At 43.7% G+C, this 144,179-nt stretch overlaps 3 protein-coding genes across 4 annotated transcripts; 2 read left to right on the forward strand and 1 right to left on the reverse strand.

The window, feature by feature from the left end:
* Positions 1-38,012: 38,012 nt before the first annotated feature.
* TACC3 (transforming acidic coiled-coil containing protein 3) lies at positions 38,013-65,503 on the reverse strand. Its single transcript, XM_072126223.1, has 16 exons — positions 65,400-65,503; positions 54,269-54,428; positions 53,953-54,089; positions 51,220-52,299; positions 49,284-49,356; positions 47,066-47,240; positions 46,925-46,983; positions 46,655-46,779; positions 46,468-46,576; positions 45,140-45,286; positions 44,004-44,080; positions 43,828-43,871; positions 42,914-43,074; positions 42,300-42,406; positions 40,849-40,969; positions 38,013-38,169 (listed from the first exon to the last, which is right to left on the reverse strand). The coding sequence occupies exons 2-16, from the start codon at positions 54,425-54,427 to the stop codon at positions 38,104-38,106; spliced, it is 2,640 nt and encodes an 879-aa protein (XP_071982324.1). The 5' UTR covers position 54,428; positions 65,400-65,503; the 3' UTR covers positions 38,013-38,103.
* A 3,499-nt stretch (positions 65,504-69,002) lies between these two features.
* TMEM129 (transmembrane protein 129, E3 ubiquitin ligase) lies at positions 69,003-73,320 on the forward strand. Its single transcript, XM_072126224.1, has 4 exons — positions 69,003-69,310; positions 70,485-70,959; positions 71,065-71,224; positions 72,556-73,320. The coding sequence occupies exons 1-4, from the start codon at positions 69,106-69,108 to the stop codon at positions 72,802-72,804; spliced, it is 1,089 nt and encodes a 362-aa protein (XP_071982325.1). The 5' UTR covers positions 69,003-69,105; the 3' UTR covers positions 72,805-73,320.
* Positions 73,321-78,828: 5,508 nt separating this feature from the next.
* Positions 78,829-88,178, forward strand: SLBP (stem-loop histone mRNA binding protein). Of its 2 annotated transcripts, none has more exons than XM_072126225.1 (8): positions 78,829-78,971; positions 80,544-80,678; positions 80,782-80,919; positions 81,299-81,361; positions 82,486-82,617; positions 82,906-83,055; positions 83,647-83,698; positions 83,830-88,178. In XM_072126225.1, exons 1-8 carry the CDS (start codon positions 78,934-78,936, stop codon positions 83,947-83,949), a joined length of 828 nt encoding a protein of 275 aa, XP_071982326.1. In that variant the 5' UTR covers positions 78,829-78,933; the 3' UTR covers positions 83,950-88,178. The 2 variants fall into 2 exon arrangements, with proteins under 2 accessions (XP_071982326.1, XP_071982327.1); XM_072126226.1 differs by having other exon boundaries at positions 80,812-80,919.
* Positions 88,179-144,179: the final 56,001 nt, after the last annotated feature.

Raw genomic sequence — 144,179 nt, forward strand, 5'->3', positions numbered from 1 at the left:
ACAGAAAAGAAGAGAAAAAAAATATTTTCATCTAAGGTTGTGGCCCCCATCGTGAGGCCAACCATACTGGGGATGGGGGTTGGCAGCACTGGTGAGGTATTACAGAATATATTTGTCATAAACATTTTGTATAACCCTTACTATGTATTTGAGGTACTTGGCAGGCACTCGCCCTTCCATTCCCTGGATTATGTGGGATTTTCTGTGGCATTCAACTAGGAGAGAGGCAAAATAAGTAAATACGCGAAAATGAAGTTGGAAAGTGCAAGCAAACATTTACTGCAAATGAGAAAATATCACTTTACATATAATCTATATCACAGTTGGATTTCTTTTCTCTGTAGACTGAGAGTCTCACATTGTCTTGGCATGAGTTTACGGAGCCTGTTCTACGAAGCGGGCACTTACCAAGCAACAGAACAGATCTGTTTCCTGGCATCGGGTCTACACGATCCCGCTTTTAACTTGATTCACTTTTTTACGCCATTTCGAGGTCACTGAGGACAAGAATAAGTGCAGTTACCTTGCAAATCCAGCCTTTGTGACATCATCTATTTAAATGAGGAGCATTAAGCCCCGTGCTAAAATGTTCAGATTTATCATATGTATATAATATATACTGGAGGAATAACACTATTTTTAGCAATGATATGAATTGTATTATGCGTTTTGTAATGGTTGTATCAGGTCTGGGTGGTGGTGGGGTCTTTGGCTCCCTGGGTGGGGGGTAGCAACTAACACTTCTACAGACCTGTTGGCACCAAGGCTTTTCTTAGAATTTCCCCTTTTTACACAAAAAAAGGTAATATCACAATTATTTTAGGCCGTCCAAGGCCAAATAGATAGCTGGGATCAGGGCAGCGAGGTGAACACGTACCTAGGTCTCCGTTTTTTGTGGCGTCTTGGAAAAGGAGATGTAAAGAACTCTCAATGGGGGCATAGTAAGTAGGTCATGCTTGGTCTCCACAGACACAAAAGATCTGGATGAATCATATGGGAAGAAAAGCATAATTCTATGACCTCCCATTAAGAAGTTAGAACTCATCCAAGGTCAAGGATCCAAGGTCGGATGTTCTATAGAGCCACCTAAGGGTGTTAATGGGCTGTGTCTACACTTAATATAAGCAAGTCACCCCTTCTGTTCATTGGTCTTTGCATTGGGGAATTATTTATCATCGCATCAAAAGCAGGAAGGATCTTCAAGTGTGAACTAAACTCTATTATGTGTATTGTTTTGTCTAGTGTGCCTTTAAGACAATTAAATATATAAATTTAACCTGCATTGTTCTTTTATCTCAATCAACAAACCCCCAATTCCGTGCCACATTACCGGGTGGACTTGCGACCCGATATAATCTCGTTACGGACCAACCTTATATCAAATGAGAAGTTGGTGGCAATCTACTGTACTAATAAGACTCTGTTTCACTGAGACTTGTAAAAGGGGACTTTTGGGGTTTTTGAGCAAGTGTTGTGCCATACCGGAGGTTGTGTGGACAACATTAACTCACTTCCTGTGCCTCTCGGAACACGTACATGCAGGAAGTATCTATAAAAACAATAATTTATTGACCTTGCATACTCTGCAGGGGTCCAGACTGTCACAAGGAGGTAATATACTTTGGAGTAAGGCACATTAGGCTGAGGAATAAGCAGTGGAGGGAGAATATGTTTGTCTTTTTAGAGACAAATCTGTGTACAAAGATAGGTTGGAGCAGCTTTATGGAGAGTGAGGGTACAGTGTTGAAAGCTCAGGGTAAGGGTAGAGAAGTCCGATAAGAGGATAAACGGGCACAATAAGTAACCACAGTATACACTGATATTGGAAGAGCTTTTCCATTAACACTATTTCCTTAACCCTTGAGCATCCTCCGGGATCATAAAAAGGATCTTGCCCCGTCTACACTAGATCCAACTCTTTGCTGATTCCGGCACCGTAGGATTTTTTTCTCTATCCTCCACCATTCCCAAGCAATCACTTGTATTAGTGTTTTGCACCCAACATCCTAATTAGGCTAATGTCAGGTACTGTCACCTAGCAAACAGCAGCAAGGCAATGATAGTCCGAAAACAGTGATGAATGAAGAGAAATTCCAACTGTTCCAGAATCAGTGGAGCAAAGAGTTGGAGATGGAGAAAGGTCCTCTGTTACTGGAATTCACTTCTGATGATTCTTTAAAAGTAGAATTAGGCCCCTTTCCCGGTGACTTCACAACAGCTGCTTCCCTGATATTTACTCTCATGGATTCTGGATGCATGACCTACATCTGATGGATATCATCTATGGTGGCACAGATGTCTTCAGAAGAGTGAACTCCTCATAACATGAGTATATCTGTTGCTTCTTCACAAGTTTTTGTTATCACTTGTTTCCACAAACAGATGATGGTGGAGGCCTCTGAAACTGAAGAACCCTTATCACTAAGATACCACATTCTTGATGGTTCTTGACATATTCTTCGTCTCACTCCAGTAACTTGACAGAAGGATGTACAATAAAATTATTTAACTGCAAATGAGCAGCTTGTATGTATTCCATTGGGGGTTCACCTGTATCTTCACAACATGCACATTGTTCCTGGCTAAACGTTTTTCGGGAAGTTGTCTCTCCATACTATGCAGATGTACAAAAATATATATGTATACGAAAAAACAAACATATCATTATTGCATAACATTCTTCACGTGAAGGTCTTCAAATTTGTCCTTCAAAACATTAGTGGGTACAATATGTAACACTAAAACCAAAGGCAGTGGGCACCACTTTATAGATCACCTTATATAAGACCCTAGGCATGTTAGGATAGCCAATTTTGTAGTTAATAGGGCCCTGGACAAAAAATATGGGAAATTTTCTACAGCAATAAATTTGGAAAGGAAGCATAAAAATCAAATTTGCATCGATTTTTGCAGATTTGGAGATAGTTTGACTCTGCTGAAGATCAGTGGGTTATTGGTAGCAAAACCGGCAGTAGTAAGATTGTTAATTTTATTAAATGATGGAAGTAGATAGAGCAAATGGGATCAGTAGGAGACCCAAATATTGAAATGATCGGTATAGATCATATACAGCATTGTGCTCATATACAACATTGTGTTCTGCTTTCAACATGCACTGTATAGTTTAAAGGCTAGAAGAGCTAATCCGGGGGAGGACAAAGATGCTTGGGCCAACCATCTAAAACAGATGGTTGACCAGACAAATCCTTTAAAATTTATCCATTTGCTTTATATAATAACTTGCCAGAATTTCTGCTATGGCAGTGATATAACTATACAGGTTTCAAAGGTCACACTTTGGACCATAAGCCACTGTATAACACTTTGATCCCCTCTGACATCTTACAATTTAAGTAATTTTGTTAGCAGGTCTTTGTTTTTGTATCATAAAACTTATTTGTTTGACGTAACAGTAGATCTGTACATAGTCAAGTAACTGAGGCTATAGAGAAATATGCAGCAACAGGGGTTACAGTGTTCTCCTTTTACTCCATTCTCACTCATTCAGAGGAGACGTCACCAGATGTAACTAGAGCATTATCACTTCTAAGTGTGTACAGCTCCAATATATTATAGAGATATCTACAGCTGTATCTAAGCTGTTTTTATACAGGCATCCACCAAACATGGAACTGAACCTGGCTGCTAGACGTTCATGTCTTTGTATCATAAAACACATTTGTTCGAAGTAACAATAGATCTGTATATAGTCAAGTAACTGAGGCTATAGAGAAATATGCAGCTGCAAGGGTTACAGTGTTCTCCATTTACACTCCATTCTCACTCATTCAGAGGAGACGTCACCAGATGCAACTGGAGCATTATCACTTCTAAGTGTGTACAGCTCCAATATATTATAGAGATATCTACAGCTGTATCTAAGCTGTTTTTATATAGGCATCCACCAAACATGGAACTGAACCTGACTGCTAGTTCTTCATCACCTGGTCACATGAGCTACTGATAGGTACTGATAGCCATGAGAAAATTTTGTTTGAGAGTCCAAAGCAAGGATTTTACCCCACATATTTTAGTTATACCCCTGCCCTTAGGATTAGACATCTAACTAGATTTCAGAACAAACCAAATACTACATATAAAATAATAAACCTCCACAAAGTTTCCTCATGATTGTGTCCTCAAAAATATTCAGTTCCTTACATTCAATGTCAATATTATTCATTTTAAATAAAATTTTACTTCCCTAATCAAACAGGATCTTACCTGTTCGTGAACCCTACTGTGTGTAGCATGGACAAGAGCTCCATGATGTTATCTATAAAAATATAACACGTACCATACCAGCACAACTAACCATATAAAAACATCACTACATAATTCGGGATGAATTGCTTCGGTTGGAGGTTTATGTTGTCTTTTTTTTTACTTTTTGTGTAATATTTTCCACCGGTAGACACTCAGCGGAGTGTGGAGAAGACTCTCTCGCAGACACTTCATCTGTCTTCTCGTCCTCCACGTTGTCTTTCTCATGCCCACATGTTTTCACTTTGCCTACACAATGTTTGACATAATTCCGGATATGTTTCTCGGTAAGACATTCCCGATTTTACAGTGGCACGTTGCGCTGAATAATGTAAGATATCTTCTAGGACGAGGGTTAGGAAAAGGGCAAGACGGGGATTACTGGAGTGCTCAGACATGCTCATATCTCATCAGGAGGACACTTCATATTTTTATCTTAGTTGTAGGGCTGCACTTTATCCCGTAGAAATTATCATGTTTGCTGAAGTCTAAGAGATTAAAAGAACATCTCTAAGTAGACCTTACACGTGTTTTAGGCAGTAGTACTAACCCCCTTTAAGGACTCCTCATAGGGGGTTATTTATTATACACAATAAGACAGCCCCCTTATCATCATGCATGACTTTCAGGAAGCCTAATGATATGATGTGGGATTAACACCTTAAGGACCTTCAGGACACAGCACTTTATTTCATTTTTCCATGCTCAAATTCTAAAAGACATAAATCATTTATTTTTTATCCGACATTGGCAGTTAAGGGCTTGTTTTTTGCGGCAAGATTTGTATTTTCCAACGGGTTAATTTTCATGGTAAAAATAGCATAATGATTCAAATTTACTAACTCTTTCCTGCAACAACTCTTTCCTACACAGTTCACCGTGGATTATAATAATAAACATAATACAACTATTCTGTAGGTTTGTATACCTAAACATGTACAGGTTTTCTTATGCTTTACTACTTTAAAAAATAAAACACTTTTTTAAGGAAAACACTTACAAAACATTTGCCTATGTGTCACCATATTCTGAGAGCTGCAACGTTTTTATTCCTCAATCAAAAGAGAATTATTAGAGCTTGTTAATTGCTGGAAAAAGTAACGGTTAGATTCGTACTCCGAATGAGACCTACTGATGATGTGTTGTCGCAATAGTAAGGCCCCTTCCACACTAGGCTTTTGACGCGCAGAACTTGCATTGCACTCTGTCCCATTGTTTCCAATGGGTCTTTCCTCATTTGGGTTGTTTTTCACGCGCGTGCTTGCGTTTGCGTTTTTCCCGCCCCACACAATATATATGTGTGTAAAGAACACATTGCAGATGTTTCCATAAATCTGCAATGTCTTCTTCACACATATATATTGTTCTTCACATGCTATTTTGTTCGCACCGTTCTGGCGTATCTCCCGACAAGTAAGCAGATGTGCCGAACATCTGTAATCTATTCTTCACTGTGTTCTTCACTTAAATGATCCTGTGGTCACTGTGTTCACTGTTTTTATTCTATTCTTCACTGTTCTTCACATCTACTAACTTGTCGGGAGATAATATACACGCGGAACAGTGAAGAATAGATTGCAGGTGTTTGCATACATCTGCTAACTTATCAGAAGACATTCTTTTTCAATTAAATAACACATTTTATTCCCGAACCATGGTCCCTTTGAAAAAGTCCCATTGACTTAAAAAACGTGCGTGAAAAACGCACCGAAAACGCAAAAAAACGCGAACAACACGCACGTGAAAAACGCAAAACCGCTAATGACTCCAAGGAAAAATGGAACAAAAACGCAGCCAAAAACGTCAGTTTTTCACGTATTGCACCCTGACGTGAAATGCAACGCTAGTGTGGAAGAGGCCTAATCCTGCTCAGTATGAGAGGAAGCGCATGTTCAACTGTCTGCTAATTAGGACAATCTATATCATCCTATGACACCAACCAGTTAAAGCCAAACCAGTAGATCTATTCCAGAAAGAACAGATTCCCAACTGTAGACAGCGCTTTTTTTTTACATGGTTGTGTCTCCTCATAACTGGTTTAGCTGATTTTGACTAGGTTTTGGCTAGTATGGTTTGGGAAGTAGGAAATGTTGCCAATTAAGGTCGCCTTGTAGGTGCGTGGAGACTTATAGACTAGAGATCCGGTTCTATGAAGCTTTGCCAAATTTATTGTAAGATTTGAAAAATATTAAAATTGCCTTGGAAATTGGTATAGAACCAACATAGTTTTTTTTCCTAAAACTGGTCATATATCAGTTTGTTAATTTATTTTTTTAATTTTAAGATTTTGGTTTTCAATAAAAGAATAATAATGGAAGCCTACAAGACGTGGTACAAATGGACAAAAACCAAAACCATCAAAAAAAGGCCATTGAGCTGAATATTTTATCTTTAGACTAACGCTATTGTCGTATATAAATAATGCATTTTAAGTGAAAATATTCAATCCGGTGCCTGAAAATTGCCTCCATCTGCGAATTGATAAATAGATTCTCTCATACCTAATACATGCCATTAAAAAATGACAAAATAAAAGATATATAGATATAACACAAGCAAAATGTGAGGATCTGGTTTTTTCAGAACTACCTCATATACTTGAGTATAAGCCTAGTTTTTCAGCACAAAAAAATGTGCTGAGAACCCAAACTCGGCTTATACTCGAGTAAAAAATATATAGGTTTTACCAGGTTTTTGTGGTAAAATTAGGGGCCTCGGCTTATACTTGGGTCGGCTTATACTCGAGTATATACGGTACTTATCAGTTTAACCATAAAATTGACTGTAGTGATTTTGCTTTTGAGGAGGTATATTAATAAAACAACAATGTTATCTATTTGTTGGGAGATTTTTTTACCTATTCTCCAAGTCGCACACATACAAGAGATTCGCTGCTCCGAAGCTTTGCTAAATTTTTCATAAGATTCTAAAATGTTTCGGAAATTGGTATAAACTCCCTCTCATATTCTAAACTACAGGTTTTTTACTAACAGGTCGTATCTCAGTAAACCTTGTAGAGATATAACAGAAAAAAAAAATAAAAGTTTTCTTATTCATCATTTAAAAAAAAAAAATATTTTACAATATTAACAACAGCCCTGGCAAGTACACTTCCATATTTCTTTGTAATTTTTTTCTGGACCCCCCCTGGCCAATCATAGCCATTGGTAATTGCTGGGGATGCAATATGACCCGGAACAGAATATCTTGTGGGACATTGATCATAGTTTTTTAGACTGTTTGTGCCGTTTTTTTGGCACAGTTATTATATTTCTCTCTAGTTTGCAACTTTTTTGGGTGCAAGCAAAAGTCTGGCACTTAGTGGTTGGAGTCCCTGCGCCTTATCTGACATAGTGGGGCTCATTAAACAAGGATCCTAATGCGTCACTTTTGCCTGGTTTCCGAAATATTTCCGTATTGCGCCGAATTGCCCTGGGTTTTTGGCGCACGCGATAGGATTGTGGCGCATCGGCGTCAGCTTGCATGCGACAGAAATCGGGGGGCGTGGCCGTCGGACAACCCGATGGATTCGGAAAAACAGCGGAATTTAAAAAAACAAATTGTGTTGCACGATCAAGCACTCACATGCACCGGGAAGAAGAAGGTGAACTCCGGCAAATCTCAGGCAGCAGCGACACAAGCAGGATCTCGGGCGCACGATCTTTGTGAGTCATAGCAGACCGGAATCCTCCTCGGACAACGCACCGCGGGATCGCGACAGGACCGGGTAAGTAAATGTGCCCCAGTGAGTGGCTGTGGCTGCACATGTTTGCATGGCATCTTTTACAATTTTGGGCCTAAAAAGTAAAAAAAAAGTCACAAAAATGCACCTACTCTGAGCAGGTGCACGTGAAAAAAAACTCCCTTTACATTACTGGAAACAGGGTCTTTGCTTCTCAAATTAAAAATTAAAAAATTCCCTCTATGCAACGTAACAAAATACCTTTAGTTTTAAAATGTAAAATTTCTCCAGTAACGACTTCATCATTGTCTATGGGATCATCTCTGGGAGTGATTATTGTCTTATTGTACAGATCTGAGAATATTATCAGTCTCCATTTCCTGTAAATTATAATTTAAAAAAAGGCAAAGACTCATTTTAGCAAGATTTTTTTTAATGTATTTATTTATTTTTTACATATCTGTAACTTTTAGTCCCTGCAGTTACACACAATGTGGTCCGGATATTGTACAAGCTGATAATTAAGCCCTGAACGTTCTGTCATCTTTTTTCAATCTCGTTTCATTATTGGTCACGGATGAGATCTACTTTGTAGGGGAATAATTTGAGACAAATTTGGCGCAAATAAATCGGACATGCGACAATTCAAAGACCCATTTACTAAGGCAGAACTAGATCCATCATATATCACAAGCCAGAAAAAAGAAAAAAACAGGCGCAAAAATGGGCGAACCTGAGACCCACTATGATTAATGTCCTCCAATGTGTCCCCGAACTGAAACTTTGGGGCAGATTTACTTACCCAGTCCATTCGCGATCCAGCGGCGGGTTCTCCGACGCTGAATCGGGTCTTCCGGTGATTCACTAAGGTAGTGCGCCCGATGTCCACCAGGTGTTGCTGCTGTGCTGAAGTGCTGGAGTTCACCAAGCTATTCCTGGGTGCAGGTAAGTGCGTGTTGAGCGACACATTCTTTTTAAAAAAAATACAGCGGTTTTTCGAAATTCGTCGGGTTTTCCGACCGCCACGCCCCCCGATTTCGGTCGCATGCATGCCGGCGCCAGATGCGCCACAATCCGATCGCGTGCGCCAAAACCCCGGGGCAATTCGGCGCAAAACGGTAATATTCGGGAAACCCAACGGGCCCTTAGTAAATGACCCGCTTTGTGTCTGCTCATCTCTACTCTGAAACTTAGAACCTGCTCTATTCAATGAAGAAGTCCTAACGGTATTTCCATGTATGAGAACATTACATAAAGTAATATTAATATTCTATGCATTTGCTGTGAATTTTATGTTATTATTTTGTTATCCAATAAAGTAAAATAAGAGCATAAAACCTGCAACATTTACATTGTATATTGTTCACTTTTTAATATTTCACGATAAGAGTTAACCCCTTCTATGTAGTCCTCTTCCATCCGGTTCAGTCCAGCATCGGGCATGTATCACGCACCAATCTATTCTGAAAAGCCGCAATATAATTCTCAAGGCCCTCGTTACATTATAAGAGACAATAGCCATTGTATTTAGGCTTAATCAACCTCAGCTCCTGATAAGGAAACGAGGGACTATCTCTCATCATTACCTGACCCTTCTATTCATAGCCCCCAGACCTGTGTGATTTCTATTATTTAATATCCGATCCCAGACAACTCAATAACCAGGGGCTCATAATATCTTCTGAAGAAACACGAAGGAGAGGAATTAGTGATGTATATGTAGATGTAGAGGTGCGAGGGAGAATGGACCCTGCGTTCCTTGGCTTCATGTCTCCACTTGTCAGATATCATGGAGCAGGTTTTAGAAAAAAGTTCTTGGGCAAAGTTGGAGAAGGAGTCAACATTGGGGGGCGGGGCAAGTTATTTTGGTAAACTTTGGTGGACCCCCATTAAGCTATGTAGTTTACAATACGCTCAAGGACATATACAGACATATGTAGCGCTTCATTCATTTATCATAGAGCACCCACTCTAAAAACTCTCTGCATTGTCCTCCGCGCACCTTCAGCTGAATGACATCTCTTCCAAGTCCCTATTACACATGTGTGATCCATGGGGGGGACATCTACTTTAAGGTTTTATCATACTTTGCATGTGTCCTGGATAAAAAGTGGTTGAAATCATCTTTTGTTATTATTCAATGCATTTAGAATGTTGTATTAACTTTCCTGATGAACAGATACAGTATTTATTATTTGTATATACAGATGAAAGCATCACCGCTGTTACAGACTACAAACTAGCCCTCTGTGTAGTCTGATCCTCCTTCCTTCAATTTTATCGCCTATTAAAGGAGCAAATAATTCATATTGTTTTTATAATTGATTTCAAGTATGCTTTCTATATCAATTCCTCTCTGCTTGCTGTCATTCTAAAGGGAACTTTATTGTTTACTTTCTAGGGATATAAACTGGTCCCTGGTCAGGTGATGTCACACAGGTGCACAGCTTGTTAAATCTCTGGTCAGGTGAAGTCACTCAGGTGCACGGCTCGGTACATCCCTAGTCATGTGATGTCATAGAGGTGCACGGCTCGTTATATCCCTGGTCATGTGATGTCACACAGGTGCACTTCTCGTTATATCCCTGGTCATGTGATGTCACACAGGTGCACAGCTCGTTATATCCCTGGTCATGTGAAGTCACACAGGTGCACGTCTCGTTATATCCCTTGTCATGTGATGTCACACAGGTGCACAGCTCGTTATATCCCTGGTCATGTGATGTCACACAGGTGCACGGCTCATTATACCCCTTGTCATGTGGTGTCACTCAGGTGCACGGATCATTATATCCATGGTCATATGATGTCACACAGGTGCATGGCTCGTTATTTTCCTGGTCATGTGATGTCACACAGGTGCACAGCTCTTTATATTACTGGTTATGTGATGTCACACAGGTGCACAGCTCTTTACATTACTGGTCATGTGATGTCACACAGGTGCATGGCTCGTTATATCCCTGGTCATGTGATGTCACACAGATGCACGGCTTGTTATATCCCTGGTCATGTGATGTCACATAGGTGCATGGCTTGTTATATCCCTGATCATGTGATGTCACATAGGTGCATGGCTCGTTATATCCCTGGTCATGTGATGTTACATAGCTGCATGGCTCGTTATATCCCTGGTCATGTGATCTCACACCGATCCATGGCTTGTTATATCCCTAATCATGTGATGTCACACAGGTGCACGTCTCGCAATAGCACACCTCTCTATTGACTCTCTGTAATACAATGAGTAATGCACCTGTGTGACATCACATGACTAGGGACTGGTTTATACCCGCAGAAAGTAAAGAATAAAGCTTCCTGTTGAATGACCACAAGCAGTAATCTAGAAATCATTAAAGAATTGATACAGAAAGTTTATTGGAAAATTGTATAACTCTTCATTACATAAACAAAATTATTACATTACATAAACAATTATTTGGTGAAAGTGGACGAACCCTTTAACTGCTGACTGTAGACACCATAAGGACCACAGTGCAAATATACTGCAGGGTAAGCTAAGCGGCTACCAAAGTAAATGCTACATCTGTTATCTACAAGGTTTAGCAGTAGGTCCTATAGAAGGGGTAAAATTAGCTGAGCCCAAAGGCAGCTCTTCCACATAAGAGATGTCTAGTAGTAGTAATGACCCATATGACAATTCCCAAGCTGCTGATAGCAGATATACCTCCGTGATCAGGAGCCGAGATCCCTTCCTTATGTACAAAACATGACTAAAAGGAACGAAAACGAGATACGACCAAGTAAGACAAGAAGTCATTCAAACAAGTTGTAGAAAACGTGCACAAGGTGTGAAGATAAGAGCAACATAATATAATACATCACATACCGTGTCATGTTCAGTATGAAACGCCTGTCATAGTAAGCCGCAGCCATTCATCAACCTGTATACAGAAGGAGACTGTGCAAACAGCTGGAGGGAGCGACATACCTACATAGATATGATATAGAAAGATAGACAAGAAAACGGTACCCGATGGAATTATCCGGATTGTTATGTTAGCATTTGAAACAACCATCTGATTTCATGCATTGTGAACCAAGCATACCTTGAGAATGCTGTAGCTATACTGATGCAGAAACATATCTTGTTTAATCCCTGAACTGAGTGGTTTTGTTTAAAAACAATTATAACATTATGATAATGAGGCTCTGTTGCACTTGTGGCTTCTTCAGCGCTTCTCCTCTTATCCTAATTATGCACTGCTCCAGCCTTGTCCTGCCCAGCATAAGCCAAGAACACGTCATCACTGTGTTGTCCCTGACAGGCAGAAGTAATCAATCGCAGCACTATCCCCCCCCCCCCACTGCTGTGTATGAGTCATCCAACTCAGGTTGATTAGTCCTGTCTGGAAGCTCCGTGCAATGTGTTTATGAACGGCAGCCTGCATGCAACCCAACTTTCCCAAGGTCCTGAGTTTTATCATTGTTTTTTAAGCAAAGCTACTGAATTAAATAAGGGATTAAACAAGATATGTTTCTGCATCAGTGTCACTACAGCATTCTCAAGGTATGTTTGGTTCACAAGACATAAAAACAAAATGGTAGATTTCCTTTAAGTTACTTTTATGTAGAAACACAATTTTAATAAGTGAATAATACACAGTTGTGCTGCCAATGTCTTTTGATTGAGCACATTAAAAAATATGTACAAGACAGAGAACAAAGTAAATGAACCAGTAGGTTAATTAGCAAAATTACAATTATGAAAATAGTTTGTACTTCACATTCCCTTTAAATAAAGGCACACATTGCCATTACATCTGTTACTGACAAATTTGCTCATCTAAAGCAAGATCGGTCAGAATCAACCAAACTGCAAAGAAAACAGCAAAATTCTAGAATGGGCATGAGGCTGATACATCATGGGTGGAGCTCTTTGATTCCTTGATCACACCCACTATGATCAACCGCTATTGACTCATCTTCTGCATAGTTCATTACTAGTGAAAGGGCCTGGACTGCTGGACTACACCAGGGCCAACCTCGTCAGGAGTGGCCTATTTTACAATAATGATCTCTTAGACACTGGTACAATTGGTAGGATTATGTACCACTGTAAGAACCTTGACTATGGGCTACTGTGTGGACACTGTGACTATTGGCTACAGTGGGGGAACTGTAACTATTGGCTACTGGTCGCACTGTTACTACCAGCTCCTGCTGGGCACTGTGAGCATATTGCCCACTAAAGGGATACTGTGTCCATTGGTGACTGTGGGCACCTTGACTATGGGCTACTGTGTGGGCACTGTGACTATTGGCTACTGTGGGGAACTGTAACTATTGGCTACTGGTTGCACTGTGACTACCGGCTTATGCTGGGCACTGTGAGTATATTGCCCACTAAAGGGATACTGTGTCCATTGGTGACTGGGGTGAACACAGTGATTTGGGGCTACTGTGGGAGAACTGTGACTATTGGCTACTGTTGGGCACTGAGAATATATTGGCTATAACGATCTCTAGGACAGCAGAAAAAGTAGTAATAAAGAAAAGAAGTTGATGATGGAATGAGGACCTAATTTTTTTCTTCTACTTAATGGCTGCCAGGTCAAAGACATAATCTGTGAGTCACCAGATTGGCAGTGCTGGTATTACCCACAATTCTGCCTTATCTCCCTTGTGCTGTTATCCCCTCCTATAAGCGGGAGTTACATAGGGCAGTCCTACCCTGCGCCAGGTTTATCTTCAGATACTTTCTATCTCACTCTGCTTGGTTCTGGTCCTTGGTCATTATGAATTAAATCTTTGCAGTAATCTTGGTTCTGGTGCTGTTTCTAAGTAGTAACCTTGATTGTGGGGACATATATTTCTATTAATGTTGATTTTGTTAGTGTATCTATGAAGTATTCTTTGTTCTGGTCCTGTATCTGAAAAGTAAACTTGGTTCTGGTGCTGTATCCTGGTTTTGGTTCCTTATACAGGCGGTCCCCTACTTAAGAACACCTGACTTACATACGACCCCTAGTTACAAACAGACCTCTGAATGTTGGTAATTTACTGTACTTTATCCTTAGGCTACAATGATCAGCTCTAACAGTTAATAAAGGCATCTGTAATGAATCTTTATTGTTAATCCTGGCTCTTATGATAACCCAACATTTTTCAAATCCAATTGTCAGAGAGACCAAAAGAAATTTGGCGGGGGTTACAATGATAAAGTATACAGTTCCGACTTACATACAAATTCAACTTAAGAACAAACCTACAGAACCTATCTTGTACGTAACCCGGGGACTGCCTGTATATGTAGTTAGCTTGGTTCCAATACTGTATATACGTAGTAAAATTAATTTTTTGGTACTGTCCCCATGAAATGTGTTTAGCTATAAAACTATTAAAACTCTACACCATTGGGGAGGCCACAATTGTTTTGTCTCCAATGATGATCTTTAACATATATATGCAATGTGCTGGGCCATTGTACATTTTCTCATACATATATGGGAGGAGTGGAGTGAGCGACTGTCTAACACCTGTGGTGATGAATTATATCTTGTAAGCAGAAAAGATTGGGCATGTTGAAATCTAACATGCCCAATCCTAATCTTTTCTGACTACTACCATCTTTGCGATAGACTTTGCTAACATTTATGTAACATGTGTGCCCAAGGGGTTCACTATAGGGGGATCAAGGGTAATATTTGCACCTAAGACCTTGACCTACAAAGTGCCCTCTACTGTATAACCATCCTGGATCCCAGGAGCTTGAATTTAGATCTCTGGGTGCACCGCTGTAGATCACGTCTCGCAACGTAGATGGGGCTTGGCTATTATCCCTGGTACAATCGGTCATAAAGAGACACTTACCTTATCATTTGTACCACAATGAATCAATGGTCGAAGAATGTTCTCGAGACGGGACAAGACAATTCAGTGATTTACCATAGATTGAAGACTCCAGTCGCATCATTCCCAAAAACTTGAGATTTCACGTATTTTTATGTTGGGTTTTTTATTGGCATAAGTGCCTGAATTGTGCGATTCTCATGCAGAGCTTGGATGCATGTGGAAATAGTAAGAAGTAAGTGAAGAGAGCGGCGGAGGGAAGTGTCCACCAGATTCTGATCACCGGGAGATGTCTTCGCACACAGCTCTGGTAATATATAACCTCTGTGTTATATCAGATTGTTTCATTTCACGACACGTTCCAAGGAGACTATTCCAGGATCCATGGTTGCCGACTATAGAACCGGGTCAAGACTTGACTCCTAAGTAAGACTGATACAATTATAATTCATCCACATAATTGTTCCATGGATATATAAATTACATCTCCTGGGGAGTTAGTACAGTACAATGGATATTACCCTGAATATTACTGATATTACTAAGGGCCTTGAAGACCCCAGTGCAGCAGGTAATTGAGTCATCCGTTGTTGTAGGGGAGGCACATGTGGACTTCTCTGAAACCAACTGATTTGACTTGGAGCTACTTTCAAGGGAGTTGTCTCCTGGTGTTCACCCTTCAACTCCAACATAGAGATCTGGACTTTGTGGCAGGTTACAGCCAGGTCACTACCCCAGGAGAAGTCTTAAAGTGTTGTAGTCAGAAACTAGTATGAGTTGTCAGATTTCCATACATAGGTAAGTGAGATAAATGAGACCGCCCCCAGTGCACTTGCAGACTAATTCGCATATCCAGTTAAAATTAACTATTCCTGTATTGCCTTATTGGTCTGGTCCACATTTTGCAGTTTCTCTTATCGTCATATCCTAACTGTCAAGGCTGCCCCTGCGACCCATAATGGGGCTTATTTACTAAGGGTCCACGGGCGCAATTTGGTTGGTTTTTCTGATATTTTCGGGATTTGCACCACTGGGACGGGTATATAACTGTGGATTGTGTGGCACACGATCAGATTGTGGCGCAGCGGCACTGGCTTTCATGCGACAGAAATCGAGGGCGGCCCGTTGGACAATCCGACTGAATCGGAATGAGCGCAGGATTTAACTTTCAAATTGTGTCGCAAGATCAAGCACTTACATGCACCAGGAAGAAGAAGGTGAACTCCGGTGGACCTGAGCGGGGAAGCGACACATGAAGGATACACGATCTTAGTGAATCATGGCACAGTTCATTCCGGTCGGACAATGCACTTGCGAGGAACTACGTGTACTGGTTAAGTAAATGCTATATAAATTTGGCATCTCCGTGATCGTACCAACCCAAAGAAAAAAGGGGAGGTGTCAATTTCACCGTATTTGGAATTTTTTTTACAACTTCTCAGTACATGACATGAAATATTCAATACTGTTACTTGGAAGTACTTGGAAGGCTGTATCCTTTTGGGATAAGGAAACCCAATGATTGAGAAATGTGAGAGCGATTAGTGTGAACCCTCTCTGGCCTCCACCATCATCATCTCATCCACCACCCCAGGGACCTTATAGAGCCATAATTATGGAGGTAAATTTTGGAAAAGTCTTATTGTATTATTTTATTATAAGACTGAAGTAAATACACAAAATATATAACACTTAGTATACAAATATGAAAGATGTATTTTTTTTTAATCCTACGATAGTAGATTCTTTACCATGCACATGAGTCCATCCACCAGGGAGAGGCGCCAATTACCTACCATCCAGTAAATAGTCCTTGTGAAAAAAGCTGCTAATTTAATAAATTCCAGCACTTACACAGTAACAAAGACGGATCCCCCCCGGGGCGGCGTAGATTATTAACTGCACTCGGAAGGTCTTTGTCCTCTCCCGGTGTCGGGGGTCAGTAGTTACTGTATCAGTAAGCAGCCGAAGCAGGGGGTGATAACGCTCATTATATAAGCCCCAGAGCAAGAAATCTTATCTTGGCAAAAACTTTCTTTGTGTTGATACAAAAAGAAACATCTAACATCTAGCAAAATAGCATGCGGAGCTGCTTGGGAGCCCAAAATAAGAGAGGGAACTGCTATGGGAGGGGCAAAATAACAGGGGTAGCTGGTCAAATGGACAAAATAAGAGGGGGGAGCTTCTGGGGGGCAAAATAAATTGTGTAGCTCCTGGGGGGTTGCAAAATAAGAGGGGAAGGTGCTTAGGGGGAGCTGCTGGGGGAACAATAAGAAGGGGCTTTAATATGAGGTAGAGAGGAATATCAGGGGAGGTACAATGTGAGAGGAAGAAGAGGGCCACAATATGACAGGGAGCTGGGGGACACAATGTGAGGGGGAGATGGAGGGCACTAATGAGGAAATTATCCAGTGTGAAGGTGGAGTAAAGGGCGGAGCAAAAGGCGTGGCTTAGGGCAAATAAAATTTCCATTTTTTGTCTCAAAATGGTTTCATTTTGCCAAGTTGTTTGCTTCTTCAAGTGCACCGGGGGCATGTCCTCACATTGCTTTGCTCTTTGCTTCCTGCATTGAACTGCTCCACAGCCCCTCTCCCAGGCTCTGTGTGAATACTGTATTATCATGTCACGGGTGCTCCTGCGATCTCTTTCCTGGGTCGCAGGGGCACCTGTGTGCCTCCCTGTGTCCCCTCATGCCTGCTGCAGCCCTGTTTACTTGTCCACGTTCCACCGGCAGCCTCCTCGCTCTGACGTGCAGGTCCCTGCCTCCTAGCGCGCCGATAATTGGGCTGACCGGCCGCCTTCCCTGTAAAATTTCCGTCCCCTTCTGTGTCCCCTACCGGATCTTTGAGCCTTGTGCCTCAGAAAAAGCTATGTTCCCTATCTCCTCTGCGTTTATAGTGACTTCCCGTTGTGACCTCGATTCCGTTCCTGACTTCACTCCTGTGCCGCCTGTCCTGACCTTCTGCTACATCCCCAACTCTGATCCGTGCTGCCTGTCCTGACCTCCTGCCTGTCCCCGACTCCGTCTCTGCCTCACAACTCTGTACCTCGCCTTGGCCTCCACCACGGACAAAGTCGTGCCTGTGGAGCGTCCGGGTCGTACCCCGCCGCGGCAAGTCCCACCCACTATGCGGCAGGCTCTGGTGAAAACTAAGTGCCACTTAGACTCCGTTCCCAGGTATTGGCTTATGTCATCGTCCAGGGTGGTACAACGGGTCCACTACTCCTGAATCCTGACAATAAGTTTAATTCACATTATCTGGCCCCCTGCCAGTGGCATGTGGTGAGTCCCAGGGAAAGGGCAGCTGCAGTATGTGTGTGTCTGTGTCCTAGTCTCCTCTCCTCCACACTGATGCAGCTCCCTCCCCACTTCCTATCATGTGCATTGAGCAGGGAGGAGGAGAATGTATGAGGTGACACAGGCTGCATCTGCTTCTCCCCCAGGACTCACCACACTCTTCTGGCAGGGAGCTAGGTAATGTGAAGTAAACTATTATAAAGTACTGAAATGATTCAGAATGCTGACAAAGTCATTTATACAATCAGCATAGCTCAGGCTATTGTAACCTGTCACCAGCTAAAAATTACATTACTGGCGACAGGTTCCCTTTAAATAATATAGCAATTTCATTACAGAATTTTTTGTGTATTCTCATTCTCAAGTATTGACTCCTCCCCATCCATGCTCTGTCTCAGGGTGTGTACTAAAACTAAAGTAATGCTGCTGCCCTCGGGCAACGTTACATCTATAAAGCTTGTTATAAACATATACAATCTGCTAGTGAAAGGGAAGAGAAAATCTCTGCTATTATCTGCTCCTGAAGAGTGCGAGGACAGGAAAACCAGCATCGGTTCTGAAGAGGAGCAGCAAATCCTCCAACAGCTCAGCTCCAGTACAAGGAGGATTATGGCCTTGAAGCAAATCTACCATCAGATCTACCTGATAAACCAGGGACATTACCCATCGATCCAGGCACTGTGACTGTGGTAATCTTCTTATATTTGATATCAATGGCCTCCTTCCTTCTAAAATCAACTTTTATAATTATGCTAATGAGCTGTAGCTTCACAGATTGCTACACTTCCGCTTTCCACTGTGTTAGATAAGCAGAGGGAAGGTAGAAGTGCTGAGGAAGCAGTGGGGAAGGGGAGATGTGTAACAGCCTGTGAAGCTGCAGCAAGGAGAGTTAAACCTGTCTAGTACAGTCCAAGAAGTTACATCTGAGATTGGGACTTCCATGAAACATTTAAGTTCTTAAGGACTGGGGATATCTTGCTTATGGCAACTATACAGTAATATTTTCCAGAAAGACTTGAGAACTGGAATCAGAACACATAACGGAGCTGGAAGAACAGCGCCATTTTCTGTGTAGTGGCCGGTCTGTGTTACTGCAGCTTAGCTATAGCAATCCTCCACCAGATGTATCAATCCAGGCCTATGACTGGAGGTATTTGTGACCTCCCTGACGTCGGCCTCCATTGCAGAGCCTCCACATCTGAACCTTTCATTTTCCCTGCGCTGTTTGAAGTTAGATTTTCACAGGGAGGCAAAGAATAACAAGCAGTGTATCCCATCCGAGGAACTTGGCCGGACATCACAACACCACACAAATACCTGCACCCGAGCACCACAGATGGAAATATTTCCCTGATTTTTTTTATCTTGTGTCAGTTTGTTATTCTAATTGTAGCCGTCCTCCATGAAAGACTCGATGAGAAAATGTAATATCATCCGAGAATGTAAAGTAAGAATTCTATTCATTTCTATTCTATCTATCGTTCTATAGCCAGAAAAAGATTCATTTCTGGTAATACGGAAACTTTTTTGACTATAGATCTTACTAGATTTCCTGCATAGGAAAGACTAAAGCATAAGAAATCTCGCTGTTTGTAGGTGCCACTAGGGGGAGCTCATTGCATACACTAGTGTTTATCCAATGTAAAGTGGTTTTCCCAACATAAAATGTTATCCCTAATCCACAGATTAGGGACAGGCAATAGGCCCCCCCACCCATCATGGAACTATAGAACACTCGGAATCTTGGAGCTGCAACATTATAACCAGTGATCATGTTGGTTCCGTCCTCATGAATGTTTAGGGATCCCAGCTGTCGGACCCTCAATGATTAGGAAAGTAATAACTGATAACTTCCTTACGTGGGACAACCCCTTTAAAGGGGAGTTTACAAACCTCTGGTGATCTTGTTCTTGGGCACAGTGTAAAGTATGGTGGAGGGAAAGCTTATCCATGTGTCTGTCTTATGTGGCTTATACACTGGTGGTGACCTATAGGAGACAGGCCTACGTTTTAACCCTTAAAATGCCCTGCGGTAGAGACTTCCATAGACTCGTTACTCTTATAGTAAAGACTTTCTGGTGACATCAATGCGCTCCCAGCATCTCAGGAGAATAAGATTTCTTCCTCTCTACGTCTTGGTACCCGTCCCGCTTCTGTGATTATACATTTTGGCCAATCTGAAGGATTATTTTTGACAAAAGCTTGAAGCCAAATTGGATAACCCGTCGCAGTCCACAGATCCATCTTCCTGCATGTAACAAATAAAATGACTGGATAAGACAAGACGTGTGACGGATTAGAGGATGGACCTGGTACATGGGATGTCTCCTGCTGCAGCCGCGCTCTACACTCCACATGACTGAATGGACTGGGAACTAAGCATTTATCCAGTACAAGAGCGCCACCTACTGGACAACTGTGATACTAACAGGAGAAAGTGTTCACTCTCACTAAGGGGGGGGGGGGGGGGCACCAGTCTTTATACCTCCTGCCTCTTGGTGGGTTAAGACCAGATTTAGGCTTCATCATAAATAGGTGAATGGCATCGGCCCCTAACAAGGGAGGTGGGAGACGGTTGTAGTGGAATAAAGTAACATGTACACTGGTAAATCCACTGGTGCTATGTGCGTAACCGTATGGTGTAGATAGATAGATATGAGATAGATAGATAGATAGATAGATAGATAGATAGATAGATAGATAGATAGATAGATAGGAGATAGATAGATAGGAGATAGATAGATAGGAGATAGATAGATAGATAGATAGATAGATAGATAGGAGATAGATAGATAGATAGATAGATAGATAGATAGATAGATAGATAGATAGATAGATAGATATTAGATAGATAGATAGATAGATAGATAGATAGATAGATAGATAGATAGGAGATAGATAGATAGATAGATAGATAGAAATGAGATAGATAGATAGATAGATAGATAGATAGATAGATAGATAGATAGACAGACAGACAGACAGATAGATAAAGTAGCGGAAAAAGGCAGCACACCGAAAGATCCGGTATCAAGTGTAAAAAGTGGGCTCCGTTTTATTCCATGTTTCAAAATACAGAAAAGTATAGTCTTTTGGTGTGCTGCCTTTTTCCGTACTCTATTTGCAAAGGACCCGAGGCCCGGTCCCACTGTGCCTGCACCCACCATCACCTACTGCATTGTGTGCTGCTTACATTTTCTTCAAGTAGATAGATAGATAGATAGATATGAGATAGATAGATAGATAGATATGAGATAGATAGATAGATAGATATATTAGATAGATAGATAGGAGATAGATAGATAGATAGATAGATAGATAGATAGATAGATATGAGATAGATAGATAGATAGATAGATAGATAGATAGATAGATAGATAGATAGATAGATAGATAGATATGAGATAGATAGATAGATAGATAGATAGATAATGAGATAGATAGTTAGCTAGATAGATAGATATGTGAAAGAAAGAAAGAAAGAAAGAAAAAAAGAAAGAAAGAAAGAAAAAGAGAAAGAAAGAAAGATGATAGATGGATATGAGATAGATAGATAGATAGATAGATAGATAGATAGATAGATAGGAGATAGATAGATAGATAGATAGATAGATAGATAGATAGATAGATAGATAGAAATGAGATAGATAGATAGATAGATAGATAGACAGACAGACAGACAGATAGATAGATAAAGTAGCGGAAAAAGGCAGCACACCGAAAGATCCGGTATCAAGTGTAAAAAGTGGGCTCCGTTTTATTCCATGTTTCAAAATACAGAAAAGTATAGTCTTTTGGTGTGCTGCCTTTTTCCGTACTCTATTTGCAAAGGACCCGAGGCCCGGTCCCACTGTGCCTGCACCCACCATCACCTACTGCATTGTGTGCTGCTTACATTTTCTTCAAGTAGATAGATAGATAGATAGATATGAGATAGATAGATAGATAGATAGATAGATAGATATGAGATAGATAGATAGATAGATATATTAGATAGATAGATAGGAGATAGATAGATAGATAGATAGATAGATAGATAGATAGATATGAGATAGATAGATAGATAGATAGATAGATAGATAGATATGAGATAGATAGATAGATAGATAGATAGATAGATAGATAGATAGATAATGAGATAGAAGATAGATAGATAGATAATGAGATAGATAGTTAGCTAGATAGATAGATATGTGAAAGAAAGAAAGAAAGAAAGAAAAAAAGAAAGAAAGAAAGAAAAAGAGAAAGAAAGAAAGATGATAGATGGATATGAGATAGATAGATAGATAGATAGATATGAGATAGATACATAGATGTATAGATACATGTTGCTCACTTCCCATTCAATGGCCATGCAGCCCAACAGGTGAAATGTTGATCTTACAAATGATACAAAGTAACAAAACTTCTGCTCTGTAATAATCAGTGTGAGATCATTTCTAGCCTGGAGGTTGTTCGGTGACTTGCGGCGCTCTGATTTCCATATGTAATCTTCCATTATACAGACGCTGTGAATACATCTGAACTTTCTATGGGGAGAGGGATGATATACACGGCGCCTCCTCGTGTGATTATGATAATTTGCTCTCCAATAACTGCCGTGATATCTGTCTGCACAGTCAGCAGCGGCGACACCATGGAAATATATGCAGATTACCGCCAACCATTTCCCCCCTGAGACAAATTGACAGAAAATTCTTTCAGATAACACGTTCTGAATTCACCATAAATAACACAAAAACATCAGAAGACCAGAAGAGAAATGACACAAAGATTCATTTTTCACTATAAACTTCAACTTTTTTCTGCTTACAGAGCCCCCTAGTGGTTATTTTGCCTAATGTCCTCAGCCAGTAGGTTGGCTGATGCCACAAATGTCATCCTGTGCTGCACAAGACAGGAGCTTATAGCAGCCTCTGCAAATTTGAAGATACTGGGGGTCATTTACTAAGGGCCCGATTCGCGTTTTCCCGACGTGTTACCCGAATATTTCCGATTTGCGCCGATTGTACCTGAATTGCCCCGGGATTTTGGCGCACGCGATCGGATTGTGGCGCATCGGCGCTGGCATGCACGCAACGGAAATCGGGGGGCGTGGCCGAACGAAAACCCCACGTATTCGGAAAAACCGCCACATTTAAAAACCGAAAATGGTCCAGCTCGGTGTATTCCGGCGCGTTCAGATGATTTTCAGCGCAGCAGCGCCACCTGGTGGACGGCGGAGGAACTACCTTCATAAATCCCGTCCGGACCCGAATCCTGTTCAGAGAACGCGCCGCTGGATCGCGAATGGACCGGGTAAGTAAATCTGCCCCATTGTCTGTGCTCTTTTCTGGGCTGAAAACTCATCTTACTCTATTGTTTCATCAAATTGGAAGCCCAACTTCTTCAACCCCCTCTATCTGTGTCTAAGTGTTTTATGCTATTTTGTGACTAGTGAATCTTTGTGGTTAAAAATGGTTAAAAAAAGATAGACAGGATAGTCATCTTCATACTAGAAGATCAAGTGGAGGGTGGTGAGGTGGACCATTGGGTCAGACCGTATAGTGGTACCAGAAACAGCAGATGAAGTCCAATGTCCAGGAACAGGTTGGATCAGGAATAATCAACATGGACACTAGAAAATGGGGCATAGTCAGAGTTTAGGAGAAGACTGGCTGGAGCCGGAGAAACAAACAACTGGGAAATTTATGGAGGTACCAGTTGATGGTCCCACAGGACTAGGAGGTGTACTGAACCTGAACATGGGTTCACTGTGCTCACACTCAGGACACCGGTGAGTGACCCGCTTTATATAGCATCCAAGGCCAGTGATGTCCCTTTCCCATCACTTCTAGAGGACAGGAGCTCACAGCAGCCTCTGCAGACTGTTACATAAGGACTTTCTTATTATTTATGGTTATGCTCCCTCTTCATAGTATTAGGCTATTATTTAGGTCATGATGAAAAGTTCAGCTTCAATATAAGTTATACTCCTTCTCAGGGATGGATCAGTCGTGAGGCGAGTTGAGCCTCTTGCTTCAGGCAGCACCATCTACAGCAAGAAGGGAGGCAGGATCAAAGGAGCAGTTAACTTTAAAAATATTGTCTCTTCACATCCGATGTCAGAATTGATGTGAGACATTGCACTGAGAACCCACTTACCTCACATATTACTACTAGATGTGGTGCCATTGTATAGCCTGCCTCAGGCGGCAGGAAGTTTAGGTTCACTCCTGCTCCTTCCTATAGGAAGACATTTTGCCCAGGTATGTAGCAATCTTCTAGTCATGGAGCCGTATTCTTCCTAGCTATGGTGGAAGTGATATTCCATCATTGGTTTTCTAGTAATACCTGGAGATCTGCCTTAATTTACGGCGCAGAAGTCATAAACCTCAGATAAGACATAAAGTGAGCGGCAGTAACACTACACCCGGCGTCTGCTGTGATTATCTCGCTTGCAAAATCTTTCTAAGTGCTCCATAAATTGCTGCAAATGTTTTACTGTGCTATAAAGTGGGGAATATCAGAATTCCCATCTCTGCTTCCCCTTATCTCATTCCAGACTAAACTTTCTATCTCATTTATGGGATTGGCTTGTATATAGTCATTCCACAGCGACGTAGTCTCATCTTTAATCGTTAAAGAGAAACCCCCCTTTAAAGAATGACATGGTTTAGATCTGCTTATAGGAAAGTTGGGTGGCAATTGAAGTGATCACAATTTTTAACATGACTGTACCATCCATTAGGCAAAATGAGCTGTTTGCCTCGGGCGGCACTCCTACTTGACTGTAGGGGGCGGCAATCTGTAGTTGTGTTGGCAGAGCTCGATTGACTTATGACTGCCAATTTATTGGCTAGTATTTAGGATATGTAGGGATAAACATATACATGTGTCACATTCAGGCATCTGTAAAATACATAATACAGTCTCAGGGTTCTAGACAAGTTTCCCAAATTATATTCTCATGTATGATTGCTGCTGTCCATAAGACTCTGCAGTACCTTCATTGCCCAGCAGATGGCACAGTCCTGTTCTCTCCCATCTATAACCCATGCTCTGACTTGCCAGTATGTACTAGTATTACATATCACTATAAGGTTTGGTTCTCTGTTTCTTTATGACACTACCCCAACACCCCTCCAGAATTTAATATGTTGGATGACAAAAGTTTGGGAACCTGTTAGTAGAATAATTTTGAAAACGCATTTATATATTGCAGGACTTGATTGCATTTGAGGTGCATCCTAACACTGCTGTTCTCTATCCTCTCAGCGTTGTACTGCCCCACAGACCCTTCCCTGGCTTAATGACCACTGTAGTAGTCTGCTACAGCTTTTACTCAATGGATAAAAGAGAATGTGGACTAGAACAACAGAGACAGCTAAGAGCACTGCAGTGTGAGAGCTAAGTCCAGCTGCAACCCTGGAATGTAAATCCAATTTTCACAGTCCTGCTGCTACTAACACCACACACAAATGTCGATTAAACAGGGATAATCCCTAACACTGTCTTCAGTGCTGATGGTCAGGATTCCCTTTGAGCTCCCCCTTGTGGTGGGAGTTGTAGCCAGAATTTTTTTATATCAATATGTTTCTTTGCAGGGAAATTGCAGTTCTGTATTAGTTCTGTTTTAAATAAAAGGTAAGTGACAGCTATAGGTGTCTAATCACACTACACTACCCTGTATGAGCAGTGAGGGACACAGTAACCCCAAACACAGATGTAAATGTACCCAGTATGTATCAGTCATCGGCTTCCTACAAGTTACATTGTAAATCACATCTAAGTCCGACCTTAAGTAAATAAATTGGGGGCAGCTGTCCTGAGTCGGCCGCACCTGCTCCTAATTTCACAGCATTCACAGACCTCCCCCCATCCTCCATTACTGGTTTGTAAACCAAAGCCCCCCACGCCTCGTGTGTTGTGATTTCTAAGACGGATAATTACCCGGTAGTGGGCTCCTCCGAGGTCTGCGCCCGAGACTCCAAGGAGACATAGAGATGATTATGGTCGGACTTGGATGCGCAGTTTATCTGATTATTTAGGGAAATATAATGACCTTGAAAGAAATATCAGTGAACCTGATGACAAGTAGAAGCCTCAACTGCAGGATAAGACCTTGTGTTCTGCTTGAGACCTCTCTATGACACAAAACAGAGATGATGTCCATCTACTACAAGCATCTGTAATGTCAGGTGTAATGCTACATATCTCCTGCAGAGGGCGCTGTAGAGAAAGTGCCTGGTTGTCCACCAATCAGGTGATTGCCCTAGTGGCCACTTCATATTAAGGCTGGAATTGTATACAGAATACTATAGTGTAACTATGGGAACATACAGCAAGTTTCCCACACCACCCAGAATCCCGGAAAAGTGTGGAAATATCCCGATGAGATATGAGCACTATATATGGCGGATTTATTTTGGATGTGCAACGTTCACCCACCAGGCCCTGACCGCAGTTTCGGGGCAGCTGGATTCCCTAGGACCGGAGTGGCTGGTTTGTAGTGCGGCCTAGCGCCGGGAATATGTCATGGTGCTTTGGTCCAAGAGAACAGGCCCCGTCCACGTCCATCAGGGCCAGCGGGGAGATGCCCTGTGTACACGTAGTGATTGATCACCGGCCATATAGTGAAGGGGAGGCCCATGGTGTTAGCAGCAGCCAGGGATCACTCTTGAAGACAGAAAAGTTGAACATAAACTCACAGGGGGAGACTTATCATTAGTCTCTGATAGCAGGACTGTTCTAGTTGCCCATGACAACCAATCAGAGCTCAGCTTTCATTTTCCTTCAGCTGTTTATAAAATCAAAGCTGAGCTCTGATTGGTTTCCATGAGCAACTAGAACAGTTTTACCTCAGAAACTTGATGATAAATCTCCCCCACAGTCTCTTTAATGGCACACAGTCCAACTAAGCAGCAGGTAACAGGCGGTAAATGTTCCTCTCTGCCGGCAGCCGGCACACACAAGGAGGAGGATTGATTGGCTGTGGATACACAATTTAGAGCGGACCTCTATTTTAGGCCAGAATTTTAGGCTAGGTTCACATTGTTTTGTGTATACGCTGAGTGTCAGGGGCATAACTTGAGGGGGTGCAGAGAGTGCGGTCGCACCCGGGCCCAAGTGGTTTAGGGAGCCCTTATGGTGTCACTTTCCCACTTGAGAAGACTATTATTATAAACCATACATTATAGTCGGGGGCCTGGCACAGACTTTGCACTGGGGCCCATCAGCTCCTAGTTACGCCACTGCTGAGTGTGTATGGCAGGAAAGCTCCCAACCTATAATGTCAGCGTATTCAAAGACTTTCCATCCTGCTGAGCATAACTAACATAAGCGGCCTCCTTCCCCAAGGTTTAGACATGATATTTTGGTGATAGTCCATACATTGGAACCCCCAATGAGGATCCGACACACGTGCACAGTGGATATTGAAACACAGAATACAGGACCCCCACTCTCACGATGGATGTTCAGACTCCCCTCGATCTACTAGTTATGACTGATCCAGTAGATGGTGATCATTTCTGCAATGCCCCTTTAACTTTAGGAAGTAAACTACAAGGCCTCATCCGGAGACTGTGCAAACAACTGGTACAATGTAAATGTTGATGACTCTAAAGTACAAGGTAAGTGGGATAATAATGGTCTCCAAATGATCTTATAATGGGAAGTCTTTCCAGTGTAGAATATCCAGAAAACGTACAACCCATTGATTCTGAGGCGCGATGCTGTCACCTCCCATTAGAATTTAATTATGGCGCTGAAGCTCGTTCTGTTCAGGTTCCTGGTGATGAGAATACAGGATTTTCTATTTCACAGCAGATGTATATTTTCCTTGTTGGTTTGACATATTGGATGAAATGTTGAGGTCATAATCCGGATGTGAGCGCTCGGCTGATGGCCAGATAAGTGGTCACATATGTTGTAGAGCTTTACAGAACTTGTTGCTACACCAGGGGCCATATAATCCATATAGAATTGGTCTATAAATATCTTACTTTCATATTATTTTTATGCAAAAAGTAATATTTTGGCAGGAAGGGAATTAAGCTTTAGTATCTCTTCCCTATCCACGATAGAATGCTGGGGAATATGCAAATACATTTCCCAGGATGGGATAAGGAAAACCTTGCCTCTTAGCTACAGTGTGAGGCAGCCCTCTTTAACATCAAGCATGACTTTGAGGAAGCCTAATGACATGATGTGAAATTAGAGCCAAACCAGTATATCTATTCCAGAAGGAACAAATTCCCAACTGTAGACAGCATCTAAGGAGAGATCGTACATCCCCAACCTAGGTTGAATGATGTGAAAGGGGAAGAGGGGGATGCAGCTGAAGTATCTCATCCATTTTGGAATTCTGAAAGAGAATACTGTGAGAGGAGGGGGTGCTGATGTAGTATCTCTTCCATGATGCAATTGTGCAAAAAAATACTGTGAGAAGGAAGGAGGGGATGTGGCTGTAGCATCTCTTACCTGTTATAATGATCTGAGAGGGGAGGAGGGAGAATCAGCTGTAGTATCTCTTGATGTAATTCTGAGAGATAATGCTGTGAGAGGAGAGGAGGGGTATGCAGTTGAAGTATCTCTTCCCTGTTGTAGTACTGAGAGAGAAAGCTGTGAGAGGGGCAGAGGGGGAAACAGCAGTACTATATTTTCCCTGTTGTAATACTCAGAGAGAATGCTGTGAGAGGGGCGGAGGGGGAAGCTTCTGAGCTATCTCATCCCTGTTGTAATGCTGAGAGAGAACGCTGTGAGAGGGGAGGAGAAGGATGCAACTGTACTATGTTGTCTTTGTTGTACTTCTGTGAGGAAATGCTGTGAGAGGATAAGGGAGGAATGCAGATGTAGTGTCTCTTTTCTGTTGTAATTCTGAGAGATAATGCTGTAAGAGGGGAGGAGAGGGTTGCAGCTTTAGTATATATTTCCCCCGCTGTAATTCTGAGAGATAATGCTGTAAGAGGGGAGGAGAGGGTTGCAGCTTTAGTATATATTTCCCCCGCTGTAATTCTGAGAGATAATGCTGTAAGAGGGGTGGAGGGGGTTGCAGCTTTAGTATATATCTCCCCCGCTGTAATTCTGAGAGAGAATGCTGTGAGAGGGGAGGAGGGAGATGCAGCTGTGGTATGTCTGCAAACATCAATTCAAAGTGCAGTGCTGTGTAAACTTACAGACAGAGACTACAGAGTGGAATGCTGTAAGTAAGGATTAGCGGATTAGATGGGATAAGATTCCTAGAGGGACCCCTATCTGGTATTGGTTCTGATAAATATGGGTATAATATGTACACTGCAATGTGAATGGAGCAAAAACCTAGTACAACTCTATAGTAACAAAAGTGTCCCCAGGTAGAGTGCTCCTAGCCTTGATCCTATCCCTTAACCCCTTCCCGACGCGCGGGCCTCTCCGGGCCGAGCCCTCTCCATAGCCGGTAAGTCTTGGCTGCATATTGCAGCAAAGGCTTACCGGTAACACCCTGCCGGAGGCTTCAAAAAGATGGCGCCGCATGGGCGCCGCCATCTTGGCGCGGATCTTCGCTCCCCGATGACGTCACGGGGAGCGGTGATCCGTTGCCATGACAGCATCGGGCCTCACGAAGGCCCGAAGCTGTCTCGTTTTAACCCATTCATTACAATGTGCTAACGGAAAATAGCGTCCAAAGCCAAAAATGACATTTTTTTGCCATTTTGGAAAATATAAAAAAATTTATAAAAAGTGATCAAAAGGTCGCACAGTCCTAACAATGATAGCAATGAAAACGACATCAAATGTCGCAAAAAATGACACCACCCACAGCTCCGTACACCAAAGTATGAAAAAGTTATTAGCGAAAGAAGATGGCAAAATCAAAAAAAAAATTTTTGTACAGAAGGTTTGAATTTTTTTAAATGTATGAAAACATTATAAAACCTGTACAAATGTGGTATCCCTGTGATCACACCAACCCAAATAATAAAGTAGACCTGTCATTTGGGGCGTACAGTGAAAGCTGTAAAATCCAAGCCCACAAGAAAACGTTGCAAATGTGTTTTTTCACCATTTTCACTGCATTTGGAATTTTTTTCCCGCTTCCCAGTACGCGCCATGGAATATTAAATACCGTCACTACGAAGTGCAATTTGTTACGCAGAAAATAATGTGGAAAAATAAAAAAGTTATAGATTTTTGAAGGTGGGGTGTGAAAAATGGAAGTGAAAAAACTAAAAAAGGCCAAGTCGTTAAGGGGTTAAACTATGATCCCCTCTCATTCATTTGGGTTTGTTTTTCCGTAAAGGACACCGTCTCGCATAATCCATGGCACAACAAGGGCGTATACAGCAGCGAGCAATGAAATTTTCCAGGGTTTCAGAAGACTAAACATTTTGACAGATAAACAGGAGGCGGCGTGTTTGTGTTTGTTTGTGACCCCCCCCCCCCCCCTTTGGGTAAATGAGGGGCTCCCGCGTCACCAGATGTCGTGCAGCAAACAGCCTCAGTCCTCAAACACGGATGTAGCGATATCACAAGTGGCGCTATTCACGTTGTGTGCGAAGACTGGAAATGTTGTTTGTGTAAAAATAACTTCCGTTTAGACGAAAAGACATGTTGTTCCAGAAAAATCCCAATCCCCGTAATTGCTTCATAAGTGTTTAACCCCTTCCCACAGTTTCACGTTTTTGCTTTCTCATCGAGATGCTGACCCACATAATCCTGGTAGGTCTTAAAGGGTTTGTTCACTAATAACAAACTTTACCAGGATAAGTTCAAGAGCCAGAGTATCCCAGATTGTACTAACCCTGGTAAATGGGTCATGTGCAGGCTTCAGGTAGTCATTAATGTGATCGCGCCCCCATTGTCATAACCACTCCCATATCAGCTACAGCTACTTTAAAGAGGACCTGTCACCACCTCACACGTGTGTAGGGATTTCTACATAGATTCAGGGGCACTTTGGATTTTCTTTCTGGCCCCCATTGTTGCGGAGACATCAGTCCCAGTCTCTGACCATTGTTATCTGTGTTCTGTCAGAGGAGGAGCTGGGGCCTGAGCTGGAGTTGTGTTTTGCTAATCTTTTCTCATACTGCCCAATCAGTGGAAGACAGTGTGTGATCTATACTCATCTAGATGCTGTGTTCATACATTGTGTGAACATTCTGCTAATATTCAGTTAACATTGCGTTTACACCATGTTTACAAAACACAATGTTATAAATTGTGATGCGAATGGGATGCAAATGCAATGGAAACGTGAACATAGTGTAAACACAAACGCACTGTGTTGAATTTTCTTTCTAGCCACCATGGTTGGGCATCAGTCCCAGTATCTGATCATTGTAATCTGTGTTCTGTCAGACAGGAGGAGTTGGGGTTTGTAGCGGGAGGTGTGTGTTATGTTACTCTTTTCTCAAACTACCCAATCAGCTTTTAACATTTTAACATATCGTGCTGTGCTTTAGCTTCACAGGCTGTTACACAGTGTAATTCTCCCTTCTGCTCCTTCAGCACTTCGCTCCTCTCTCTGCCTGATGCATTCTCACTACAGCAGGAAGTTTCAGCACACAATGGGAGGGGGAAGTGCTCCTGCACAGTATAACAGCCTGTGAATCTGCAGTAGGGGCTCTGGTAACACCTCCAAAGCCCTTCTGACTCATTAGCATAATTTTAAAAGTTGATTTATTTATTTTTTTCCGTCTCTGATCTATCATGACGGATCTTGATGGTAGATTTCCTTTAATGGGGTATGTACAATATGGGAAACCTATTTAGGTATTGTACTTCCACTGATAAAGTTTGATATTAGTGACCTTCCCCTTTAAACTATAAATGAGGCCAATACATTTTAACACTACGACAGAGCAGAGAGCAAAGGTCTCACTTCTGTAGTGTTCGGTGGAATAGCTGCGCATTATGGGGTCTTCCCCAGACAATACTTTTCTTTAGAAATGCCAAATCTGCCCCCAACAGCTTCTTCTTCTTCTGTCTGTGGCTCTATTATACAGATTCTGGGTATTGACCAGTTTCTGTGGGTGGCAGGTTGTAACTGATTTATGAACTGGTGTATGATGTATGGCCCCCAGCCACCACTCAACATCTATAAATCGGGTATTGGGGGACATGGGTAGCTCAAAAGTAGAGATGAGTAGGGCTGAAGATTCTGTATGGGTTCGGGAGTCTCCCACCTGACCCGGACGTATTGCCGGATCAGCATTGAATCTGGTAAATTGTTGCCGCTGACCAACCAGCCATGGCTGTGACGGCTTGACCAGGGGTCGGGAAGTAAGAGTTGCCAATTAAGACCGCCTTGTAGGCGTGTGGCGGTATGTAGCCATGGACACTCCACTAGGGGATTCTGCGATGTGAATTTGCCGAATCAGCGTTTTGTCCGCCAGTCCGGAAATATATGTCCAGGTCAGACGGGGCGCACCTGAACCTATACGGGAGCTTTGGGTCCACTCATCTCTAAACCCATCTAAGCGCTTGGATGCCACAGCTGGCACCAGCTATTAAAGAAGAACCGGTCTTGGAAGGAAGATAGTGGCCCTAGGGGCCATTTTGGGGCCCCCATAAGGTGTCACTTTTCCATATGAGGAGACCAGGACAGTACATTGTAGTTGGGAGATATAGATTATGCATTGACTGAATCTTCTGGAAACATTCCTATTGTTACAGCAGATGATTCAGGCTGCGGCGCAGACATAATGGGATTCATAGTTCTGTGTCGTGCTGGGAGATAAGCGTCCTGCTGTGAGCCTGCTGACAGTCTGATCCCCGGCATCAATATGTAGAGCGGAGACACAAGAGGACAATGTGCAGCTCCTGCCGCGGTGGTGGCACCAGCCTTATGTAATTGGGGTCATGCTCGGAGCGCACCCAAATGCATCCCATCCTGCAGATTACACATATTATAGACACAGGGCAAGGCCATAACATGCTAAATATAATTCCCATCACACCCTGGGGCAGAACAAGTATCAAGTGGGGTCAAGCTTAAATATGGGACTCGTGTCATTTGAGGGCTAATAGGGGATTGTGGTTCAGCCGCTCTACTACTGTATTTCTGTATCTGCAACGTGACTGATGCTTTGCATATGGTTAAGTTACTAAAATATTCTAAATGATATGTAAGATGTATTATACAGACGTGAAGTTTTATCTCAATATATCGAACTTTTCATTCAGTGCAGAGTCATATTATGTATTTCTGATAGCTCCAGGCACCACTAGGGGGAGCTCAAAGCCGTAGGATGTATACAGCTCCCGTTGAAGACATAGGACACCCCATACATTACCAGCACGGACCATGTTAGAAGGATGTTACAAAATTAGACTCATATACAAGTTCTATACATATACACAGGAGATCAAAATTAGAGAACACACCCAATTTTCGTAAATATCAAGGTCATTGTGTCGTCCTAGCAGGACTTTAAGCTTATTCGTAAATTGATTAATTCTAAAGCACAGAATAAAAATATAAAATAACATAATTGTAAAAGAGACCGATCGAAATTAGAGAACTTTTTGATACCTGCAAGATATTGGTGTTGATCTGGCACCTGGTTCTAATTTTTTTAAATTCTTTGACTAACCCTGTGTAACTGGCAGCATTAGGGTTCTTTCACGTTAGGGCATTTTTTATCACATTGCGTTCTTATAACATCATTGATTTTTCACTGAACCCATTTTGGCTCATGGACATGTACAGATGGGTTTTCTCTTCCACATTACTGACCAATTTTTTTTCTGTGGGATTTGACTGGGGAAAGACTAAGCCCAAAATGTGTAAAGTAGTCAGTGAAATGTTGTGGAGGAAGTGTCATGGTTTGGGGAATGTTTTCTGTTGGACCTCTCATACAGTGAGTGAATGTAAGTTTGTATCAGAACCTTCTTCAGTAACATGCGGTTCCTTTCTTGCGGGTTTCTTTTTTTTTTTTTTTTTTTAATCACATCACTGATTTTTCACTGAACCCATTTTGGCTTATGGACAAGTACAGATGGGTTTTCTCTACCTGGTTTCAGCGATTTGTCACCAATACATTACTGATCCATTCTTTTCTGGGCTTTAAGTTTCTTCCACTGATCCAATCCTGTCAGTGAACACAAAAAGTTTTAATTTTTGTTTTCCACCGCCCAAACGGTGACCCCCATCAGCAATTAGTGCAGCCTGATCTATGTGCAGTCACTAATGTGCAGGGTGAATTCTGGTGTATGGTCTAATCTGGCGCCCCCATGCATTGTTCGAGAAGTGTGGACCAACTTTTTTTTCAGTGCACCTTTAACGGAGTGTGCAACACAACTCTTTTGAGTCATAGTTTAAAAAAAAAAAAAAAAAAAAAAAAAAAAAAAAAGATCAGTCCATCAGGTCCAACCTGTACATTATATTGCGTTGACCCAGAAGAAAACCAAACCCCACAGCATGGTCAATGCCAATCGTCCCAAAGCAGGGGAAAAAAAAAAAAAAAAAGTGTCCTTCCCGATTCCTAATACATTGGGGTCAGAATAACTCACTGGATCTACAAAAACTACTAACAAAAGGTTTTATTCTAGTCGTGGAAATTAAAGTGGCGCACGCGTCAACTCTGCACTGGAAAGACCATTTATATGCAGAATTTGGTGGTGCTGTGGACAATGCAGCCACGACACAATACTGGCACAGACACAAATACATGTGCGAGCAGTTTGCACATTGTTTTTAGTGCAAAGTCAGACAAAAAAAAACTGGCAAACACTAATAAATGTTGGCCATTATGTTCGTTGACAAACTGGGGAAAGACTAAACCCAAAGTGTGTAAAGTAGTCAGTGAAATGTGGTGGAGGAAGTGTCTTGGTTTGGGGAATGTTTTCTGTTGGACCCCTCATACAGCTACAGGGCATAATGAATGCAAATGTGTATCAGAACCAACACTTGGTTCCTTCCTTGGGTTCTTTACAGAATCAGTTAGCACTTTTCATGCCCGTCATACAGCGAAACAGGTAAAGCAGTTCCTTAAAAACAGGAAAACAAATGGAATGGCCATAGCCCAAAATTCTAAGCTAAAAACAATAGAAAACCGCTGAAAAATCGTTGGTGACAAAGTTGTGGCCAAGAAACCCAAAAACAGTCACAGAACTGAGGAAGACACTGGAAGAGAAGAGCATAATCCCAGCAAAGCCACGTGAGGGACTTGTGATGTCCTGTGGCCATAAGTGTAAGTTATTCAAAGCAAAGACATGTCCACTCCCTACTAATTATAATAGTCATGTGTTTTACACACACACACACACACACACACACACTCACACACTAAACTAACTGTTCTAGTGGTACATTTACAAGTGATCATACATGGTTCTCTAATATTTAATCTCCATTTCAGGAAACCCCCGTATACAACACTTTATTGACCGTCTGTTCACGCTGCAGCACAACACCCCTGACAAATGCGACTTCTAGAACTAGGATGTGCATTTTACCCAATTTCCATCAGTTCCCCCATGAGGAGTTGTGCCGCAGGTATATTCTAGGTACTTTAGTGACATCTAGTGGTGGAAATCAGAACAGCAGCAAACCACCGAGGGCAAAAACTCCACAATCATTGGCTGATGAGGATGAGTTCATAGTACAGTGAACACATTCATTACTTCATAAAGTTAGGGATATTGGTCTTTGCAGCACAAATTTCCCCTCCAGTGATATTATATCATGAAAGTCAGGCATTTATTTGGAAGCTGCATGATACAAGACTTCAGTCACCCACTCAGAGGGAGCAGTCACAGAATAGGCCTAGCACCCAGTACAGGAGCAGGAATCATAGAACATACTGCCAATAAAGGGGGGTACTAGAGAAATCCAAACAACACTGCACTGGGTTAATAATTGGGTGTATTTTTTTTTTTTTTTAAACAAACATACTTCTAGTATGTCCAAAGCTAGTCCACCATCCCTGCCAATAAAGAATTCCTTTATACAGCGCACACAGATTATGCAGCGCTGCACATAGCTTCCCAAATCAGCTCAAAATATAAAATCACTTACCAGTATGTTTTGGAGGGTGGAAAAAAACGGACCCAGAGGAAACCCACACAAACATGGAGAGAACATACAAACTGTTTGCAGATGTTGACCCTGGGACATGAACCCAGGACCCCAGCACTGCAAGGCTGTAATGCTAACCACTGAGCCACAGTGCTGCCCATAATACTGTACTGTAAATGCCAACAACAGAATCCCATCAGATAGGAAACATTGTAGCAGATACAAGTCACATACCAGGGGGTACACCCATTGTAATAGAGAAGCACAATGACTAGATGTTGTACATGGAGTACAGACTCAGAGTGTAAGGGAGTTCTGTAAGGACTCATTAGCTCGTCTGGTGACAATAGAGGCCAATACATGAACTCTGCCCCCTGCGAACTAACAGCACCGAGGCCTCGGTTCCAATGGTGCCTCTGGTCAAGGACTTTGCAGACCACCTGGTTGTAAACTGCTCCGTTGGAGGAGTATAAAGATCCACATGTACCTGGAGTGGTCCGGCAATCATCTGTTTCCGCAGGGCATTGTTCAGGATCAGTGAGGAACGTGGCAGTTCCCTTCAATCTCCTAAGGGGACTAGTAACCAGCGCCCTGGAAGCATCACCCAAAATACTCCATTTAGAGGACAAGAAAGCCCCCAGCCCAGGACATAATGGAAACTCCCCTCAGAGCAGTTTAAAATTTCACCCCCCTCCTGCGCACAGTTCTACACTCCTATGACCCCACATACTGCTCTGGGGTCAGGCCCCTGCACCAGAACAAAGTGCAGAGCAGAGCGGGGGGACTCTCCTACTCCGTGCACCACTCTGCACCTTGTCCTGACAAGTACCAGGTCTAGAATAGATCAGACAGTCCACAGCAACGCTGCCATCTTCTATCCACAGGTCTCAGCTGTTATTACAGCTCAGCACTGGGACATCATTGTGAGGTAGTAGGGATGTCAGGTACCAGTGGGAGGATGTACCCCCCAGGATAAGACTATTGGTGACCTATAACCCATGTAGATGAATGCATGGCATGATGGCCAGCAGCTGTCTACAGATACCAGGATCAGCACTTGCTCAATAAAGACCACACTTCGGCTACATTCACAGTTGTATGGGGTCCGTATATACGGCCGTAGACGCCAATGGGCGCGTTTGGGGCTGCACCTTCTATGGCCGGGAGAAAGATAGGACAAGTCCCATCTTTCTCCCGGCAATACGGCACCATGCATCACTATGGAGAGGGGGAGGCAGGCAGCGCTCACCCCCTCCTCCTCTCCCGGGCGCCGACATGTGCCCACCATGCTACAGTTCAGCAGGCACATAGTCGTGTGAAAGTAGCTTGATCAGAACTGTGTAACCAGGAAAAGAAAGGCAGACACCAGTGTAGGTGTCACCTCACTTGGTCCGGTCAATTAGGCTTATTTAGAAGTACAAAAACCAAAATAAAAATGTGCTTCAGGCAGAACACTCCTTCCCGATTCATTCCCAAATGCTGGGAAGGATTGATGATTTTTGCATGTTAACAGGCAACACACAACCATGATCTGCTGTGGATGAGACTGTGATATAAGGAGTCCCTGAAGGACAGAGCTGTATAATGCCCAGAGTCCAGCCCATAGCCCTACGGTCTGGTGGCGAAATCCAGGCAGCACATGGTCTGAGACTCACATGATGCCCAAGTTCATAGCATGCAGTTAAAGGGGTTGTCCAATTTCATTTGGTTTGTGTAAGGAAAAAAAAAAAAAGTTCTACAAATTTTTCAACATACTTTATCAATTCTTGACAGTTTTCTAGATCTCCGCTTGCTGTCCTGCTATAGAAAGCATCCGTATAACTTATCCTTACACAAGCCATATCAAACTTGTGCTGAACGTGGACAACCCCTTTGACATCAGAAGCTGCACTCTCCAGGGGGTCACAACCGTCAAACCCTAAAATATTTAAAACCCGACGGTAAGGAGATGGTCCCTGATAAATGATAATAAGTTAAATTAATCTATTTATTAGTCCATTAGAAACATATAAAGAGACGCAACAGTGATACAAATAAAAATATACAAAGTACAGGAGCAGCGGATCAGATCTTCTCCATCTTTAGGATCAGGTCGTCGCATATTATGGTAAGCTCCTCGTTTTCTTTTGTCTGGAAAAAAAAAAAAAAAAATTATATTTATTTAAGATGACATGGGCTAAAAAGCACAACTTCCAGACCTAGAGACACCAGGGGATGTTACACAGCAACAGAGAGTCTGGCAATGGTCGCCACATCCACTGCATAGGAGTCTTCAATTGGCATCTGCTTTGTAATCCCAACCCACAATAGAGAGTCTTAAAGAGAACCCATCATGCAAAATAACCCCCTTAACTAAATATAGTTTCATAAACTGCCATTAGAGAGCATTGCCTCTATCCCTTCATTCATAGTTTATACAGTTGGAAAAAAAAAAAAAAAAAAAAGACACTTGTCCTTCAAGTTCAACCAAGGCATTGTCCCTCTACATGCCTGTAAAACTAAGCAATGAGGTCCTAAAGCTGTATGCAAATGACCTGTGAAATGTCCAATGAAGCATCAGCATATTCAAGCTGTCCACTCTATTCATGAGTGGGAGGCACAGCCACACCCCCAGTGCATGACTGACAGCCTGTATAATGATGTGAGGCTGTATAATGATGTGCTTCCTGGTGCTGGGGCCACACCCCCTGCAGCCTGTGTGTGCATGTGTGTGTGTATAGGAGAGATACAGCAGCTCCAGGCAGCCATGTTACAGCAGAACATGTCAGATTCATGTGTAGCTGATGTCTGTGTCTCTCACCTGTATATTAGGAGGATGCAGCATGTCAGCAGATGCAGCACACACACCAGCAATGCTTTACTATACATTACACACAGACATGAGCAGGGGGAGGAGAGGGCATGGGGAACAGGGGTGACATCACTGCCTCTGACCATGTGACCAGCCTCATTTACATAATAAAGAATAGATGATTTTACAATGAATAATGTATGAAATAACTAGATAAAGGCTGGGATGGGATCCTTGTGAGCTGCTCCAACAGGTAGAGGTGACAGGACACAGACCTGATGACAGGTGTCCTTTAAGAATATCATCATGTGTGAGTATTATTGTTATTACATGCGTGCTTTTGACGTCAACTGCAAGTTGCGTATCGACCTTTTAACATTTTGGAGTGTTAACAGAATCAATTATTTCAGAATGATTAATGTATGAAATAACTAGATAAAGGCTGGGATGGGATCCTTGTGAGCTGCTCCAACAGGTAGAGGTGACAGGACTAGTGACACAGACCTGATGACAGGTGTCCTTTAAGCCTTATGCACATCACAAACAATGGGCTGACAAGGGCAAGGTCAATTTAAAGAGGACCTGTCACCCTGAAAAAAACTGCACTAGGAGCTGCTTACTAAAGTAAGCAGCTCCTAGTGCTAACACAAATGCAGCAGTGTTACACTGATAGCGTTAACAGAGGTTTCCGATAACGCTAACAAACACTGCCGCGCTGTACATTAGAAACGCCGGACCGCTCGGAAAGCTGTACTGCACTGCCTCTTCCCCGGACCACCCCGCTCACTCCATAGGCCAGCAGTGACTACTGCGCGTCACTTCCCCTAATCCCGGCCCCCCTCATGAATACACCGGACCACTTTTCAGAGCGATCCAGCATTTGTATTGTACAGCGCAGCAGTGTTTGTAAGCGTTAGAGGTTTCCGGTAATGCTATCACTAACACTGCTGCTTCTGTTTTACCACTAGGGGCCGCTTACTTTAGCAAGCAGCTCCTGGTGCCTTTTTTTTTTTTCACGGTGACAGGTCCTCTTTAAAGAGAACCCGTCATCCAAAATAACCCCTCTAATCTAGATTTTCATAAACTACCATTAGAAAGCATTGTCTGTATCCCTTCATTGTCCCTTTACATGCCTGTAAACCTAAGCAATGAGGTCCTAAAGCTGTATGCAAATGACCTGTGAAATGTCCAATGAGGCATTAGCATATTCAAGCTGTCCAGCTTATTCATGAGTGGGAGGCACAGCCATACCCCCAGCGCTTGACTGACAGCCTGTGTAATGCTGTGATGGCTGCTACATGTGCTTCCTGGTGCTGGCATGCGTGCAGGAGAGATACAACGGCTGCAGGCAGCCATGTGTATAGCAGAACATGTCAGATACTTGTGATACTCAGACATCAGCTACACATGTCAGCAGATACACTAACTATGCTTTACTATACATTACACACAGACAGCAGGGGGAGGAGATGGGAGGGGAAACAGGGGTGATATCACTGCCTGTGACCTGCCTCATTTACATAATAAAGAATAGGTGATTTTACAATGATTAATGTATGAAATGACTAGATAAAGGCTGGGATGGGATCCTTGTGAGCTGCTCCAACAGGTAGTGGTGAGAGGACTAAAGGACACCTGTCATCAGGTCTGTATTACTAAAGAGACTGGCAATGAGGCAAGCTCAACACCAAGAAAATGCCTAATAGATGTGTGAAACGGTCTACCGCAACTTAGCCTCGCTGCAAATCTGGACAGGCCAAGTGTGAATTCATTTTGGAAGCCATATACCAGGGTAACCTAGACTCATGAATAGGGGGATTAGTATAAGAAATTTCCTATGTTATTACCCTCTGACACACTGGAGCCATAGTTCATGCTGCAATAGCTGCTGCCCACTGTGTCTGAGCATCTACAGCCACGCACTACCCAAACCCCACACTGGCTATAAGGGGGACAAACTAGTTGCGTGTTCTGAGATCTAGTCAGAGTCACTCGTATAGAGACCAGCACCGTCCCACCTTTTGTTCTATACTCCGTTCTAGTGACTGAATCTTCATCTGCTCTTTACGCAACGTGGCCTGGAGAGCCGTGGCTTCCGCTTTGGCTTTGCTTCGCACTTGGGCAATTTCTTCATTAGCCCTATAGAAGATAGACAAGAATGAAAACAAATCCCACACTGCACGGGGAAAGGTCAAAGACCAATGTGTACAATACATCCTATAAAAAGAAAAAGGTTGAAATGCAATCTACAGATCGTGAGAGGTAGTGGTAATGACACTGGGCCCTACAACACCACGTTTAGGACTGTAGCGGCCCAGTCTCAACATCAGATTCAGTTATACTTGAGGATATCCATTTTCAGCAAATAATTGTATAACATTTCATTACACCAATTTTCCAATCTTCTTATTGTATCAGTTCCTCGCCATTTTTTAGATCTCTGCTTGTTGTCATTCTAGAGGAAGCTTCATTGTTTACCTACTAGTCATGTGACATCACACAAGTCCAATTACTCGGCTATAATGAGCTGAGCACTTGTGTGACACCACATGACCAGGGACAGATTTCTATCCACAGGAAGCGTACAGTGAAACTTCATATTGAGTGACAGCAAGCAGGAAAAAAAAAAAAAAAAAAAAAATTATGCAGAGTTGGCCCATATTGGAAATTTGGATAACTTTGAATTACACAAACAAACGCATATGCTGAAAAGAGGTCACTTTGTGACACGTGAGACTTTTTTCACATCTGTAGTCAATTAACAACTTTAAAAAAATGTAAACTTTGTTATATTTCCAGAAAAAAAAAAAAAAAAAACACCCACAACTTTTACCAAACTATGTTCCAATTATGTACAGCTTTATTCCATCCCCCTTTCCCTGTTTAGCTACAGATGCAGAGGGTGCATGTACTTCTACAATTCTGAAAAGCGAGTCTTTCCTGCAGCTTCTTCTAAATCCAGTCTTCAGCTGACCGGCTGGAGGGGGACACACTTCAAATGCCTATATCTCCTAAACCTTTTTACCTTGTGTCATATTGAACAGGAGCGATACGGTGTCTTATGTTTCCCCGTATGCTGTGCATGTCTATGGAGAGGTGAGAAGACAACCCACCACCTCTCCGTCGCGGCAGATGTATGCCCGGCCGTAGCCATGCAGGCATAAGTTTGTCTAAAAGCAGCCAAAAAGTTACAGTTGGCAATAGAATGCTGCATGTACATAAAAAATGCAATATACATTATATACTCGAGTATAAGCCTAGTTTTTCAGCACAAAAAAAAAAAGTGTTGAAAACCCAAACTTGGCTTATACTCGAGTAAAAAATATATAGGTTTAACCAGGTTTTTGTGGCAAAATTAGGGGCCTCGGCTTATACACGAGTATATACATGGAGCACATGTGGAGACTTTAGTTTACAATGAAACCCTAGCCCAAGTAGTGTACACGTCAGTGTGGCCGCCCTGACGTACCGGTTGAGCTTCTCCTCGGCATGTGCCTTGAGTGCCTGATAGCGCTGCTCTTCTTTCTTTATCCTGGCCAGATAATCTTCTACGCATTTCTTCAGGGCCTCCTCATTCTGCAACACAGAAGCATTGAGAAAGGAGGAGATCTCAGGTCAGTCAGTGATATCTGCACTCCCCCGGCTGTACAGCCACATTACACGTAACATCCATTGTTAGAGAGACAATTCAGTCCTCAGGTTGTTACTGCCCTGGAGGCACAGACCATTGTGCACCCAAGCTTATGCCATTCCAGTGTAAGAAACTGCAGGGAATGGCATAAGTCAGCAGAATCCTACTAAATCTGGGTTGACTGGAATGGGTCATTCTTATTCCAGTTAACCCAAACTTAGCTGAATATCAATGAAGATCTACCTAATGTACAACTAATTCAAGATATCTGTCCATTGATCATTCTGCAACCAAGTAAGTTAGGTTACTGTAATTTTAGGTATATTTTTAAAAAACAAGAATCCTACTAAATCCTGGTACACCATTATATTTTGGCTAAAGTCTTATGGCATGACATTTATGATGCAATGTTATGACCTGACCCTAGACCATCACCAGGACATCCTCCTTACCTTGCGATATCCTTCCAGTACATCCTTCTGCTTCTCAAACCTCTTGAACATCTCGGAGAAGGATTTTTCCATGGAGTTGAGGTCCACCTGCACCTGCTGCTTCTCCTGGATTACCTTCTGGAGCTCTAGTTTGGCCAGTTCCTTCTGTCTTTGTGAATCCTCTTTAGAAGGGATTAGAGGTTACAAAAATAATGCAAACCCTACAGAAAGTAAAGCTGCAGGATCAACTATTCATGATGCCAAGATAGAAATATGGATTGTGCCACAATGTAAGGCACCTGATGTGAAGACCCCCCATACACCTCAATGACTGGACACAGTGGTTCCTAGAGCTCATATAAAGCCCCAAAATTGAAAGCGTTGCCCAGGACGTTCGGATTCTCATAGTAAAACCCAACAATAAGATTTGACAATGGGGCAGATTTATCAAGCGGTCTGAAGTCAGAATATTTCTAGTTGCCCGTGGCAACCAATCACAGCTCAGCTTTCATTTTACCAGTGCTCATGAATATTTTAAAGGGGAGCTGTGATTGGTTGCCATGGGCAACTAGAAATATTCCGACATTCAGACAGCTTGATAAATCTGCCCCAATGTCTTGAACCTGGTCACCACATGAGGTTGAGCTGCAGTACCAGGAGTCTTCCTTGGCTGTTAGCACCTCAGGGACCAACCTTCACAGAGCACCTATCCCACCAAAACATAATGGAATGTACAATACAGTCTATGGGTAACCAACTGGAGGTTCATAGAAGACCTCCCTCACCTCGTCTTAAATACCATCTCATAAAACAGCTTGTAATAGAAACCACCGACACGTGTGAACAGGGCTTTACAGAAGAGGCTTCCCACCTCCATAGCAGTACAGCACAGATATGATCCATCCACAGGATAAATGAAGACAATACACACTTACCCAGCATCTGTGTGATCGTGCTTTCAAACTCTGCAATAATTTTCCTAAAATTTAGGGGGGGGGGGGGGGGGGAGAAAAAATATTATTATTATACTCCAAATTAACAGGTTTGTGCCTCATTTTCAACTTCTTGACACCCACAAGAGGTCAGAGCTCTGCCCAGCTCCTACACTTACCCCATCTCAATATATTCCAAATAAAGTTTATCGTGCTTATTTTTCCAATCCAAAACTTCCAACTCTTTTTCTTGAACCTGTGTAAGTGGGGGAGAGGAAGAGAGAAACACACACGACAAATTGAGTCTCAAAAAAAAAAAAAAAAAAAAAATTATTAAAAAAGAAAAAAAAAAAACAAAAACATTTTTTCCAGAAGTGATCTTTTGGGTAAGCAAATTGATTAAATTGTGTCTAGAACTACAGTATATAGAAAGGCGACATACTGTATACATGGTAAAAGGGGGTCTCTGGTTGCTGCCAAACATTAAGGTCATTACCATCAAAAATCAGGGTCACTTAATAAATACAAGATGAATACAACAGTCACTACATTGATCCATGGTCTCCTTCCTTCTTAAATCATTGTGCTTATGAGCCTGAAGGTCTCTAGAGAAGGGGGGTATGTTACCAGAGCTCTTGCATGCTGTAGCTTCATAGGCTGTTACACTGTATTTTACAAAGTGGGGCTTCTGCAAAGCATAACAGCCTGTGAATCCACAGCATGGATCCCCACCACGCTCTAGAGGCCTTCTGACTCCATTGCATAAATTAAAATTAATGCTTTGGAAGCAGAAGCAATTGCTTGAAATCTTGCCTTTTCAGGAACGTGATGAAAAGACTTGAGGTATTCAATGGAAATACACAAAATTTCCGCTCCTGGAATTGACAAAATGGTCTCTTGCAGAAGGGAGAGACAGCACGCTTTTTGATATGTTGCGCCTTAGGTTGTAAATTGACGGAGCGGCCGTAACACAGTTGTAAAGTGGACGGCAGAATTATCTATTCACACCAAAGTGTCAAAATAGAAAAGCTGACCTAACTTCAAGTCCAGCTACCTCCCAAAAGTTCAATACACCTTCCCATTTTTGCACAAAAAAAAAAAAAAAAAAAAGTTGCATAACTACAGGAAAAGGTTGAATCTTGGAGTGAACACATACAACAGGTGGTATACACACACTAGAAATTTGGCTAATGGCAAATTCCAATTTGGGGAGAATTGTCAAAAATAAAATAATGAACCCATAATGAAGTATTTGAGACTTTACAATTCTGAGTTGATAATGCAGGTTGGTTATAGATCGCACGCAGCCACTTACCTCCAGCCTGACTTGCGCTATGGCAGCGTCCATATCTTTCTGACTGTACTTGAGAACCTCGACGATTGCCCCCACATCAGACGGCAGCAGGAAGGGGTCGTGAGCCGGCACAATGTTGGTGGGGTCAGGGATTAAAGGAACGCTGTCCTGTGGAAGAAGCAGCACAGCAGTGGAGTGAGCCGGCTGTGCCTGTAACTGGATAGCATGGAGGAGAGGCTGCACCCAAACAGCTATACACCACTATGGTAACCAGGGAAGAGTCATCACAGCCCGGAGGAAGAGTCACAGCCTTACCTGCATCTCTCCCAGTACAGTTTAGCCCAATCCTTTCCATACAAGATGTGAGAATCTGACTATTGAGGATCCCACAATAACAAAAATACAGCCCCTTATACTCCTGTATGACCGAAACTGTGGTAACTGAGGTCTTCTAACATTGCGCCATTCATCTCTATGGGTATTGCAGCCAGTGTCCATGTAGCACCAGTGCATTTGTGTGACCACTGCTCTATTCAGATGCAGATACAAGTTGCATGGATGGACCACAAATACAATAGAAAGACTGGTCACATGGAAATCAAAGGCTAGGGCACCCTTCCATGGCCCAAAATCCTTTATACCAATTAAAGGATGAACCAGTTACATTACAATTTAGCCAATAAAACATTATGAAAAGCTTAAAAGGAAACCTACCACGTTAAAATGCCACTACTAACACACAAATACCTTGCACCATACATACCCATTTGCAGAAATCGCTGTATTGTATTTTTTATATTTCAACCCCCCTTTGGTGAACCGAATGAGGGGGGGGGGGGAAATATAAAGAATCAAACTGTTTTAATGGACTACAGCGGTTTCTGCAAATAGTGAAGTTATGCCCCGGCATCAGATCACCCTGAGCTGGTGCAAGGTATTTGTGGGTTATAAGTAACATTTTAAAGTGCAATCAATTTGCTGCACAGAAACTCCAGTAAATCTACAGCACAAATTATAATGAGGTGATCAGCGAGGGTGGGACAGCTGGGACCACCACCGATCACAAGACTCTACAATATAGAGAAGAGAAATCCTGCTGTCCATAATGGGTGTAGAAGTTGGTGGAGCGGGTGCAGGATTCCGCTACTCCTATAGACTTGGGATAAAGTTATCCTCTTTCTGGCACGGGTGCCAGCAGTTACACCACCACTGATCGCTTGGTTATCCCTAATCCTACATAAATGGGATCATTTTTAAATTCTGGACAAACCCTTTAACAGGATAAAAACCACAATTTTTTCCCATTACCACATGTCACTGTCTTATCAGATACGCATCGTGTTACTTACAGATACAGTAAATGTCCCCAGGAGGTCAAGTCCTTTGGGTTTTTCCTCATTTTCCAGACAGGGGATAACTGGAAAAGTTGGTTCAGGTAAAGATCCAAAGAGCTCAGCACTGAAAGAGCAAAGTACTGTGATAAGAGAACGTCATACCATACTACAGACTCTACCCACCACCTGGAGCGCCCCCTACCTGCTGCGCAGTGGCAGGTCGCACAATGGGCCCTCACTTGCAGGGGCGTTCTTCTTGGGAGACTCTCTTAGCAAAGGATCAAATTTCAGGTAGAGTGATTGCTTGCGCAGAGCAGATTCCTTGAACTAAACAAAAAAAAAGGACAAAAGAAAGGGAGGGGCGGAGGTTGACTAGTAAATTCCCATATGTCAGGGCTGCCAGACATCAGATGGGACAGGACATCAATTATTCACAACTGCAGCGCGATTGTATGTGGTGGAAAATACTTACTGACGAGGAGCCAAAGTTCTCCAGGTAGTCGATCTCTATGGGTTGTCCGAATCCTTCAACTAAGAGAAAACAATAAACCAGTTATTACAAGACGTCATACGCCAGACAGGTACAAGTCACCAGACAACAGAGTCTCCTCACAGTCTGCAGCCGGCTTGAAGTCAAACTCATCGGCCGGTCTGAAGTCCATCTGCAGGTCAGCGGTGAACTCCACATCCGGTACTCCCAGGTCCATAGGCAAGGCACTGGATTCTGGGATGTCAGGATTCTGCGAGGTCAGGATTTCTTCTGGGATGGGCTTTGCATCGCAATAAACCTGGTGTGAGAACATAAGATATTAGTACAAAGACATCGGAAGATCACTGCTCATCACAGAGCAAGTCTGCAGGCAACTTGTGTAACCAACGGCACCGCACCATCACACAAGACACGGCAGGAGAGCAGCCATTGCTTATCACATAAGATGAGGATACCGCTATAAGGTCTATGTAACGTTATTAGACTGAAATGATCATGTAAAGTGATGGTATATGCAAGCTTTTTTTAAGATCGGAAAACCTATTAAAAACGGTTACAAGGGTTCCCTCAGAGACCTCCGATAACAAAGGGATACCACAAAATAACCCCCCAGCAACCCTCTCCTCCAGGTTGGGCCATAAACTTCCACTGGAATCAATGCAACACCCATATAGACGAACAGGACTGGACGCCATTGCATCTCTAGGCACCAAGTTTATAGACTTTGCAAAAGAAAAAAAAATTTTTTTTAATTGGTTTCTTGTGACTTAACCCTTCAGGACATAGACAGTTTGCAGCTTCAAGGGGTTTTCCCCCACAAAGAAAAGCTAGGGCCTAACTTGCTGATCAGTGGGGGTCTCAGTGCAGAGACGCCCACAGATTGTGAAAGGGTCCGATGGAGGTACATCAGACTAATGGAGCAGACAGCCGCGCATGACTTTTCTATTCCAATAATCTGTGGAGATGGGTGAGCGATTTTAAGTTAGTTTTTTCATCACATATACTTCATTTAGTGGTAAATTTTGTCTGATAAAATGCAATACTAAAACGAGTTTTTCAAAATTTAAAAAAATATCTGTTTTTATCAGGCAGATAGATTAAGCACCTAAATAAGTTGCTGAATAACATTTCCCTTATGTTTATGTTACATTGTCACAATTTTTTGAAATCTCTGCAAAAATGTATTTTGAGGTCACACGACTTAAAAAAAATATCGAACATCTGTTTTCCGTAGTTTCAAGGAGATTTCAGAATGGACTTTTTTTGGGGATCATTAAGGTTAGTAACAAGATTTGAAGATTTATAATTAAGAAATTAGAGATCCCCAATATATCAACCAATTTTTCAAATCTGCAACTCAAACTATCAGAAACTGCTTTTAGGAAGATTGTTAACCCCTTGATATCATCATCGTAATTAAATCAGTACACATTTCCAAAAGATAAAGAAAAACCCCACCTTAAGAGAAATTGCATAGCAAATTTTGAGCACAGAAACGTCCCACATGTGGCCCTCACATGCTTCAGTTTTGTCCTATAGACATTGCCACCCTTTGGTAGGCTATAAAATTATATATTTTTTTCTGTTAGTGGCCATGTGTGGGCAATTTTTTTTTGCGGGCTGAGATGCAATATCCAGTGACCATGTTGGAGTCGGTAATGCCCATTGTTGCAAACTTTTTGGGGCGTGGAGGAGTAGAAAAGAATCAATTATGTAACCTGGCTTTTTTTTGGTGTTCACCGTATATTATTTTTATTTTATGGGTCAATACAATTACAGGGATACCATACTTTATGTCTTACCAAATTTCTCAGAATAAAACCCAAGGGGGGGGGGGAACAAAACAAAAACCCCACACATGATGAGTTTAACAGTTTTTGGGTTTTTTTTTTTTTTTTTTTTTAAATCTTTACAGCATTCATCAGGTTCAATTTTTATTCTACAGGCTGTTACAGAGTGATACTATATGTGTGAGGATTGTGTAATAATTTTAACTTTTCACATTATATACATCATTTGGTGCATTTTGCGGACTTTGGGAGTATTTTTTTTCTCGAATAACTTTTTAAATTCTTTAACCACGGGACATGAACAAGCGTTCGCGCTGATATGTTGGCCACAGAGTGCCAAATAATTAAATTGTCAAAGCTACATTAACAAGTAACAGGTACAATTAGAGGGGATTAGGTCTATAATAAAAATAGGATACAGAGAAGCCGCTCTAGGAGAAAAACCGATTGATATCTGATCAGATGTGCTCATCGATAGGGCAGACAATTTTACACTCATGTAAGAGACCAAAATAGAGTAACCCCCCCCCCCCCCCCCATACCCCTCTTACCTTGTTCTCTTCAGTGACATCATCTGTCTTTACAGCTGGGGGCTCCTCTGCCGGTGTGTTGGATTGCTCAGGTCTGGGAAAGACAAGAAGGAAGAAGTTTTACTCAATGTAACATATACAAAGCATCACACAAACTCAACTAGTGAACTCCACACCACAGGAAGTGCCGGCCTCTATAGCATCTAGAACATTGGTCCTGGAGTCATTGTAATGCTGAACGCACCCAGTGGAAGCCGGACCGTACGTCAGCATGCACGCCTTGTACAGAAAGAGTCCTTAATATACCAAAGCATAGACAAGGACTTCCCAGTTACTGCCAGACTGCTGCACCAGCACTGTAATAGTTAATACAATACCAGGGCTACAGCCAGTAGGAAGGAACTTTGGTACAATACACAGACTCTACAGGGTGTGCAGTCTGTGGGACCTGGCAGACACAAGGGCCCATTTGCACAGGGTACACATAAATTGTGTGCGTTCAGCCTAAAAAAAGAAAATTTTAACTTTCAAACCACATTAGGATTATGGATCCGCGAGTCAAATTGGATCTTTATTTGAAGCTCTTTGGTTCTGTAGGCCACAAGCCTGATGTAATGTGGAAGGAATCTTCATCTTTACAATGACATTAGCTATAGGGACATTTGAAGCGACACTGCCCCTATCGCTTCTAAAAGCAACTCATCTCAAGCTAATAAGTAGAAGAGTCATATTTTGCCTATGACTTTGGAGGAGATATCTGAATGTAAACAGGAGCTTTCCAGGAAGAGGGAAAAAAAAAAAAAAAAAAAGGATCTGCAAGGACGGCATCAATAGGCCCCTCCAAATCAGCAGGGGGCTCAGTGATGTAACACATCGGAGTTTCGGATTTTACAGGGGATTTCAGAGGACTGGTAGTTTAGAGGTATAAATAATGCGGCCATACCCATTCTGCTTGTAGACACATGATAGAGGCCATTCATAGTAGTCACTTCCCAAGAGGAAAAGTAAAATCAACATTGGGTACACCAGTATTTTAACCAAAACAGGCACAATATAATACAATTTGGTTTAGTAAAGATTCAGGTCCTATAGGACAGTGGTGGCGAACCTATGGCACGGGTGCCAGAGGTGGCACTCAGGGCCCTCTCTGTGGGCACTCAGGCCATTGCCCCAATTTCACCGAACAGGACCAAATCTTCCTGCAGTCCCAAGCAACTTAAAAGATGCTGCTCTCAGCGCCATTTTAAAATGACACTTCATTGGCTGTTTGGAACTGCAGGAAAAGTGAGAAGGTGTTGACAGAACTGCATTATCTTTGGAGTTCCTCATGCTGGACCCACCATTCTTCCTGGAGAGAAGCTACAATGATGGTCTGAATTTGTCCACCTTCTTTCAAATGTATTGGTGGCCTAAGGGGGGCCAATAAAACTGAATGATGTTGAAGAACAGGTAGCAATAAGTTACTGCTTGAAATGCCATTTTGTCACTTCATGATAAATAAGTGGATTCTGGTTGTAGTTTGGGCACTCGGTCTCTAAAAGGTTCGCCATCACTGCTATAGGAAGACCAACCTATAACTAGCGGGAGATCCTATAGGCCCTCATGCTCATGGATGTCAATTTTGTCTGTATTAGTATATGAGTGCATGCACTGACAGTCCAAACCAATTCACCCATAGAAGGAAATGGGCCTGTGACTACACATGTGCTGGTTCTTGTACATGACCATAGCTAATTGGTCATTGCCAAGACAGGAAAGGCTGATGCCAATTGGAACAAGGAGGAAAATTCCTTCCCAGCTGCAAATACATCAACCCGACTAAATCCAATCGATCAACATTCTAATACGAAAATGTAGTTGCCACAACTATTGATGTTTTTTTTCCAGAGGGGCATTAATGCCTATGAGACCCCACTGAAACCCATCAGCAAGCTCCCTACTGACAAACCCTCCTTACCTCTCAGTGTCTTCCGATGTAACAGATTTCTCATCCTGATCCTTCTCAATAGATTCCTCCACCTCGGTTTTGGTTGGACCTTCCTCCTCCTTCTCACATGGCACATCATCAACAGGTTTCACCACTTTGGGGGAACCAGCAATTTTGGACCCTCCACTGCCGAAAGGATTAAAGTTCGGATCATCAAACTTGTCCCAGTCAAAGTTGTAAGAAGCTTTAGGCACGATGATGTCGTCTTCAGGCGCGGGGGGTTTGGGAGGATCCTGTTCCTTAGGTTTCGTTGGTGCGGCCTCCTTAGGCACTGCTGGTTTCTTGGTTACAGGTTTAACCCCGAGACGTTTGCCCAGCTTTTTGGGCGGTGGCTTTTTGACAGCAGCATCACCACCTCCAAAATCAAACTCCAGTTTCATGGGTTCGCCTTTGGTGTCATCAGAGGTCACTGGTTTCTTCGGAGAGTTTTGCAACTTTGAACCTCCCGTGTTAAAGGGATCTATGGCATCTATTTGGTCAAGGTCAAAGTTGTAAGAGACTTTAGGGAGCGGTGGAGAATTTGGGGCATTGGGTGGTAAAGGATTGTTATCTATATTAGTATTTTCTACTAGTTCTGCTCCATTTTCAACACTAAGAGACTCTGCTTTTGGACTACTCCCATCTTCAACAGGACCGGCTGCCACATTGGACACCTCCTCAGGTGTGGGGTTAGGCTCCTCCAGTGGGACAGTATCATCTAGAGAGGTTTTACAGGGCACTACATCACTTTCCAGACCAAGCTGTACCGTGACTGGGGAATCTGGATTTAATAGGCTTGTGGATAGTAAAGCCACAGTTTGATCTGCAAGGACGGCATCAATAGGCACCTCCGAATCAGCAGGGGGCTCAGCAATGTCACATAGTGGAGGCTCCATGATGTCACAGATCGGAGTTTCGGATTTTACAGGTGAATTCATCATCATCTTTGTGCTTTTGAAGGGATTGATTTCATCCAGCTTGTCGAAGTCAACAGTGTAGGCTCCAAGGCTCTTCAGAGGAATCTCATCTTCAGGAAGGGAGCTGGGGACACTGCTCTGCTCAGTGTTCAGACTGAGGGAGAAGAAGAAGTATTAATAAGAGGAAGACATCAGATAACTCTGTTCTGAGAGAGACTAAACCACCAGAGGGGGACATAACCAATACATAGAAAGGTTAAAGCCACACTTGTTAAAACAACTTATCAATTTCACATTAACATCTGTAGGTACAGGTTACGTACAAGATAGGGTCTGTAGGTTTGTTCTTAAGTTGAATTTGCATGCAAGTCGGAACCGTATACTTTATAATTGTAACCCCAGACAGAATTTTTTGGCCTCTGTGACAATTGGATTTTAAAAATGTTGGATTGTCATTAGAACCAGGGTTTACACTAAATCTTCATTACAGACACCTGTGATAACTGTTACAGCTGTTTATTGTAGCCTATGGCTAAAGTACAGTAAATTACCAACATCCAGAGGTCCGTTTGTAACTAGGGGTCGTATGTAAGACAGGTGTTCTTAAGTAGGGGACCGTCTGTACATTGCGACATCAGCAGGAGATGAGCTCAGTTTTAGACCAGCGACATCTATTAGAAGTCAGAACCAGTGTGAACAACTCCTTAAAGAAAAGCTCCACTTAAAACATTAACTTTCGAGGAGTTTATGATCCATTGAGTTCAGTTTCCCATGACTAAATGTCACCAGATGACACAATGACAGGAAGCGCAAGGCAATACATGAATCACCACAGCAAAACCATAAACAACCTCATGCTGGAGTCACAAGTGCCAATGGTGGAGCCTACAGTTACCCCAGACATTAGTTTTGAATGATGGGAGTGAAACAGAGGGTACACCACAGGTATCAGAAACAGGAGGAGAATCAGCGACATCGTTGCTTTGATTGAACCTATGCTGAGCTACATAAAAAATATCATATACACACACTAATATATATCTGTTCAGTTTAAAGATTTTTTTTTTTTTTTTAAGTTTCACCCTATCAATAGGACAAGCAGATTGGTGTGGGTCTCACTGCTGAGATTGTTAACTAGAGACATCCCCTGTAACAGGAAATCTAACATCAAACTCCATCCTGATAAACCAGGTAATCTGATTTTTGTTATCCATGGCCTCCTGTCTAAAATGTAAAATTATGCCAATTAGTCATAAGATCTCCCGGGGGCGTTACCAGAGCCCCTCCAGAATTGTTATTGCAAGCAGTACTGAGAGGAAGGATTAGTTTGGCGGGGGGCACAAGCGATTAGGTATGGTTGAAAGGGAGCTGAAGGGCTGGGGCATGTAAGGGCCCACGCTATCCCATAAGACAGGATTTGCGGACAAGACCCATTCTAGGATGGGGTTGGAAAGGAAGTTTTCCCCAAACGGGGTATTGTTTGTATTATTGTTTTGTTCAGCTCAATCTGATTTAAAACAAAAAACAAAGTATCATTTTTTTTTAGCCTAGACCTTAGACATACACAATATTAATTGCATATTAAAACTGGCTCATGAAAGGGTTCTGTGCACATCCTGCATCCACATGCAACAGTACAAGAAGCCAAGTGTCAACAATACTTGTATTATTACTCGCCAATTCACCCAAGTAGCCTTCCTCTCACCCACCTTCTATAGAAGAAATGTACACCGAGTTCACACCCGATTACTGTTAGTACAGGAACATTACAGACAAAGTGGCACAATACGTTATAGATAAAACTTACCCGGCAGAGGAGAGGCTGAGCTGCTCCAGTGCCTGAGCGCAGTCGTCCAGTGTGAACACATTCTCCTGCTTGTTTGCCCCTGCGGGAGTCACGATCCTACGAGTCTGCGGGTCCCTCCTCGGCGTCTGAAACGTCACCTTAAAAAAAATATATATATACACACACACACATCACAATCACACGTTGACTATGAGAAACACATGTGGCTATAAATAGCGCTTCCTGTGCACTGCCAGCGAGGCTGGAAGACTCTCTCATTTGGTTTGATAATGAGACGTCTCGGGGCACAGCTACCATTATCCCCGCTGGACCTCACCTTCATGCTCTTAGGCAGCGCGCTGGCAGGCAGATTGTCTTTCTGTGAGGGACGCAGGATGGACGGTCTGCCGGTGCCTGGAGGAGTGAACAGGAAGTCAGACGACTCAGCTGTTATGTCGCTCCCAAAGTTTTCGTCATTTAGTATCTGTAGACTCATTCTAGAGGGGGAACAGAAGACGTAGTGAGAACCAGAGTCAGCAAAACACGTGAATACACACAACTACTTTATCTACCTCCAGGACAACCTAAACCTACCCTAAGGGGATGGTGGGAATGACAGACCCCCCACCCCTCATGTAAACAGAGCTCCAGTATCCCCAACTGAAAGGAGAGAAGTGTACATTGCTTCAATCGGTATCTTGGGCATTTAGGATTCCATCCACTGACAGCAAGCAGTGCAGAAATATCATTGAATTGATAGCTCAAATATCACCCAAAAGTCATAAAGAAGAGATTCAACAATCATACAATCAACACAGAAGAGATTCCTCACCATAGTACAGGACCCCATATACCACAGGAGAGACCCCTCATCACAGTACACAGTGACATAGCGCAAGCAAATTCTACTTTTACCCTCTGTGTCAACTAAGACAATGCTGATACAGGCCGTCCCCGGGTTACATACAAGATAGGGTCTGTAGGTTTGTTCTTAAGTTGAATTTGTATGTAAGTCGGAACTGTATATTTTATCATTGTAATCCCAGACAGAACTTTTTTGGTCTCTGTGACAATTGGATTTTAAAAATATTGGGTTGTCATAAGAATCAGGATTAACACTAAAGCTTCATTACAGACACCTGTGATAACTGTTACAGCTGATTATTGTAGCCTAGGGCTAAAGGACAATAAATTACCAACATCCAGAGGTCCGTTTGTAACTAGGGGTCGTATGTAAGTAGAGTGTTCTTAAAGGGCACCTACGGGGGGCGTGGCCGAATGCCGAGCTAGGAGGACGCATACCGGCGGGCTCCCGGGATCCTGACCTCCATCCTGACAATCGGATAGCCATCCGTGGCTGTACTCACCTGGGCACCTGGCACAGTCTTCCCTGGCACCTGAGGGACGGAGTGGCACCTGCCGTTTGGAGCTCCAGCCGTGACGGGGTGACAGGCCCGGAGTCCGGACGCCGTTCCAGAGGTCGGGGAGCACGTAAGGCTGAACCCTGCCGCTGCCTGTGCCTGCGCCCCTGCAATCCAGGACCCGGTGCTGGCGTTTGGTGTGTTCTCGGGCCTCCCGTCCAGGAATTGGGGCGGCCGCGGCGGTGTGGCGCGTGCTACACGTGGTGAGCCGGCGCCATTGCAGATTTGGCGCGCCTCCTCCTCCTACTCTACAGGCGCTGCCTGAGCGTCTGCACCTCCTTCCGGGACCCGGCGGCAGGTGAAGTGTCGGTCCTTTGGCCCGGGATTGAAGGCGGCCGCTGCTCTGCTGCGTGGAGTGTGCGGCAAGTGGCGCGTCGGCGCCATTGTGGAGTGGGCACACTTCCTCCCCCTGCCTTCCAGACGCTGCCGCCATCCGTTACTTTGAGGGACGGCTCAAGATCCACTGCCTCGGGGTCCTCTCTCACTGGAGCAGCTGCTGCTGAGAGGTAGGCTGCCTGTCTGCTCCCCTGGCCACAGAGCCTCTCCTGCATTAGACCATTCTTGTCAGGTCAGTAGAGATCTCCCTGACCCCATCACTATCTGGCACTGAAGGGGCAACTTCCACTATACTAAAGAGAACTCAGTTTTAGACCTTCTGCAGCCTACCCTGTTGAGTCCTTAGTGACTGTCTGATTCAATCCTCCTTGAAAGCTTACTGGGATACTGGTGCTGTATGCTTGTAATTCACACAGATACTATAATGGGCAACAGGAGGAGAACAGCTAAACAAAGTAAGGCGCCATCAGGAGCCTCCGCGCCGCCATCCGATGACGAATCTGTTCCTGGAGACCCCCTGTACCATTCCCTGGACCCCCTGGATAACCAGGCTTGTTCCACCTCACAAGCTGTTTTAGCACAAATACAATCTAATGCGGCAAGGAAGTTGGGCAGGTTTTCACGTGCTCAGCCTAGCTCTCCTCAAGGGTCTCCTGGTCCCTCACCCTCCATGTTTGATGGTTCTCAGAGCCCATTGCAACCTGACGATCCGGAGTACATCCCTATGGATCCATCTGATGTGCTAGATAAGAAATTTGCTGAGGTGTTAGCGGCCATTAACTCCTGCCAATCTAAGCTGGTTAACAAAGTTGATGAACTCCGCCAGGACTTTGTCATCCTGAGACATGACGTCCATAAAGCTAAGGAGCGGATAACCGAGACGGAGCGCCGCATTTCTGATGTTGAAGATGTCCAGAGACCAATGCCCGCTCAGATTTCTGATTTACAACGTCAGATGGCTGCCGCCGCAGACAGGGCGGATGACTTTGAGAATCGCCTAAGGCGCAACAATATAAGAGTTGTTGGTCTCCCCGAGAAAGCTGAGGGTCACGATCCAGTTGCCTTTTTTGAAAAATGGATGAAGGACTTGCTTCCTGCAGAGACTTTCTCCCAGTTTTTCACGGTAGAAAGGGCCCATAGAGTCCCATCTCGCCCTGGCCCTCCGGGGGGAAATCCTAGGCCTTTCCTGGTCAGATTGCTACATTTTAGGGATAGGGATGCAATCCTGCGAGCGGTTAGAGGCAAAGGGGAGATCCTCTTGGGTAATAGCAGAATAGCATTTTACCCTGATTTTTCTGCTGCGGTGCGGAAGCAGCGCACCCATTTTAATGAGGTTCGCAGTCGTCTAAGGGATAAGGGGTACAAATACTCGATGATTTTTCCTGCACGTCTCCGTGTGATAGACGGTCAGAGGACCCGGTTTTTCACCTCCCCGTCCGAAGCCATGCAATGGGTGGACTCAGCCCCTAGGGCTCCTGGAAGTGCTAGGGCAGTCCCTCCTCCCTGACCAGGGGCTGGAGTGTACTCAAAGTTTTCCCTCTTAGTCATGAGGACCTGAGTGTCATAACTGGGGTTCTAGTTCTAATATAGCTATGCAGATATGTCACACAATACTTCAGGGTGGGTGCCTACGCCCCCCCCCCCCCTTAGTAAACTGTTGGGATAGTCCCTCTATACTGTGCTTGAGCGATAAGTGCTATCCGTCATTTACTTCCTATTCCCCTGACTGTAGGGGTCAGGCTCCCGGGATAAGCAGTTTTTGGGTTTATCCTAGTTAGGGACCACAGTTCCTGGTAGTTAGATAGTTCGAGGGTATAGGTCTGCACTTCGGTTGTTAGAGTGTTAGACAGGGGGTTGTTTCTAATGTATAATTGGGATACAGGTTTGCATATGTTAATGCTTTCTTATGTGTTTATTGTGGTAAAGTTGGGTGTGTGTGTGTACGCATGGTTGTTTGTGTCTATGTCCTCTCCACTTCTCTTTGCAGGTTCCAATTCTCCAACCCTCCAGCCAGACCCATATCCCCCCTCATTTTTTTTATGGCGCCAATTAAAGTAATGAGCTGGAACGTTAGAGGGCTAAATTCTAAATTTAAAAGAGCTATAATTTTAGATACCATTAAAAAACAGTCTCCTCATATAGTCTGTATACAGGAGACGCACCTTACAGGACAAAAAATTCTATCACTAAAACGTGCCTGGGTTGCTAGGGGTTACCACTCCTCATACTCAGTGTATGCAAGAGGTGTCTCTATACTTGTATCTAAATCCCTTCCAATAGAGGTGTTGCAGGTGGCCATTGATCATTTTGGCCGCTTTGTCGTATTGCATTGCTCCTTATGGGGGTCCTCCTTCACCATTGCCTCAGTGTACGTCCCTCCTCCTTTTGATACTGGTCCATTACAAGCACTGACAGATAAATTGGCAGCCATGCCCCCGGGTCCATTAATATGTATAGGGGATTTTAATGCGGTGCCTGATCCATCTCTGGATCGCACTAGTGGTGTAGACCCTGCATCAACTCGATTAAATGAATGGATAATGTCCCTTAGCCTGAAAGATCTCTGGAGGGGGAAATATCCTTTGGAAAAAGAGTATACCTTTTATTCCTCAGTGCACAGGACGTTTTCTCGAATAGACCTGGCGTTAGGCTCTCCTGACGTGCTCCCCATGGTTGAATCTATCTTCCACTGCCCCCGTAGTGTCTCGGACCACTCCGCTGTGTTGCTCACTCTACTGATTGGCCCTCCCTGTGATTCTCGTATTTGGCGCCTACACCCTGCATGGCTCTCTTCCCCTACAGTGCAGATGAAAATGCAGACAGATCATACTGAATTTTGGGAAACACATCATGATCATCCAGACCCATTGCTACTATGGGACTCATACAAGTCCTCTACGAGGGGGGCGATCATCTCTGGGGTGGCGGGGCATAGGAGGGTTTTGGGTGATAAGGAGAGAGGATTGACCTCTATACTACGGGATGCTGAAAAACGATACCTAGAGAATCCCAGTGGGGACAATAAGAGGGCCTGGGCGCAGGTGCAGCGGGAACACCTTGCTCTGGCCAAAGAACGCACTAGCAAACGCCTTCTGGCTTCTGAAGCCTCAGTTTTTGAATTTGGGGACAAAAATGGTAAGTTACTTGCATACCTCTCCAGGGCGGAACGACCATGTGCTTCGGTCCCCTTTATAGCAGATGCGGATGGGGCCTTGGTACATGATCCTACCTCCATAAATAACGTGTTTAAGGAATTTTATTCTTCCCTGTACAGTCCTAGCATATCTACCACGGCTGCCGAAATGGATGCCTTTTTGGATGACCTCCCTTTGTGGCGCTTAACACCTGCTCAATCTCTAGAACTAGACTCCCCCATCTCAGCAGAGGAGGTGGAATTAGCTATTCAGTCTCTTCCAACAGGTAAGACACCTGGTTTAGACGGGTTGGGGGGAGAATGGTATAGGAGTAGATGTGAATTCTTGGCCCCTAAGCTGCTTGAAGTCTTTAACACAGCCCTGGAGCATGGCTCCCTGCCTTCCTCTATGAGAGAAGCTTTAATAGTAGTTCTCCCGAAGCCCGGGAAAGACCCTTCTTTCCCTGACTCCTATCGACCTATTTCTCTCCTTAACACCGATGTAAAAATCCTAGCCAAAATCTTATCAACAAGACTGAATAAGGTGATTCTGTCACTGGTGCATCCGGATCAGACGGGTTTCATGCCCGGCAGGGCAACGGATATTAATATTCAGAGACTATTCCTAAATATAGAAGCAGCTGCGGGCTCTCCTGATCCTGGCTTTGTTCTATCACTTGACAACTGCAAGGCCTTCGACTCTGTCGAGTGGCCATATCTATGGGCCTTACTGGCTAAAATGAGAATAGGCCCCAGATTCCTGGCCCTTGTCCAGCTTTTATATCAGGGTCCGAAAGCCAGGGTCAGAACTAACCTGAATGTGTCTGCTCCCTTCCCCATGGGCCGGGGCACCAGGCAGGGCTGCCCGTTGTCCCCGTTACTTTTTGCATTGGCCATTGAGCCCCTTGCTGTGGCTATTCGCCTTTCCGATGACATTGTTGGATTGGTAAGAGGGACGATCATGGAGAAGGTTTCGCTATACGCAGACGACACATTGGTATACCTGGGAGATGTGGGTGCTTCCCTAGTGTCCCTTCTTTCCCTAATTGACAGATTTGGTTCCATCTCAGGCCTACGGGTAAATTGGGATAAGTCAGTCCTCTTCCCTTTATCCGGAAATACCAATCTTAATCTATCTATCCCCCTGCAGGTGGTATCTAGCTTCAGATATCTTGGGGTTAGGGTGTCCCGCAGGGTTCAGGATTATGTTGCATTAAATATTGACCCCCTGATAACAGACACAGAGAAACGGCTGCAAGCATGGTCCACATTACCCATATCCCTATATGGTCGTATAAATATTTTTAAAATGATTTATCTACCAAAATTCTTATATCTACTTCACTCCTGCCCGGTACTACTTCCCAAACTAATATTTAAACGAATAGACAGTATTTTAAGAACTTTTTATTGGCAAGGGACCAGCCCACGTTTCAGTCTGGCCGTGCTACAGGCTCCTAGATCCCGGGGTGGACTAGCGGCACCTGACTTATACCTTTACTATTTGGCATCCCAACTTGTCTACGCACAGTGGTGGATCGACATAGATAGGGGGAATGCAGCTACTGCTTTAGCCGGGTCTCTGATGGGGTCATATGAAGCTCTTACGAACCTTCTATATAGGTACAAATCCCCGGCCTCAATCCCAATTCCCTTGCGTACCGTAGCTGTATGTTGGAGAAGAGCCCAATTGCTAGTCAGCCCCTCCTCCCCCCCTCCAGTGTCTCCCAGATCTCCCATTTGGTTAAACCCTTGGTTCCCACACCTTCTCTCCCTGCCTGGGTGGACGATGTGGGGGGCTGCAGGTGTCAAGTTCATAGGTCAATTGTTATCCTCGAACTCTGAGCTACTCTCTCTTAGTGAACTGCGGGAGAAATTTTCCCTGCCCCCCATGGCGTCCTTTCACTACTCCCAACTGAGGCACGCCTTTAAGGCCCAGTTTGGGTCCACTAAACTGTCCACTGAATTCACTAAACTGGAAACCCTGCTAGGAACCCCTGATCTATCAAAAACCCTCACACAAGTGTACACTGTTCTGCAAGCACAGGGAGTTAGACCATTTGATCGGGCTCAGGTGCGCTGGAAGGAGGATATCCCAGACCTCTCAGAAGAGGAATGGGGGGAAGTTGAGCACTCATACTTTGATTCAGTGGTGAGCGCTAGGGATTTCCTAGTACAAACAAAATTCCTCCACAGAATTTATTACACCCCGGTAAGACTTCATCGTATGGGGGCTAGACAGGACGATAACTGCTTCAGATGTCAGGGAGCCTGTGGTTCTTTCCTACATTGTGTATGGGCCTGTCCCAGGGTCAGTGCCTTTTGGACAGAAGTGCTAACCTTCCTCAACAGTCATTTTGGCTTTCCCCATATAGCCAACCCCAAGGTTTGCCTTTTGGGAATAATAAATGAGGTCATTGGTGGCCATTATGACAGGATCTTCTTTAGACTCGTTCTGTACTATGCGCGTAAGGTGGTGATTATGTCCTGGAAGGATCGTGACCCCCCTCCCCTGCAGAAATGGATAACGCTGGTCAATAAGGTTATTCCTATGTATTACTCTGTATACAATAACAGACAATGCCCTCAAAAATTTGAATTTATTTGGTCTAGATGGAACATGAACTCTAACACTACGGTGTAAAGTAACTATCATAAACAAATCCCTTTGTCTGGCTCGAACCCCATGCGAAGAGGATGGTGTATTGTGTTGTTAGTGTCTTGTCTTTGTGTGTCTGCATGAATGGGTGCCTGAATGTTCGTTCATTAAGTTCCGACTGCGGCGCTTACATGCTGTATATGTACTGTTGTGGTCATCTATTTCTGTTACTAGAATGCCATTTGACCGATTGCGATATTTGCCTATGCTGTTTTGCTACCTTTAAGTACTACTACGCTGCGCCGTAGTCTAATGTTTTAAGGTGTTATTGTTGAATTTAAAAATGAAAAATTCATAAATAAAATCTTTTAAAAAAAAAAAAAAGGGCACCTACCACCACAAATCTACCTATAAAGGTAGATTGGGTGGTAGGTGGATCAATGGGACGTGAGGATAGCCCTTTTAAGGGCTAATCCTCACGTCCCTGCACTTTTTTAATAACTTTAATTTGGTATTTATTCAAATTTACTTATGCGGCTACCAGGGCGTGGAGTAGCCGCATATGAGATTACACGAGGCGGCTACTCCACGCCCCGGTAGCCATTTTACCCCTCCTACTCACCCATCTTCGGCGCGCAGCTCCGCGTAGCTGCGCGCCCTCGTCCGGCGATCCTGCCGTCTGCGCATGCGCAGAAGAGCAGGCCCGCGCCTGCGCGGTCACAACTCCGAAACAGGCGCGGGCCTGCTCTTCTGCGCATGCGCAGACGGCAGGATCGCCGGACGAGGGCGCGCAGCTACGCGGAGCTGCGCGCCGAAGATGGGTGAGTAGGAGGGGTAAAATGGCTACCGGGGCGTGGAGTAGCCGCCTCGTGTAATCTCATATGCGGCTACTCCACGCCCTGGTAGCCGCATAAGTAAATTTGAATAAATACCAAATTAAAGTTATTAAAAAAGTGCAGGGACGTGAGGATTAGCCCTTAAAAGGGCTATCCTCACGTCCCATTGATCCACCTACCACCCAATCTACCTTTATAGGTAGATTTGTGGTGGTAGGTTCCCTTTAAGTAGGGGACCGCCTGTATAGGGTTTATGGGTGCTTCACCAGCATCAATCTGATATTGAGGGGCTATTGATAATGCATTAATACACATTATATAAACCACAGATGAGCCAAAATTCTATCCATTTGCAGTCAATGGTACTAGGGGGTGTGCTGGGTTTTGTGATGTATAGTTCCCCATCACTAAAATACAACCTAAAAGCAAAGTCATAGTAAAACAATGTCCACCTGCACCCAATCCCTCCCTTTTCATATACAATTCTGCTTTAGACAGTTTTAGACTGAGTTTACACAAACCACATCACATCAACAAACCTACAGCATCACTGACCCTTACAATGCTGCTAGTCTGGATCATTGGACCCAGAAAGCGATTGGTAGAATAGAGTATCATTACTTTTCTGGGTACCCAGCCAGCCACAGCCACAGCCACAGCCACAGCCACACACACACACACACACACACACACACACACACACACTTCCCAGCGACTACGAAGAGAAAGGTCAATGCTGCCATCAGCTCCAGCGGATTTGTACACAGAACACCAATCAAGTGCTGGACCTTATTCCTGCAGTGGGGGATGAATGGGTGAGGCTGGAAGATCCATGCTGGGTCATCTGCACTATAAAAGTTGTTGTCTCATGATCCACAGGGCAGGAGATGAGTTACAGATCACTGGGAGTCAGACCTCAGCGATCAGGAGAAAATTGCGGGACCCCAAATAGCCCGATGTCACCACCGGAGAGATGCCTCACCATAATACGGGACCCCAAATAGCCCGATGCCACACCATAACACAGGACCGCAGGTCCGTGTACAGCTAAACTGAACGTATTGCACCAGTGATTGTCTCCAAACAGGAACCACAAAACAAACCAAGATACTCGGGTCATCCCGGTGTGATGTCTGCACACCCACTGCTTACATGGGACATAAACGTGTCTGTGCCCTACAGCTCAGATAGTCGGCTCATACACAGGGTGCAGACAACTATGTGGTTCTTTCAAACATAAAGCACAACTGGGCCTTAAAGGGGTTCTCCCGAGGTGGAAAAACATGGCTGCTTTCTTCCAAAAACAGTGCCACACCTGACCATGGTGTGTGCAGCTATTGCAGCTCAGCTGTATAGAAATGAATGGAGCTTAGTTGCAATACCACGCTCTACCCATGGTCAGAAAGGGCGCTGTTGCAGCCATGTTTTTCAACCTCTGGAGATCCCCTTTAACCCGTTCACAACCCGTGACGTAATAGCACGTCACGGGTCGGCCGCGGGTGAATGGAGAGGGCTCACGCGCCGAGTCTTTGCTGCATGGTAAGTCTTTGCTGCGCGGGTGTTTTCCCGCTGATCGCCGCCAGCAAAGCTGCCGGCGGCTTCAAAAGGATTGCGGCGCCGCCATCTTTTCGAGGATTGCGGCGAAGACCCGAGGCTACTTCGGGTTAACCCATGCAATGTATGAGTAGTAAAATACACATATACTACCATACTGTAGTATGGCAGTATATGGTAGGATCGATCAGACAACCTAGGGTTCAAGTACCCTAGGGAGTCTGAAAAATACTAAAAATAAAAAAAAAAAGTTTAAAAAAAAAAATTATAATAAAAAACCCTAAAAACTCAAATCACCCCCTTTCCCTAGAACAGAAAAAAAAATATATATATATATATACATATACACACACACATATACAGTATATAAAAATCATAAAAAACACATCAGGTATCGCCGCGTCCGAAAATGCCCAATCAAAATATGATAACGGTTTTTCACTGTGTTTAATCCCGTAACGGAAAATCGTGCCCAAAGTCGAAAATGGCACTTTTTTGTCATTTAAAAAATTCTATAAGAAGTGATCACAAGGTCGAACAGTACTAAAATTGATAACATTGTAAATGTCATCAAAATCCGCAAAAAACGACACCACCCACAGCTCCGTACACCAAAGTATAAAAAAGTTATTAGCGCCAGAAGATGGCAAAATCCCAAAAAAAAAATTTGTACAGGAGGTTTTAATTTTTTTAAATGTATGAAAACATAACGTAATCGCACAGACCCAAAGAATAAAGCAGACATGTCATTTGGGGCGCACAGTGAAATCCGTAAGATCCAAGCCCACAAGAAGGCGGCACAAATGCGTTTTTTTTTTTACCAATTTCACTGCATTTGGAATTTTTTTTCCCCGCTTCCTAGTACACGGCATGGAATATTAAATACCATCACTATGAAGTGCAATTTGTTATGCAGAAAATAAGCCCTCACACAGCTCTATACATGGAAAAATAAAAAAGTTATGGATTTTTGATCATGGGGAGTAAAAAATGGAAATAAAAAAACAAAAAAGGGCCAGGTCCTGAAAGGGTTAAGTCATGACAGCACCTTAGAAGGCAACATAGAGGTCCCCTAAAAACAGCCAGAGCACAGGCCAAGCATGCACATGGTAGTGCGCACTCCAGAGGACTGGACTCCCAGAAATCTTACACCTACCCCTATAGACAGGATGGATAGCAGGTAAGTGGCACCAGTGGACCAGGACAGACAGGAATAACCTGCACGAAACCCTGTAGAGACCAAGACATGAAACTGCAGCCAGGGCTAGTGTGGAAGTCACAGGACTGTGTGAACACTGCCCTATGTGCAAGCACCTGACTGCTCTAATCAGAGTTAACCTGTTCAGTACCAAGGGGTTAGCACATACAGGGGCGCTTCATATTACATACACGGGTATATATGAGTCTTAGCATTATGATATGATACAGAGATGACTACAGCACATACATTACATGTATACACAGTACGTGCAGGCTGGATACACATAACCCCCACCCCCGGCAGGACCATTACCAGCACACCCGGCTACCACACACTCTCCCTCCCGGGCCGGTCACCGGAGCCGCACACCTCCTCCGCCACACGTTACCTGCCGTGTCCGGGGCCGCTATTTAACCCTGTGCTCGCTCTCCGCTTCCGTCCACTACTCTGCTGCAGTGTCTATTTGAATTTCGACTGCTCGCAAGAGCTATCCAATCAGAAGCCAGAGATGCTGACGACGTCACGCTCGCCAGTACGAACCAACCAATCGGAAGGTGGAGATGGATGGGAGCGCGCTTCGGGTGACGATGTCGATTCGGGAACGCGCTTCAGGCGCATGCGCGGTAGCTCTGTAATGGCTGAAATTCAATACAGAAGCTTGTTGTTAGGCCACCGTCATGTAGATGATGTCATTCACTATTAGCCAAATCATTCATTGGGGGAGATTTATCAGAAGTGTCTGAGAGCAGAGCTATGCTAGTTCTCAGTGGCAACCAATCAGAGTGCAGCTTTAATGTTATTAACAGCTGTGGGAGAATGAAAGCTGAACTCTGATTGGTTGCCATTGGCAACTAGAAAAGTTCTGCTTCCAGACTCTTCTTATAAATTTCCACCATTGTGCGCAATAAAACGTGTAATGACCAATGGGAAGTTGTCTTTTTTTGATGTGTTTTTGACACATCAGCCTTGATCACATGTAACCCACAACGCATCATATGAATGCGCTTTTTAGGAACTCCAACATTTCGAAGTATTTTGTGTAAAATACCAATGGTTTTGCTTCCACCTGTGGATATCGCACACAAATTTTATATAGCAAAATAAGGTCGCGTTCACACATGGTGTAGCATTGCACAACACAACGTTAACAGCCGCTACCACACAGCGCTAACACGCTGGTTACCGCAGGCGTCTCATTGGAAATGCATATGCGACCGGGTCCAGATGAGGCCCATCCCAGGACTCTAGCGTGGCATTTCTAAACGTAGCATTGCGTATACAATGACTGAAGGTAGATGTCCAGCATTAAATGCTTGATTTTATGCACTAATTTGAGCTGTTTTTAAAGGAAACCTACCACTTGAAGTGGCAGGTTTCCAATGGCAATACCGAGCACCAGCTCAGGGTGAGCTGGTGCCGGAGCCTATTTTAGTTAGTTTTTAAAACCGCGGTATCGCGGTTTAAAACACTTTTTAAACTTTATAGCCGGCACAGGCAGGTACGCGCTCGGCGCTTACCGTGCGCGCGGCTACATAGGAAGTGAATGAGAGCCGCGCGCATGGTAAGCGCCGAGCGCGTACCTCCCTGCGCCGGCTATAAAGTTTAAAAAGTGTTTTAAACCGCGATATCGCGGTTTAAAACACTAACGAAAATAAGCTCCGGCACCAGCTCAGCCTGAGCTGGTGCTCGGTATTGCCATCGGAAACCTGCCACTACAAGTGGTAGGTTTCCTTTAAATAAAGGGAGAGAACCTTTACTAAGAAAACAACTTTTTAAAAATATGTCAATAAGCCGGAGGGCGCGTTCACACGTTGCGTTTTGGTTGCGTTTTCATTGCGTTTGAAACGCATATACAACAGCTGATGTGAGGTAATTTGCCTAATTACATTACCGTTTACATTTGTAAATGCAATGTTAACGCATGTGTTAACAAAACGCATGTGTTAGCGCTTTGTTAACGCATGTGTTAACATCATGTTTACTATGCATTTTGTAAACGGAAACGTTAACAGTGATGTAATTAGGCAAATCAACTCTCCTCAGATGTTGTATATGCATTTCAAACGCAATGAAAACGCAGGTCAAAACGCAACGTGTGAACGCGCCCGGAGGTTCTCAGGCTAAGGACACCTGAGTACCTCTCGGCATTGCCAGGTTTTAGGGAGAGGTCACATGTATCGCTAGCGCTGCGTTTACAACTTGCTAGGGATTGGTAACCAGAACCCAGGGTCTTGCATTAAAACAATGCAAGACACTAGATTCTAGTTACAGATCGCTAGCGTTTCCCTAAAAACGCATATACGAGCTGGGTGCAGGAGGTACGATCACAGCCTGGGGGCAGAATAAATGAAAACACGGGGATGCCGAGAGGAACTCGAGCGACATAAGCCTGAGCCCCTCTCACTCATTTACACTTTTTTTTTAAGTAATTTTCTAAGCAAAGGTGCACTAAAACAGTTCTGATTAGGTCAAGTGATGCTGGACATCTACTATCAGTGGAACCCATGGTAGATGTCCTTTAGATCGAGCCTGTCACCTCAAAATCACACGATAAACCCTGAAAATTGGTGGTGTAATGGTGCAGGTGGGGCTCTTCTGCGTTGGTGCTTCAGCCCAAAAAAAACCTTTATTGCCCATCATTTTCTTCCATAGATCCAGTCATGTCGGTGGGCGGGCTCTTGGATCCAAACTCCGTGTTTTGGATTACACACTAAAACCTGTGTGTCACTCTAAGGCCCCTTCCACACTAGCGTTTTTCACGCGCGAGTTCTGCGCGTTCTTTTGACGCGCAGAACTTGCATTGCACTCTGTCCCATTGTTTCCAATGGGTCTCTCCTCATTTGCGTTGTTTTTCATGTGCGTGCTTGCGTTTTCTTTGATGCGCGTCAAAATCACGGCATGCTCTACTTTTGCGTTTGGCGCGCGTTTTTCCCGCCCCATTCAAGTCTATGGAGACGCATCAAAAATGCATTGCACTCGCAAGCATTGCAAGTGCAATGCGAGTGCAATGCGTTTTAAATGGATGGGTTGCTAGGTGACATGAATAATTCCCCTGCTCAAGATTGAGCATTTAATTAAAAAAACACAGTGAAGGAAGAATAGAATAAAAACAGTGAACACAGGATCATTTAAGTGAAGAACACAGTGAACACAGTGAAGAATAGATTACAGATGTTCGGCACATCTGCTTACTTGTCGGGAGATACGCACGGAACGGTGCGAACAAAATAGCATGTGAAGAACACTATATATGTGTGTGAAGAACACATTGCAGATGTTTCCATACATCTGCAATGTCTTCTTCACACATATATATTGTTCTTCACATACTATTTTGTTTGCACCGTTCCGCGTCATTATAACCTTGGGTCTTTGTCAGATCAAAGGCTTTATGGCTTCTGCAGATTCGTTACAATTTGCCAGTGGCATATCGGAATGAATCCTATGTAAAAATGTCTTCCACTGCAATACAGTATACTGTAGTGTAGTATTGCAGTATATAGTAGGAATGATCAGACCATCTAGGGTTAAAAAAAAACCTAGATGGTCTAAAAAATAGTGAAGAAAAAGTTTAAAAAATAACAAATAAAGAAAAACGCTAAAAATTCAAATCGCCCCTTTCCCTAAAAGTGATCAAAAGGTCAGAAATTTACTTCTCACACAGCTCCATACATCAAAGTATGAAAAAGTTATTAGTGTCACATTTTTTCCGTACACATTGGGGGATATTTATCAGGACCTCTGCGCACCGCCAGCCTGCTATCGGCTCCAGAGTTTTTAATAGGTGCTAGCAGCAAACACCCACATTGTATGGAGAGGGTTCAGCCCAAAGAGAACCAAAAAGTTTTAATTTTTGTGTGACTTTTTCTTTATAAATGGATATGTATTATAAATGTGTGCATTCTCTCATTGTTGTCCATAGAAACCAATCACAGAGCAGGTTTCATCTTTTAGGAGCTCCATTCCAAATGAAAGTGATTCTGTGATTGGTTGCTATGTGAACACAGCCAAATAGACTACATTTCCCGGCATTCCTAGCTGCCTCGCTGGCCGGAAGTGTGCACCATTCTCCATGTTCCCGCCTTCTCACCGCAATGGAGAGTCCGGCGGTGACGTTTACTTTGGCGTACGTGGTGTTCGCTGTCTGCTTCGTGTTTACCCCCAATGAGTTCCACTCGGCCGGGATCACCGTGCAGAACCTGCTGTCCGGCTGGCTGGGGAGCGAGGACGTGGCGTTCATCCACTACCATGTACGGAGGACCACGGCTACATTACTGGTCCACTCCCTGCTGCCACTGGGTGAGTGCGCCCCCTGCCGGGCTCTTACTGCACTGCCTACATCCATGCACTTCCCAGTGTGCCCACACTAAGTGTTACCCCCTACACTGCATACCTATACCCCCTCTCCAGCATACCCCCCTCCATACCAGTACTACCTCCCCAGCCATTACTACACCCCTTGTACCTCCTATCACCACCTCCCCAGCCATTACTACACCCCTTGTACCTCCTATCACCACCTGCCCGGCCATTACTACACCCCTTGTACCTCCTATCACCACCTGCCCGGCCATTACTACACCCCTTGTACCTCCTATCACCACCTGCCCGGCCATTACTACACCCCTTGTACCTCCTATCATCACCTGCCCGGCCATTACTACACCCCTTGTATCTCCTATCACCACCTGCCCGGCCATTACTACACCCCTTGTACCTCCTATCACCACCTGCCCGGCCATTACTACACCCCTTGTACCTCCTATCATCACCTGCCCGGCCATTACTACACCCCTTGTACCTCCTATCACCACCTGCCCGGCCATTACTACACCCCTTGTACCTCCTATCACCACCTGCCCGGCCATTACTACACCCCTTGTACCTCCTATCACCACCTGCCCGGTCATTACTACACCCCTTGTACCTCCTATCACCACCTCCCCAGCCATTACTACACCCCTTGTACCTCCTATCACCACCTGCCCGGCCATTACTACACCCCTTGTACCTCCTATCACCACCTCCCCAGCCATTACTACACCCCTTGTACCTCCTATCACCACCTGCCCGGCCATTACTACACCCCTTGTACCTCCTATCACCACCTGCCCGGTCATTACTACACCCCTTGTACCTCCTATCACCACCTCCCCGGCCATTACTACACCCCTTGTACCTCCTATCACCACCTCCCCGGCCATTACTACACCCCTTGTATCTCCTATCACCACCTCCCCAGCCATTACTACACCCCTTGTACCTCCTATCACCACCTGCCCGGCCATTACTACACCCCTTGTACCTCCTATCACCACCTGCCCGGCCATTACTTCACCCCTTGTACCTCCTATCACCACCTGCCCGGCCATTACTACACCCCTTGTATCTCCTATCACCACCTCCCCAGCCATCACTACACCCCTTTTACCTCCTATCACCACCTGCTCTGACGATCTTCCCTCTCTTCCAGGTTATTACATCGGGATGTGCTTTGCAGCTCCGGAGAAGCAGTTGTATTCCGTGTACACGGCTGGCGAGGGGTGGAAGATGTTTGCGCTGTGTGCGGTCATCCTTCCCACCGCTGTCGGCTTCCTGGCCTTGTATTGGTCTCAGAAGCGATGGAGCAATCACCCCCTGGCACGGACCCTGTGCCATCATGCCCTGCCGCAGTCTGACTGGAGGGTCGTGGCCTCCTCCATCAATACAGAGTTCAGGAGGATTGACAAGTTTGCAACTGGGGTCCCCGGGGCCAGGGTGATAGTCACTGACACGTGGGTGATGAAGGTCACCACCTACAAGGTGTACGTGGCGCAGCAGCAGGACATTCATCTGACTGTCACCGAGTCCAGACAACACGAGCTGTCCCCGGACTCCAACACCCCCGTGCAGTTTATCACCATACGGGTGGCGAGTATTAACCCCAGCGTCAAGCCTTTTGACATCAGGTACTAAGTTTCTATTTCTTCCTTTAGGGAATGTTCATGTTTTGGTGTTTGTTTGGGATTTTCCCATAGAAATCTGACCCACAATATACTGTCATCCTGTTGCAGATTGAACTCGACAGAATACGGAGAACTGAGGGAGAAGCTTCACGCCCCCATCCGAAACGCAGCCAACGTGGTCATACATCAGACGCTGAGCGATATGTTCTTGGATACATTCCGCTCTCTGGTAGAAGTCAATAATGTCTATGAGCTGCCGAGTAATCAGGTAACTCCAAATGCGGCCACTGGGTAAAACTCTGACTACTCTAAGTGCTGACATCTTTGGTTGTGACTTAGAGGACCTGTCACCAGATTTTACCCCATTAAACTACTAGCCCCCACTCAGGTATGGGATGCTATCTTCGGTTCTATATAACCTAGAAAACTGATCTTGGTGTCATATAATGGATAAAGATCTCTTCTTTGATATCACATCAGGCTGCTGATTCTGTGAGATACAGAACCAGACATACAGGCAGTGCTGAAAAGGCAGAAATTGGACCTTTTTCTGCAGCGCGCATTTCCAACTTTATTTATTTATTGATTTTTACTGCCTGTATCCCTGGTTCTGTATCTCACAGAACCACAAGCCTGATGTCATGTTTGTAGGTTCTGTAGAGCCAAAGATTGGGGCATGTGAAGTGATTCTCCCCCTGCAGCCACTAATCTTGACTCATCTTGGTCTGACTGGCCACTTTCTTATGAGTCTGGGTGAGATTATTCATAAACATGTCAGATTTTCACGTTTACTCCAAAAAAAAGATATTTCATCCCCCTACTTGAGTGGGAGAGTAGTTTAATGGGGTAAAATCTGGTGACCGGTTCCATAGAACATAAGTTATGGGCGTCTGAAGTGACTTTCCCCCTGCAGCATCCAAACTTGACTGATCTTAGGTAAAATATGACTCTTCTCAGCTCATTTTCACCTGACTTTGGAGGAGATTTTTTTTTTTGTTATAAGTAAATGGGTGAGATTTACTCTGAAGGAGGGAGTTCTTAAAAGGATATCTCATATCCTACCTTAGGGGGGCTGCTACGTTAGTGGAGTGTTGACAGATTTCCTTTTAAGGGAACCTACCATGAAAATTAAGCTTGATAGACCAGGGGAACTTGCTTCTAGATCCACGCATTGTGACACTGGTGGTGGTTTTCTTATTTTTGATATCCATTGCCTCCTTCCTTCTAAAATCAACTTCTAATATTATGGTGTTTCCAGAACTCCTCCATGCTGAAGATTCACCAGCTGTCTCACACTCCCTCTGCTTGCTGGGATCTCACACAGTGGGAAGTGGAAGTGATACTGCTCAGTGTAACAGCCTGTGAAAACAGAGCGTAACATTTGTTGCTGATTAGCATAATAATAAAAGTGAATGTTTAGAAGGAAGGAGGCCATGGATAACACATATAAGTAGATTCCCCACAGTCACGGTGCCTGGATCTATGGGTTTGTGTCCCTGGTCTATCATGATGGATTTTCCAAGTTACTTGGAGAGAGCATCTCTTTTTGTGTTTTGTGATCTGGTAAATACAAGTCAGTCCTATAACTTCTCATTCCAGGAACTGGAGCCCTGTATCGGGTGCATGCAGACTAACGCCAACATCAAGCTGGTGAAGTACTGCCACGAGCCCAACGAGGGAGAGTGCCAGCAGTGCTACTGCCGCCCCATGTGGTGCCTGACCTGTATGGGCAAGTGGTTCGCCAGCCGCCAGGACCAGCAGCATCCAGAGACCTGGTTGTCCAGCCAAGTGCCTTGCCCCACCTGCCGCGCCAGATTCTGTATAGTAGACGTTTGCATTATCCGGTGAACTCTCCTTTAGGCTGTTTATATGGTTTTCTATCCTATGAAGTTTCTTTTCTCCCTGGTCGTGGGAAGACCTGACAAGCCGTGTACAGCCGGGGCTGCTCCACCTCACATGTGGGTGGACAGGAGGAGTGTAATGTCCCCTGTATGGGGTTATCCACTCCGTGGGACATTGAGCGATCCCAATTTTTCAATACCTCATTTCAAAACGGTTAAAAATTGCCAAAAACATGAAGGAGCCCTCCTATATCTGTATAGAAGTATTTCTACACCACTGCACTCTGCTTACTGGAGGATGGAACTACAAGGCATGCTGGGACATGTAGTTCTATGTAGCAGAGCGGGGATTTTTCAGATTTTCAGTATTTTTTATTAGATTATACATGAGGTGACGAGTGATTCTCAGTGCAGGGTGTGATCAAGTGTTTACTATGTAGAATAATCAATTACTGACGGTATTACTGCAGATTTTATTACAATGTCTACATTTTATTAATAAAGTGTTTTCCTTATATTGTTATTGAGTCTCCTTCTTTTTTTTTTCTTTATAAAAGTGCCCTAAAATGTGTTTTGCTGAAAGGCGGAGAGGGGGATTATTAAAGCATGGATTAAACTTGAGTGATTTGCTGAATTAAACAGCTGTTAACATTTGCGTTTACAAAATGCAACAGTTAGCTGTTAACACTTGGGTTTACAGTTATTTCATTTCTCTCCAGCCGGTGCAATGCGTTTTGAAGCGCATGCGTTAGATTGACGTGTGACTGCACCCTAAGGGTGATGGCACACATGGCTTTTTAATGTGTTTTTGGGACATTTTTAAGCCATCCGCTAAAAAAAACGCATGCATTTTTTTTTTTAAACACTCTTTTTGACAGGTTTGTCCAATTATCTCAATTCAAACTGGTCAAAAACGCACGTGACAGACTGCTTAAAAATCGGGCCAAAAACGTGATCAAAACGCCACTTGTGCCATCACCCTTAATGGTTGGATTAGCCACTCCACAGGATAGCGAATAACTTGTTGATCAGTGGTGGAACCTCCATGGATCATGGGAAAGGGGATTCTGGGTACCCCAAATGAACAAAACAGCTGATCACACACGCACCCTCATCCTGATAAAGATAGCGAAGCACGGTACACAGTTCCATCTGTTGGATAGAGAATTTCATGTTGTGACAGGACAATCCCTTTAAGGACCAGGCCATTTTAGTTTTTTTTTTGCGTTTTCATGTTTCACTCCCTGTCTCTCGAGGTTGGAAAAACTGGCTTTTATGATAAATACCCCTCATTGGGTTACATTCAGCAGGTAAATCTGGCTACACATTGATAAGGTTTTACACAGTGATCTCCCTTAAGGCCATGGGAACCTGTCGGGCAGTAGGTGCCCAATAGCAGAATGTGGTATAACTGTGGTATAAGATAATTGCCAATTTGAGTGCTCTGCCATTGTTATACTAAATGACTACCTAATCGCCATTTTCTATACTGGAAAGTACTTCTGTAGTGTCCATTGTGTGGGGACTACAGTAACCAGCAACACCTGACTCCTATGGATGCACCTGTGTGTAAACATTTGCAATACCCCAGGATGATTTCATCTACGTTTGCTGTGTGAATCCAGTCAGAAGTTCCCTATCTATGCTGAGGTGAAATGATGCAGTGTAGTCAGTCAAAATGGCCGCCGCCATAAACCACTGCTCTGACTGAACAGCTTACTGTATATTCATATCAAACAACCAGTCACAGGACTTTTTTCATTTCTTATTCTGATCTTGAATCATGAAAGCTACATACTGTAGTACCTGTGACTGGTTGTTCTGGGAGTTATGACTTCAAACAGACACTGTAGCCATATATACATGTATACATTCATCCATCGCTCCTCTTTTTTATGAAGAGTCAAAAGTTCCTGGGCATCATTATAAAATAGGAAAGGGGAGATGACGTATCTCGTTCCCCTAGCAAGTAATGGGTGAGGGGATGTCTCGAAGATGGCTGCCATCTTGAAAGCCGCCATATTGGATGAAGAGTACATTTTTCCAGTCATATCAAAGAAGACCAACATTTTCTCCAAAAACGAATGCTTCAATCGATTTGTAATATATCTTAAAGTTCAAAAGTTATTAATTCAGTAAGTAACACCGACAACGGTGACGTCCCCTGTAATGTACAGCTATGTGACGTGTTGTCCCTGGTGCTGAACACAGATGAAGGAGCTGGATCCAATCCTTATGATTTTATGGAGAATCTGTGTGTTAAACCACAAACATTATTACAAATCTAATTTTTTACACGGCTACATGTCCAACTTCCCATTGGAAAAATTTGCCCTTGGTCCAAGTTGCCCCTCCCCGACCAATTACGTGTTGGAGTATTCAGATGGAATTAGGATTCTGAAATAAAGGTGTCCTGGGACACTACTGTACAATCAGTCCATTAGGAAAAAAAATGGACAAATGGTTGTTGGTGTGGTGCAGGATCAGACTACACAGGGTTTGTTTGTAGTCTGTTACCATAGAAACATAGGTTTTCGTTAGGGCTATACACAAAAAGCAGTAGGATGTTTTTTTTTTATTTTTTATATCCCTTTCCAGCATACGTGTATGACGCAAAACACATTGTCTGGGATTTTTTTTATATGCCCCCTTGCTAAAAGAATAAGATTTTAAGACCCCCCTCCCCCAAGCAGCTGAAATCTTTCACTCTCCTCTATACCCTATTTGCATGTCTGGGGAGACCTCTGTACACCACGTTGTCATCTTTGATATCTGTCAGGGTGAGAACCCCCTGGGGTATTAGTTTGCATTTGTTTTGTCAACTTTGCCACCACTAATGACTTCCTCCATAAACTATACCTGGTGAGGAGGGGGGTATAATACCCCATGGCAAACTATTAGGCCTGTGCATTCATTGTCCAGTTTGGACTAGACTGAATTTGGTTATCTATAGAGTTGTGTACATTGATCATGGGGGTTGTATGGACTGTAATGACAACACCAATGTAGCATTGTGTCGAGGGCAATAGTCAACACAGGCCATAATATCCTCAATAAATATATTATGGGACATAATATGTGCCTAAGGAGTCAAAATAATTATGTGTCCATTGCATGAGGTCCAATGACCCCAATTACTGATGGCCATAAGTGATCCCCTATATACAGCCACTTACTGTGACTTACAACGCATTGGGCAAATGTGGTATATGATCAGGGGTGTGCGGTCACCCAAAGACCAGGAGGTCCCGCCAAAATCAAAGTCTGAATTCCAAGAGTGACATGTTATATGGATAAATCCCATCAATCATGGATTTCCTGTGTTAGGATGGGGGAGGAGGTGTGAGGTAGACCGCTGCCATTAGATCCATGTTAGGAGGGATTTCCTTAAAGGACTTTGGAGAAGCAGGACCCCCTGTGTCTTCTCAACACCCTGTGGCAATAGCGGTAATATGTAGTCTAATCCTAGAACTCATGTCATGGTGGCCATGTATGCATGCCACAGAATTTGGCCAGCATCACACCTTCCACAGAGGATGTCCCCCAGTTTTCTGTATCTTTTTATTATTATTATTTTTTAAGTCTACGTTCACATATTCAGGGTGGATTGTGTTAGAAAATGCAATTCTTCTAGAACGGAGAGGGGTTGGCCTGATCGCATATGCATTTGAACTGAAACGCATGAGATCGGTAAGGAGCTCAAATTGTTTTCCATTGTTTACATGCAAAATGTAGTGTTTTTTTTATCGAAGCGCATATGCGATCGGGCCGGGCCTCTCCCCGTTCCTGTTGGATTGCTTTTCTAGAAGCAATCCAATCGTAGTGTGTTACCGCATTTTTGGTTCACCTCCGCTCAAAGAAAATATAGAAAACCCGAGTAGTGAGATTTAGGCCCCGGTCACACGATCCGCTAGGCGTCCGTTCATAATGCGACGTTAGCGCACAGGGGCGGTCCTCGGCCCGAATGCACATGCATTAACAGGGAAACGCATGCGATTGATAAGTCGATCGCATGCGTTTCCCTGGAAACGCATGTGCGTTCGAGCCGAGGACCGCCCGCTGTTCGCTAGTGTCGCATTATGAACGGACGCCTAGCGGATCGTGTGACCAAGGCCTTAGGCTGGTACTACACAATGATTTTGCCCATAATTCCCATCACTGCCATGACAACCCTGTGAGGGCGGTCTCCCACGTGCCGTTTTGGTTGCATTTTTAAACACGTCCAAAGCGCAATTGGGAGGGGGTTTGGCCATAACACATATGCGTTTCCAATGAAACACATGTGTTTCATTGGAAACGCGTATGCGTTTTGGTCAAACCCCCTCCCAATTGCGTTTTGGACGTGTTTAAAAACACAACCTGATACCTAAGACCGCGGTCAAACGTTCCCCTCGTGTTGCATTCATAACACGAAGCTAACGCATTAAACAATGCAAGACACCGGGGCCTAATTACCGATCAGGCTGAAGGTGAAGACACAGGTGGCGTTTTTTTAGGCCGTTTTTGGGACGTTTTTAGTTCATGAAGACACACGTGGCGTTTTTAGGCCGTTTTTAGTTAGTGCGTTTTCAGTTTTTTAACGCATGCGTTTTTAACGATCTGAAAACGCCCTAACTAAAAACGGCCCAAAAATGGCCTAAAAACGCCACGTGTGTCTTCACCCTGAGGCCCACCCCATGTGCGCTATTGCCGAATTATGAACGCAACACGAGCGGAACATGTGACCGCGGCCTTTGTCATTCAGCTTTCTGAGAAACCAAGGTATTGCACGATACGTCTGAACAAAAGACTTGTCATAGATTTATATTTAGCTAATAAACCACCTTAAATTGTTTCTGAAGGCACAAGGTGGCCATTTTGCAAACATTTACCGCACACAATGTAAGAACAAGGAGAGACATTTTGTGGGTTTGAGCACACTTACCGCTAGACGTCCGTTCATAACGCGACGCTAGCGCACAGGGGGAGGCCCTCGGCCAGAACGCATATGCGTTTCCAGAGAAACGCATGCGATCGGCTTAACAATCGCATGCGTTTCCCTGGAAACGCATGTGCGTTCGGGCCAAGGACCTCCCCCTGTGCGCTAGCGTCGTGTTATGACGGACGCCTAGCGGTACGTGTGACCACGGCTTAAGTGGTGAAAATGAAAAGCCAGAGGGGCTTATTTACGAAGGGTCACGAATCGCACTTTCCTTGGACTGTTTGCGGTTTCCGGGATTTGCGCGGCTTCGACAAGGTATTTAACAGAGGTTTGCGCTGGGATTGTTCCGCACGCGAGCGGATTGTCTGGCTTTCATGCGACAGAAAACGTCACGTGTGAACGCAGCCTACCAAACTCATGCATGCATTTTGACAATAGATGCATTTTATAGGATACGTTTTTTCTTTATGCGTTTCAAATACAGTTTAACACAAAGCAAAAATGGTATGTGTGAACGCAGCCGGAATTTCTAGCAGTTACCATTTTGGGGAAACATTACATTCCCTTTCATTACAGTGTACACTGTGTTCTATGGCCGTGTGACGTGTAGCACACATTTTTGTTTTGACATCACGTTACACTTTATTTCAGTCATACAAAGCTTCTTGATGTCCCATTGTTAATATTTCCCTCTATCCCTCCTATATATTTGAGCGCCAAAATACATCCTACTATTTGGCGCGGAATGTCTTCAAAAACCCCATACGACCACAAATGGCGAACAGCCAATCAGGACAAAGAACCGACCGCTTCCGATCACGCCCACCCTTTTGACTGACAGCCGTGACGAACCAATGGTATTTCAGCTAGTCCTTGCCTTTTACGTCACACAACGTAAACTCTTGGAACGTTCCATAAATGAGGTAAAATTTGTGTCTGGTATAAAAATCAAACTTTTCAATCCCAAGAAAAACGTATATTCTTTTAGTATATTATAGTTGAATATATATTTTATGTACTTATTTCGTGTTTGTTAAGTCTTTGCGTAGCTTAAAATATTACTGATACTGAGATTTCCTTGATTTATACTCCCCTGCAACCTAGAAGTGGTATCGTCCGGCAGAGTGAGCTAGTTAAAGGTTCTGTTTCTGGCGCGCTTCGTTCAGTAGGAGTAGAGCGGCGCGTCCTGAGCATCCTTACCGGTCACCTGCAGTCATGAACACATACAGTGAAAGCCGCACTAGCCAGCGCCGGTAAGTGGGCCTTTGTGTAGACGGCACCATGCGCTTTTTATACGGTGGTTCCGGTAGTGATTGTATTTGGATTTCCCGGGTTTTGTACCTCACAGGCCCAGCAATTCTGTAGCTATTTTTTTTCACAATAAACTTTATTAACACTTATTTTTGTAGACAATGTATACATTGTGGAATTCCTTCTGGTTTTGGATGTTTATGTGGCCTTGTATCACCCAGGATGACCCTTCAGCAGCAGACCCCACTTCCCCCATCCCTGATCATGAGCTGGTGGCCTTCCTGTCTAGTACTTTCACTTACCTTGTGATGTATTGAATTAAGTTTTTCACATATTCATCTGGGGTTTTGATTATCAGATATTGAGTATTTTATGTCTGAGACTAGTCCTAGGCGCCACTTCCCCATCTGGGGAATGCCCCTTTTATTCCCATGCAATATGATCAGCCTACTGTATGTGCTGTGCTTCATGCACCTGAGGTTTCTGCCCACCCATACAAATGAATGTCTAATGGGTTTTCAGGATCCTGGCTTGTTTTCTCTGAGCTTCAATTGTAGGACCCTCTACCACTTAGATGAAGTCCTGTAAACCAAGCACATGCTGATGTGTGCCCTATCTCAAAGGATTTGTTCTTAACTGCATATGTGCTTTAATATTTATGCAAATGAGATTCAGGCGCTCCATAGTTGTAAATTGAGCCCCTTTGCCTTATTTCCTTAATTTTTATAGTTTTTTTTTGTATAGAAAAGTGCATAAGGAGCTAAAAAAGCAGATACTGAGTGGGTCACACCAGCGTTCAAGTATGCTTGTTTTATAATCCTTCATTCTGGTGGGAGATTGTTTGATTTCTCCTTTTTATACATGCACCCTCAGATCAGTGCATGTATAATGTGCGGACAGCCGTCTTCCAGCATCCGCTTATCTCCAGAGAACAAAAGGTGCAAGCCTTTGAATTCTGACTTGCCGGATCCTTATCACCTTAGAAGCCTCATCACAGGCCTCTGTACACATGGCAAGTTTCATTGTGGGCCCATTGCATTGAATACATATTTCTGTATCGTAAGAACACGTCCACATTACCCTGCTCTGGTACCTGTGACCAGAAGTTCAAAGGTTTATGGGGGGGGGGGGGTTAATTTTTTTTTCCCCTAACCTTGCCATGTAGGGATGGAAAACCCCTCTTGTAAGTGGATTACACTTGTATGTACTGAGGAGGTTTTGGGGCCCCCGGAGATGAGCCTCCATTAGACCTGTCTGGCTGCAGTTTATTATCTTATAAGAAGTACACATGGCAAGAACTAGGCATACGTGTGTACTAGGAAGGTATGGGGAATAACCACCTGTTGGGAATAATTAAGGAAATCTATTTTGACTTTAATATGAATTTGCACTACTTAAACTAATAAGGCCCATAACATTTGTTATTTCAATCCTGACTTCCCCCTAGTGGCTGTTGGTGAAAGGAGAATTCCACACGCCGGCCCTTTGTTATTTTTGTAGTGGTAATTCCTCGGACCCAGTCCAGTTCTTGATAATTTTGTACAAAGTATCAATAAAACTTGTTTATCTTTCAGCGCTGAACCACCCACCCGCTGGTCTCAGGGACGTAAGCGTCAATCAGACGGGAATTTTAGACGACAACGTGACGATCAACAAACAGTCTTCGATGAAGAAAAAGCTTCCAAAAGCTGCGACCAGCGTCCTGATGTGTAAGACCGGCTTGCGTTTATCTTTTTAGTGTTTGAGATCTTGATGCAGATGATCCTGGTAATGATGGGTGGCTCCTCTCGGTGTTATAATTGATTTGCTTAGGCTGATCTCTCGGCGTTCCTTTCCTACCAGCTTCACTACACCAGAAAGCCACAAACCAGTGTCCAGGTGTAAGGACTGGGGATCAGCGGTGGAAGAGGAAGAAATGCTAATGGAATCTGTAGAGAAAGACTTGTCAAGGTAGGAGCTGCTGCTTGATATAATGTGGTCTCCTTTTGCAATATTAAGTGGGTAACTTAATTGTTGGAAGGATTTTTAATGTATGCAATTTAACTATACACTGTCTGTGCAGTTGGCCGAACTTGTTGGGAACCTCAGTGTATACATTGGCAGGTCCACCAAAGGTTTTGATGCAGTTGTGTATTGATTTATAGAGAAAACTGTTTCATCTCAGAAATTGGATTTTGTGGGAATAAACGAACCATTCAACCATCAATGAGGCGCCTATGTCCTCAATTTCGCTATCAAATTAATGACGCTCGTTATTAGTTACAAGGTGTTTCTTTAGCAAATTCTAGTTCTGTCTGGTATTAATGGCTTTATATTTTACCTGTCCCAGGTACCGAAGAAAATTACTGGTAAATGACACTGGCTCTAGAGAACGGAGAGCGTCAACAGGAAGGTATGTTGTGTACTGTCCTAGAAATCTTCTGTATACCTCACAATACCCTACACTTTGAATATGATCTTTTCAATGATGCTGGTTGTAATTACAACATCATTTTATTAGGCTCATATCGCTACCACAGGGTAACTGGTTGGTCAGTGAGGGAGCGACTGTTGTAACCCAAATGTCTCCTCATAGAATGTGGATCCTGTTCTTGCTAATGGGTTGAGCAGCAGGTCAAGCATGCGCACTGCCACTACATTCAGTTGTATGGGAATGATGGAAATGGCTGACCATAGAGCTCATCTCCAATCAGTCCCATGGACAATAAATGAAGCCGCAGAGCACATGCTCTTGCTGCAGCTTTACCCATTTGTAATACCTGAGTACTGTTCTCATGATCAAAAAGGAGATATGGGACAACTTGTGTATACTTGGGACAAAACCCTCAACACTAATTCTTAATCTCTTAAGTTCTGGTGCTGCCCAACTACTATGGTTTCTGCAAAGCGTAATGTCCTGGTTTGATGACCACTTGACTTGTAGAAAATGAGTGCAAAAATCTCCTTTATTCTGGACAAAAGCAGCTCGTAGACACAAGGTTGGCAGTTGACTAAATGGGTCTCTTCATGTTGTCATCTCTCGCTGCACTGGTAATACCAAAGAAAAGAGGAAGAAAACAAGGCTACACATTAATTACTGAAAAAATGGTAATCTTTATTACACAAAAGCATTAAAAAATATATATTTATATATTATGCATGCATCACAGGACGAGATACACAATGCACGCCAGGTAATAGGTCCTGAATAAGTATAATGAGAGTAATACAGATCTAGATTATATTGCTTTCTATGTGTAATAAAGATTCTTATTTTTATTGTGTAGCCTTGTTTTCTTTTCTTTGGTCTTTTTATGGTATTTCTTGAGACTTCTTAGAGGTTTTTGGCTTTTCTGGTATATATTACTGTCAGATTACCTAGAGTGCGAATTAATGTATGACTTATTGTTTTTGGTTTGTTGCTGCACTGGTAGCTGGAGGATGCTTTAAATGGGTCCTAATCACTTGATTGTACTATTATTTATTTATTTTTTTCATTTTTTTAAAATGTGTGTTTTTTTTTTGTTTTTTTTTCAGCTCAGATTCGAAGGATTCCTCAAACAGTGGAGAAATGGAAACTGATCCGGCCACACTTGCCAGGAGACAGAAGCAAATTAATTACGGGAAGAACACGATTGCATATGACAGATACATAAAAGCTGTTCCAAGGTAATGACTTGTTACATATCTGTATTCTGATATACAAATGTGATCTTTTCTGTGTTAAATTATGATGCAAGTTGTGTAGTTGCTGTACCCTATTTACCTTTCCACTAAAGTTTCACATTCACATACGATGACTGGGAGTCTGAGCAACTTTACTCCAATCTTATATTTGTACTAAACCCCAGGATGAGCGTGTTAGTGGAAACACTAAGCCATGTTTAGATCCTACACTATTAAGTTATCCTCCTCTGCCATGTATCTGAATTTGATTGTATAATCTTCTGCTTTCAGACATGCAAGAGAGCAACAGGTTCACCCAAGAACTCCAAATAAATTTAAGAAATACAGCCGCAGGTCCTGGGACCAACAGATAAAATTATGGCGCATTAAGCTCCATGCATGGGATCCCCCTAAGGAGGAAACGGATGACCTGCAACCATTGTAAGAAGCTGTAATACTGTTGTGCCATCTATTAGATATTGTATTGTAGAAATTCCTGATATTGGATAAATATTGATATTGTATTAATCTGCATTTCCAGTTTGAGGAAAATTGGCCTAAAGTTTGGCTGTTTCCACTTGACCTGGCCATAGTTTTCTGTGATGGGGACCCCCACCGATCATTAGAACAGGGGTCCATTGTGCCCCAAATGATCAGAACTGCTCTACTAATCTCTATGGTGCTCATGTAGGTAGCTGAGCAGTGTGCTCAGCTGTCTATTCCATAGACAGTAAATGGAGAGGCAGAATGCATGTGCTCCATTGTTTTGGCGTCCTACGGGAGTGCAACGGACCCTTGTTCTGGTGATCCAAGGGGGCCTTCACTAAGACAATTATCGATCAGAAAGTTGGGGCAACCCCTTTACATGAATGTGGAGAGTTGAAGCATATATACCAAATTTTTATTGATCGGAGTAATGTAACGCTCAAGGCCCCAGCAATCTGCATCTTGAGCCAACTTAAGGGCTCTGTTTTAAAACTAGGAATTTTCAGGTTCATTGGTCATTCAGTAATACTAATTGTTTATTTACAGTACTGAAGAGATGATGTGCTCAACGTCTGATGCAGGATCTGACGACAACCTTGTAAGTACAAACGATATACAGTACATGTCATAGATAATGTCGACCTACAGTGCATTTGTCTGATTCTGGTCAGTAGTGCAGTCTCGTGTCTTGTATACGATCTCCATAATAACCAGGTTGTTCTGTTTTAGTTTCTAGGCACTCCAACAAAACTCAGAAAAGTTGATGCAGAGGTTGGAGGCTTTGATCTGGAGGCTTGCCTAAATGAAGATGCAGATGACGACGAATTTGCCCAGTTATGTGTCAGCTGACGCGGATACTCAGAACATACCATCCTTACAATGGGCTCCCTGCGGCTGAGCTCATATTTGCTCATTTTGCAGCATCTTATTAATGAACTTTATTGCCTGATCAAAATTTACATATTAAGATATTGGTGCTGGCAGCTGTATATATATTTTTGGATTGAGCACTTGATTCTGGAACGGCCACGCTGTCTATGTTTTAGTGGATGCTCCTGGTGACCATCGCTGTGATCTCGGGTAACTCTGATGTGCTTAATGCCGGCCCTTAAAGGTAATAGACATTCAGGGCTAATCAGCGAAGAGTACGTTCTAAACCACTAGATGCATATTTTTTTCCCTGAAATGTACAATTGGATATTTTTATGTTCATGTTCCACTCCATTGCAGGAAACTAATCTGTGGTGGAGCTAGGAAGCTCCCATTTTGTATGCAGAGGATGCATAGATTTATGTGCAAATTAACTTCCCGCTGGGGGCTATTACACATGCACTGGAGTCAAATGGCCAATAGTGCAAACATTTCGCTACTGATGCATGTGTAATAGCTGCTTAAATGAAATCTACCATCAGAATCCATCATGATAAACCAGGGACACTCATGGATACAGGCACTGTGATGTCTATTTGTTATCCATGGCCTCCTTCCTTCTAAAAACAACTTTGACTTTCTCTCCCTCTAAGAACACAGAAGGTCAATGGAATGGGGGAAGTGCCATGGGAGCAGGGCTAGAATGAGACAGTGTAACAACCTGTGGACTTACAGCATGGAAGTGCTCTTACTTCCTAAGGAGCAATTGGCATAACTTTAGGTTTAATTCGGAAGGAATATAGCATTACTTCAGTCATGGTGCCTCAATCTATGAGCAAGTGTACTTGGTTTAACATGATGTATTTTGATGGTAGATTTCCTTTTTAAAGGGAACCTGTCACCTCGTTTTTCACAAATACAGATAGTAACTAGGGCCCCATTGGAACCTGCCACTATCTGAAACCCTGCTTTTAGCTAAAAAGTTTTCCTCAGATCCCCATTAAATCGGTTATCTTGCCTGGTGTCTCTCGAGGGGGTGTGGCCTAATGTCATGTGACCAGGGTGACATCAATGGTCCTTAAGCTACTTAGAATTGGCAAACTGTACCCCATGTACATATCTGACCACATAAAACAATCACATCAGCCTCCATGGACACCTACTCCTCTCCATGCTGGCTGCTGTGATTTCATGTGGTGCAATATTCTGTGAATTCGTGAGATGTTTGGTGTACAGTTTTCTAATGCTACAAAAGCTATAGGACCTGCGACTTCACCCTGGTCACATGACTTTACAGCTGCACTCAGATGGCCTGAATCCAGCAGCTCTTCTCCATTCCAAGGACCTCGACTCGCTGTAGCCGTGTTTAGATACCAGGTAAAACTATAAAGTTGAAAATATGGGAAACAACTTTTTGCTAAAAGGTGTCAGTTACTAGAGCTCTATGGGAACCTCTCACTACCTGTATTTGTGAAAATACCTTTAAGGCCAATTCACATCTCCGTTAGGTTTTGTTTTTTGCATCAATTATACCATGTATAGTCTCTGGAAGGCACCTGTTCAGTGCGTTTGACTGCTCCTGTTTTTGGCTCTTATAACAGATGGTAATGGAGAGATGTACTGGTCCAGACTGCCACAAAATAAGGGTTTATCTGGATACTGATGAGTTTTTGATGGTCATTATCTGATCATTAATCTGAGACCTCTGTGATCTCCTGTTCTGGTGCCAGGACCTATATGTTGTACAGAGCTGGTTGCAGTTTATAGCGGTAGTGCTGGGGAATTGCATTTTTGCCCTTATTCTAAGGGAAAAGGAGCTTACTGCAGTTCCCTTGTGCCACTGCTTTACAGGATCTGGAGCCACCTACTAGCAGGTCCTGCCATGACATGTTTATAGTCTTGAGCTACTGGAGAGTACAGAAAGGTCAGACTACAGAGCAGTGACTGCTGCTGGAGCATGTTTAGTGCCTAAAGCAGATGTGCCGGGTTTATAGGCTCCCCTGTGTATGTGTAGGATATTATAGCTACATTCTCATTGGGCTAAAATGTGCACATGCTCAATCTGAATCTGGGACAGAAATCCAAACAATCCTAATTTATATATTATACAAGGAGCCTCTGCTGCGACATGGGATGGCAGTGTCGTACTGAGAACAAGGACTTTGGTGCGATTGTCCTGAGGTTATGCAGTCTCCTTGTTTCATACATAACTATGATGCTTGGACTCTTAAAGGTGGCTATCTCTCGGTCTGGGGTTCACAGGCCGTGCACATTTGTGTGGTTTAGCCCTTTGTCTGACAGCAGTGGTCATTATACACCTGCTTTTGCTTGGCTGTAGTTATGAACAGGCTGTTGGTGTGAGTCCAGAGGCCTGACTGGGTTAGCAATCTGCTAAACTTGAGTGATGCTTTTAGCTAAATGTACACCCTCCTTGTGCAGTGTGGACATGTAGCTATAAAACACTATCCTGGGGTTAGTGTATGACGTGGCAGATGCTTTGTATGACTACTGTAACCAAGCTGTTGAACCAAGAATAAGATGGCTCCATTGAAATCTCGCTGTCTGTACACCTTGTTGCCTTTGCTGCTTTATTAGACCCAGGCCTGTGCCCACAGTACCACATCACAAGTGGCTGAGACTTGGCTCATGTAAGCAGAAGGTCTGAAATCTTGTAGTAACTTACGAACAGATTTTCACTCCATGCCATGGTCACAGCTCTGACTACAGATGCCATCCATAGTTTCCTACTGATAACCTACAAGAGTGTTAAAGGGCATCTACCAGCAGGATTAAAGACTATGCAAATGATCCTCAGGGGCTCCATTAACTAACACCTAAGGAGCCAGCAGCTCCCCCAGGCTCATTTGCATACAGTCCTTCATCCTGGTGGTAGATGCTCTGTAAAAAATCAATGCAACTTTAACAAGGCCCACACATTGGGGAAACCCTCTTAGGACAGATCCAGCATTAGCCTAAATGCTACATTTCAGAGACAGTCCTTTCTTGACTACTGGCTGTATACTATAGACCTAAGGCCTCATACACACGTCAGAGTAGCTGCATACTGTTTTGGCCGAATGGAGATTGGAGGGGTGAGCAGCACAAATAACCCCCCCCCCCCTTCCCATCTCCATTCGGCCAAAACTGTATGCAGCTACAGATGGAGTAGGGAAGGGGGGGTTATGAGTGCTGCTCACGCCTCCCATCTCCGTAGGAAAGGAGCAGCCGCACCACAAATCTGGACAGGTATAGGACCTGCTCTAGAATTTGCAGTACAGCTGCTCAGCTCAGCTGTAGTGCGGTGAGACACGGTGACCACGCACAATAGACTTCAATGCCGGCCATGAGTTGGCTGCCATTTATTTACCTTCCTCAAGGCCCTCATTTACGGTCGTAGCGACAGGGCAGTGCCCCACAATGCACTCTGGTCACCCTGCATCTCCATTTCAGTGTAGGTGATGGCTACATCTCGCCCTGTGTAACACTCCTGGGATTCTCTATCTGGTTCTAGAACCTGCATGTAGCAGAGGACAAGTCTCCTCATTATCGCCAGTCGTGGGAATGGATCTATCCTCTGATCTAAGAAATCTTTACAAATCCTGATTGTGAGATGGGCTGAAGCATTGGGGTGCAGTTACCCCTATGTCCTTCCCATAAGGATGTCTGCATTGTATAGATCCTTTTGTTATGTCTGCAGCACCGTAGTCATACACAGCACTGATATTTGACTGATTAGTCTGTATAACACCCAAATCTGTTCTGTTCACCCTATTGAGTAGACAAGCATGGCCGCCAGCCTCTGTATACTGACTGCCAGCACTGTGTATAGTGCCTACACCCAGTCCCATACCTGTCATGTACTACAGCACAGCGCTGCTTCTCTGTCCTGCACTGCTGCATAATCTGTCTCCACAGCCGCTGGATACAGGATTACAGCCCAGGATACAAGGCCGGCACATGGGAAGTACGTGTGCAGCCGCGCCCCCTCCTCAGGCATGTGCTGTGACATGTCGCCGACATAGACCGCAGCATTGTGTATATATGATACTTTTTTCCTTTTTGATATGATGCTGATACAAACTTGAATTTTTAAACTCTGTACAAACCTTGTAAATGTTCCCGTGTACATGCAGTTGTGTGCCTAATATTAACCATCTGTAACAAATGTTTTTTTCTAAATAAAACAATTGCTGTCCTTTTTGGTCTTACACTGTGTTCTGTGTTTGAATATGATGCTGGGGGGGGGGGTGCTAAGACTATTGCAAGGCGGAGGGGCGTTTAGTGTAAAGCATGGCTGCTGTCTACACAAAACAGCGCCACACTCTGGCCATGGTCTGTGCCAGTATTGCACCTCAGCTCCATTCATCGCTATACAGCTGAGCTGCAATACCTGCACTGACCATGGTCTGAGGTGTGGCGCTGTTTTTGGGAGGGAGCATCTGTTTTTAAACCCATGCACAACCCATTTAGGGAATAATCTACCCCCATGATGGATTGTAAACCAAGCGCACTGACAAGCTGGTGTGTACCCTCACTGGCAGGTTCTGGCTTGCTTTTTACCAGAAAAGGCTCTTAAAATGTATGTAAATAAGCCCCTCAGACTCCGCCTTTTTGTTTTTTAAAAAAAAAACCAGGGTGTAGGAAGCTTAGAGCTGTTCCTGGTAGAGGGGGCGCACACCAGTATCTGTGTGCTTGGTTTACAATCCTTCATCCTGGTGGTAATGTCCTTTTGAGTTTCACTAGAATGAGGGGAGGCTTATAAATACTTAACTTTCTAGGACTGCACTGAAATCTTGTGGGAAGTTACTTTGGTGGTTTCCGTCGAGGGAGTGGAGCCAGGAGCCGCAGAAACCTCCCTCCCTGCTGCTTTTATAACCTTAACCCCTTCACAGACAAATTTTTTTTTTCATTTTTGGTGAAAAAATACTTTTTTTTTTTTTGGTTCAGTTTTTACAACGTTCATTGTAACCTCCTAATAACCTCTACTTAATTCTTTGTTTTGGTACAATTGCTTGGATACCAAATTTAGAGGTTGCAATACATTTTACAAAAACTTTGTGTAAAAGGAGCAAAAATGTAGTTGCGCCATCTTCTGAGGCCAAAACATTTTCATACCAGAGCTGTCGAAGGTGTGTTTTTTTTTTTTGTGGTTACCATTTTGAGGACTAAATTACCTTTTCAACACTGTGTTATGTGGTTTTTCTACATCATCCAGCCCTTCCCTTTTACCAGGCTCCTCTAGTGCTACAATTGTGTGGAGCAGCAAATTCTAGAGAACAAGTGCAGCACAAGAGAAGCCTTGTAAAGGGGTGCACTGGGTTTGGATCATGAGGGACTGAGTAGAGCCTTAGCTAATATTCTACCCCTGCTCTGTTCAGTCTTTCATGATCCAAATCCAGCGCTCCCTTTTGTACTGCACTTGTTTTCTAGAATTTGCTACTTAACACAACACAAAGCTGTACTATTCAGTAGTGTCAATGGAGATCTTTGTGATCAGACCTGTGTTAGTAGCAGCAGGACTGTTCTATTCCAGGGTTTATAGCTTCACCAAGTGCTCTGGAGGCGTGTCCTCACACTGCTGTAAAAAGAGACTGCCTGCAGCACTAACCCTTGTGGAGCTGTGTGTGTATAGTATTGCATGCACCATATATACAGCACATGAGCAGCATTGCTGCAATTCTCCCAATTCAAAGGAAAACAGTGCAGTGTGATTTGGGACATGGGGGGGGGGGAGGGTTCTAAGTGTCCCCAAAATTGCAGAAAAATGAGAAGGGATGATACAGGTTATTCCAGAATTCCCTTATACCTAGGCTTTCCAAAACAAAGTGCTGAAGAAAGCTTTATTACTTTATTTATTTTTTTTTTTTTTGTAATTGAAGTTTCTCAGCAGCACAGAGGAATGAAGCAATTTGAAGAGTGTGGTGCAATGCTGACCTCTGCTGGTAGGAAAAGTGAATACAGTTACAAAGGACTGCATATGAAGTATTGCACGTAACAGACAGCAGTGCTATGTATTTCCTATGGGGTGAAGGTTGTGTCATTAGACCTTGCTTTCTGTTCCCCGATATTAACTTTAATTGTATTTATTTGTCTTTTGTATACTCCCTTCTAGGAAAACCTAATAATGAAAGCATACTGTTAACAAAGTGAAAAAATTATATATGGTATAATTCTATTTTTACAAAGCTTGCTAGATCCGTCCCTGTCACCAATGGGGCTCACAATCGACTAGTATGTTTTGGAGTGTTGGAGGAAACCAGAGGACCCGGAGACAACCCACACAAACACAGAGAACATACAAACTCTTTGCAGATGTTGTCCAGAATGGGACTTGAACCCAGAAGTGCAGCGCTACACTCAGTGTTCTAGTATTTTTTTTTTTTCATCCTCCATAAAAAGTTTTACAAAATAAACCAAAAAAAAATCACCTCCTTCCATGACAATTACTGTATAAGCAATAAAAAAAAAGTTAGAACAATATTAGAATTTAGCGATAGAAAACATTATTTCTTACCAAAATAGGATTTTATTGTCCAGGAATTAAAAACACTCACTCACATACTTTTGACAAAACTACCACATCTAAAATAAATATAAGATGTCCACACCCCGTGATGAATGGGTAAAAAAAATTAAAGCACAAAAGATGATTTTTTTTTTTCTTTCCCTGTTTATGTAAGTTTTATATACCTGGAATACTGTGCCTGGATTGTACTGAAGAAAACAAGCCCTCGTACAGATATGAGGAATAATGATAAGGTGGTGGGCATTTTATGGAAAGTAAAAAAAAAAAAATCTTGGTTAAAGGGCATCTACCACCAAGATGAAAGACTGTATGCAAATGAGGCTGAGGGGCTCCAGGCTCTATATTCACCTATGTAGTCTGGAGCCCCTCAGGTTAATTTGCATACAGTCCATAATCCTGGTTGTAGATGCCCTTTAAGCAGAAAGTGATCTGTCAGTGTAAATATTAAGATCTGAGACACCTTGATAAGTGCCAGAACCTTAAAGGCTAGCCCTTCTGGTCCGAAGTCTTGTCCCCCTGGCATGTGGATGTTATCAAAAGGAAGAGATGTGACATCTAGCCCCCCCCCCCCCCTCCCCAAACATGGAACATACGTGTCCCCTATCAGCAGGATAACCCTCTGATGGAACTATTCAGCATCAATGTTATTCTTTATCCTCAGGATAAATACCCAAAATGTCACTAAAATACCACCAAAAAACAAGCATCAGACTGAAATAAATCTGCCCCAATGTCCCTCTACGCTCGATGTCAGCACAGGTGTGAGACCCCTTCCACACTTGCGTTGCAGATCACGTCAGAGTCTGATCAGGGTGCGATCAGGGTTTGGTCAGTGATAAACGCACATTTTGCATCAGAGTGCAATCAGTTTTCAGTCAGAGTTAGTTCAGTGTCTCAGTTTTTCATGCACGTTTTTTGATGCAATTTCAATGCGTTTTTCATGCGCAGAAAATGCGCGTGAAATGGACTCAGGACTGAGCTCTATCTTTTCTATAGCAATTGATGCGTGAAAAACGCATTGCACTTGCATGTGTCTCAGAGTGCGATGCGTTTTTGATGCGTCTCCATAGACTTGTATGGTGCGTTTTTCACGCACGTGACTTGCAAAAGTAGAGCATGTCGAGATTTAAACGCGCGTTAAAAAAAACGTGCGTGTGTGCGTGAAAAAGAATGCAAGTCTGAAAAGACCCATTGATTACAATGGGTCAGAGTGCAATGCAAGTTCTGCACGTCAAAAGCACACGCAGAAAACGCACGTGAAAGGGGCCTGACACTACATGCAGAACCCACAAGAACCTGCTATATAAGTTTTGGACCTGGTGCTGTTCTTCAGCAGCAGAGAGTTTAGGATGAGCCCCCTCTATGACCGAATATTTGTAGTGAGCACCTTATACTATTGTAGTATTAGAGTCAGGATGAGGCTCTGATGACTCTGCTGAGTTGACCCTTTTTTTAGGTGATTCCCCAGTTGTCCTACAGGGGGCAGTAGAAGCCCTGAGTATCGCTGCTCCTCTTCTAGAGAAGAACATTCCAGGCTTTATGACCTTCATAACAACCTTTATAGGAGCAGAAGAGTCCTGACTCCTGTACACACCCGGATATTGTGACCTGACACTGTACAGCTCCACCGCCAAATCCACAAAGATATATATTGTTGTGTCCAGGATGTGTCATGTCATGTTCTTCTGGATGACCAGTTATCCCTCAACATCTCTGCTTGCAGTCAGTGAATGGAAGAGGCAGAGAACTATGGAGACAACTGATTACTGTATATAACAATCAGATGACTCCGGGTCTCTATATACAATACACATAAAATGTGCTGCCACTTAGCTCCGGTATATTATACTGTATATACCATGTGCACTATTGTGTATGGGAACATTCAGCCGTTAAAATAATAGATTTATAAAGAAATGATATATTTCTTTCATAGCTATTATTGTTCTTATGATTTTTTTTTTCTTTTATTCACAAAATACATTTTTACATTTATTTATTAAAAAATAATAGACACCTACCTGTAATCAGGTGGCCGGCACAAGGATATCTACCATCAAAACCAAGCATGGATGAACCAGGGACACTTACTCATAGATCCAGGTACCGTGACTGTGGTAATCTTCTTATATTTGTTATCCCTGGCATCCTTCCTTCTAAAATCATCTTGTACAATTATGCTAATTAATCAGAAGGGCTCTGGGGTGTTACCGGAGCCACTCTGTGCTGTGTCTTCACAGGCTGCTACATTGTCTCAACCTTCCCCTGCTCTACTAGCGCTCCCCCTCACTCTGCTTGATGTCATCTCACACAGTAGAAGGGGCGAAGGTCTCCTGCACAGTATAACAGTTTGTGAAGCTACAGCCCTAAGGGGCTCTGGTAACCCCCCAAGAGCCCTTCAGACTCATTAAAATAATTTTGAAAGTTGATTTTAGAATGAAGGAGGCCATGAATAACAAATATAAGAAGATACCACAGTCCCGGTGCCTGGATCTATGAGTAATGTCCCTGGTTTATCAGGATGGATTCTGATGGTAGATTTCCTTTAAAGGGATATTCACATCTCATAAAGTGATAGCACACTGACACATGTCATCATTTAATAATCCAAAGGGGTTCCATCCTATCAATCTTGGGTCAAGGCACAAATGCCTTAGCTCTGTGCCCCCTCCATACATCCTCAGGATTGGTGATCTGGAATGGAATATTCCTTTAAAAATACAGTATGGTGGAATTTTTTATGTGCATCGGCTGGCGGTATTTTTTTTCCTATCCTGTATTATGGATATATAGATGAAGATAGGAGTCATATTAGAGCCGTGGTGCATGGAGTGTAGGACGTTCCCTCTCTGCGATTTGCATCCCGATGTCCTCACACATTTTACTACAGACGTCTCTTGCTGTGTCAGGACGCGCAGGGTTTTGCATACGGGAAAGGTCACCCTCGTACACGTCCTGAGCTTTGTCTGTAAAACCACAAATAGGAGTTTCCCATCTTAAAATCCCATTCATAGTAGTAAATATGCAAAGTGTAGGGAAACGATTCACTCTACATCCACGTCAATGGTCCTAATATTACAGGACAATCCTTGGAAATGGGGTGTGAAAGGAGAGTCTCCCCCCCCCAAATAAAACTTTGTCTGCGCTGACACATTGTAGCAAACTATCAGGACAGGATGACAGGGATTGGTGCTGCATTAGACTGCATGTAGTGATTATAGTCGTAGTTTTAGGTTTTTTACTCTCTGATAAGTAAATTAAGCAAATACTAGAAAAAAAATGTACTTAAAGGGGTTGTCCAGAATTTCACAAATCTGCTTAGTGTCTTCTACAAACAGCGCCACTCGCCTGTCTACAGGTGAGTTGTGGTACTGCAACTCAACCTCAGGTCTCATTCGGACAACCATGGTCAGTCATATACCGTATGCTGGTAGGATTTCATGGACTGTCTGCCACTCCTATATTCAGGTGATGTTTGGTATTGCGCTTCAAATATGTGGCTTAATCATTGAACTGTGGGCCAGTGAATCCTGGATGGTACAGTGTCCTGTTTCACAGTCCGAACACATTGAAAAGGAGGGGTCTCCCAGCATCACAGTGATATATAATAATAATCTTTATCTATATAGCACCATCATATTCCGTAGCGCTTTACAAATCATGATCATGATTATAGTTTTGCAGGGAAGTAGGGGCTCCTTGCATCATTTATCGCTATGCTGCACAGAGTCCTGTCCTCGGCAATGTGTTCAGTCCATGAAACAGGACACTATACAGTCCAGGATTCACAGATGGACTATGGATGACTAAGGCTGATTTGCAATACCACATCTAACCTGCAAGTAGGAGTAGCGCTGTTTTTGAAAGCAAAGCAGCCATGTTGTTTGAAATCAGATGGGAAAATGGTATAAAAATATTTAATGAAAATCTGCAATCATCACAGTGAGAGGAAAATGTAGTAAAATATTGAGAAATCTTGATGGAAGGTTTTATGACCAATAAGACTGTCCCTACAGGAGGCCTCAGTTCTCACCCAGCTTTCCCAGGCTCCTGAGCATCCTACGGTGGTAGTTAGTATAAGGAAATGCCTTAGTGTCTGTAGGAGCTGGGTGACCATCCCTTTAAGAAGCATATGGGGGCCCTATTGTGAATGTGATGCAAGTATTACCTCAGCCCGGGGAGCTGAGATAAGGGAATTGGCCGAGAGTCAGTTAGTTCCCCATAAACATACAACTAAGAACTAGCACTTGTAGTACTACAACTCCCAGCATTCCCTAGACATCCATACGCCTCACAGTGTGACAGCGCCACCGGTTGCAGGCGATATACCGTACGTTTTGCAGCTGACTGACTCCTGACCCAGCCCTGACCGTGGAGGTAATGATACGGATGGACCAGAAGTAGTTCATTTGGTTCGGATGACTGGATAGAAGTTTGTGTTGTGGTTATCAGGAATGTGAGAAGGGAGGTAACAAGACATCCAATATTTAACCCCTTCGCTCCCAGGTACTAGGCCTACGCACTGTGGGGCATATTTATCAAGCTGTCTTAAAAGTAAGAATGTTCTTAGTTGCCCATGGCAACCAACTACAGCTGAGCTTTCATTTTACCAGCGGGCATAAATATTTGAAAGGGGAGCTGTAATTGGTTGAGAACATTCTTACTTTTAGACAGCTTGATAAATATGCCCCTATATCTCCTTTCCAAGTCAGATTTTGGGTATACAATGATTTCGTGCACAACAGACATAGTCAGTGGACAAGTATGAAGGAAGGCGGCCATGTTTTTACCTCATGTCCTGTCAGTATTTTTGTGTATGTGACTTGTCTTATCTTGTCTTCAAAAATATGCCCCTATATCTCCTTTCCAAGTCAGATTTTGGGTACACAATGATTTTGTGCACAACAGACATGGTCAATGGACAAGTATGAAGGAAGGCGGCCATGTTTTTACCTCATGTCCTGTCAGTATTTTTGTGTATGTGACTCGTCTTATCTTGTCTTGATAAATCTGCCCCTATATCTCCTTTCCAAGTCAGATTTTGGGTACACAACGATTTCGTGCACAACAGACATGGTCAATGGACAAGTATGAAGGAAGGCGGCCATGTTTTTACCTCATGTCCTGTCAGTATTTTTGTGTATGTGACTCGTCTTATCACCAGTCTCCAGAGGAGACGCTCCTTATCGCTCGTAGTGTCCCACAGCATGAGACCCACTCCGTAGCAACAGGGTTAGGGTGGTGTAATCCTGGCTCGGGACTGATACCATATAGGGGGCCCCCATTGTGAATCTGATGAAAGTATTACCACAGCCTGAGGAGCTGAGTTAAAGGAGTTGGCCGAGATTCTCCTTTACAGAGACAACGCATGGGAAACTTTGTAGACGGCCATGAACATTTATCATCTATAGATGATGGGGACACCACAGCTCTGTACACCACACTACCCAGGGGACATAATAAGGCTAGCCTCCAAGTCTGCAGATATAACTTGTATGCTGAGGGACCTTCACCTCTGTGCTGGCTCAGCAAATCATTTCCGAACTAGCAAAATAGTGTCTCTAAATCCAATGTTTCATAAGTATCTAGGGTCCGCTGTGGTCTTTCAGGGTGAGCTTATTAGCATAGCCCTCTCTGTGGCTCCATATGCTTCAATGGATTAAAGAATATTAAAAAATATTGATGACTTATACTATGGAGAGGTGTTTAAAATCAGATTGGTGGGGGTCCGACAACAAGAATCCCCACAGATCGGCTTTTGAGAATAAGACAGGAAGAGTCAGAGCGACTTAACTCCCATTCAGATGTAGTAACCTGGTCTGGCCACTACACAGAGGTCGGAGTTATTTGCTTCCTGTTCAGTGAGGGTGCTGGATGTTGGACACCCACCCACCTCACTTAGTTGAGGGGATCACTCAGCGTTGAACTGGCCCAACAGAGGATCCTCCTGTGGTCCTTGGCTTCCAGGCGCAGATTAAGACTGCCATGGGCCCTGGATTGTATGAATATTATAGCCCCTACAAGTCTGGAATCACTTCCTACATCTGGTTCTAGAATCAGCTTCTTGGGGGAATGGAGGATGTGTCCCTTCTGTCTGCTTTCAATCTGCGGTTTCAGGACCTTTTAGGAACCTTCAAAGTTCCTGAAATGGTCTTGTGTAGATGTTTATTGAGAGCATGAACAGATGTGCAATGATTTCATGGGTGAAGGTCCTTCTGAGTATAACATTTGGTGGGCGATTTGGGTGGTCATGAGCCCTGGGCTACTACCCAAACCATTATTATTATTTTCCCCTTCTGCCTGGCCCTAATTTAATACTGAACCCCTAGAAATGAGAAGACAACCAATCAGTGGACCCATACAAGTTTAGGTTCAGTATTGAATCAAGATAAAGAACACAGTTCACCATAATAATAAGTGCAACTATATCGAGCAATAGTCGGATCACTGACACCGTATGTAAGTCTAGGGGCCCCACTAAGGTGAAGGAGTAACCTCAAACAATCTCATAAAAAGCTTGGCACATCAATGCTAAAGGGAAGTGATGAGAAACAGTGAATTAAAGGATTACATTATAACAAGCCCCCGTATGATGAAAGGCATAGTTAGCCTACTGAGGATAGACTCTAAGATGAGAATAGCATGTCCCAACAGACTCGCAGGTATTATAGGCAGACAATGACAAGGGAGCGGGGCCTCCTATACTTCTCCGTGCTGTAAACTTACCCATAAACCATTACACAAACAGCTTCTCAGAATTGTTCCGGGGGTTCCCATGCAATATGATCTAAGGAGCGTGCAGCTGTCACTCTGTCCTATGAGGGTATAAACCTTCCAAAGGTCAAGTAAAATACTGTAGATATAAAATAATTTATTGCATTTATAGGCGAATTGAATTACACAAATTATTCACCTCTAGGGCTTGGAAATTATACGAGATTATTGGAGATTAAGCTCTATTTATGATAGAGGCAGCCAATGGAATGACCATGGGGGGTATGAGATCAGGGGCCAGAACTAGATGTCTAAAGGGTACAAGACCATTGCAAGGTTACCCCACAACCTAAAATCTACATTTGATGGTACGTTATCCCTGGACCCAGAGGTGCAGAATTGGGTAAAGCCTGAGAGGTATGATTTTTTTTAATTTTTTTAATATATTTTAAAAATAATTTTATTTAGATAGAAAACCCCTTCATATGAGAATACACCCCCGAGTTCAAGTGTATAGTTTAGTAACCTGGAAGATATGTTTGATCCTCACACAATCTTCTTTAAGGTAGCCATTTATATAAGATGATGTTTTGGCTAAATCCACCAATTTGATGAGCTTGCCAACCACCTAATGTGTATAGGGTCTGAGCAGATCTTGGGTTAGATCTTGAGGAACAGCAGACGTTGTCGTGAGATGTTGAGGGACAGCAGATGTTGGATGAGATGTTCAAGGGCAGAAATTGTTGGGGGAGTTTTGAGGGGCAGCAGATGTTGGGTGAGATGTTGAGGGACAGAAGATGTTAGGGGAGTTTTGAGGGGCAGCAGATGTTGGGTGAGATGTTGAGGGACAGAAGATGTTAGGGGAGTTTTGAGGGGCAGCAGATGTTGGGTGAGATGTTGACGGACGACAGATATTGGGAGAGAGTTGTATTTTCCCTGTTTCCATATTTTCACCTTTCACACAATCACGCCATCATCCCCTCCTTTTCATCACTGCACGCCATCATCTGATTGCTCTTTGGGATCTCCACTGACCTTGCTACTTTTTGCCTTGCGTGGGTCACAATAAAAGCTTAGAAAGTTTGAGTGTCCACATTACTTCACTGATGGTACAACCCAATATTGGGTCTGAGGTTTAAGGTGAGGCATACAGTGTCCCTTTCCCAGAAATTTTGGCCAATGCCTTTCCCAGTACATCCAGAGTATTCTCTTCATTCTTCCAACCAATCTCTAGGTTTTCAAAAACGTTCTACCTTTAGTGGAAAAAAATTATGATACACACCCTAAAAATGTAGTAAACAAAGATGTCAGTAACTACTGACACCTCAGAGGATATGATATGCTATACCCCTACCTGGGGGCACTGGATTACATTTCACTCAGACTCGTATTTAAATAGAATCTTACCAAACTAGCTAAATCACTTCCCCTCTCTCTGGCGACCTGCCACACTCTACTACTAACCTTGTCATCATTTGTCATCAGTGGCGTAACTAGAAGCTAATGGGCCCCAGTGCAAAGTCTGTGCCAGGCCCCCGACTATAATGTATGGTTAATAGTAATAGTCTTCTCATATGGGAAAGTGACACCAAAAGGGCCCCCTAGACCTGTTGGGCCCAGGTGCGACCGCAACCTGTGCACTCCCTCAAGTTACGCCCCTGTTTGTCATGATGATTTCTCTCCTTGTTTTTATTATAAGGGATTTCGAGCTCTAAATTACTGAGACCAAAATGTCCTTTATTCGCCTCTACCTCACCATTTTCATCTCTATTGTTTCTTGTCTCTTCAAATTTTTTGATAATTTGTATTCTTTTTTAGTTGCTTTGTTATAGGATTTCCATTTTGTCTGGTCATTTCAACCTTTAGTATTTAACCTATTCCTTAGCTTGGGCCTTGACTTTCTACTTTTTGGCAATACTAAATGGCCGATCTAGGATTTTGACCACTATCAGGATACCAGGAGGTCTTTCAAAGGATCCAGGACTTGAATGAAACTTAAAACTAAACTAGAGAAAAGAGAGAAAAGGATGTAATGGGGCCTTATCTTTACTTATTAAAGATATTAAGCCCCTAAATATCTATATGAAACATGTCCTCAGTTGATGGTCCTTTCAATCACAGGTAGTACATATGGTCTCCATCATCACATCCCAAAATAAATCCTAGACCAGACAGACTGCCTAAAGAAGTACAGAGCTTTAGACCCTATACATAGATACATACAAACTTCAATTTATACCTAATAAATACAGACCTCACACCATACCCCTTAAACTAATACAAAGTCCAAATAAGACCCCCTGAAGAGCTACAAATCCAAGACCTCCAAAACAATACAGACCCCACCCCTAAATGATTACAAATCCAAGCTCTTACCCAATAAATGAATAATGGTCCCACTTAACTAATATTCCTCAGACCTGATACCTAAATAACAGACCATAGAACAAACCCCATAACAGGCACCCTTCAAAATACAATCCCTAGACCGCCACCTCTAAGCTAATTCAGATTGGACTTCTAGTGTAAAAAAGACCCCAGACCATAGTAAAATGAACACATACAGACACCAGACTGGTCCCCTAAACTAATACTCCCCAGACCTGATACCTAACTGAACACAGACTATAGAACAGACCCATCAAGACAGACCCCATACCATACATCCTAAATAAATACATATTGATGAACAGATGTCCATAAACTAATACAGACCCAGACCAGACGTATGAAATAAAATAGACCCCAGACCAAACCACTGGGCCATACTTCAGGTATGGGATCCACATTCTTTTCTCCTAGGTGACATTACAGCCAACGTCCTGAGAATTTACACCATAACTATAAAGCAATATGGTTTACAGAGCGTAATGTGCATCCCATGTAATAAAATCCACTTCTCAGTGTCTCTACTTCAATGACAATATATGAGGAAGTTTTACAGAAAACTTTACGAGACAAATCCTTTCCACCACACATAGTAGGAGGCCTACTTAGATACCTACTGAGATGCCTACTGAGATGCTGGGTCAATGACATTCATTGTCTATGCGGGTGGGGAGCGAGGGTGGGGTAAACTATTATATTACCGGATTTTAATACTACAGTATGTGTTACTATTGTTGGAAGGAGGATACTGAACCCAAGTTTGATACTCTTCTTTGGATCCAACTTCACATCTGCACCACTGATGACTCCAGGTTGTATCTATTGATATTGTTACTTAATGTAAAAAGGGTGTTTATTATTAAGTAAAGAGGGTTCGTTAGTTTAGAAAACCTATTTTTGTGCAAACTACTAAGATATTTGTATTATGCCTAATATGTTCCAGGGATGGTGCTGCAGGGAAGTTGTACTGCCATATTTGACCAAAGCCAACAGTTGATCACATTTATGATCAGGGTTTCTTTTCACAAGTAGGGATTGTCCAAAGTAGAATATTAATGCCATACCTCCAAACTTTTGGGCTAGAGAAAGAGGGACAAAAAAAAAAATCCCGCCCCTTTTTCCTCAACCGCGCCTATTGCCCCACCCCCAAACATAGTATAATATTGATTTTAATGACCCCACATAGTATAATTCCCCCTTTTTGTGGCAATCCCATTTATGGGCACATATTTCCCCCCTAATACAACTCAGCAGCATGTAATACCCCCCTCTTTCATTTTACCCTTCCTTTTACTTTTGTTCCCCCACTTTTATTCATCTCCCCATACTTAAAAATTCTCTGCTGTCTGTACTCTTACTCCATCCCCTCTCTTCCTCATATTGTGGCTCCTCTCTTCCTCCCCTTTCCATTGTGGACTCCTGCCCTCTATTCCCTTCATATTTTGGCCCCTATCTTCCATCCTCCTCATGTTGTGGCCTCCTGTCCTCCATCCCCCTTCATATTGTGGCCTCCTATCCTCCCTCATATTGTGGCCTCCTGTCCTCTTCCCCCCTCATATTGTGGCCTCCTGTCCTCCACCCCCCTCATATTGTGGCCTCCTGTCCTCCATCCTCCTTCATATTGTGGCCTCCTGTCCTCCACCCTCCCTCATATTGTGGCCTCCTGTCCTCTTCCCCCCTCATATTGAGGCCTCCTGTCCTCCATCCTCCTCATACTGTGGCCTCCTGTCCTCCATCCTCCCTCATATTGTGGCCTCCTGTCCTTCATCTTCCCTCATATTGTGGCCTCCTGTCCTCCATCCTCCTCATACTGTGGCCTCCTGTCCTCTTCCCCCCTCATATTGTGGCCTCCTGTCCTCCATCCTCCTCATATTGTGGCCTCCTGTCCTTCATCCCTCCTCATGTTGTGACCTCCTGTCCTCCACCCCCTCATATTGTGACCTCCTGTCCTCCACCTCCTCATATTGTGGCCTCCTGTCCTCCACCCTCCCTCATATTGTGGCCTCCTGTCCTTCATCCCCCTCATATTGTGGCCTCCTGTCCTCCACTCCCTCATATTGTGGCCTCCTGTCCTCCGCCCTCCCTCATCTTGTGGTCCCATGTCCTCCATCCTCCTCATATTGTGGCCCCTGTCCTCCTTTGTTCCTGTAAAGTTTGTTACTTACCTTTCCCTTGTTCCCCCGCAGCAGTCCTGTTTCCTCTTTTTCTGCTGGGGCTCTGATGTTGACTCAAATGAGGGGGTGTGGCCAATCTAGTCTATGTCTGCAAAAGAGCAGAAACAGATGTGTGGCAGCTGATCCCGCCTTCTTGCCCCAAAGCCTCAACTTTTCTGTAGGTGCAATGTATCGAGACTGGGACCAGGAGGCGGGACAAGCTGCGCCACACCAGGATATTCTCCCAAGAGGCAAGACAGCGCCTACAAACCATGACTGTCCTGCCGAATCCAGAGAGGTTGGGAGCTATGTAATGTTACAGGCTCAAAGCCTGAAGCTCCACTACCAACATAGTTTTTGTTGACTTTGAAGGGTTTTTCACATGAAGGTCTCTTCACATTATAGTTTCATAGTAGATAAGGATGGAAGAAGAAGCAGGTCCATCAAGTCCAGCCTATAAACCATAGTGGTGATCCAGAGGAAGGAAAAAAACACCTTATAAGGTTAACGCCAATTGTCCCAAATTAGGGGAAAAATCCTTTCCGGCCCAATATTTCCGGTCAGAATAACTCCACCCACACTGCTGTACAGAGTATGGTGGTGGTGCTTGGTATGGCAGCTCAGGAGCTGTATACACAAAACGGTAGGTACTTTTCACTTTTGACCATCAGCACAGACCTCTATGTAAAACCTCACACCATGGAATGTGGATTTTTAGGGTGATGTAAAGGGGCAACGCATGGGGCAGGTGTGTCCATACCTATAGACTGTGTGTGGTGCAACAAATATGACAAACATGTCACATAACTATGTCTGTATAGCTGCTACTGTACGTTGTAGAGAGCGGACATGTCCTTGACATGTCTGTAACAAGCCAAGCATCAAAGCCATTATCTATTGTAGGCATGTAACCTGCTTTTTATTTTACATATACGGAAACATAATGTTAAAGGGAACCTGTCACCTGCATATCCCATGTCTGAACCTACACAGCCTAGGGCCATCTTTACATAGTAAGAAAAACATAATGGAAAGATAATGATCAACTCACCGTTTAGGCTTAAATACAATATTCTAGCACAAAATATTACAAAGTGAAAGCTGCCTCATGTCCCCATATACAGGAAAGGTCGTTATTGACAGAATGGTGGCTCGGTGGTTAGAACTACAGCCTTGCAGTGCTGGGATCTTGGGTTCATGTCCCATCCAGGTCAACATCTGCAAAGAGTTTGTATGTTCTCTCTGTGTTTGCGTAGGTTTCCTCCGGGTCCTCTGATTTCCTCCCACACTCCAAAATATACTGGAAGGTTGATTAGATTGTGAGCCCCATTGGGGACAAGGACCGATTTGGCAAACTCTGTACAGCGCTGCGTAATCTGTGTGCGCTATATAAAGGAATTATTATTATTGGCAGGGATGGTGGACTAGCTTTAGACATACTAGAAGTACGTTTTAAAATTAAAAAAAGTTTTGGCAGCCAATCTGACTAGACATCACTACAATGTAAAGCAGGGTAGAGAGATTAAATATAAGACTATGGTTCCTTGGGCCCATCATAAAAATTATTGTACAGCATATTATTCACCTTTTACCAATTTCCAAGGAAAGAGACCCATGTAGCCTCTAAATTGGGTTGTCCTCTGATACACCTCTGTAGTTGAGTTTTGAGTTAGAGTTTGGAACCACTGGAGGATCCTCGGACCTGATGCTGGGCCAATCTTTAATTGTCCATTTTTCCAGAACAAATCCCTCATTGGATGGACTCAGTGAAGAAATCAGGCAATACCATTTTGAGGCTGAGGTATATGTGATGGTGGAGCTTTGGAGAATACTAGTTCTCTTCGTCAGACATGGTGTTATGCACGAAAAAGAAAATTCACAGCAATTTATACACACCCGGCAGTGATCAACAAAGGATATTGAGAAAAAACCTTAACACAACAGAATGATATATACAGGGACATCTTATATACAACAGGATGGTAATAAACAGACTAAGAACCTGTGAGGCGTCAGGAGAGAGCCCTGTCTCTTATCTGCTTGTGGCCTTCAGGTCAAAGATTACTGTATATCTCCAGAACCACCAATCACTGCTTATGTTAGTGCTGAAGATAGTAGAGCCCTAAACTGTGCACAGCACTGAATGGAGTGGCAGTATGCATGCTCGACCTGATGCTTCATCAATGAATGAGAAAGGGACCCCCATTCTCGTGAACTGCACCATCCATGCTGTGAGTGGAGCCACTTGCCTCAGGGAGCACCACCAGAAGCAAGATGTGAGGCAGCATCAGTGATACAGTTACCTGCTACAAAGCAGAGCCTGACACTTAAAAATAGTGTCTCCTCACACCTGATGTCAGCATGGGTGCGAGACACTGCACTTACTAAAAAAATAACATGATACTATTGGATGGGCCAGAAAGGGTGCAAATCCATAGCTCGCCTCAGGCAACAGAGTTTATGTTAACTCCTGACTGCAGGGGCAGGGCCGGTGCCATACTGGCCATACCTGGGTAAGTGCCGGGGCCCAGAGCTGCTGGGGGGGGGGCCACAAGGCTGTACATAAGGAATCCATAGGGTATGAGGGGGGCTTTTATAAAATAAGCATGAGGGGACCCTTTGGGATGATAAACTAGGGAATATTTTAGGACAGAAGACAGTTCTAGTTTCACTGCAAAGGGGCCCACTGAGGCTCTGACACCCAGGGGCCTAATGAAACCTGGAGCCGAAACTGTGCAGGGGATTGTTCTTCTGATCAGTTGGGGGTCCAAGCTGCCGATGCCTCAAAGACCAGATTGTTACTTGATAAGAAATAACAATCAAAGTTGGTACAACCCTTTTATTGATAATGAATCCTGCATAGGTGCTGCATACACAAAACGGGAGGATATTTCTTAGAAGCAGCACTCACACGTTTATACATTTTTTTGACATTCAGAGACAATGCATCAAGAAAGATGCTTGCAGAAGTATGTGCACCCATGGACTGTGCTATTTTTTTTCCATTCAACACACACCTCAATGGAAACCTCCCTCTAAGGAATGTGCTTCTTTATGGTAATGTAACACTTGTGGTCGCAGTAGACAGAGGAGCCGGTTAATGTCGGAGAAAGGTGTGTGCATACCGACAGATCCTGTGTGGGAGAAAACAAACATAAAAGCTGCCGGAGAGCCAACCAGATCCAGCCAAAACACGCGGATACTGTCACCTCAATACAAACCTCGTGACACTGAGACTGCAAAGGTGTCACCAGAAAATGATCTAGTGCGTGACAAATATATATATTTCATAATGATTAACTATGTTGTTAAACCATCACCATCTATATTTAATAAAAAGTACTTTATCCTGCAATTCTCCCTCTGGCCACTACTATCTACTGAAACTACACTACTGACAATAGATGATGTCACAGCTTATCTCCTCCCCCGCCCTGTACAATGACCTCTATATAGATAACACTGACCCATCATTACATCACTACTGACAATAGATGATGTCACAGCTTATCTCCTCCTCCTCCCTGTACAATGACCTCTATATATAGATAACACTGACCCATCATTACATCACTACTGACAATAGATGATGTCACAGCTTATCTCCTCCCCCTCCCTGTACAATGACTTCTATATATAGATAACACTGACCCATCATTACATCACTACTGACAATAGATGATGTCACAGCTTATCTCCTCCTCCCCCCTGTACAATGACCTCTATATAGATAACACTGACCCATCATTACATCACTACTGACAATAGATGATGTCACAGCTTATCTCCTCCCCCTCCCTGTACAATGACCTCTATATAGATAACACTGACCCATCATTACATCACTACTGACAATAGATGATGTCACAGCTTATCTCCTCCCACTCCCTGTACAATGACCTCTATATAGATAACACTGACCCATCATTACATCACTACTGACAATAGATGATGTCACAGCTTATCTCCTCCTCCTCCCTGTACAATGACCTCTATATAGATAACACTGACCCATCATTACATCACTACTGACAATAGATGATGTCACAGCTTATCTCCTCCCCCTCCCTGTACAATGACCTCTATATAGATAACACTGACCCATCATTACATCACTACAGACAATAGATGATGTCACAGCTTATCTCCTCCCCTCCCTGTACAATGACCTCTATATAGATAACACTGACCCATCATTACATCACTACTGACAATAGATGATGTCACAGCTTATCTCCTGCCCCTCCTGTACAATGACCTCTATATAGATAACCCTGACCCATCATTACATCACTAGTGACAATAGATGATGTCACAGCTTATCTCCTCCCCTCCCTGTACAATGACCTCTATATAGATAACACTGACTCATCATTACATCACTACTGACAATAGATGATGTCACAGCTTATCTCCTCCCCCTCCCTGTACAATGACCTCTATATAGATGACACTGACCCATCATTACATCACTACTGACAATAGATGATGTCACAGCTTATCTCCTCCCCCTCCTCCCTGTACAATGACCTCTATATAGATATACTGACCCATCATTACATCACTACTGACAATAGATGATGTCACAGCTTATCTCCTCCCCCTCCCTGTACAATGACCTCTATATAGATAACACTAACCCATCATTACATCACTATTGACAATAGATGATGTCACAGCTTATCCCCTGCCCTCCCTGTACAATGACCTCTATATAGATAACACTGACCCATCATTACATCACTACTGACAATAGATGATGTCACAGCTTATCTCCTCCCCCTTCCTGTACAATGACCTCTGTATAGATAACACTGACCCATCATTACATCACTACTGACAATAGATGATGTCACAGCTTATCTCCTCCCCCTCCCTGTACAACAAGATTTTTCAAGAATCCCCCTGTACAATAAAGTACCTAGCCTGGGTGCCCACATATATGCAGTTTTTATTCCGTGGTGCTGAAAAGTTTTAAAGACCTCCCAAGTAAATTACAAAAAAAGTTCTTAATGAATTTTTAGACCCATTGTGGGTCGGAGAGGTATATAGAGATCTTTACATCTGTGGAATGTGTGTGGGTGATTGGGAATGTGAAAAAAAGTTCCAGTTTTTGCTTAAAAAAATGTACATTGACGCTTCAAGGAAATACTAAAATACTAAAGGCAGATAAATGACTCAATGTCATCTTGTCTCTAGAATTGTATCATATACGGGGGATTCACCCCAAGGAAATTACAAGTATCCATGGGGGTTTTATACCGAACCATAAGAAGTGGCCCATTTCTATTGTTACCATCTTTAAACATGGAAAAATAAGTATTTTTTGCACATACTGTACATTATGCACACTCTGGTGTTAATAACACATAGTGATGCCACACTAAATAGATAATACTGTACAGTGATGTCACAGTACACAGACAATGCATACAGTGATATCACAATACACTGATAATACACACAGTGATATCACAGTACAGGGATAATACACACAGTGATGTCACAGTACAGGGATAATACACACAGTGATGTCACAGTACAGGGGTAATACACACAGTGATGTCACAGTACAGGGATAATACACACAGTGATGTCACAGTACAGGGATAATACACACAGCGATGTCACAGTACAGGGATAATACACACAGTGATGTCACAGTACAGGGATAATACACACAGTTATGTCACAGTACAGTGATAATACACACAGTGATGTCACAGTACAGGGATAATACACACAGTGATGTCACAGTACAGGGATAATACACACAGTGATGTCACAGTACAGTGATAATACACACAGTTATGTCACAGTACAGTGATAATACACACAGTGATGTCACAGTACAGGGATAATACACACAGTGATGTCACAGTACAGGGATAATACACACAGTGATGTCACAGTGCAGGGATAATACACACAGTGATGTCACAGTACAGGGATAATACATACAGTGATGTCACAGTACAGGGATAATACACACAATGATGTCACAGTACAGGGATAATACACACAATGATGTCCCAGTACAGGGATAATACACACAGTGGTGTCACAGTGCAGGGATAATACACACAGTGATGTCACAGTACAGGGATAATACACACACTGATGTCACAGTACAGGGATAATACACCCAGTGATGTCACAGTACAGAGATAATACACACAGTGATGTCATAGTACAGGGATAATATATTCAGTGATGTCACAGTACAGAGATAATACACACAGTGATGTCACAGTACAGAGATAATGCACACAGTTATGTCACAGTACAGGGATAATACACACAGTGATGTCAAAGTACAGGAATAATACACCCAGTGATGTCACAGTACAGGATAATACACACAGTGATGTCACAGCACAGGAATAATACAAAACAGTGATGTCACAGTACAGAGATAATACACACAGTGATGTCACAGTACAGGGATAATACACACAGTGATGTCACAGTACAGGGATAATACACACAGTGATGTGACAGTACAGGGATAGTACACACAGTGATGTCACAGTACAGGGATAATACACACAGTGATGTCACAGTACAGGGATAATACACACAGTGATGTCACAGTACAGTGATAATACACACAGTTATGTCACAGTACAGTGATAATACACACAGTGATGTCACAGTACAGGGATAATACCCACAGTGATGTCACAGTACAGGGATAATACACACAGTGATGTCACAGTACAGGGATAATACACACAGTGATGTCACAGTGCAGGGATAATACACACAGTGATGTCACAGTACAGGGATAATACATACAGTGATGTCACAGTACAGGGATAATACACACAATGATGTCACAGTACAGTTATAATACACACAATGATGTCACAGTACAGGGATAATACACCCAGCGATGTCACAGTACAGGGATAATACACACAGTGATGTCACAGTACAGGGATAATACACCCAGTGATGTCACAGTACAGAGATAATACACACAGTGATGTCATAGTACAGGGATAATATATTCAGTGATGTCACAGTACAGAGATCATACACACAGTGATGTCACAGTACAGAGATAATGCACACAGTTATGTCACAGTACAGGGATAATACACACATTGATGTCACAGTACAGGGATAATACACCCAGTGATGTCACAGTACAGAGATAATACACACAGTGATGTCATAGTACAGGGATAATATATTCAGTGATGTCACAGTACAGAGATAATACACACAGTGATGTCACAGTACAGAGATAATGCACACAGTTATGTCACAGTACAGGGATAATACACACAGTGATGTCACAGTACAGGAATAATACACCCAGTGATGTCACAGTACAGGATAATACACACAGTGATGTCACAGCACAGGAATAATACAAAACAGTGATGTCACAGTACAGAGATAATACACACAGTGATGTCACAGTACAGGGATAATACACACAGTGATGTCACAGTACAGGGATAATACACACAGTGATGTGACAGTACATGGATAGTACACACAGTGATGTCACAGTACAGGGATAATACACACAGTGATGTCACAGTACAGGGATAATACACACAGTGATGTCACAGTACAGTGATAATACACACAGTTATGTCACAGTACAGTGATAATACACACAGTGATGTCACAGTACAGGGATAATACCCACAGTGATGTCACAGTACAGGGATAATACACACAGTGATGTCACAGTACAGAGATAATGCACACAGTTATGTCACAGCACAGGGATAATACACACAGTGATGTCAAAGTACAGGAATAATACACCCAGTGATGTCACAGTACAGGATAATACACACAGTGATGTCACAGCACAGGAATAATACAAAACAGTGATGTCACAGTACAGAGATAATACACACAGTGATGTCACAGTACAGGGATAATACACACAGTGATGTCACAGTACAGGGATAATACACACAGTGATGTGACAGTACAGGGATAGTACACACAGTGATGTCACAGTACAGGGATAATACACACAGTGATGTCACAGTACAGGGATAATACACACAGTGATGTCACAGTACAGTGATAATACACACAGTTATGTCACAGTACAGTGATAATACACACAGTGATGTCACAGTACAGGGATAATACCCACAGTGATGTCACAGTACAGGGATAATACACACAGTGATGTCACAGTACAGGGATAATACACACAGTGATGTCACAGTGCAGGGATAATACACACAGTGATGTCACAGTACAGGGATAATACATACAGTGATGTCACAGTACAGGGATAATACACACAATGATGTCACAGTACAGTTATAATACACACAATGATGTCACAGTACAGGGATAATACACCCAGCGATGTCACAGTACAGGGATAATACACACAGTGATGTCACAGTACAGGGATAATACACCCAGTGATGTCACAGTACAGAGATAATACACACAGTGATGTCATAGTACAGGGATAATATATTCAGTGATGTCACAGTACAGAGATCATACACACAGTGATGTCACAGTACAGAGATAATGCACACAGTTATGTCACAGTACAGGGATAATACACACATTGATGTCACAGTACAGGGATAATACACCCAGTGATGTCACAGTACAGAGATAATACACACAGTGATGTCATAGTACAGGGATAATATATTCAGTGATGTCACAGTACAGAGATAATACACACAGTGATGTCACAGTACAGAGATAATGCACACAGTTATGTCACAGTACAGGGATAATACACACAGTGATGTCACAGTACAGGAATAATACACCCAGTGATGTCACAGTACAGGATAATACACACAGTGATGTCACAGCACAGGAATAATACAAAACAGTGATGTCACAGTACAGAGATAATACACACAGTGATGTCACAGTACAGGGATAATACACACAGTGATGTCACAGTACAGGGATAATACACACAGTGATGTGACAGTACATGGATAGTACACACAGTGATGTCACAGTACAGGGATAATACACACAGTGATGTCACAGTACAGGGATAATACACACAGTGATGTCACAGTACAGTGATAATACACACAGTTATGTCACAGTACAGTGATAATACACACAGTGATGTCACAGTACAGGGATAATACCCACAGTGATGTCACAGTACAGGGATAATACACACAGTGATGTCACAGTACAGGGATAATACACACAGTGATGTCACAGCACAGGGATAATACACACAGTGATGTCACAGTGCAGGGATAATACACACAGTGATGTCACAGTACAGGGATAATACATACAGTGATGTCACAGTACAGGGATAATACACACAATGATGTCACAGTACAGTTATAATACACACAATGATGTCACAGTACAGGGATAATACACACAGCGATGTCACAGTACAGGGATAATACACACAGTGATGTCACAGTACAGGGATAATACACCCAGTGATGTCACAGTACAGAGATAATACACACAGTGATGTCATAGTACAGGGATAATATATTCAGTGATGTCACAGTACAGAGATAATACACACAGTGATGTCACAGTACAGAGATAATGCACACAGTTATGTCACAGTACAGGGATAATACACACAGTGATGTCACAGTACAGGAATAATACACCCAGTGATGTCACAGTACAGGATAATACACACAGTGATGTCACAGCACAGGAATAATACACACAGTGATGTCACAGTACAGAGATAATACACACAGTGATGTCACAGTACAGGGATAATACACACAGTGATGTCACAGTACAGGGATAATACACACAGTGATGTCACAGTACAGGGATAATACACACAGTGATGTCACAGTACAGGGATAATACACACAGTGATGTGACAGTACAGGGATAGTACACACAGTGATGTCACAGTACAGGGATAATACACACAGTGATGTCACAGTACAGGGATAATACACACAGTGATGTGACAGTACAGGGATAATACACACAGTGATGTCACAGTACAGGGATAATACACACAGTGATGTCACAGTACATGGATAATACGTACAAACAATACACTTATAATACACATAAATGATTGGTATCATTGCAATGTTATGTGAAAAAATGTTCTTTATCTAAGGTTTGGGAATGTAAGACGTCTCACAATGCGCCTCGGATGAATGTTATACTAATTGCGTTGTCTTTGAAGAACCTTCCAAGTCCCTGGATAATAAGAGGAGACATTGTTAGCTCTTTTTATCTCCCCTTGTCAGTGTAGTCTCCCGCTGCCATGTAACAATACTATGTTTGTCCTTACACGACTATATAATGTGCGTGCTTAGTGATGGCGGCCACATCGCCAATAACGTCACGATTTTTCCCAAGAACGGACGAAATATACAATAATGAGCCATTTGTGTCCCTTCTTGGATCCCAGAATAAACATATACGTTTGGTTTTCCTAGCCATGGGCCCTTCTCATCATATTACATGGCACATACCAGGGAGACATGGGGTGCAAATAACCACAAAATAACTACTGTATACACAAGATGGTCACATGAGGAAGATCTGACAGGCACCGTGACGTCTATCCAGCAAGCAATGGTCCTGGGAAAAGTATACAGGCAGTCCCCGGGTTACGTACATAGATAGGTTCTGTAGGTTTGTTCTTAAGTTGAATTTGTATGTAAGTCGGAACTGTATATTTTATCATTGTAACCACAGCCATTTTTTTTTGGTCTCTGTGACAATTGGATTTTAAAATTGTTGGGTTGTCATCAGAACCAGGATTAGTAATAAATCTTAATTACAGACACCTGTGATAACTGTTATAGCTGTTTATTGTAGCCTAGGGCTAAAGTACAGTAAATTACCAACATCCAGAGGTCCGTCTGTAACTAGGGGTCCTGATTGTTCTTAATGGAAACCTATTACCACGGATCTACCTATTAAGGTAGATCTGGTGGCAGATTCCTCTAATGTACAGTAGTAGAGCCCTTTTTAGGGCTCATTCTTGTGTGTCCTAAAACTTTAATACATTTTAATTCGCCCAATATTCAAATTACCTAGAGGCTACTGGGGCGTGGAGCAGCCGCACCGTGTAGCCTCAGCTCCGGCTACTCCTCGCCCCAGTAGCCTCTTTACTGCATGTCAAGTAGCTAAGAAATAATAAATCCTTCATTTATAGATACAAACATAGGAAAATCAAATGGACAGACGATATAAAACCAATTAAAAACACGAAAAGCAGATCAACTGCTTTCGTGATGAAAACATAGCAGGTGCAGTCATGCAATAGTGGCTGACAACCTGCAAAAGGACCCCCCTAGGACCTACCCTAGGATAGAAAAGTCACTAGTATGCTTCAGTAGCAGTAGACGTAATACACATGGTACACAAAATGAAAACGGACGAAAATCCCAAATGAAGATAGAAAATGAATTGCAAGCTGCTGCATAGAAATCTGGAAAACATAAGATTACCCGAATGAGGTGAGGTCCGGAGGGAGTCCAGACAGTGCCCCACGCGTATCGCCGCAAAACGCGGCTTCCTCAGGGGTGCCCAAATGATGTGGTGTCCGTGTATAAATACCTGCTTGTGATGAGAGATACAGCGCTGCCGGTGTGTGGCCCTGGTGTCATGGCGGCGCCCATGCCGGCACACGCCGAGGGCGAGTCACATGATCGAATAACGTCACTTCCGGTGACGTGTGTACTCGCGCATGCGCATTATGGCCGGGCAAGGTAAATGTATGAAATACCTATTCTATCATTGTTACCAGCCAATAGGTAAGTATCTAGTTATGATAAGGAAGAGCGTATTTGTTAAATAGATAGGTACCAATAAAGACAAAAGATGGAACATGTACGTCTAAGATATAAACGCTAATAGATGTGCAAATAAAGTGACAGTGCAATAGTGAAACTGGACACATGTCCAGAGGATAAAAATGAATAGTATAAATTAATAATAATGTTGTGTAGTAAAAAATTCAATAGATATATATATCCCGTAAAAAATAATAATAATACAAAATAGGTGTCGTAATATAATGCAACTTAACACAGATATAATATATGAAAATTTCAGATAGTAAATTATTAGTAAGAACAAACATGTCCATTCATACCCAACACTCACACGCATGGGCCCATGGACAGACACCCGTGCCACACACACTGTTGGTAGCGCATATATATACACGATGATAAGATAAACAGACACCCAATCCTATTGATAAATATATCAAAACAGTCAGAGTTCTTGCTTCTTTCACCCATATGCGCCAAGAAGGACAAGGTGAGTAGGCTGAGAGGCGGAGAAACATGTAGATGGTGAATAAATGACATGAAGAAACAGGAAATGCTTGGGCTCCATGGCGATGGCCTAAAGATAGAGGGCAGATACGAATGGAAACGGATATAAAAATTAAATAAATGTTTAATGGAGGAGTTAGTACCAAGGTAAGATGCGTGAGAAGGAGAAACCGGGGTGGCCCGTGAATAGAGTGACCAGCTAGTGATGAATGTTGGAATGGTGAGAGTGAAATGGGGTGAAGTGAGAGTGATAGAAAAGAATGTGAGAAGGGAAGAGAAAAAAGAGGGGAAAAAGGGGGGGGAGAAGTGAGGTGGGTAGAATAGGAGAGGGGAAGTAAGGAGTAAGGGTGATGTGACGGGTGTGATGTGACGATAAGTAAGTGGGCAAGTGCCTACATATGCAATTGGTATGTGACCAGAAATAGTGCCAAGTGAAAAGCCCATAAGCAAGATGTCCAAAAATGTGCCAAGCCTAGTAGGGGTCAAGGAGCAAGAAGATGACCAATAGTGAAGAAGTGATGCAAAGAAAATAGAACCTGAAGAAAAATGAGTAAACATAACATACCTCCTCAGAACATAGTGGATAGATATATTCCATTCCTTTATTTCTTGTAAAATCCAGAGAACAGCATGTCCTCATTTATCCCATCCGGAGCCAGGGAGGTCAGGTCAAAGATCCATTTTGCCTCTAAACGCAGAAGTGCTGGTGTGACATCACCACCTCGTATGTTTTGTTGAAACTTGTCCAGACCCACAACTCGTAGGCCCATTGGGTTCCCCCGATGGGCTTGGAGAAAATGTTTCGCCACTGTAGATAGTTGTTTCCCATTTGAAGCATCTTGTGCCGCATTGTTGATGGTCGAAACATGCTTTTGAATTCTCTTACGTAGCTCTTGGCCGGTCTGCCCCACGTAAAGTTTCGGACATGGACACAATAGACCATAAATGATGTTACGAGATCGACAATTGATATAGGACCGCAATTGTATCTTTTTGGAGTTGGCAGGATTCACAAATTCTGTCCCACATAGAATAAGGGGACATACAGTACAATCACCACATGGGTATGAGCCCACTAGTCGCTGTCCATGGCCCAAAGCTCTAGATGGTCTCTGAAAATGACTTCTAGTCAGGTTGTCACGTAGATTTCTAGCTCGTCTGGCTATCATTCTGGGCCCGGATGAAATGAAACTCCAATCGCGGATCACTTCTGAGAATCCCCCAGTTCTTGTGTAACAATTTATAGATGTCTGACCACTGATTGTGGTAAGGTGTTATAAGGCAAGGCTTGCTCTCCAAGGCTCTGGGTTTTGAAACAAAAGTGTCTTTCCTGGGGGTTTCTTTGGCCCGCATGAACGCCTTAGATATTACTCTCTTAGGGTAGGCTCGTTCCTTGAATCTCGGAGTTAGCTCCTCTGCGTGTCCAGTAAATTCCTTTTGTGTCGTGCAGTTTCTCTTAATTCGCAAAAATTGGCCAATCGGTATCCCGTTTTTTAGATGATGGGGGTGGAAACTTTTGTAATGCAGCAAGCTGTTCGTTGCGGTCTCTTTTCTGTAGAGCGTGGTTTCCACATTCCTCTGGTGAATTGAGATACGCAGATCCAGGAAACTGACTTCTGCTTGGGAGAAAACTGGTGTTAAACAAATCTGCCAGGGATTGGCATTGAGTTCGTCCACAAAGGCTTGACAGGTCTCGAGTGTGCCCCTCCAGAAAACGAGAACGTCGTCAATATAGCGGAACCAACCGACGACATGTCGCTGGAAGGGCCCGGATGGGTACACGCTGGTCTCCTCCCACCAACCTAAAGAGAGGTTGGCATAGGAAGGAGCACAGCAAGCACCCATCGCGGTACCTGAGACCTGTCTGTAGTACGTGCGATCAAAAACAAAGTAATTATGCCTCAGGACGAAACTCAAAAGCTCTAACAAGAACGTGTGATGTCGTTCATCCCCCATCTTGTCCTGTTTAAGGAAGAAAGCCACCGCATCTATACCAACCTCATGAAGAATGTTGGTATAAAGTGACTCTACATCCATGGAGACGATCCAGATTTCTTCTTCCATGGTCGCCAGCTCCAATTGTTCCAGACGGCTAATTAGATGTGAAGAGTCTCGCACATATGAGGTCAATTTCGTGACACGTTCCTAAAGAAAAAAATCTATGTAAATACAAGCCTTCTCAGACAAACCGCCAATCCCCGCCACGATGGGTCTACCTGGGGGATTCTGTAGGGTCTTGTGCACCTTTGGTAACATATAGAAGGTAGGTGTTACTGGGATTTTTACAGTAAGAAAGTTTTTTTCTAGTTGAGAGATGATGCCCTGTCTCCATGCTGCTTCGACAAGACGATCGAATTTGGCTTTAAAGATGGTGGTGGGGTCTGAAGGTAAAGAGGAATAATAGCGTTGAATACTTAACTGTCGCTTGGCTTCCAGGATGTACAATTCAGTGGGCCACAACACCACGTTCCCCCCCTTATCCGCCTCTTTAATAATAAAATTATTATTATTACGTAGGTCAGTAATAGCTTGACGTTCAATTCTGGTCAGATTTTCGTGTGTCCATGGTTCTTCGTTCAGATCTCGGATATCCCGGACCATGCAGTCAAAGAAGATCTGTACTGCTGGGAATAAACGTAAGTTATGGGTAGCCTGGGAGGGGGTACGGAGTGTGAATTGTGGCCTACCTGTTGCATTTCCTTGATCTTGTTAATTTTCCCGGAGTAGGTCCATAAGATCCATAAAGGTCCTCCGATCCACATCCGAAAGTACGTCAATGATTGATGGTTGATGGTAAAGTAATTTGAAACAAAGCTGCCTATAATAAAGATAGATGTCCTTGACCAAAATAAATTTGTCCAATCTTTGCATGGGAGAAAAATTTAAACCTTTGCTTAAAACAGATCGCTCAACATCAGACAATTGATATGATGAAAGGTTAATAATTTCCAAGTTTTCCTTACCTTCCCTTATTGGTTGTTTTGCTTGTGGCGCTGTGGGTCCCTCTTGTAATTCGGCGACCACCGATTCCGTAAACCCCTTTTCTTGGTGTTGGGGGCGTCTCTTCCTGGGTCGCCTTCTGCCTCGCTTATGTCTGAGGATAAAAAATCACTCGAAGATTGTTCCCTGTCTGCACCTTGCGTAGTCATACGTCTGGTGGGTCTCCTCATATTGCCCCTGTGTGTCCACTTGTACATGTCCTTCAATTTTATTTGAAATGGCTGAACTAGTGATACTTGATCAAATGTAGATAATTTGGTTTCTAAAGCAAGGATTTCATTTTTGGTTTGCTTAAGTAGGTCATAATCGTGTTTTAATAACAGGTCAAGCAAGATGGTAGAGCACTGGTGTAGACCTGTCTCATGTGTGTAGTATCACTTGATATGGTTACCTTATTTGGATTTGATTCCGTTCTGGACAAACTCTTTACTGCATGTCGGCACCAGGGTGGGCAGAGTGTACTGGTAGGCCCCAATAGGTCACACAAAGTGAAGTTGAAGTGACAGGCAGTACTTCAACTTCCACAGGATTATCTTCACCACACTCATCCTCTTTTGGAAATGCAGAGCCCTTCACCTCACTCCCCTTCAGAGCCGTCTCAGACAAAAGTCACGGAGCAGTCACTCATACTGTATGATGACTATCCTAGATGGGAACATGTCGCCCAACCATCTGACCCCGGACATGATTTCCAAAAATTTTTATTGGAGGATAAGGGTTTGGATGGAGGACCATGAGAAGTAAGCTATGATGTGATAAAACATTACCAACGGCTGTGGCTTTCTGTCATGTACAGATGGAGAAGGAGAGCAGCGGTGAGGACTTGGTGGTCAGTGGTCGAAGAAGAGGAAGGCCCTAAAACCAACATGGATAGAAGACGGTGATCCTTCTGACAAAGAAGTGGTGACCAGGAAGCGGAAGAACAAAAGAAAGGGCGCCAAGGTACGGTAGTCAGCCCGTAGTCACGTCTTCCAGGAAACAAGTCACGTCGCCCACACCCAGGAAACAAGGTCCATCCCACTGAAATGCAGAAAACAGAACACACCAGTCCATAAATCTGTAAATCTGCAGCACGGAGGGGCTCTGGTAACATCTTCATTAGCATAATTTTAAAAGTTGAAGGAAGGAGCCACAAATATAAGAAGATTACCACAGTCCTGGTGCCTGGATCTATGAGTAATGTCCCTGGTTTATCAGGATGGATTTTGATGGTAGATTTTCCCACCACATGAAATCGTGGCCACCAACCACAAACAATATTGGCAACAAGAACATGAAACTTAATGCACTAAGCAAAGCGGCAAACAGAGACTTCTCTATATTCAACCTGGAGCCCAAAAACTTCACAATCTACAGTATTTTTCGGACTATAAGGCGCACTGGAGTATAAGGCGCACCATCAATAAATGCCTGCTAAAACGTCTAGGTTCATATATAAGGTGCACCTGATTATAAGGATGAATGACCAGCAGGTGGCAGACCTGTGCATAGTTCAAGGCAGCTGTTGTCTGTAAGTACGGTTCATATATAAGGCGCACCTATTTATAAGGATGAATGACCAGCAGGTGGCAGACCTGTGCACAGTTCAAGGCAGCTGTTGTCTGTAAGTACGGTTCATATATAAGGCGCACTAGACTATAAGGCGCATCTTTGATTTCTGAGAAAATCAAAGGATTTTTAGTGCGTCTTATAGTCCGAAAAATACGGTAAGTCAACAGTAAGAAAATGAAGGATTCTTGTCCACCGAGAGAGAGTGATAAAACAATACAGAAGCCCAGTGTTATGCGAGAGATGCCGCTACGTTATATGACCCTCTGACATCAGCGCCGCTCGCCCATTTACTTTCTTATACGCTTTCCAAATATTTGGCCTGAGCCCCTTACCACGACATCAAAGGGAGGTCTATACGACGTCTTTACTAACTATTTATTTTCCTTAACTTTGGAGGTTGATGAGACTAACGTTACGTAGCAAAGAGGTCAATGAATTTTCAATTGAATTTCCTGCCTCCGAGCCGCCGCAGGTACTGAGTTACTAGAATAACAGGGACCTCTGAGGACTCTCTCACTGCGCTTTTTCCATTTTCATGGCCGGCTTCGAGGGGCGGTAAACTTAAGCGTAAATAATGTTACATGAAATATACAGCGTCCTGCATGATAGACGGAGATGCAATTTTTTCTCATTTTTTTGTAATTTTTAACCAATTGTATCACGTGACGTTCCACAGTGCTTGACTTTTAGGACTGGAGGCTGAATTAGTATCATCTGAAAATAACTGAAACTGCAACTGAAAAATAATAATACACACAGTGATGTCACAGTACAGGGACAATACACACAATGGTGTCAAAGTACAAGGATAATACACACAGTGATGTCACAGTACAGGGATAATACACACAGTGATGTCACAGTACAGGGATAATACACACAGTGATGTCACCGTACAGGGATAATACACACAGTGATGTCACAGTACAGGGATAATACACCCAGTGATGTCACAGTACAGGGATAATACACACAGTGATGTCACAGTACAGGGATAATACACACAGCGATGTCACAGTACAGGGATAATACATACAGTGATGTCACAATACAGGGATAATGCACACAGTGATGTCACAATACACAGATAATACACACAGTGATGTCACAGTACAGGGATATACACACAGTGATGTCACAGTACAGGGATAATACACACAGTGATGTCACAGTACAGAGATAGTACACACAGTGATGTCACAGTACAGGGATAATACACACAGTTATGTCACAGTACAGGGATAATACACACAGTGATGTCACAGTACAGGGATAATACACACAGTGATGTCACAATACACGGATAATACACACATTGATGTCACAGTACAGGGATAATACACACAGTGATGTCACAGTGCAGGGATAATACACACAGTGATGTCACAGTACAGGGATAATACACACAGTGATGTCACAGTACAGGGATAATACACAAAGTGATGTCACAGTACAGGGATAATACACACAGCGATGTCACAGTACAGGGATAATACACACAGCGATGTCACAGTACAGGGATAATACACACAGTGATGTCACAGTACAGGGATAATACACACAGTAATGTCACAGTACAGGGATAATACACACAGTGGTGTCACAGTACAGGGATAATACACACAGTGATGTCACAGTACAGGGATAATACACACAGTGATGTCACAGTACAGGGATAATACACACAGTGATGTCACAGTACAGGGATAATACATACAGTGATGTCACAGTACAGGGATAATACACACAGTGATATCACAGTACAGGGATAATACACACAGTGATGTCACAGTACAAAGATAATACACACAGTGATGTTACAGTACAGGGATAATATACACAGTGATGTCACAGTACAGGGGTAATACACACAGTGATGCCACAGTACAAGGATAAAACACACAGTGATGTCACAGTACAGGGATAATACACACAGTGAGGTCACAGTACAGGGATAATACACACAGTGATATCACAGTACAGGGATAATACACGCAGTGATGTCACAGTACAGAGATAATACACACAGTGATGTCACAGTGCAGGGATTATGCACACAGTGATGTCACAGTACAGGGATAATATACACAGTGATGTCACAGTACAGAGATAATATACACAGTGATGTCACAGTACAGGGATAATACACACAGTGATGTCACAGTGCAGGGATAATACACCCAGTGATGTCACAGTACAGGGATAATACACACAGTGAGGTCACAGTACAGGGATAATACAAACAGCGATGTCACAGTACAGAGATAATACACACAGTGATGTCACAGTACAGGGATAATACACACAGTGATGTCACAGTACAGGGATAACACACACAGTGATGTCACAGTACAGAGATAATACACACAGTGATGTCACAGTACAGGGATAATACACACAGTGATGTCACAGTACAGGCATAATACACACAGTGATGCCACAGTACAGGGATAATACACACAGTGATATCACAGTACAGGGATAATACACACAGTGAGGTCACAGTACAAAGATAATACACACAGTGATGTCACAGTACAGGGATAATACACACAGTGAGGTCACAGTACAGGATAAAACACAGTGATGTCACAGTACAGAGATAATACACACAGTGATGTCACAGTACATGCATAATACACACAGTGATGCTACAGTATAGGGATAATACACACAGTGATGTCACAGTACAGAGATAATACACACAGTGATGTCACAGTACAGGCATAATACACACAGTGATGCCACAGTACAGGGATAATATACACAGTGATATCACAGTACAGGAATAATACACACAGTGAGGTCACAGTACAAAGATAATACACACCGTGATGTCACAGTACAGGGATAATATACACAGTGATGTCACAGTACAGGGGTAATACACACAGTGATGCCACAGTACAGGGATAATACACACAGTGATGTCACAGTACAGGGATAATGCACACAGTGATGTCACAGTACAGAGATAATACACACAGTGATGTCACAGTACAGGGATAATGCACACAGTGATGTCACAGTACAGACATAATACACACAGTGATGTCACAGTGCAGGGGATAATACACACAGTGCTTGACTTTTAGGACTGGAGGCTGAATTAGTGTCATCTGAAAATAACTGAAACTGCAACTGAAAAAATAATAATACACACAGTGATGTCACAGGGACAATACACACAATGGTGTCAAAGTACAAGGATAATACACACAGTGATGTCACAGTATAGGGATAATACACACAGTAATGTAATAGTACAAGGATAGTACACACAGTGATATCACAGTACAAGGATAGTACACACAGTGATGTCACAGTACAGGGATAATACACATAGTGATGACACAGTACAGGGATAATACACACAGTGATGTCACAGTACAGGGATAATACACATAGTGATGACACAGTACAGGGATAATACACACAGTGATGTCACAGTACAGGGATAATACACATAGTGATGACACAGTACAGTGATAATACACACAGTGATGTCACAGTACAGAGATAATACACACAGTGAGGTCACAGTACAGAGATAATACACACAGCGATGTCACAGTACAGGGATAATACACACAGTAATGTAATAGTACAAGGATAGTACACACAGTGATGTCACAGTACAGGGATAATACACACAGTGATATCACAGTACATGGATAATACACACAGTGAGGTCACAGTACAAAGATAATACACACAGTGATGTTACAGTACAGGGATAATATACACAGTGATGTCACAGTACAGGGGTAATACACACAGTGATGCCACAGTACAGGGATAATACACACAGTGATGTCACAGTACAGGGATAATACACACAGTGATGTCACAGTACAGGGATAATACACACAGTAATGTCACAGTACAGGGATAATACACACAGTAATGTCACAGTACAGGGATAATACACACAGTGATGTCACAGTACAAGGATAATACACACAGTGATGTCACAGTAAAGGGATAATACACACAGTGGTGTCACAGTACAGGGATAATACACACAGTGATGTCACAGTACAGGGATAATACACACAGTGATGTCACAGTACAGGGATAATTCACACAGTGATGTCACAGTACAGAGATAATACACACAGTGATGTCACAGTACAGGGATAATACACTCATTGATGTCACAGTACAGGAATAATACACACAGTGATGTCACAGTACAGGGATAATACACATAGTGATGTCACAGTACAGAGATAATACACACAGTGATATCACAGTACAAGGATAGTACACACAGTGATGTCACAGTACAGGGATAATACACACAGTGATGTCACAGTACAGGGATAATACACACAGTAATGTCACAGTGCAGAGATAATACACACAGTGATGTCACAGTACAGGGATAATACACACAGTAATGTCACAGTGCAGAGATAATACACACAGTGATGTCACAGTGCAGAGATAATAGACACAGTGATGTCACAGTACAGGGATAATACACACAGTGATGTCACAGTACAGAGATAATACACACAGTGATATCACAGTACAAGGATAGTACACACAGTGATGTCACAGTGAGGGATAATACACCCATGACATAGTAACTCTTGTATGCACTCATGGACAGGTCCAGTTGTTACGGAGCCGGACATCAGGGCATAAGTAAAAGTTGCAGCATACAATACCCCATGAGCAGCCTGGCAGAGAGAAGGAAGAGGAAGGGTCACTCTAGGTGAGCCATGTGCACTTAGTGACTAGTAATCTTGCGTTGCCTGCATTCCTTGCCAGTCCCCTTGATTAGGTTTCCATTATTCCTATCATGAGCCGGCTATGTATATTTATAGAAGGCGCTGGCTCAGCACTGGCATCTCTGCCGGGGTCTGACTTACAAGATGTGACTTTGTGTTCTCTCCTGAAAACACAACCCCAGGTACAACTGCATTTACCATACAGGCAAACCTGGCTTGTGCCTAGGGTGACAATAGAGTGGGGGTGGCCTCTTTATTCAATCCTGAAGCCTTCTAATTCTCTCTCCAAGGGTTCGGACATCTTTCTTATTTTACTGATTAATTTAAAAGAAATCTATCATCAAAATCCATCCTGATAAACCAGGGACATTACTCCTAGATCCAGGCACCGTGACTGTGGCAATATTCTTATATTTGTCATCCATGTCCTCCTTCCTTCTAAAATCAACTTTTTAAATTATGTTAATGAGTCATAAGAGCTAAGGGGGCATTACCAGAGCCCTTCTGTGCTGTTGCTTCACAGGATATGGTACTGTGCTCCTGCACATTGGAAAGGCCTGTGAACAGAGGGGCTTTGGTAATGCCCCCATAGCATTTCTAGTCAATAGCATAATATTAAAAGTTGATTTTAGAAGGAAGGAGGCCATGGATAACAAATATAAGGTGATTACCACAGTCACGGTGCCTGGATCTATGAGTAATGTCCCTGGTTTATCATCTTGGATTTTGATTTCCAACCAGATTTCCTGTGGGGACATGGGGGAGTCAAAATATGGTTACTGGTGACAGGTTCCCTTTAAGATGTTATTATATATGTGTAAGTGTGGCACTAGAGAAACTAAAGCAGTATATTCCACTAAAATTTTCTTAAAATTTGTAAAGCGCTACGGAATTTGATGGCGCTATATAAATAAAGATTATTATTATTATTATTATTATTATTATTATTATTAAAATTAACATTAAAAAATATAAAAAAAAACAACAGAAGAGACTTTATTATGGAAAAAAATATAGATTACCTTTGTAAAAAGATAGATGATCACTTTCTAAATTTTGGAATACGCCTTTAAAAAGTTGCATGTCCTGCAAAAAACAATCCCTCCCAAAAGTCAGTTTACAGTAACATAAACAGAATTATTTGTAATGTAAATTCATTGAATACTGTAAAAAAAAAATGGTAAAACAATGAAAACATTTTATGCCACAGAGTGAGTGCTGTAAAATTTTACACGTAAATAGGCCATAACAATTTAGCTTTTTTTTTTCCATTTTACACATAAAGGGGCACATTTACTAACATGTCGCGATCCCCGTGGTGCGATGCCCAACGAAGATTCGGAGCTGCCGCGATTCACTAAGATCGTGCGTCCAATTTCCTGCATGTGTCGCTTCCCCGCTCAGGTCCGCCAGAGATCACCTTCTTCTTCCCGATGCATGTAAGTGCATGGCTTGCTACACAATTTTGAATGTTAAATACCGCGCTCAGTCTGAATCCATTGGATCGCCCGATGGCCCGCCCCCCGATTTGTGTTGCGTGAAAGCCGGCGCCGATGCGCCAAAATCTGATCGCGTGTGACAAAAAGCTCTTTTAAATGCGGTGCACATCTTGAAATCATTGGATATTTCTGACGATAGTGCGGTCCGCGGACCCTTAGTAAATGAGTCCCATAAAACTAACACATTGGGGCTTTATTTACTAATGCTCCACAGCCGCACCTTTGTTGGATTTTTGAAATCTTAAGGAGTTGCGCCGCTGTGACAGGTATTTAGCAGGGGATTGTGTCACACAATCAGATTGTGGCACAGCTTTCATGCGACAGAAATCGGGCGGGGGGGGGGGCTGGGTGAGGTGCCGTCAGACTATTCAACTGATTCGGACTGAGCGCGGGATTTAAGATTCAATTTGTGTTGCAAGCCAAACACTTACATGCACCAGGAAGAAGAAGATGAACTCCAGCGGACCAGAGCGGGGAAGCGACACTTGCAGGATATCGGGCGCACAATCTCAGTGAATCGCGGCAGATGTGCATTCCGGTCAGACAATGCACTTTCGGGGAACGGGTAAGTAAATGTGCCTCATTAGATGGATCCCAAAATGGGGGTATTGAAAAACACACATGCGTCAGAAAAATCAAGCCCCCCTCAAAAAAACATCTTAACATACAGAAAGAAAAATTTATTGTTTTTGTTATGTTATGCACAAACTGTTAAAAATTACCGATTAATTAAGAAGCACAATAAAAAAGTTGTAGAAAATTTGTATTTTTTTTTTTTGCTGGAAAAAAAATCCGAAAACAATTAACATATATTATAAATTATATTTAGGAGCTGATGTGTAGTTGAAGTCTGAATAAGGCTATAATGGGGGTTGGTGGACAGATACGTTACGCTGAAATGAAGTGGACGCTTCCTCTGATGCTTTGTCTCTTCTCAGGGTTTTCCATGTACAGGAGGAATGTGCACACAGTAAAATGACTGCTGATATTTGCATTGACGCTCCCTACTTTGCACGTCTATTATTCATGGATTATACAAGCAAGTATTTACTTGTAACTCTTATATGTAAGAAACCGTATGCAAATTCCGAATAACCTGGATGAGCACTGCTGTCACATAGGGAGACTGCTAGTTTATTATATGTGACCTACTACAGGCACCCAGATACTACACCTAGTAGAAGACAAGGCGTTCCTTGAACAGAAAAGTCACCTATAATTACATCATGATCTGTGTAGTGATGTAAGACAAAGTCCCAGGCCTGGACTGACCCACAGATGAACAGGTGAATCCAATGATGGACCCCCAGTCCCTGCAAACACTATGCATAGGCTTTATTCTATTTGGGCGTGTAACTCTGGCTATAAGAGCACGGAGGACCTAGCATAATTGAAGATAGGAGCCAGTCAGCAGATTTCTGATAGTACAACTAGAACCATACAGTCCAAAGTGAGGACTAGGATGCAGGCTACCTCCGACAGAGATTTGTCTTGGCTATATTTTAGGAATTTGGGAATGGGTGTAATGATATACATGCATGTAGCTATATAATGGTGAGCCCAAGAATTAATTTTGTCGGTGGGCCCAAAGCTTTTCAGTCGGTCACTACATAGACCGTACTGACTGGTAATTGGCTCCAAACACAACCAATTGTAGACCCATTGCACACTGCTTCACTTTTCTGGTGGTAAAATAGGGACATTTATTGGAAAGCTGCCATCAGGGGTTTCCTAATAAGGTAGATCCAATTGTAGGTTTCTAGTATCTACCTGACCCCTATACTGTCCCTCTAATCTTTACATTCAGTTGATGCTTAGAAAAATCGTATCTCTTTGCAAATGATCCGCAGAGGCTACTGGGGCGTGGCAGGAGCACGCCCCCAAAGCCTCAGCAGATCCCACCTACCTGTGCCTCCTCGGCACGCTCCTTCTCCCTTCTGTAGTGTTGTCCTGAAGCGGGAGCTTCTGCGCATGTGCATGTGCATGCGCTATTCATAGATAGTGGCACTCCCTTCGGCACCAGAGCCAAAGCTACTGCACATGCATAGAGGTTCCGTCTTTGGGACAATATCAGAGAAGAGAGCAGGTACGTGCCAAGGAGGCACTGGTAGGCTGTGGCTAATGGGGCGTGGTGTAGCCTTGGCTCCTGCTCGCTCCCCTGAGGGGCTACTCCACGCCCCCAGTAGCCTCTACTGATCATTTGCATAAATAAAAGATAAGACTTTTCTCAGCATCCACTGAATGTAAAGATTAGACACAGATAGTATAGGGGACAGGTAGCTAGTAGAAACCTACCATCAGATCTGCCTTATTAGGTAGATCCGTGGTGGTAGGTTTCCTTTAAGTCAAACTCCTATACCTGCGTATAGACTGTCCCACCCAAACATAGGCAAGACCACTCACTTTGAGGTGGAGTTTTATAAGCCACCACCCTTTTAGGACAGAAACCTGCCAGGACTTAGGTTAGTTGGCACATATGTTATGCCATAGCTTCTCTTTTCTGAACCCAGAAGATAGAGAATAACAATAAAACTTGATAAAACTAATTTAATCTCACGTTCATTGCCTTTTCCTAGAAATCACTGTGGCATAATTACGGTAACTCCCATCGTTAACAATTGCGTTTCTCCACAATGAGTTGACTTTGGTGGCCTCTTGCTGTTTTGGGGTATACCATGTTTCTAAAGGTCTCAATACTTCTTGTGCTAATGGGGCAAGAAGACAATTTAAAACAGAATGCAAAAACTTGAAGTTACTATGCATGAAATCCAACAAGGCTTTAAACTTTCGAGGCAGTGGTCTTTCCACCACATGTTGAGTTTGTAATGAGATGAATATAACACCACCCCACTGATCAACAAAGCTCAACGACAGGAGATCAGCCACTTTCCATAACCTGATGGTAAAATCTAGGGCTAAATGGTAGAGAGGGATACCAAATGTGGACCTTCTTCTATGAACTCCAAATTACGCTAAAGGCCATAAGATTAGGGATTGACCAGTTAAGTTGACCATACATGGCCCATACTTTTTAACGAGGCCACCACAGCGTCACTTGTTGATTTTCTTATCCTTTCGACCCAAAAATATCAGCCTGAATCCCATCCTGTGATCACTTCCTGAAGATTTGAATAAATTCCCAGTGGATGGGTCTTTTGACCGACAAACTGCAACCTTGTTCCTCTTATCAAGGACACCCCATCCTAGGCACCTGTTGTGTGGTATCTTCAGCAGTTAAACTGAAGGCACCTGTGCACAATAACCTATTTACTACGACATCCGACATACATACAGAGCAGCCCCTCCATCACAAGATGTAGCCCAACTCTGCACCATCTGTAATGTCCCAGTTCCTCTTTTGTAGAACGTCTCTTTTTGCAGATTTATAGTTCAATAACTTCCGTCGATGGGTGTACACTGCGTATAATGTGGGTGCTGAAACCACCCAAAGATTAAACAAAAAAACGACATTAAGATTAATCTACATTTCAGAAGCTGTGAAACTTAGCGATATAGAAGCAATACCAAATACCCAGTTGACACAGTGCAGTTTTTAGGTCATTGTAGGTAATTTTTGTTTTGCAGATATCTCCAAAAAATAGTGGGATTAGTATTATTATAACTTTAGTGAAAAAATGGTATGGTCCTATTCTCCCAGCCTCTCTCTATAACAAATAGCCTTGGTGGCCCATGGACCATTTCGGAATTTTGTGTTTTTATTAGTTTCTTATGTTATTTGTGTTCTTTAAAAATTGGTTTTCCACACTCTTGGTTGTGGGTCACTGGTTTTGTGGACAGTGGAAAGCGAGCAGATCTGCTTGGGACAACATGTAGCCCTCTTTCTGACCACTTATGGCTCCGACGGAGAGTTAAAACATGGAACAGAGTCTGAGGAAGTGTTTTTCTTTAACTTTTATTGCTGGGATATGATTTTTATACATTCCTCCAGTGTAATTGACTCAATGGGGCTCATTTACTAAGGGTCCGCGGAGCGCATTTTCGTCGGGTTTCCCAACAACTTCCATTTTGCGCCGCATTGCGCTAGGGATTGTGACGCACGCGATCGGATTTTGGCGCATCAGTGCCGGCTTGCACGGGTGCTGGGCCGTCGATCGACCCGACGGATTCGGACAAAGCGCAACATTTAGAATTGTGTCGCAAGACATGCACTTACAAGCACCGAATAGAAGAAGGTGAACTCTAGCGGACCTTGCAACGAATGCACAAACTCGGGGGCACGTTCTTCATGAATCGCGCCAGACTTCATCCTCATCGGATCGTCCTAATCAGGGATCGCGACTGGACAAGGTAAGTAAATTTGCCCCAGTGACTCCAAGTTGCTCAGCTCCTTAGGTTGCATAGTTAAATGTTTACAGTGTCAAGATATGGCACCTTCCAGGCCACTTATGACTTAAGACCACCAGTCTTAGGGATTGTGACTTTTTCAGGCTTAACAACCACAAATTGACATTTCCCCAGTAGTCTCCAGTAGCTATTCCAGGCCCTAGTAGTCTAGGCCCACTCTTTAGAATAGTGTTGTAGTAAGATGGAGCAAGAGTTGAGGGAGACATAAGCTCTCTTCTTCTACTCACCATTCTCTCTCGACCACTCTAAGCTGTGTAATTATGGTCACTACACCGATGCTCCTGTCCTGTGCCAGTCACTGGTTGTCCCACCACTGCAGTATACTATTTACACATTTTACCCTTTCGCTGCACTTCAATTAATCTCCTATCTTTTCACTGTCTACTCATGCTGTCTGTTTGCCAACGATCTTAGACTAAGATCCTTTGTAATCAAAATGTGTCTTAAAAACTTTTCTTGGGCTGCACCAGTTCTCTGGAATGCTCTACCATGGAAATCATATGATCATTTTATCGTAAACATTTTTTTTCAACCTACACAAGGCGGTATTTATTGTCCACCTAAAAGAAGGCAAAAACGACTTATGGGTTTTCTTTGATTTGATCGGCAGGCATCTTTTTGTGGGGTAGTGATCCGAAAAATACATTCATTTGCATATCATCACCTGTCTAGAAGGCCTTTAAGGCTAACTTAAGGGGGTCATTTTGTTTCTCTAACAAAACCAAATTGTTCTAGATGAATGAAGCGGATCCAGCTGCTGGAACCCCCAGGCAATTTTGTACACAAATGTAAAGTTGCATGACGCCGCTCTTTCTTTGACTATACTTTCTCCTCAAACGTAGATGGAATATTACCAATGGAGGAGACATATTAAGGACCTACTATGAATGCAGTTGCCATAGATGTCACTTTTATGCTAAATCCTCCTTTGATGCCGGCGCTGATACGTGTCTTTTAACACACTGATGCATAAAATGATGAGCTGTGCCAAGACAATGCTGTCCTATGGGACAAGGGTAAATCACATTTATCAAGGCCAGAAATCCCTAAGGATCTCGGTCAGTTTTGCCTTTTCTGCACAAACTGACACTCGTCTCAGATGGTCTTTTGTTTCAGCGTCCACCGCTTCAAATTCCCATCTCTCATGTCACCACGTAACCTCCCAGTGACTCCTCTATTCACGAGCGTTTTCCTTAAGCTTTTCTTACTGGGATATCTTCTCTATACATTCCTCTAGTTTAATCTGAGGAAGGGGCAGGTGTCGTGACCACTAGGTCACTAAGCCTATGATGGTCTGAAGGTCTCCTGACACCCTTTGGCCATTGTTATAAATATGACAAAAACCGTCCATCCATTTAGGGGCGAATGGGGTCTTGGTAACAAAAAACTAGGATTTGATTAATCAGGTTTGTTTTCTATGATTTATGGGATTTCTATGGGAACTTTCCTTCCAGTTCTTTGTTATAGAAAACAGTGATCAATATACTTATAGCTGACCCTCGACGTCACTGATGTCCAACCTGTGGACCTCTAGCTGTTCAACACTTCAATGTACCTTGTGTCTTTGAAGCCTTATATACTAGGAGTTGAAGATTTTCATCAGCCTTATACAGGCAAAGGGCAGGTTTGTCCATAGTGTGGGAGTTATAAACTAATCCTCATCTGCTGAGTTGACTCAAGGACATTGAGGGTCATTTACTAAGGGCCCGAACTGCGTTTTACCTGCGGGTTACGCAAATTTTTCCGTTTTGCGCTGATTTTCCCTGTATTGCGTGGCCGAACGAAAACCTGAAGGATTCGGAAAAAGCGCCGCATTTAAAAAAAAAAGTGTTGCGGGACACGCGCTTACCTTTACCAAGTATAGGATCGTGGGAACTTCAGCGGAGCAGCGACACCTGGTGGACGTCGGAGGAACTGCCTTAGTGAATCGCCGGAAGACCCGAATTCACCGCAGAGAACGCGCCGCTGGATCGCTAATGGACCGGGTAAGTAAATCTGCCCCATTGTCCTCAAGGATATAAATAACATTCCACTTGGATCTCCACCTTACCTAACCGTGGCCTGTACTTAGACTATGCTTCTGTTTGGTCCCACAGAACTACTCTCTGGTGTCTCTTGACCCACTTGTGTCAGATGCCCCCTACAGCAGGTGGAATTTGTGCTTGTATGTCCCAACTCCAATCCACAGTTTTGATATACCGTATATACTCCATATAAGCCGTCCCAAGTATAAGCCGAGACCCCTAAGTTTACCACAAAAACCTTGGAAAACCTATTGACTCGAGTATAAGCCGAGGGTGGGAAAGGCATTGGTTACAACGTCCCCTGTATATAGCCCGCTTGACCCTGCCCCATAGTATATAGACAGCACCTGCCCCCCAGTATATAGCCTGCTAGTCATATCCCCCAGTATATAGCCAGCCCCCTGCCCCAGTATATAGCCAGCCCCCTGTCCCAGTATATAGCCAGCCCCCTGCCCCAGTATATAGCCAGCCCCCTGCCCCAGTATATAGCCAGCCCCCTGCCCCAGTATAAAGCCAGCCCCCTGTCCCAGTATATAGCCAGCCCCCTGTCCCAGTATATAGCCAGCCCCCTGCCCCAGTATATAGCCAGCCCCCTACCCCAGTATATAGCCAGCCCCCTGTCCCAGTATATAGCCAGCCCCCTGCCCCAGTATATAGCCAGCCCCCCGCCCCAGTATGTAGCCAGCCCCCTGCCCCAGTATATAGCCAGCCCCCTGCCCCAGTATATAGCCAGCCCCCTGTCCCAGTATATAGCCAGCCCCCTGTCCCAGTATATAGCCAGCAGTGGGGGAAGCTGGAAAGGTGAGTTTGGGTTTTCAGCACATTTTTTGTGCTGAAAAACAAGGCTTATACTCAAGTATATATGGTAATTCCTAGACTATGCTTCTGATCGTTCCCACAGAACTACTTTCTGGTGTCTCTTGACCCACCTGTGTCAGCTTCCCCCTACAACAGGTGAATTTTGTGCTTTTATGTCCCAACTCCATTTCACAGTTTTGAGTTCATTTCTTATACTCAGTTAAGGTTCTGAAAAACAGGCAAGACATCACTAAGGAACCATCAAAGCCAGACTGGCATTTTCTGGTAGAAGAGACATTTTATGGGGTTGACATTCTGTTGTGTTTGTGGCGTAAATGCCCAAATGACATTATGAAGAGAACATTGTACACATGCCTGAGACGTCTGCCATTCACAACAATGGACTGGAAGGTTTGCGGGAGGAGAAACCTTTATAAATTAGGATGTGCTGTGCTATAACATTAAAAACATTATAAAATCTGAGGAGATAACTAAGACGGTTCGTAAGCTACAAAGTTGGACGTAAGATAGTCACCACAGAACCACCCTATCTACTTCATATATATTACATATTCTATGGTTTTATGTATCAAGACATAATACAAAAACAACTGGTTCTATGAAGGTCTCAAACTTTAGCCGAAATTATTTGAAGTCCTTGTTTTGTGCATGACTTTATCAGTCTCTCACGTTGCTCTGGAGGAATTTCGGCCAATTCTTTGTTCAACGTTTCTTCGGGTCATTGCACAACTCATTTGTTCAAGTCTACCACAGCATTTAAATTGGGTTCAGGTTTGGACTTTAACTAGGTTATTGCAAAAATTTCATTTTTTCCATTCCTATTTGCCATGTCAGGTGCTGTCTATTATGGCCAAGCAACTTCAGTTGGGTCTTAATTATAATAATTCCTGTATTTATATAGCGCACACAGATTACGCAGCACTGCACAGAGCTTGTCACATCAGTCCCTGTCCCCAATGGGGTTCACAATCTAATCAGCCTACCAGTATGTTTTGGAGTGTGGGAGGAAACCGGAGGACCCGGAGCAAACCCACACAAACACAGAGACTTGTTTGCCTAAAGGACATTGTTCTAGAAGTCTTGTGGTTAGCTCAGATGCGCCTTTACAAACATAAGCTGTGCTGTCATGTTCTTTTTAGAAAGAAGAGGCTGAGTCTGAGATAGGGCTCTTTCAATTTTTGCTATTTTTCTGGCATCCTCCGCTTGGCAGCTCTGACATATGTAGACATAGCTGTGATTGGACAGGTTTGTCCACCAGATGTCCATCCGGCCAATAACAGCCATGCCTACAGGGGCGTAATTCTGCCTGATTGGCTGCAGCCCATCAAGCAACATGTCCGGGTTAGGTGGAGCTGCCGAATGGATCATGTCTTTTCATAGTGACAATCATAATGGATTGGAGAAATTACTACTCTAAAATCATTACTGATATTACTTCTTTAACATTGTCTTAACACACAACTAAGTGCTCCAGACAAGCGAACTGCCAAACTCCTATTTTTATAGAGGTGGTCACACTTACTGATGATCAATTAATCAATGAAATTTGATAAGCACCCCCTGGCCTATCTCTCTACATTCTATCTATCTATCTATCTATCTATCTATCTATCTATCTATCTAATATCTATCATCTATCTCATATCTATCTATCTCATATCTATATATCTCATATCTATCTATCTATCTATCTATCTATCGATCTATCGATCTATCTATTTATCTATCTATCGGTCTGTCTGTCTGTCTATCTCATATCTATCTCATTTCTATCTATCTCATATCTATCTATCTATCATTTATCTCCTATCTATCTATCTATCTATCTATCTATCTATTTATCTATCTATCGGTCTGTCTGTCTATCTATCTATCTATCTATTGTCACAGTCTCTGGGGAAATAGTCCCTTAGGACTAAGTAAGTGGACTCCCTGGACCACCGCGGGAGACAACAACCTTAGCCGCACCCGGGAGCGGAGTCTAAGTGAACTCCTGGTCTTCGCCAGAGCCCGCCGCAAAGCGGGATGGTCTTGCTGCGGCGGGGAGTCACCAGGTCGCTCCGCGGGTGCGACTAGGCCCACGGTGGCAGCCAAGGTAGGGACACGGGGACCATGGGAAGGCAGGCAGGCAGGACCATGGGAAGGCAGGCAGGCAGGACCATGGGAAGGCAGGCAGGCAGGACCACGGGAAGGCAGGCAGGCAGGACCACGGGAAGGCAGACAGGCAGGACCACGGGAAGGCAGGCAGGCAGGACCACGGGAAGGCAGGCAGGCAGGACCACGGGAAGGCAGGCTGGCAGGACCTCTGAAGGACGCTAGGATACTGGAGCGCCACAGGATTGCAGGACCGCCACAGGATTGCAGGAGCGCCACAGGACACCAGGACCGCCACAGGACACCAGGACCGCCACAGGATAGCAGGACCGCCACAGGATAACACGGAACAAGGGGACACCACGGGACACAGGAAACCGGGAACACGGAAACTCAGAGGCGTCTGGAAACGCTCAAGAAGGCTTTCTCCTCAGAAGAATGAACTGAAGATCCGGCAGGGGATGCAGGGAGTCGCCAGGCTATATAGCCGAGCCTGGAATGCCAGAGCCAATAAGAAGGACGCTGGCCCTTTAAGGCTGGGAGAAGTCCGCGCGCGCTCCCTCTAGTGGCAGGAGCACGCGACTGCATGGAAGAAGCATGCGGCCTACACGCTGGGAGCAAGAGTGCAGGCCGGAGCCTGGAGAGGTAAGTGAGAGCTAGGGGAGCGGGGACCGCGGCAGCAGGCACGGGTACACCCTCAATCCGTACCGAGGATCGCGGGTGTAACCGTGACAGTACCCCCCCCCCCCTTAGGGCCCCTCTTCTCTTCTTCAGCCCGCTGTTCTTCTTTCTTCGCCTCCTCCAATTCTTCTTGGTGATGAGACACCTTAGGAGGAGAGAAGGCACCGGGAAGACTTGGGAAGCAGGCTTGGTCGGCTCTAGGCACACCGGAGCAGCCTCAGGGGAGGCCAGAGCAGCCGTGGCAAGCTGCGGAGTCTGTGGAGCAGCCGTGGCAAGCTGCGGAGACTGGGGCGCCACTGGAGCAGCCGTGGCAAGCTGCGGAGACTGGGGCGCCACTGGAGCAGACGTGGCAAGCTGCGGAGACTGGGGCGCAACTGGAGCAGACGTGGCAAGCTGTGGAGTCTGGGGCGCCACTGGAGCAGCCGTGGCAAGTAGCGGAGTCTCTGGAGCAGCCGTGGCAAGCTGCGGAGACACTGGAGCAGCATTGGCAAGCTGCGGAGGCTGGAGAGTCTCTGGAGCAGAATTGGCAAGCTGCGGAGGCTGGAGAGTCTCTGGAGCAGCATTGGCAAGCTGCGGAGGCTGGAGAGTCTCTGGAGCATCATTGGCAAGCTGCGGAGGCTGGAGAGTCTCTGGAGCAGCATTGGCAAGCTGTGGAGGCTGGAGAGTCTCTGGAGCAGCTGCGGGGAGCTGGAGAGTCTCTGGATTAGCTGCGGGGAGCTGCGGAGCCACTGGAGCAGCTGCGGGGAGCTGCGGAGCCACTGGAGCAGCTGCGGGGAGCTGCGGAGCCACTGGAGCAGCTGCGGGGAGCTGCGGAGCCACTGGAGCAGCTGCGGGGAGCTGCGGAGCCACTGGAGCAGCTGCGGGGAGCTGCGGAGCCACTGCGGGGAGCTGCGGAGCCACTGGAGCAGCTGCGGGGAGCTGCGGAGCCACTGGAGCAGCTGCGGGGAGCTGCGGAGCCACTGGAGCAGCTCTGGGAAGCTGTGGAGACACCAGGACCAAGCTGGACAGGCGAGGTAGCCGGACTTGAGGTGGTTCAAACCTGGACCGGATTTTAGCAAGGAACTTGGTATGGGAGACCATGTCCGGGTCACCACTATCCAATAGGGGGGTAGCCCAGGCTAGGGCCTCTCCTGAGAGCAGACAGTAGATGAACGCCACCTTAGAGCGTTCGGTGGGGTACTGGGAAGATAACAGTTCAAGGTGCTGCGAGCACTGGGAAATAAATCTCCGGCACAATTTGGGGTTGCCATCGAATTTGTCCGGCAAAAAATTTTCGGGTCCAGTCTCTACTGCCAAAAAACATTGCGGGGTGACTGAAGCAACGGGAGGAGTCGAGGGAGCCTGCTGCTGGGAGGCAATCACCCGAAGAGTGGCAGCAAGTTTGTCCAAGAGTTCCTTTTTGACAGCAATCTCCTGGGACTGCCGGGCGATGGTGCTAGGGAGGTCACCCAGTAGCAGGTACGGATCCTTGACACAGTCCATGGCTTTTGCAGGATACAAGACCTTGGCGGAGTCCATGGCCGGATCTTACTGTCACAGTCTCTGGGGAAATAGTCCCTTAGGACTAAGTAAGTGGACTCCCTGGACCACCGCGGGAGACAACAACCTTAGCCGCACCCGGGAGCGGAGTCTAAGTGAACCCCTGGTCTTCGCCAGGTCGCTCCGCGGGTGCGACTAGGCCCACGGTGGCAGCCAAGGTAGGGACACGGGGACCACGGGAAGGCAGGCAGGCAGGACCACGGGAAGGCAGGCAGGCAGGCAGGACCACGGGAAGGCAGGCAGGCAGGACCATGGGAAGGCAGGCAGGCAGGACCACGGGAAGGCAGGCAGGCAGGACCACGGGAAGGCAGGCAGGCAGGACCACGGGAAGGCAGGCAGGCAGGACCACGGGAAGGCAGGCTGGCAGGACCTCTGAAGGACGCTAGGATACTGGACCGCCACAGGATTGCAGGACCGCCACAGGATTGCAGGAGCGCCACAGGACACCAGGACCGCCACAGGACACCAGGACCGCCACAGGATAGCAGGACCGCCACAGGATAACACGGAACAAGGGGACACCACGGGACACAGGAAACCGGGAACACAGAAACTCAGAGGCGTCTGGAAACGCTCAAGAAGGCTTTCTCCTCAGAAGAATGAACTGAAGATCCGGCAGGGGATGCAGGGAGTCGCCAGGCTATATAGCCGAGCCTGGAATGCCAGAGCCAATAAGAAGGACGCTGGCCCTTTAAGGCTGGGAGAAGTCCGCGCGCGCTCCCTCTAGTGGCAGGAGCACGCGACTGCATGGAAGAAGCATGCGGCCTACACGCTGGGAGCAAGAGTGCAGGCCGGAGCCTGGAGAGGTAAGTGAGAGCTGGGGGAGCGGGGACCGCGGCAGCAGGCACGGGTATACCCTCAATCCGTACCGAGGATCGCGGGTGTAACTGTGACATCTATCTATCTATCTCATATCTATCTATCTATCTATCTATCTATCTATCTATCTATCTCTATCTATCTATTAGTAAGAAATATATGTATATGCATCCATAACTTCAAATTTCAAAGTCACCATTGGTAATTTTTTGCCCAATTTTTCACGCAAGTATATTCCACTGAAAGCTGTTCCATATCAAATAAGAACAGGAGCAACTCAGGTCCTCTTTGTGCAATACAGACACTAAGAGTAGCATCAAAAGCCTCTGTTGTGTTTGCACTACCAACATAATTGAGATTGAATGGACCCTCTTGGCAATGCTCTGTGTTGTGCCTTATACTAACCCTGAGGGGATGAAGCATGACAAAGGCATTACTAGGTGCAATGGAGAAGAATGGGACAACCTAACTATGCCCCTTTCACAATTTTGTTGGATTATACTTTGATAAACAGAATTAATAGCAAGACTTCTCAGAACCAAGAGAGAATCCTCAACTCAATCCAGAACCCTAAACAAATAGATGCTTCTTAGCTGGATGGCCGGGCTCAGATCCAAAAATGTTGGCCTTCTTTGGTCTACCAGGGTTTGAACATTTGACTTTACACCAAATTTGGATGGCCTTTTCATCTGGCCATTGTTTCCTCTGTGCCTAATGTTAGAGGAACCTTTAGTTGGAGAAAGTAAGACAGCCTTCTTCTTCTGACCTTATTCCATTTATGGACCCTTAGCATGAAAGGCTGCCAACATTCCCGTTAAGCCCATCATCCACGGCCCCTCTTTATTCTTCTTTAAAATAACCTTTTGTGAGAGTTTGAAAACATGTAAAAAAAAAAAGCCAAGAGATGATGAGACATGTGCTTCCTTTCATTAGTGAAGCCATTTGGAAAGCAGACAATGGACGGACCTTAATCCAATTACTATCCTACAGCTAGTTAGAATCATGGGACCAGATACCAGATCAGTCCAGTCATAACTGATCAACACCACAAAGTGTACAAGTGCTAATCATGTCTTTTTTTTTATTTTAAAGGGGTGGTCTAGTTGTAAAAACATACTTTCAAATATACTCTTAAAAACTTTTAGGTTATTAAAGAAGGGGTCATTGAAGACCTATGGAAGCAGGATAAGCTTCGAAGAGTATCTCTTACACTGGAGGACCCACTTCTGTCTCTGCTTTCTATAAATGATTTATTTTAATGGAAATTGTGTAATACTCCCTTTGTCCTGTGGTGGTGCTGCAGGGAATCTGACTCCTTTTTTTGTTGTGTTTCTGGAGAATGTAGTTGCAGTTGCAAAGAGATAGTCCAAAGTAGACAAATCCTTTAAGTATGACATGATTGAATGACGACGCAATAGGAGACCTAAGTCATTTCCATAAACATACATGGGGGAGCCTAATTTTTGTGTGATACACACCAAATACACACATAAAGGAAATCTACCATTAAAATCCATCCTGATAAACCAGGGACACTTGCTCATAGATCCAGACACCGTGACTGTGGTAATCTTCTAATATTTCCATGGCCTCCTTCCTTCTAAAATCAACTTTTAATATAATGCTAGTGAGCCAGAAGTACTCTGGGGGTTGTTACCAGAGCCCCTCTGTGCTGTAGCTTCACAGTTGCTACACAATGGGGCACATTTACTTACCCGGTCCTGTCGCAATCCAGCGGCGCACTCTCCGACGAGGATTCGGGTCTTCCAGGCGATTCACTAAGGTCGATGTCCACTAGGTGTCGCTGCTACGCCAAGGTCCGCCAAGGTCCATCAGAGTTCACCATCCTATCCTTGGTGCATGTAAGTGCGTGTCAAGCGACACATTTTTTTAAAAAAATACTGTGGTTTTTCCGAATCCGTCGGAAGACGCCACCCGATTTCCGTTGCATGCATGCCGGCACCAAATTGGTAATTTTCGGTAAACCTAACGAAAATTTGCAATTCGGGCCCTTAGTAAATGAGCCCCACTTTCTCTCCCCCTGATCCATCAGCACTTCCCTCTACCTCTGTAACCTCACACACTGGGAAGAGGGGAAGTGCTCCTGCACTGTGTAACAGGGTCATTCCCAGAGCCCTTCTGGCTCATTAGCATAATTTTAAAAGTGGATTTCAGAAGTAAGGAGGCCATGAATAACAAATATAATAAGATTACCACAGTCCCGGTGCCTGGATCTATGAGTAATGTCCCTGGTTTATCATGATGAATTTCAATGGTAAATTTCCTTTAATTGGGACCATCGATGGACCCATGCCTAAACTGTGCAGGCTCAACATTCTGAAAATGTGGAATTGTCACAGCAAATTCAAAAAAATTGCAACTTTAAAAACACGTCCATCGTTCTTACCGGAGGTTATCATCAAGTAGAAGCCATTTGATGGTAGCCATAGGCGGAATGGAGGTGGTAATTAGTATTCTGATGATAGTTTTACAACATTCATCTCCGTCATGGGCATGGATGGTCATAAGTGATGGATATTAGCTAAGAGCCTTATAGACCATTTCCTAATTCACAGCTACAGGTTCAGTCTGGATTAACCTGTGTTTCAAGCTTGGTGTGATATTTTGTCAAAGGAAATGGGTTATGGAGGCAGGTGGCACATCAGAAGACACCGGCATTATAGATTGGTTGGTATTTTAGAAAGTACAAAAAATGTGCCACTTTGTATCGCGCTCTTATTTTATGCAATCCTAATGTATATTATGAAATAAAATCTTTTTGAGCCCCATTCGTGGAGTTGGGGGGTCCCAGCAGAATGACCACCAGTGATCAGGCACTTGATCAGGTGTTGTCATGATCTGAAAACTTTTTTTTAAAGTTAATCTACTACTAATATACACTAAAATTAAGCTAAACATACTCACCTAATGTCTTCTGCACCTTGATGCCGGCGGTGGTCTCCTTTAAGCTTGACACGCTGGGATCGCCTGAAAAAAAACTTATAAAAAGCAGGCCGGAGAGTGGGGATGAGATGTCCGGTGCTCCGGGCTGCTAATTATTCACGCCTCCCGCACCTCCCTCTCCCATGCTATAGACGGTGATCCCCAAGCATCTGGCTGCTTTTTTTGAGTCTTTTTATTCTGGCAATTTCGGTGTGTCAAGCTTGAAGAAGACCATCGCTGGGATCAAGATGAAGAGGACGTTAACTGGGTATGTTTTGCTTAATTTTAGTGTATATAAGTGGTAGATTTAAATTAGTTTATGGATCCCCAGCGATCTACAGAGCAGAGGACCACAAGACCTTGTTATATAAGGCTTCCAAGAAAGGCCATCACCTGGAAGTCCCATGAAAGTTATTGGTTTACAACATGGCCGATTCCTGAAGTCCTATTCTTTACAGGGAAGCAAGGGGAACATTCAGTCTTCTATAATGATTTGGACATGAAGCCATCAAGTACTATTGGAGTCAATGGTGTGCAGGTCCATCCCATAAGTCCAATTGTGTATAATGTAGGTAAGGGGAATTTTCAGTCCCTTAATATGCCCTATAAATAATAGGACTTGCATACTTGCAATAGGTCCCATACAATCAGAGGAACTTTCAGTCTCTTTTAATACCCTATAATTAATAGTACTTTCAGGATCGGCCATCCATCCCAGACAAGGGGCATTTTGGTCCCTTATGATGCCCTACAATTAGTAGGAGTTTCAGGATCTGCCATCCAACCTATAAGCAGTCCCGGAAGTCCTATTGGAGTCAATGGTCTGCAATGCAATCCCATAAATCTCATTCTATAGAGGGCCGACAAGAGGAACTTTCGCCCCCTTATAATATCCCATAATTAATAGGACTTTTAGGAATGAACATCCATCCCATAAACAGACCCGAAAATCCTATTGGAGTAAATAGTGTGATGGACAATCCCATTAGTGCCATTCTGTGAAGGGCAAGGTAAAGGTAACATTTGGTCCCTTATAGGGCCCTCTTGTAAGGTAGCTAAAGAGGCGTGGTTTTCCTTGTTCCATCTAGGAAAACTTATTTGCGTATTTCCCAGAATTTCCTAGTGGAGTATCAATGGCTATAAGTCTCCACACACCTGCAAGGCGGCCCTAATTGGCAAAGTCTCCGTAAGTAGAACTCTTACTCCCTGACCCTATTATCAATAGGACTTTTAGGATTGGCAGTTCCAACAAGACCCATTCTTTCTGAGACGGTAAGGGGTTCTTACGGTTCCACATTCTCCTGTTCATGGGATGAGACCCCAAATGATTGAACATTTATCATGGTATAGCATGGTATATATCGCTAATAAGAAGGAAATATTTGGAAATACATGGGAATTTTTTGGGAATAACAGGTCGGGAGAAAGTTTCCTCTTGAGTCTCTGTAACAGAGCGGTGATTGTACGAGGAGCAATTTCCTGTAGTGTGTGCAGCGGGTTTTATAGGAGCGCAGCCTTCTCCCCCACATCTCTTGTCACCGCACAGCTGGAATGTGAAGACTCTTTACACTGTAATCTCTGACTGTGAACTTAGTCTGTTTTTGTTCACAGGCCGTTCATCCATTCTGTTTATAGTTTCTCACTATTCCTACCCCCCCCCCCCCCCATCATGTTACAATACCGGGCTGCTCCAGATCCTGCAGAACAGCATGTGTCAGTGATTTGGCCTGGGGTCACGGATAACACGCCGCTCTCCATATGTTACCGTTTGGCCTTCACAGACATAAACATGCACTTTTGACACATTTCTCAACCATTTGCAACACTTTTGTCATGGATCTCCGCGAAATTATTTCGCTTTGTGTAGCAAAGGTCCTTCGTTGATTCAGGACTGGAATTGGGTTGGAGGGTTATGAATTAAGGTGGTTTTAGGGGCCCAAAAATAGACTGGTAGAAAACATACATACCCTACAGTACCCACTTCAGCCAATGGCCACGAGACGTCACTTCCATGCACTTCCGTTGTCCCAAGGACAGGGGAAGCTGCCCTAGCTTGGGTAACCATGACCCCGCAGAACTTTCAGCTGAAACCAATGCCAAAGATTAGAGCTCGGGAACCGGAGCAAGGTAAGTTTTCCACCCCTATAATAGTGACGTACCGAAATACAAAGTCTGTAACCGGCCCTAATCTATGCTCTACCATTTATGATGCTAGTGTCTTCCTTTGTGATGTAGAGATTTTTGGGCTCCCTGACATGTGAATACTATCTGTGCATCTACCGCAGACAACTAACAAAATCCCAACATAGCAGATCAACTCTGTAATTGGAAAACAGGACGATCTTGATTTTCTTGATCATCCTTGGCAGTGATTAGAATGCAATAACCACAGTGAACACCGAGGTCTCATGTTTGTGCAAAGCCTGTATGATAGCACATAGTTGTCGGGGGGGGGGGGCTCACATTCATTTTCACCAGGGGAAAACTTTGGCCTTGTGGTTGCCTTAAATGCTTGAAATAGTTTGGTAGTAACATTTGTACAATCAGCCCAACAGTAGCTTACATTCACAGTGCTTGCCCCACAGAAGCCAACAATCACAGTGCCTGCCCCACACAGTAGCCAACAGTTGCAGTGCCTTCCCCATAGTAGTGTGTTGTCACAGTGCCTACAACACAGTAGCCAACAGTCACAGTGCCTGCCCCACAATAGCCTACAATTACAGTTCCTGCCCCATCGTAGCCTACAGTCACAGTGCTTGCCCCACAGTAGCCAACAGTCACAGTGCCTGCCCCACACAGAAGCCTAAAGTCACAGTGCCTGCCCCACACAGTAGCCTACAGTCACAGTGCCTACCCCACAGTAGCCTACAGTCACAGTTTCTGCCTCATATTAGCAAATATTTGTAGTGCCTGCCCCACAGTAGCCAGTAGCTTTACAGTCTTTTTCTGAAGCCCACTACATATTGTGCCCTCTCATTTGCATTGTGTCCTCTCTCCTTTTAAGGCTATAAAAAAAGGGTGCAATATAAGCTGTGGGCCACAAAAAATGGGCATGGGCGCCCTGATTCTCCTCCCTTCTCCTGTAAGCATTGGGGGAAAAAAAACAAACATACTCAACTCTTGAGAATCCCCCAAAATTCAGCAGCAGTCATTCTCTCCTCTGCGTGCTATCTCTACACGGCTCTGAAGACGGCAAAAATGATGATGTCATCAAATTGCGTCTGCTGTCTACACAGCCGGGGAAGAGAAGGAGGAGAGGAAGAGAAGAGAACTGAATTTCGGGGGAGCAGAGAAATGTTAGTATCTGAGTACCAATAGGAGATGGGCCTGATAACAGGAGACAGCCTGCGGGTCTCGTGTGTGACACACGTGTTGGATATGTTGTAACTCGACCTGTGGTTCATGCCACTGTCTTCTCAAACGTAGATGCCTTCTTTACAGCGTTGTCTGCCCCACTGTGCAGTTTTTAAGGATAGGTTATCAGTATGTTATAGGTAGGTATCTATGCCAGGACCCAGCTGCGTGGAAGCTTCTGGACCCCAGAGTCTAAAACCCAAGGCACGACCCCATCATCTCTCCTGAAATCACTGGCATCCTGACATATATACTAACATATATATATTTATATATATATATATATATGTAGTAGCGCCACAGTCACAGGAGCCCAAAACAACAATCCATATATATGAGGGGGCATGGGGGGACATATTCTGAAGAGGTGGAGACATTTACTCAGGGGCGTAACTAGGAGAGGCAGGGCCCCATAGCAGACTTCTAAATAGGGCCCCCTACCCCCTAGAAAATATTATACATATTTATACACGTACACAGATCTGTCCCAGAAGCTGCTGACCACACAGAGAAAGTATACAGCAGGAATTAAAGATGACAGATCCCTAGTCCTGTCGTTCTGCGGTCCCCTCCCTCTTTTCCAACATTTTTTATCCGAGCTGTGGATTCATGCTTTGCACTGTGGATGATGTGCACTATCATATATGAATTATACTGTACAATGTGCAGCATAACATGTATTCAATGCTGTACAGCCTCCATACTTTACTCTTTTAGGACAAATGC

This window comes from Engystomops pustulosus, chromosome 1 (genome assembly GCF_040894005.1).
Source record: "Engystomops pustulosus chromosome 1, aEngPut4.maternal, whole genome shotgun sequence".
NCBI lineage: Eukaryota > Metazoa > Chordata > Amphibia > Anura > Leptodactylidae > Engystomops > Engystomops pustulosus.

Coding starts and splice junctions, on each gene's coding strand:
- TACC3 (XM_072126223.1), bottom strand. CDS start 54,427: ATGAGTCTACAGATACTAAATGACGAAAACTTTGGGAGCGACATAACA. Junction 46,577..46,654: donor GACCTGCCACTGCGCAGCAG/GTAGGGGGCGCT, acceptor TTGCTCTTTCAG/TGCTGAGCTCTTTGGATCTT. Junction 45,287..46,467: donor TGGGGACATTTACTGTATCT/GTAAGTAACACG, acceptor CTTCTTCCACAG/GACAGCGTTCCTTTAATCCC.
- TMEM129 (XM_072126224.1), top strand. CDS start 69,106: ATGGAGAGTCCGGCGGTGACGTTTACTTTGGCGTACGTGGTGTTCGCT. Junction 69,311..70,484: donor CCACTCCCTGCTGCCACTGG/GTGAGTGCGCCC, acceptor CCTCTCTTCCAG/GTTATTACATCGGGATGTGC. Junction 71,225..72,555: donor ATGAGCTGCCGAGTAATCAG/GTAACTCCAAAT, acceptor TTCTCATTCCAG/GAACTGGAGCCCTGTATCGG.
- SLBP (XM_072126225.1), top strand. CDS start 78,934: ATGAACACATACAGTGAAAGCCGCACTAGCCAGCGCCG. Junction 80,920..81,298: donor GTAGAGAAAGACTTGTCAAG/GTAGGAGCTGCT, acceptor TACCTGTCCCAG/GTACCGAAGAAAATTACTGG. Junction 81,362..82,485: donor CGGAGAGCGTCAACAGGAAG/GTATGTTGTGTA, acceptor TTTTTTTTTCAG/CTCAGATTCGAAGGATTCCT.